The sequence below is a fragment of the Lycium barbarum genome, chromosome 4, assembly GCF_019175385.1.
Source record: "Lycium barbarum isolate Lr01 chromosome 4, ASM1917538v2, whole genome shotgun sequence".
Classification (NCBI taxonomy): domain Eukaryota; kingdom Viridiplantae; phylum Streptophyta; class Magnoliopsida; order Solanales; family Solanaceae; genus Lycium; species Lycium barbarum.
Genome location: NC_083340.1, coordinates 110,566,873 through 110,711,051, shown reverse-complemented (window position 1 = coordinate 110,711,051; position 144,179 = coordinate 110,566,873).

The following is a 144,179-nucleotide window of genomic DNA, read 5'->3' as shown; positions in this document are numbered from 1 at the left end:
GATTAAAATTGTATTAGATGAAATTGGAAGTAAGAAATTGCATGAATTCGTTGGTATTAGGAGTTGTAGTTGTTATATGGAATTGTTGAGTTGAAAGATTGAAAGTGTGGTTTATGTTCATATGTTGTTGTTCGGGTTGTCATTGATATGGCTTCTAAATTCGGAAGAAAGAAGTGTATAACATATCATATACAAAGCGTATGTTGTTCTGTTTGGTGTATAATCTTAAATGTTAATGATTTGGATTGGAAAAGTGTTAAGAAAGATTATTGGGTTGTTTGAGATGTTTATGGGCTGGATTGTAAGGATTTGACATGAATATTTCTATTATTGTTGTTGTTGGTATTGTTGTGATAACAGGAGATTAATTGGAAGTTCGGGTTAGGCGAGTTATATAGGGGAAATGCTGCCCGATTTCCGTTAAGTCCGTAACTAATCAAAATACTAGCCGAGAAGTGTGGGCTAAGAAATAATCCCTATAAGTGCTTGGTTGTAGAGTTATGAGCTGGAAAGTCATAGTTGATTAACAATAGTGTTACTTTCATATTAAATAGGCTAAAGGAGCGACAAAGTAAGCTTGGTTACGGTTGATCTACGACTGGTATGTAAAGCTCCCCTTCTTTCTTTTGGCATATCTTAGATTTAAGTGATGAATGATATGAGCTTTGGGGTAATTCTATTCGTAAGTCTTGAGTGTGATTCATGATTCTTATTCACTTCTTGATGCTAGAACTCTTAAGTGACTGAGTTTCCTCTCGAGTCCTCTATACGTTGGATAGTAGTTGGTGTGTAAGAGTTCCTATTCTTAAGGACTCTGTAATGATTAACGTCCTTGACTTCCAATAGTTGTTTTGCATTATCTTGGAACATGACGTATGATTCCTGAGGCCCTATTTGATATAGTTCTTATTGACATCCATACTTACCATGACTCTTGTCTTGATATTCGAGTTTTAGTTAGTCCACTTATTCTATTGAGTCTCAGATGATGATGTAGTTGCATATGGTTGCTCATGATATTCTACTCGGGCATACTGTTACTGTATCATTCACCGAGTCTCGGGCCGGGTATGTATTCGTGCACAGTTTCACTACATTATTCACCGAGTCCCTCACTAGAGGGTCGGGTACGGTATATGTATATGATGATATGATGATATGATTATGGCACCGAGTCCCATGATGCGCCGGATATGGTATACGTGTACACAACTTTATTCACCGAGTCCCATAATGGGCCGGGTACGGTATATGATGATATGATAATATGATTTTATTCACCGAGTCCCACAATGGGCTGGGTACGGTATATGATAATGATATGCATGATTTTGTTTCGTAAGGTACAGGCACAGTGATTTCTTGGTTATCATACTTGTCTCCTGGAATCTCTACTTCAGTTATGATTTTCCTTATTGTATTTCATGCTTTATATACTCAGTACATATCTCGTACTGACCCCCTTTCTTTGGGGGGGGGGGGGGGGCTGTATTTCATGCCCGCAGGTACAGACGCTCGATTCGGTGATCCCCCAACTTAGGATTTCCACTCAGCTATCTTGGAGTGCTCCATTGTCCCGGAGCCTAGACTTTTGGTACAGATCCTTTTTGATGTATATATATGTTTATCCAGGGGTACGGTAGGGCCCTGTCCCGTCATATGACACTTTGATACTCTTAGAGGTCTGTAGACATATGTGTGGGTTGTTTACAGATGTTGTTTGGCTGTGTTAGCATGACTTATACTTGGGACGTTCTCATACGTAGTGGCAACCTTGTTGGCTTGCATATATATATTTTGGGATGTTGTATGTAGTAGCAGCCTAGTCGGCGTGCATATGTGTTTGGGATGTCCCCGTATGTAGTGGCAGCCTTGTCGGCTTGCATATTATGTCATGGTTGATTGATTGTGACTCCTCAGGAGACAGGTTACCATGATGTATATATATATATATATATATATATATATATATATATATATATGTGACAGTTCTGAGATGACGTTTTGCTTTACAAGTTTCTCTATTATGTTAGTTTTGGGTTGATTATAGCTAACAGGTATGTATACGAGTGTCCAGCTCGGGCACTACTCACGGCCTACGGGGTTGGGTCGTGACAAAAGTGGTATCAGAGCAGTTCGTCCTCGGAGTGTCTACAGACCGTGTCTAGTAGAGTCTTGTTTATCGGTGTGTTGTGCACCACATCTATAAACAGGAAGTTACAGGACATTTAGGATGTTACCTTTCTTTCATATCTAAGATCGTGTGATAGAGCCCAGCCATAGCAAATGAAATTCCTTATACTAACCTTTGATTTCAGCTGAGGAACGATATCGACAGAAGAAAGTGACTGATGATATTGGGAGCTACACAGTACACAGGTAAGCAATGGTGCGAAAGAGGCATGTCGAAGAAGGTAAGAATATTGAAATATGATTGAAATGTAAAGTTGAAGGATGAAAGAGAAGGTAGATAGGAAGGTATAATAGGACAGATCGTTAAAAGATCAGGTACGTCTCGAGGGCGATATGTGAGGTAAGTTCCGACACCTTTATACTTTCTACTAGAAATTGGGAGCCCTGTGTGGCTATGATGTGATATGATATATGCGTATATATGTTGGCCCTGTGAGGCATTGTTGGTATTTCCTGCGTGCAGGTTTTGAGATAGTAAGAAATACAGAGGAAACTCTGCCAAAATTTTCCTAGAAATAAAAAGGGAATGAAATATAAGTTCGTAATATTCTTGAAAGGTCGTGTCGATAGTAATGATAGGATTTGACTAAGTGGTGAGTACAGCTGACTTCGAGGAATAATTTAACCGTTGAATTGATAGTAATAGTATTATGAGGTCGGTATCAATATGGTAAATTTATCATGTGGGATTAAAGCTTAAGAGGTACCCTCCATGTCATTCGTAAGAAGCATCATCCTTATTTGGTAAATTTTATTTGGAAGAAGCATATATGAGCAGCAAAGTTTGGAATTCATTTGAACAGGCCAGAATACTTTCCAGCCACATTTTTACCTTAGGAAAAGCTCATGTTGAAGGGCAAAAACGTCCGGCAATTAAGTTTCACTATTGGAAAAGTACAAAGCATACAACAAGTAGTTTATGAACTAAATAATTCGTTCACGACTCAATAATAAATTTAGAGGTAAATCAGGTGAATCAAGCACTAAAAGTCCTGTGGTGCTTGTCAGATTCTAGTTTTTCTTCTGGTGGTGGTTGGAGAATGCTTCATGGTGACATTTTATTAGTTCTTAATCAACTAGTTGAAGATGGAATTTGTGGAAGGAAAACTCAAACTTGTGGGCTGTCTAGGATCATGTGTTTCATGTGTTGTTGTTGATGAAATGTTAGGATGATTTGGAAAGGCTTGTGACACTAAGGGATGATTTAGAAAAAGGTGACAAATCTTAACGGAACGCTTATTTGAGGTATCGAGTGAACTGATAAGTAGGGATAGATTACGATGAGTTTATAGTTAAAAGGAGTAATAGTATGATTGAGACAAGAGTACGGAGGAGGAAGAATTGTGACGGATATGAATGCATTGATAAGACAGCCTGTGAGGTATTAAGGCTATGATTGAGCAGAAAGGGTAAAAGGTTAAGTACGCCTGCCCCACAGAGTGTAATTAAACCATAGTAAGAATCGTGAATAAGGTTAAGAAATGTTACATTATAGAATTGATTACGAACAGTATATTATGTGAATGTAATAGGGATGGTTATAAAAATGAGTAAAGCCTAGTAAAGAAGTGACTAAAAGATATGGCGTGACCTATGCGACTAAAGCATAAAGGCAAATGTGAAATGGGAAGGCAAGGTATAGAATGAATAAGAAAGACTTATAATGTTCTATAGGGAAAGTTCAAAATTGAGATTATATGAAAATGAAAGTGAGCACAAGAAAAGAAGGGGTTAATTGAAGGAAGGAAAATAAGAAGAAAGCGAGCGGGATAACAGTGTAGTAATAGGTTATGACATGTATAGTCAAGAGAACGAGTAATATAAGTGATGGAACGGTGAAAGACCAACCTAAAGGAAGATGAGCAACGAGACAGAATGAATGCCAGAAATGACTGGTATGATAAGAACAAATAGAGATGAACAGAATATGTTTCGAAAGTGAGAAAGGGGTTATGTAAAAGTAGTGTTTTCCGAAGGATACAGGAGTATCATGAGATTTCTCGTGCACAAAATAAAAGATGGACATAGACTGGAGAAATGAAAGGAATACTAAAGGAAGCACTCAAGATGGACATAAATAATTGAGTATGAGTATAGGATAAAAGGGAAATATATATAGCTACGAACTTAAGGTGTAGTACAATGAGAAGGTGATAAGACAAGACCACTATTAAGACGAATTTGATATGATTTTGAGTAATTTAGAAGTTAGCGTTCGGTAAACAACAAGAATGAAAGAGCATGAGGCATAAAGGAGTACTGTGTGTATGTGACTTCACCTCGGAAAATAGTGAAATCCTTAAAGGATAAGGATTGTAGATTCGCGAAACAACTGATGTATTATGAGTTCATTAGAGGAAACAGGTGATATTCGTTGGGATAAAGATAGTGTTACAAGAAAGCTTGGGACGTTATCATTAGAATATAAGTGCTACCGAATGGGGAATTTGAAACGACTATAAGCACTAGCTAATTACTGATCGAAATAAATGGAATGTGGATTTGGATAAATAGCTACATTAATTATATTACTCGAGTACCAATCATCAGATGAGATTTTGTACTATATGTCGAGAGTTCTCATCGCCTCGTGATTGTGTTGGGGTTTCATACATGGGTAATCTAAATTATAGATGATATAAAGGAAGACATGGGTATGGTGCAGTATACCAAATGTATTGGAAACGAATCATATGAATTTGAAAATTTGAAAGTGGATGCTTATAAAAAGGGAGTATACGACAAGAGAATGGTAACGAATAACTTAAGAGATGTTATGAAGGATAGCAATGCTATACTGGATTAGAGGTTAAGATATTGGCAACGGAGTTATTGGCTAATGACATTGTGACACATAAGTAGCAAAGGAGAAGGGAAAGGAAAGGAGTATGACAGGAAAGGCTACAAACGAGTTTTAGTACGGATATGTAAAGCAGAGTGAACCAGGAAAAGAGAAGACTCTGACTAAGAGTAGATACACTTTATACAAGTTGTACAAGAATAGTTATGCAACCTACGAATATTTGTGTGCTGAGAATGAGACCAAGTAAGTACTTGATAAGAAGGGTAAGAATTCAGTAACAACAATGCGGTTGCGATATTTTGGATACATCAAAGAAAGGTGTAAGATGGTTTGAGGCAAAACTATAGAGATATAATTAGTACTGAGGGCAAAATCCATAATTGAGCCTTGACATCAATTGAAAGAGATAAGAGAAGAATATAGGATTTGCACAAAGACTAGCGTGGCGACGCTAAGGTATTTTTCCGGGCTGATTTGAGCACCTACACATATTCGTGTAAAGATTGCAATAGGATGCGTGATAGGAGAACTAAGAGCAAATTTGAATAAAGGGGCAATCGAAGAGTTTGAGTCAAAAATAGAGAAATGACACGAGATAATGTGCCTAAAATATTACAAGTTGGAATAAGGGAAGTTGTGAAATGGTTTAACCAAGACGATCAGAACAAGCGGGTTACTGGTTACTGGATGACAGTAGAGTTATAATATGAGGGGACCCTAGCGCTATTTTATAGCCAACCCTAAAGATCGAGATCAAGAAATAAAAGCAAGCGATAGTTAAAGACCTTTAAAAGAAAGTCAGAAAGTGACACATGATGCTGAGGATTTCAGAATACGGACAGTCACAGCGGAGTAAAGCAAGGATATTGGAGTACAAGGATTTTACCCTCTGGGAAATTTCAGTCTACTCGTAGAACCTGCGAAGGGTCTACAGGTTACCAGAGGCATGCAATACTCCAGGGATATTAAAGTCTAATGAATCGGTGGAGGATGGGGTGGATCGTGTTTAAGGATAAGAAGGTAAAGTGAAGTGAACAATACATCATCTTAAAAGAGTAAGTATATAAAAAAAAAGTCGAGTTATGACTACGTGCACCATGAGTACAAGTCTGAATCAACTAGAGACAGTACAACTGAACAGTATACAGAAAAGAAAGACAGTAACATTTTAGCAGAAGAGCTCGCAATACAGCTGACAACCAACTGCGAAATAAAGAGAAGAGTAAAGACAATGACGTGGAATTATTACCTCGGGAAGTAACAGAAAGAGGAGATATTACAGCAATGACTATGTAGAGACCTGGAATGCGTTATAGTGGATTATAGAGAATCGACCAATGGAAGAGGTATGTGAAGGGCATAATTAAATAAGAGAACACTTGAGAAAGTATTGGGAGTTCAGGACCAGTTTAACATTCAAGGACGAATGTTCTAAAGGGGGGAAGGATGTTATACCCCGTATTTTTATACGTCGAATTATTCATAAGCTAATCGACGTAAGTTTAAGGACGAGATTAATTTTTGGGATATGTGACAAGGGCTTTTAATCCCCGATCTTTAACGAGTGCACGATTGTTTGTAAATTTAATTGGTGTAGAAATATTAATGGAGATTAGGGATTAATTAATTATGATTAGATTATTAAGTGGGCCCCACTACAATACATGGATAAATATAATTGGATCATGGAGGATGACATGTCAGAGTGGGACACATCTCTTTTGGTTGGACATGTGTCAAATGGAGGGGCTACATACATATGTATTGTGATGACTAGTGGATCTCATTTTGCCTTCACAAACTTCATCTTCATTCTTGAAACAAAGCTGCACTGTTCACGGCCGCCACTGTTCACGTCTAGCCTTGGAATTTTAAAAAAAATATAGATTAAATCTCGAAGGTGATTTAAACGTCCCAAAGGAAGCAGCGAGTTAGGATTTATATTGATGAAAGAAGAAGCGGTGCAATTGGTGCAAGCGAGTGTAGAATTTGCTCCGATTAAATTAAGGTAAGATCTTCTCACTTCATGGTATAGTTGGATTAATGTTGTTGTAATGGAAAGATTAAAATTGTATTAGATGAAATTGGAAGTAAGAAATTGCATGAATTCGTTGGTATTAGGAGTTGTAGTTGTTATATGGAATTATTGAGTTGAAAGATTGAAAGTGTGGTTTATGTTCATATGTTGTTGTTCGTGTTGTTGTCGTGTTGTCGTTGATATGGCTTCTAAATTCGGAAGAAAGAAGTGTATAAAATATCATATACAAAGCGTATGTTGGTCTGTTTGGTGTATAATCTTAAATGTTAATGATTTGGATTGGAAAAGGGTTAAGAAAGATTATTGGGTTGTTTGAGTTGTTTATGGGCTGGATTGTAAGGATTTGATATGAATATTTCTATTATTGTTGTTGTTGGTATTGTTGTGATAACAGGAGATTAATTGGAAGTTCGGGTTGGGCGAGTTATATAGTGGAAATGCTGCCCGATTTCCGTTAAGTCCGTAACTAATAAAAATACTAGCTGAGAAGTGTGGGCTAAGAAATAATCCCTATAAGTGCTTGGTTGTAGAGTTATGAGCTGGAAAGTCGTAGTTGATTAACAATAGTGTTACTTTCATATTAAATAGGCTAAAGGAGCAACGAAGTAAGCTTGGTTACGGTTGATCTACGACAGGTATGTAAAGCTGCCCCTTCTTTCTTTTGGCATGTCTTAGATTTAAGTGATGAATGATATGAGCTTTGGAGTAATTCTATTAGTAAGTATTGAGTATGATTCATGATTCTTATTCACTTCTTGATGCTAGAACTCTTAAGTGATTGAGTTTCCCCTCGAGTCCTCTATACGTTGGATAGTAGTTGGTGTGTAAGAGTTCCTATTCTTAAGGACTCTGTAATGATTAACGTCCTTGACTTCCAATAGCTATTTTGCATTATCTTGGCACATGACGTATGATTCCTGAGGCTCTATTTGATATAGTTCTTATTGACATCCATACTTACCATGACTGTTGTCTTGATATTCGAGTGTTAGTTAGTCCACTTATTCTATTGAGTCTCAGATGATGATGTAGTTGCATATGGTTGCTCATGATATTCTACTCGTGCATACTGTTACTGTATCATTCACCGAGTCCCGGGCCGGGTATGTATTCGTGCACAGTTTCACTACATTATTCACCGAGTCCCTCACTAGAGGGCCGGGTACGGTATATGTATATGACGATATGATGATATGATTATGGCACCGAGTCCCATGATGGGCCAGGTATGGTATACGTGTACACGACTTTATTCACCGAGTCCCATAATGGGCCGGGTACGGTATATGATGATATGATGATATGATAATATGATTTTATTCACCGAGTCCCATAATAGGCCGGGTACGGTATATGATAATGATATGCATGATTATGTTTCGTAAGGTACAGGCACAGTGATTTCTTGGTTATCATACTTGTCTCCTGGAATCTCTACTTCAGTTATTATCTTCCTTATTGTATTTCATGATTTATATACTCAATACATATCTCGTACTGACCCCCTTTCTTCGGGGGGGCTGGGTTTCATGCCCGCAGGTACAGACGCTCGATTCGGTGATCCCCCAACTTAGGATTTCCACTCAGCTGTCTTGGAGTGCTCCATTGTCCCGGAGCCTAGACTTTTGGTACAGATCCTTTTTGATGTAGATATATGTTTATCCAGGGGTACGGCGGGGCCCTGTCCCGTCATATGACACTTTGATACTCTTAGAGGTCTGTAGACATATGTGTGGGTTGTGTACAGATGTTGTTTGGCTGTGTTAGCATGACTTATACTTGGGACGTTCCCATACATAGTGGCAGCCTTGTTGGCTTGCATATATATATTTTGGGATGTTGTTTGTAGTAGCAGCCTAGTCGGCGTGCATATGTGTTTGGGATGTCCCCGTATGTAGTGGCAGCCTTTTCGGCTTGCGTATTATGTCATGCTTGATTGATTGTGACTCCTCAGGAGACAGGTTACCATGATGTATATATATATATATGTGACAGTTCTGAGACGACGTTTTGCTTTACAAGTTTCTCTATTATGTTAGTTTTGGGTTGATTATAGCTAACAGGTACGTATACGAATGTCCAGCTCGGGCACTAGTCACGGCCTACGGGGTTGGGTCGTGACAATATTCATATACATTCTACCCGGCGATATAAGCTCGAGGTTTCATAATAGCCATACATAGGCACATATATGCATAAAAGCCCATAAATATCTTTAGTATCATCACTATTTTCATCGTCATCATTATCATCATCACTATCAACATCGTTATTATTATCATCACATATATCCCAGAAACTTATCATAACTTTTCATAGAGCATACATTTGGATTTGAAGACAATCTATGAAAATCGCATCATACTCGTAGCATGAACTTCGTAATAATATCGCATAATAGACCTTATAATATCTAACTTAGGCTCATCATTACCATCATCGTATCTATAGCATATCTCTTACCTTTATCTCATATGAAATCCTCTATGAACATAGACTTGTAACTTTTCGGAGTATTAGTCATAGGACATGTATTAGAGCTTATAGACAGTCTATAACAATGTCGGGGTGACATAAGGTCGGGAGCCCCCGATTCCATTATGGAGCATTCATAAGCATTATGCCTCACCTTGAAGGAATTAGCATATAAGGTGAGTGTAGTCAATGAACAATATCAATGGATCGTAATATGGATCATTAGCCTTGTAGAACCATAATATTATAAGCCTTAGAATCCTTAGACTTAGACTCCTCATCATCATTACCGCATTCGTAACATACCTCTTATCTTATCCCATATGGCTATTCGTAAACATAGGATCTTAGTTTTCCGGAAGGTAAGAAAGTCATGGAGAGGTAAGGGAAATACTATCATAGGAATCATATAAGGATCATTAGCTTCGTAGGAATATCATATCATGAGCTTTATGACGTCTAGACTTAGATTCATCATCGGTATAGTCGTATTCGTAACATATCTCTTTTCTTTGTCTCATATGAAGTTCTTTATACTCATAGATTCATAGTTCCCAATATGTAAGAAAATCATAGAGAGATAGGAGGATTCATACCATATGATTCATGCCTTAGAAAGAAAGGACTAGCATTACATACCTCTTTCGTTTAACAATTTCCATCGCTTGGTTGTTCTCCTTCAATGCTCACGTTTCTACCTTCAAGAGAATTCGCATTCACATTAGCTAATCGATTACATGAACATGCTTACTAAAGCTGGAGAACATTGGGCAGCATTTCCTTTGTTTATACAACCTTTCCCATATTGTATATCAACTCCCAAACATTCATTATAACGTTCACGATATTATAACCAACAATCTTCATTCATCTACATGGCCCTCGTCTCACAATTCCACTTCAATTCATCCATAATCTTGGTCATAGTATACTAGTACGCTTTCTTGCATATAATGCTTATCGCGTGTTCTCAATATCATTTATAACATACTTATAATCACAACATATTTAATATTCACAACTCATTCCAACTACTACTCAAAATCTCATTATTCTCTTGTTTATGACCCATTTCCTATATCCTACTACAATCCAAGTGTTTCAACTTTCAAATACCTTAAACAATATGTAAATACTATAAAACTTACCTTAGATGGTGTGGCAATGAACCTTGAGTGCAAACAGTTCACTTGAGCAAAACCCTAGTTTCACCTTCACTTGGATTCCTTGTCTTGGATGAACTTTAATGAGTTTCTTACATTTGATTCACTTGGTTTGATGTAATTGATCGTAACTACCCCTTGAATTCTTGTTGGAGAAGTGTAGAGAGATGTTTTAGAGAGAAGGGGTGTGAAGGAAAAATGGAATAAAATGAAACTTGAACCCTTATTAAATACACAATTCTATCCCGACACATTTATACGGACACACATACGGTCCGTACAATTTATACGGTCCGTATGTGTGACCGTATAATGGTTCCAATGGAGTCTCTTATCTGGATAGGTTATACGGCCATACCTATGGTCTGTATCTTTTGTACGGTCCGTATAATGGACCCCACAATCCACAGTTTTCCGAAAATCATTTTCGTCGACTCGTTTGATCTCCAATCCTTATGGAACCTTCTTGACACTTGTTTATCACTACATTAACAATCTAGGGGACGTTATAAATCTTCTCCAAAGCATCATTAAGTCATTGTTAATTCGTTATTCGTAAATCCTTTCCGATACATCTCGTATGTCTTGCCTCCTCTTGGCAACTTTCTTCTCTTACTTTGAATGTCTTTGAAATCTCATTTAGAATCCTCGAATGTTATTTATTACTCATCAAAACATCGCATACGTCACGCCCTTCGTCAGTCTATTCACTATGCATGAACGAAAATTTTTTCCGAGGTGTAACATTCTTCCCCCCTTGGGAACATTCGTCCTCGAATGTTAAGCTACCGGGATTCTACGAAAATCTCACCATATATTTTTCCTTCAACTGACCCGGAGTATCATGACCACACTATTCTTGATTACCTCTTACTCCTCCTTTTAAGTACCCACTCGGTTTCATTGGCGACGCATAAATACTTTCAAGTTACATAATCGTTCTTGCGTGATTCGTGTACGTACATTTCTATACATATACAAGTATCCACATCTGTATCCGTATTCATAATCGTACTCATTTACTTATCGTATCCATAGTCATATTCTTATGCATATCATTTACATAGCATGCCCGACCACGAAGGTTCGGTGTTTCGCGTGCCCGACCATTGCTAGGCTCGGTGATTACATATACTGAAACTCTTTTGTCTATCCGTAGTAACTTATCTCGTCATACTCTCTTTCTTCTTTTATTTTTCCCTTGATTATCATATCTTATGTTCTACTATAGAAACTTTAAGTCTCTTCCTTCATTGGCTCTTATAAATAGCAATATAATTAACAACGACTCTACCGTTAGTGCCTTTGCCTCCATTATAGTATCACATCGCCATCCTTTGCAATACCCCTTGAGTTATTTGCTCTCAATTTCACGTGGTTCAAGGTCTTCATGAATGATTTCCCGTACAATCTCAGATGCTTGCTCAATTCATGTTCGTTTATTTACTAGTCATTAGACTTACTTCTGCATAACTCTCACTCTTTGTTTTAGAGTCTATATCTGTCACATCTTAGGGTCCATCATTTCAATCTCTACACTCATATTCTCTTTACTTGATTCCCCCTTTTAAGGGTTTTACTTGTACCATTCTCAAATCTGTTGCCTCACCTTCAAATCTTGAATTCATATATCCCTTACTATACTACATCTCATTTATGCTATTTCCCATCATTTATAACTACGATAATTCATGTGGGAGGTCTTAACATACTCATCTTGCAGTTTTGTAATCAAGTAATACAATCGGCATAGTAATCCGAACAAGAATGTATTTTACTTAGCTCATTTGGTAGTTATAAGTCAATGTGTAAATCCTCTCCAATTCATAACTTTTTTCCCCATACGGATGCCCACAAGAGTAGTAGGTATAGTTATCCACACCCTCCATATAATGTCACTTGCCCTCTTCTTCGGTGCTCAAAATTCACTTGTAACGTCATCTTTGTTATCCAAGACCTAAGTCTTATGCGTAACTAATACTCCTTATGCCTCATACTCTTTTACTCTTGTTTTGAACTCAACATTAGTTTCAAAACCAATCATGATCATATTGCGTTTGTCGTTGTGATAGCTTTATTCTATCGTTTTATCTTCGTACGGTAAACTTCATAACTCATGATCATCTTTTCTTTTCAACTTATTACTTCATATACTCTACTCGTTCTAACTTGGTATAGGATATTCGTAGGAGATGCATCTTCCTTTAACCATAACACGACTACTTCTCAAGCATGCGTACTTCATATATTTCCTTTCTCTTTATTCTCATTCTTATTCCTTTACATTCCTTCCTTCTCAATTTATCTTGTTTTCTCTCGTTTTATAATCAATCCTTTATTCTACGTATGAGGAACCCTATCCTTAACTTAGTACCGCTTTGTTCTTTAGAATATACTACCTTTGTACAATCCATTCTTCGCTTCCAAAACTTATTCTGTTCATTCTGATCATCCCCTCTCATCCTTATTATGTTGATCCTTTTTCTAACAATCGTCCTATTTTGTTATTCATCTTTCTGTAGTCTTGGTCTTTTACATTTGGCTAAAGGTATCACTCATACTCTTAATTATACCAATCACAAATTACTACTACTTTGCCATATCACCTTTTTCTCTGATTTCGTTTTCAAGTTGACTTCCTCCTTTTTGCTGGCTATCATTTCTGTCATTGAGGAATCCCTATGCTGGACTTTCCCCTAATAAGGTCTTTTTAAGCTTTCTCATCTACTGCTCCATGGCTCACTTGTTGGTTTCATATTTGCATTCACTGTTTATTCATATAGGACATGTCACATCTTTAGTCGTTTCCTCGCTATACTTTTTATTACAGTTCTTGTTACGTTCTCATTATACCTTGATCATAACCAATTCTATAGGGTGACACTTCTTGATCTCATTCACAATTTCGCTTATGACATAGAATAAACCCCATGAAGTAAGCATACTCAACCTGTTACTCTTTCTGATTATTCCTATTCCACTTACCTCATAATTCATCTCACCAATGTATTCACATTCATTATAACCCTTCATATTCGTACCTCTATCTCCGTGACGCTGTTACTTTATTTTGCTAATAAACTTATCGTATCCTTCTCGTGCTTATCCCTCCAATCAATACTTCAGTATCACACTCTATTGGAGTTACCCTTTCTCTTCTATGTCATGCTTTAGTGCTACCAATCTCCTAAATTTACTCTAGCATTTCTCTTTACCGTATCAATGTTGCTCTTATAACTGCCATTACTGTCACGACCCGACTAGGGGCCGTGACGAGTACCCGATACTTGTACCGAGCACCCCTTAGCTATCCTATATAGACAGTGCCATATTTGTTTTTCTAAACATTAACATTTGCAGTAAACTTTCTAATATCGCGTTACACCAGAACGCGAACCATTCGGAATACAATAAATTAAACTGTACATAGCTGACGGTGTATATCTGTCTACGAGCCTCTAGACATAGTACATTTATACATAGGAAGGGCCGAGTACTGTCACGCCCGAAAATACATACACAAAATAGTACCGATGATATAAGGCTCCGGAACAACTGGAGCGCTGTCGAATGCTGCTGATAGGGCGATAGGAATCTGGTCCGTATACCTGCTGACCTGCGCGGCATGAAACGCAGCGTCCACAAGAAGGGACGTCAGTACGAATAATGTACCGAGTAAGTAAGGCATGGAAAACAATGCAAGCAGTAACATAAAGTACGATCAATAATAATATCACGGAGCCATAGGGCGTATAACGAGGCAAGAACGTAACTTGTACATAGGAAGGCCCCTCTTTAGGCCGGCTGTCATGTAGGCTTGTCTTTTCATCTTTGAAACCTTTCTTTTCATGGGCATAGGAGTCAACATTTTTTTATATTTCTTATTCTCGTGTGCAGAAAACAGTACATTTTAATAACGGTAGCTTTTACTCACGTTTTCGGACGCCGAATACAATCGGCTCTCCCAACCCCCTCGGTGTCCCTTATTCATGTATACAGAAAATAGTACATTTCAGTAGACAGTATCTTTCATTTACATTTACAGATGTCGAATACAATCGGCTCTCCCAACCCCCTCCCCAACGATGACCCAACATATTACATCACATATTTATCACACATTATATATATATATATACAGACGCCGCGTACGGCTCATCCCATAACCCGCGTCCGGGCATCCCGCGTCCAGGATGGAATCCAGCTGAATCAGGTGGTGATATAACAGTGGCCCTTCCCTTCTTCCCCACATACACGTACATTTACTCATCCTTTATGCATATACATGTCTTATATACAGTTACTTTGTCATATATATATACATACCCATACACGTATACCCGTTTTATATATATATATATATATATATATATATATATATATATATATATATATATATATATGTCATATAAGCGCACAAGAGAGCCAAGGAAAATCATGTATCCATAGGAGTGACATAAGGTCGGTGACCTCCGATTACATTACGGAATGCTAGTGATAGCTTTGTCTCACCTTGAAGGAACAAGTATTTTAAGGCGAAACTATCAATGGAAAATAGTGTTACAGTAATCGAAAATGAAATTTTAGGTATTTTAGAAAATAAGTTATAACTAGAAAATATAAATATGATTCCAAAAATTAGTTTATCGCTTTCATGTTTATATGAAGTACTTGGCTTAGTCGTAGAGTCGTTCCGGTCGTACTTATCATAGCTACAATCTCTTGTCCGACATTTTCATTATCATTATCATCATAGAAACACTCCCGCTGGAGTAGTCATAGTACTTATCACTTGGTGACGAAATCGGGATCAAAGGCCCCCTTTGGATTCACTTCAAGTACGTTAACCAAGATTATAGGAAGATCCGAGAGTAACGGGCCCACCTCAGGCCGGACAAGGTAGCGTATACAATTTACCCATATTACGTGTCATAGCGTTACTTGTATGCGTCTTAGGGTAATCGGGTCCCACTTAGGCAAGTTATAGGGGTCTAGAAGGTCTTTTCATCATTTTGCACACTTTTTACTTCAATTCAATTGAACGAAAAGTTGAAAACTTTAGGTGCGGATTCCGGGGATTAGGGTTGTCCCCGAGACTCGTACCCGACTTATTTTAGTTAAGACATGCCATAGAAAGAAGGGTGAAGCCTTACATACCTCTTTCCGCTCCTTTAGCTATTCCAAATTCACGTCTCAATTTCGTCAAAATCTGCGAATTGGTCATTTTTATCAAAATTTCCATTAGTATGCTTAGAGTCAAAACCTTAAGGAAACATTTTGCTACCGAAATTTCGGCAGCATTTCCCCTGTAAATGTACCATCCTCGACATTCAATTTAGTCAAATTCTCATCAAACACAATCCGGGAATTCAAACCCGGCCAAACTATTAACATAATTCAACAATCACACTAGAAATTCACATATTCAATTCAAGGTACATTCCAACACTTCAATTAGCCTTCTACTTCCTTCAAGACACTCCAAGTTCAATGAAACAACAATAACCTTATAATACATATATTCCAACAACATCATAGTAATACCATTACATGTCTTCCATACAAGAAACTTATTTTCAATTTACACAAACTTCCATCTACTAATACTTCACCATGCTTATAAATTCTTCATTTGCGATATAAAATCCACAACACAACAACTAAGATACTAGATAAAACTTGCTCACTATCCATTCATCAAGCAACACACACACGGCCATTTGCAACTACACACTACACGGCCATACCATGCACACACACAACTTCAATTTTTCCATTTTCCACATCTCATCCACAACAATAGCAACCAAACACTTGACAACAATTGAAATACAATTCCCACACCTATATGTACATACACGGCCATATACTATATTCCTCTACTTCAAGAATTTCATCCATTTTTGCCTACTACAACACATATAATCTATGCATAACACATAAAACAAGGTTGGAATTTACCTTTCTTCTTCAACTTCTCACTTGCCTAACTCTTGGCAACTTGGATGATTTTGAACCTTTCTTGCTCCAACAACAACTCTACCTTGTTAAGCACCCTTTGCTTGGTAGGAAATGAGTTTTAGAGGGATTTTATCAATTTTTCTTGGAAAATATTTCTATGGCCGAAAGCCTCCAAGGCTTTTGCTCTCAATTCTTTTTCTTTCTTCTTTCTTGAAAGTTCTTGAATAATGTTAAGTGATAAGCCTCCCTTAATTTATTTATTCACTTGGATTAAATCAAGACATGGGCTTGGGCCAATTTTTGCTTGCCATGGCCGGTTGGGCCTCAATTTTGTCTTAAAAAAAATGTTTCAAGCCCACTTGAATTTTTAGCTAGTTTATGCAATTCATGAAGCCTTTTTCCAACTTCCAAATTTGCCCTTCACCTTTCTCCATATTTCCACTTCAAAATTTTTTTTAAACAACTTGTACACCAAACAAGATCAAAATTATAATCTTGCTTTTAATCTCCCGCAATTACCTTAAATTATCCGAATGCGAAAAATGCGGGATATAACATCCTCCCCCCCTTTAGAACATTCGTCCTCGAATGTTAAACTGGCCTCATAACATAGTATAATACTTCGGGGAGGTCTCCTTTGTAGATACCTCATGTCACTTAGCATGTCCATCTTCGGAGCTTAGGTTGCCCTCTTTGCGATCTTCACAGTTGTAATTCCTCCTTCGTGGCGTCTGCCGCGTCTATCCCTTCGCTAGACATGTCCCCGTATACCGCCATATTAGGGATTCCTTGCCTTAGCTAGTGTGGACTCAATATCGGTCTCACCCTGTGACATCTGTACTTTTTCCTTCATCCTCAAAACTTTCTGTTGTCATGCCTTCCCCTTTTTTTTTTTTTTTTTTTTGTTAGTTTAGTCCGTCTCGGCCTACATGACCCGTATGGGGTTTCTAACCACTTTCCACATCCTAATTTACTTTGGGCTGCCTAATTTTACACTCGTCTCTTATTTCCGCATTTATGAAATTTTCAGTATATTTCCCAGGAGGTCACCCATCATGGAATTACTCCCACCTGAGCACGCTTAACCTTGGAACTTTAATGCATTTCGACGTCTCGGTGTCAATATTTTTACTTCCGCTTTCCCGTACTACCTATATCACATAATATGGGACGCGTTGGGGTCTCGATAGTTTCGAAACGTCCGCGTAACACGTATTTTCCTTTATTTACAGTTCTGACCTTCGCAATTTCCAGTATTCGCCTTTTTACCTGTGCGTATGGCCACTTTTCGTCCAAATTCCCGAATTCTTAATATGTTCAGTAATACAGAGGACAGTATAGGGTAAAATAAAATTTGGGTTAATTCACACACGCTTATCATAGAAAATATTGAAAAAGTACCTGTGGCCGCGTCTGCGGAAGGTTCAGGGTCCTGTCGTCCTGTCAGTGCATATAGGCGGTGCGGAGGACCGGCTGAACTAGGTGCTCCTCCTCTACCTCGGCCACGGCCCGCTGGATCCTGAGAAGTCTATCCACGAGGGCGCACGGTCGACGACGAACCGATCGCTGATCCGGCTGGCTGAGTTTGGCCTCCTTCACCCTTTAGTGGGCAATCACGTACAAAATGGTCAGTCCGTCCACAGGCAAAACAACCACCGGTGTCTAGGTAGCACTGCCCAGAGTGTAGCTTGCCACACCGAGCACATCGTGGTGGGGGAAGCCCCATCCTGCTGGAATCAACTCTGTACTGGGACCCCAAAGCTCTGGCACCCTGACTAGGTCCCGAATAAGTAGAGCGATCAAACCCCCAATCCGCAAATCGAGGTGGGGCACTGGCCGCTGATTGGCCCGAATACCTAGATTGCTCTTGTGCTTGCCCCCCTCTATACTCGCTTCTAGCCTTGGAAAATCTGCCTCTTTTTCTGGAACCCCTCTCTGGATAGCTCTCCTCTCTCCGTGTCTGATACTGCTCTTCCAGATTTTGGGCGTGGGCCTGGATGCGGGTAATAGTCATCCCGTCCTGGAGTGAGGCCGTCAAACACTCCTTAACCAAATGTGGCCCTAGCCCACTTACAAATCGGTGCACATGGTCTCCCCTATCAGCTATCAGGGCAGGGGCATACCTGGCTAGCGAGTTGAAACGAAGGTTGTATTCTCGGACACTCATATTTCCCTGTCTCAAGTTCAAGAACATATCGGCTCGAGCCCGTCGAACCTCTGGCGGTAGGAAATGTCGTAGAAATGCCTCCGTAAACTCCTGCCAGACCGGGGGAGGGGCATTTGCTCCCCTAGAGGATATCCAGCTGTTATACCACAACACTACTACATCCGGCAACCTGTACGATGCCAATTCTACTGACTCTGTGTCTGAAGCATGCATTATCCCCAGAGTCCTCAGCATTTCATCTATAAAGCTCTGCGGGTCTTCCTCTGGTTTTGACCCATAAAACTCTGGCGGCTTCTAGGTAATGAAGTCACGAGCTCTTGCACTTACCGCCCTATCTCCCGGGTCTACATCTCGCCGCTGCGCCTGTGTGGCGACTAACTGGGTCAGTAATTGGATGGCCTCTGCCATATGCTGGCCCGGAGCCGCTGGCGGTGGAACTGGAGGTGCGGGGACTGGAGCTGGAGCTCTTCCCTGCTTTGCCGGTGCAGGGGGTGCAGGAACAGTCTGACGGGGAGCCTCATTATGAGATTCTTCTTCTTCTAGCTCCCGTTCAACTCTGCTGGCTGCCACCCTCTTGGCTTTCTCGGCCATCGTAGCCTTTTTCTTCGGCGGCATTACTGAAACCATAACATCGGTTTTAGAAAAGGAGCATGGAAGCCTGGTAACATAGCTCTATCGCACGATTTCAGAATACAAAGAAGGTCACATTTCCTAAATGCCCCGTAGCCTCCTGTCTATAAGTATGGCGCGCTACACACCCATAGACAAGACTCTACTGGACACGGCTCGTAGACAAACCCTAGGACCGAACTGCTCTGATACCACTTCTGTCACGACCCGACTAGGGGCCGTGACGAGTACCCGATACTTGTACCGAGCACCCCTTAGCTATCCTGTATAGACAGTGCCATATTTGTTTTTCTAAACATTAACATTTGCAGTAAAATTTCTAATATCGTGTTACACCAGAACGCGAACCATTCGGAATACAATACATTAAACTGTACATAGCTGACGGTGTATATCTGTCTACGAGCCTCTAGACATAGTACATTTATACATAGGAAGGGCCGAGTACTGTCACGCCCGAAAATACATACACAAAATAGTACCGATGATATAAGGCTCCGGAACAACTGGAGCGCTGTCGAATGCTGCTGATAGGGCGCTAGGAATCTGGTCCGTATACCTGCTGACCTGCGCGGCATGAAACGCAGCATCCACAAGAAGGGACGTCAGTACGAATAATGTACCGAGTAAGTAAGGCATGGAAAACAATGCAAGCAGTAACATAAAGTACGATCAATAATAATATCACGGAGCCATAGGGCGTAAAACGAGGCAAGAACGTAACTTGTACATAGGAAGGCCCCTATTTAGGCCGGCTGTCATGTAGGCTTGTCTTTTCATCTTTGAAACATTTCTTTTCATGGGCATAGGAGTCAACATTTTTTTATATTTCTTATTCTCGTGTGCAGAAAACAGTACATTTTAATAAAGGTAGCTTTTACTCACGTTTTCGGACGCCGAATACAATCGGCTCTCCCAACCCCCTCGGTGTCCCTTATTCATGTATACAGAAAACAGTACAATTCAGTAGACAGTATCTTTCATTTACATTTACAGATGCCGAATACAATCGGCTTTCCCAACCCCCTCCCCAACGATGACCCAACATATTACATCACATATGTATCACACATTATATATATATATATATACAGACGCCGCGTACGGCTCATCCCATATCCCGCGTCCGGGCATCCCGCGTCCAGGATGGAATCTAGCTGAATCAGGTGGTGATATAACAGTGGCCCTTCCCTTCTTCCCCACATACACGTACATTTACTCATCCTTTATGCATATACTTGTCTTATATACAGTTACTTTGTCATATATATATACATACCCATACACGTATACCCGTTTTGTATATATATATATATAAATATATGTCATATAAGCGCACAAGAGAGCCAAGGAAAATCATGTATCCATCGGAGTGACATAAGGTCGGTGACCTCCGATTACATTACGGAATGCTAGTGATAGCTTTGTCTCACCTTGAAGGAACAAGTATTTTAAGGCGAAACTATCAATGGAAAATAGTGTTACAGTAACCGAAAATGAAATCTTAGGTATTTTAGAAAATAAGTTATAACTAGAAAATATAAATATGATTCCAAAAATTAGTTTATCGCTTTCATGTTTATATGAAGTACTTGGCTTAGTCGTAGAGTCGTTCCGGTCGTACTTATCATAGCTACATTCTCTTGTCCGACATTGTCATTATCATTATCATCATAGAAACACTCCCGCTGGAGTAGTCATAGTACTTATCACTTGGTGACGAAATCGGGATCAAAAGGCCCCCTTTGGATTCACTTCAAGTACGTTAACCAAGATTATAGGAAGATCCGAGAGTAACGGGCCCACCTTGGGCCGGACGAGGTAGCGTATACAATTTACCCATATTACGTGTCATAGCGTTACTTGTATGAGTCTTAGGGTAATCGGGTCCCACTTAGTCAAGTTATAGGGGTCTAGAAGGTCTTTTCATCATTTTGCACACTTTTTACTTCAATTCAATTGAACGAAAAGTTGAAAACTTTAGGTGCGGATTCCGGGGATTAGGGTTGTCCCCGAGACTCGTACCCGACTTCTTTTAGTTAAGACATGCCATAGAAAGAAGGGTGAAGCCTTACATACCTCTTTCCGCTCCTTTAGCTATTCCAAATTCACGTCTCAATTTCGTCAAAATCTGCGAATTGGTCATTTTTACCAAAACTTCCATTAGTATGCTTAGAGTCAAAACCTTAAGGAAACATTTTGCTACCGAAATTTCAGCAGCATTTCCCCTGTAAATGTACCATCCTCGACATTCAATTTAGTCAAATTCTCATCAAACACAATCCGGGAATTCAAACCCGGCCAAACTATTAACATAATTCAACAATCACACTAGAAATTCACATATTCAATTCAAGGTACATTCCAACACTTCAATTAGCCTTCTACTTCCTTCAAGACACTCCAAGTTCAATGAAACAACAATAACCTTATAATACATATATTCCAACAACATCATAGTAATACCATTACATGTCTTCCATACAAGAAACTTATTTTCAATTTACACAAACTTCCATCTACTAATACTTCACCATGCTTATAAATTCTTCATTTGCGATATAAAATCCACAACACAACAACTAAGATACTAGATAAAACTTGCTCACTATCCATTCATCAAGCAACACACACACGGCCATTTGCAACTACACACTACACGGCCATACCATGCACACACACAACTTCAATTTTTCCATTTTCCACATCTCATCCACAACAATAGCAACCAAACACTTGACAACAATTGAAATACAATTCCCACACCTATAGGTACATACACGGCCATATACTATATTCCTCTACTTCAAGAATTTCATCCATTTTTGCCTACTACAACACATATAATCTATGCATAACACATAAAACAAGGTTAGAATTTATCTTTCTTCTTCAACTTCTCACTTGCCTAACTCTTGGCAACTTGGATGATTTTGAACCTTTCTTGCTCCAACAACAACTCTACCTTGTTAAGCACCCTTTGCTTGGTAGGAAATGATTTTTAGAGGGATTTTATCAATTTTTCTTGGAAAATTTTTCTATGGCCGAAAGCCTCCAAGGCTTTTGCTCTCAATTCTTTTTCTTTCTTCTTTCTTGAAAGTTCTTGAATAATGTTAAGTGATAAGCCTCCCTTAATTTATTTATTCACTTGGATTAAATCAAGACATGGGCTTGGGCCAATTTTTGCTTGCCATGGCCGGTTGGGCCTCAATTTTGTCTTAAAAAAAATGTTTCAAGCCCACTTGAACTTTTAGCTAGTTTATGCAATTCATGAAGCATTTTTCCAACTTCCAAATTTGCCCTTCGCCTTTCTCCATATTTCCACTTCAATTTTTTTTTTAAACAACTTGTACACCAAACAAGATCAAAATTATAATCTTGCTCTTAATCTCCCGCAATTACCTTAAATTATCCGAATGCGAAAAATGCGGGATATAACAATTACTATCAATTCAACAACATTTAGCTCATGTCTTATAATCGTCAATGATACTCCTAACTTAATCTCGTCCTGCCCTTACTTTTTGCACAACATATTTTCCCGTTAGGACATATTGCAAGCTTATATCTTATCTCCTTTAGATTCTAGGAAAATTTCGGCAGAGTTTCCTCTATATTTCTTACTATCTCAAAACCTACACGCAGCAAATACCACCAATGCCTCATAGGGCCAATATATATATATATATACATACTACATATCTCAGCCACACAGGGCTCCCACTTTCAAGTAAAAGCACAAAGATGTCGAAACTTACCTCATATAGCACGCTTCAAGATGTGCCTGATCCTTTAGCGTTCTGCCCTGTTACCTCTTCCTATTTACTTTCTCTTTCATTCTTCGGTTTTATATTTCGATCATATCTCAATATTCTTACTTTATTCGACACACATCTTTCGTACCGTTGCTTACCTTTGTTCTGATTTATTCAGTTTTCTTAGTTCTCAACTTATAGCTGAACTTATCATCAAGAGACACATTTAATCAATTTCTCTGTCATATGAGCACTGACTTACTTTCACGACAATAAATTTATCATCAAATAATTACATATTCCGATAACTTAGCCTCAACGAAGGGGCTTACCTCCATAGCTTTCAATGTCATCTATCACTTTCTTCTATCATTACCATTCTTATGCTGTAATCAGGGGTTAGTATAAGGAATCTCATTTCCTATGGCTTAGCTCTATCGCACGATCTTAGAGATGAAAGAAGAGTAACCATCCTAAATGCCCTTTAGCCTCCTGTTTATAGATGTGGCGCGCAACACACCATAAACAAGACTCTACTAGACACGGCTCGTAGAAACTTCCTAGGACTGAACTTCTCTGATACCACTTTTGTCACGACCCGACTAGGGGCCGTGATGGGTACCCGGGGCTAACCACCGAGCACCACTCATTCCCTTACTTATCATACTCATATCATAAGAAAATCATTTCTCAATTGAAAACATAATTACTTTTATATACATAAGCCTTTCGGCTATCAAAACAATACACACATGCCTATATGCATATATACACTTATCAAAATCGTGAAACCATACTACCCACACATACGTATCTACGAGCCTTTACTAGAATACTAGACATATGGACGGGACAGGACCCCATCGTGCCCAAAACATAGATGTACATAAAATTGTAAATCAATGGCACCTCCGGAATAATGGAGTGCTTTCAAAACTCTACTTATCGGCTTCCATAAATCTAGGTCGCCTCCTTGTCTACCTGTGGGCATGAACACAGCGTCCAAAGAAAACGAACGTCAGTACGAATATTTTACTGAGTATGTAAGGAATGAATGAAATGAACATATTAGAGAAGTCATAGGACATAAGATGAAAACATAACCTGCATAACTTTTAAAGGTGGATACCTTTCATGCCTATATCATCTATTATCACTGTACATGTATCATCATAGCGCATACATCATCGTATCACACATGTATTATAATACCTTATCTGCTCATACACATTAACGTTATCCGCATTCGGCCACGTAGTGGCTCGACAATATCACATACATATTTTTCGGGCTTTTCCTACATATATATATATATATATATATATATATCATTTACATATCCATATCGTATACATATTCATATTTATATCATATACATACCTGGCCATCAGAGGCTTCAGGGTTATACATACCTGGCCCTACCAAGGCTTCAGGATTATCTCTACCTGGCCCTACCAAGGCTTCAGGATTATCTCTACCTGGCCCTACCAAGGCTTCAGGGTTATCTCTACGTGGCCCTACCAAGGCTGCAGGGTTATCTCTACCTGGCCCTACCAAGGCTTCAGGGTTATCTATACCTGGCCCTACCAAAGCTTCAGGGTTATACATACCTGGCCCTACCACGGCTTCAGGGTTATCCGTACCCAACTGCAGAGGTGCGCGCGCGTTACGTAATTATATACATATTCATATACATTCTACCCGGCCATATAAGCTCGAGGTTTCATAATAACCATACATAGGCACATATATGCATAAAAGCCCATAAATATCTTTAGTATCATCACTATCATCATCTTCACTATCAACATTGTCATTATTATCATCACATATATCCTATAAACTTATCATAACTTTTCATAGAGCATACATTTGGATTTAAAGACAATCTATGAAAATCGCATCGTATTCATAGCATGGACTTCGTAATAATATCGTATAATATACTTTATAATCTCTAACTTAGGCTCATCATTACCATCATCGTATCTATAGCATATCTCTTACCTTTATCTCATATGAAATCCTCTATGAACATAGACTCGTAACTTTTGGGAGTATTAGTCATAGGACATGTATTAGAGATTATAGACAGTCTATAACAATGTCGGGGTGACATAAGGTCGAGAGCCCCCGATTCCATTATGGAGCATTCATAAGCATTATGCCTCACCTTGAAGGAATTAGCATGTAAGGTGAGTGTAGTCAATGAACAACATCAATGGATCGTAATATGGATCATTAGCCTTGTAGAACCATAATATTATAGGCCTTAGAATCCTTAGACTTAGACTCATCATCATCATGACCGCATTCGTAACATACGTCTTATCTTATCCCATATGGCTATTCATAAACATAGGCTCTTAGTTTTCCGGAAGGTAGGAAAGTCATGGAGAGGTAAAGGAAATACTATCATAGGAATCATATAAGGATCATTAGCTTCGTAGGAATATCATATCATGAGATTTATGACGTCTAGACTTAGATTCATCATCGGTATAGTCGTATTCGTAACGTATCTCTTTTCTTTGTCTCATATGAAATTCTTTATACTCGTAGATTCATAGTTCCCAATATGTAGGAAAATCATAGAGAGATAGGAGGATTCATACCATATGATTCATGCCTTAGAAAGAAAGGACTATCCTTACATACCTCTTTCGTTTAACAATTTCCATCGCTTGGTTGTTCTCCTTCAATGCTCACGTTTCTACCTTCAAGAGAATTCGCATTCACATTAGCTAATCGATTACATGAACGTGCTTACTAAAGCTGGAGAACATTGGGCAACATTTCCTTTGTTTATACAACCTTTCCCATATTGTATATCAACTCCCAAACGTTCATAATAACGTTCACAATATCATAACCAACAATCTTCATTCATCTACATTACCCTCGTCTCACAATTCCACTTCAATTCATCCATAATCTTGGTCAATAATACTAGTACGCTTTCTTGCATATAATGCTTATCCCGTGTTCTCAATATCATTTATAACATACTTATAATCACAACATATTAATAGTCACAACTCATTCCAACTACTACTCAAAATCTCATTATTCTCTTGTTTATGACCCATTTCCTATATCCTTCTACAATCCAAGTGTTTCAACTTTCAAATACCTTAAACAACATGTAAATACTATAAAACTTACCTTCGATGGTGTGGCAATGAACCTTGAGTGCAAACAGTTCACTTGAGCAAAACCCTAGTTTCACCTTCACTTGGATTCCTTGTCTTGGATGAACTTTAATGAGTTTCTTACATTTGATTCACTTGGTTTGATGTAATTGATCATAAATACCCCTTGAATTCTTGTTGGAGAAGTGTAGAGAGATGTTTTAGAGAGAAGGGGTGTGAAGGAAAAATGGAATGAAATGAAACTTGAACCCTTATTAAATACACAATTGTTATACCCCGTATTTTTATACGTCGAATTATTCGCAAGCAAATCGACTTAAGTTAAAGGCGGAATTATTTTCGGACATGAAATAGGAACTTTTAATTTTCAATTTTAATTAGTACACAAATTGTTTATAAATTTTATTCAGTGTAGAAATATTATTAGAGATTAGGAACTAATTAATTATGATTAGATTATTAAGTGAGGATTAATGATTTATTAAAAATTAATTAATTTAATTAAGCCTTGTGGGCCCCACCCAATTTATTAAAAAAAAACATGATGACTCACCATGAAGGGCACGTGGAATGTTTAGGGGCTGCATATAAATTCTCACTTCGATGAACAATTCATTCATCATAATCCATTTTCACATCAAAGCAATTAACTTAGAAAAAAAAAAATCAAGAACATTTCCATGGCTGCTCTCGGCCAGCCATGAATGGAGGAAAAAAAATATATTGTTGCTATTGTGGATTAAGTTCCAAGTGAATTACAAGTTCAAGGAGGTGATAGCAACATTGGATATTAAGTTGGAGAAGAAGAAATTGCAAAATTGGAGCAATTGAGCGTACAAATTCCTCCGAGAAAAATTTGGTAAGATTTTCTTATTTTATGGTGTAATTATGTTAATGGTGTTGTAATGGAAGGATTAAAATTGGATTGGACGAAATTGGAATTAAGAAAATGCATGAAATCGTTGGTATACGAAATTGTGGGTTGCAAAGGATTAAAACGGGTTATTGGATTGTTAGGATTGTTATGGGCTGAATTGTGAGAATTTTGTATGTATATCTCTATTGTTGGTATTTCTGTGTTAACAGGAGAATAATTGGAAATTCGGGTTAGGCGAATATATAGGGGAAATGCTGCCCGATTTTCGTTAAGTCCTTAACTAATGAGAAACCCTAAAACGAGGAAGTATAAGTTAAAGAACGAGTTGTATAAGCGATGGGCTACAAATTTACGAACTAGAAAGTATAGTTACTAACGATAACGTTACTTTTATATTAAATATGCTAAAGGGACGACGAAGCGAATGAGAGTGCGATTGACCTTCAGCAGGTATGTAAAGCCGTCCCTTCTTTCTTTTGGCATGTCTTAGATTTAAGTGACGAATGATTGAGCTTTGGGGTAATTCCATTCATAAGTTTCGAGTGTGATTCATGATTCCTATTCACTTCTTGATGTTAGAACTCTTAAATGATTGAGCTTCCCTTTCAAGTTTTCTATCGTTGGATAGTAGTCGATATATAAGCTCCTATTCTTTGAAGACTCTACGATAACTGATGTCCTTGACTTCTATAAGCTATTTCATACTATATTGACATGTGTCTATGATTCCTAAGGCTCTTTCGATATTATTTATGATGACATTCGAGGGATATTTGATATGATTGTCGCTATTGATACTCAGGTGTTAATCTCTTCTTCTTATTCTGTTTGAGTCTTGATAGTGTTTTAAATTGCATATGGTTGCTCACTACTCTGCTCGTGCATACCTCAATATGTCTTTCACTGAGTCCCGGGCCGGGTATGTCATCGTGCACAGTCTCACTGCATTGTTCACCGAGTCCCTCACTAGAGGGCCGGAATATGATATATATATATATATATATATATATAATGGAGTTATGTTGTGTTTATAGGGTTATGCTACGTTATGGCATTATGTTGTGTTTATGGAGTTATGCTATGTTATGGCATTATGTTGTGTTATGGAGTTATGTTGTGTTATGGCGCCAAAGACGGGGTGGCGACCATGTTCACCGAGTCCCATAATGGGCCGGGTATGATATATGATATTGACATGCATGATTTATTTTCAAAAGGCAAGTGTTTTGCTATTGTGGACATTGTACTTGTTTTTGTACTCCTTATTTCAGTTACGATCCTTCCTACTGTATTTCATGCTTTATATACTCAGTACATATTCTGTACTGACCCCCTTTTTTCGGGGGGCTGCATTTCATGCCCGCAGGTACAGATAGTCGGTTTGGTGACCCTTCAGCATAGGATTTCTACTCAGTTGCCTTGGAGAGCTCCGTTGTTCCGGAGTTTAGACTTTTGGTACAGATCTTATGATATATATATATATATGTATGTTTATCCAGGGGTACGACGGGGCCCTGTCCCGTCATATTTCACTGTTAGTACTCTTAGAGGTCTGTAGACATATGTGTGGGTTATGTATAAGTTTTGTTCAGCCGTGTCTATACGGCTTACGTATGGTATTAACATGTTGTGATAGCCTTGTCGGCTTATGTATAGTATTCACATGTTGTGATAGCCTTGTCGGCTTATGTATGGTATTGACATGTTGTGACAGCCTTGTCGGCTTGCGTTTTATAACGATATATAGTGGCGGCCTTGTCGGCTTGCGTATTTTATTACGATGTGATTGGTTGTGACTCCTCAGGAGACAGATTATCATGATATGTGACTTTGTGAACGTTTGGATCTTTGTCAATTCCTATATTGTCTATAGTGTCAGCCTGACTATGTTTAACAGATATGTATACGGGTGTCCAGTTCGGGCACTAGTCATGGCCCACGGGGTTGGGTCGTGACAATAATTCTATCCCGACACATTTATACGGACACACATACGGTTCGTACAATTTATACGGTCCGTATGTGTGACCGTATAATGGCTCCAATGGAGTCTCTTCTTTGGACAGGTTATACGGACATACCTACGGTCCGTATCTTTTGTACGGTCCGTGTAATGGACCGTACAATCCACAGTTTTCCGAAAATCATTTCCGTCGACTCGTTTGATCTCCAATCCTTATGGAACCCTCTTAACACTTTTTTATAACTTCATTAACAATCTAGGGGACGTTATAACTCTTCTCCAAAGCATCATTAAGTCATCGTTAATTTGTTATTCGTAAATCCTTTCCGATACATCTCGTATGTCTTACCTCCTCTTGGCAACTTTCTTCTCTTACTTCGAATGTCTTTGAAATATCATTTAGAATCATCGAATGTTATTTCTTACTCATCAAAACACCACATACGTCGCGCCCTTCGTCAGTCTATTCACTGTGCATGAACGAAAAAATTTTCCGGGGTGTAACAATTATTGGAATCCTTTATGGTTTGAACTGGACATCTTAGGCAAATGGTACATATGTCGTTTAGTTCGACTTTAGGTCCTGTTACTTCTTGGAAATTTTGTGTCGTTTGCATTATGAGTAGACTAAATCAAGCCTAAAGTGGACATGAATCCCTTATAAGGTTAAGGAGGGTATTTTATAACATTAAGTGTGTACCTAAAGGTTTTGGAGTCATATGAATCGGTGGAAGTAAGTTCGTTGAAGGAATTGGAATTTGAGTCATGTTTTGGGAAGATTTCATATCATTTGAGTTATACATTTTTTATTAATGCCTTGAGTGGGGAGCTATAGGTCCCCTTATATATTTAATGAAGTTTTATACAAGTTCTAAGAAGGTTCCATAAGGATTGGAGGTCAAACGAATCGAAAAGAACGCATTTTCGCGAAACCGGGGAAAATAGGGCCATATACGGCCGCATACTCAGTATGCTGGGCCGCATATTGGCAGAAAACTCACAAAATAGGCTGAGATTTCTGACCAAACTCCACCCCATGGATAGGAGGGGAGATACGGCCACATATCCCATATGCTGAGCCGCATCTCCCCCGTAAATTGGTGCAGGAGGGCGACATTACCACCTTTTTAAATCCCTAGAGATCCCATTTTTATATTAACCTTCCACACTTATTTCCCCACACTTCTTGAGAGTTCTTGAAGGTTCCATAACACTCCAAAACTCTTCATATCATGTAGAGAGAACATCAACATCAAAGCATCAAAGATAATCAATGGAAGGTGATTGTTCTTGATTCTCTCCAAAGTTGTGATAAACTTTGTTTTGAAAGGAGTCGAGTGAGGTGAAGTTTTCCTACTATAAGGTATTTTATCCATCTTATTTGCATGATTATGTTGATGTAAATATTTAGTAACCATTGGAAAGGAAAAGAATTAAAGTAGAGAAGTTATAAAGTGTTAAAGTGAAGAAGATGACTATAAGATGAACTTGAAAAGGGATTTTGGATAAATTTGAGATTAAATTGAACATAACTTCTTGATTATGATATTTTGGATGTTATTATTATTGTTGGGAGTTGTTTTGTAAAGGACAATATCGAGCCTTGTTATGGCCGGGTATAGTGACATCGAGCCTCTATGGATGGGTATAGCATAGTATATGTGTATGTGTATGAAATGTTTCCTTTAGAGAAAGGTTAAGTTTGCATGACTAACGTCTTATACAGTGTATGAGGTATAAATTGCTCACTTTATCTTATGCTATCTCATGTTCTCATCATGGTCATGCCTTACATACTCAGTACATTATTCGTACTGACGTCCTTTTGTTTGTGGACGCTGCGTTCATGCCCGCAGATAGATAGGGAGACAGACCAGGCCGTTAGGCTGCTTTGTCAGTGATTGCATAGAAGTGCTCCATTTGATCCGCAATAGTTGGTATTATTCTTTTTGTGTACATATATGGGCATGGCGGAGTCATGTGCCATATTTATGATATTACATACTCTATGTAGAAGCTCGTAGACAGATGTAAATAGCTAGATGCCCATAGCCTTGTCGGCTTACATTTTGTATATCATTTTTGGTGGCCTTGTCGGGTTGTATATATGGGCATAGTTAATGGTGTCTATATAGATGTTCCTATGTTCGATTGAATTTGTGTCATTTGATTTTGTGGTTAGAATGAGTTAGCCATGTGGCTCACCTAGATATGATTATGACAGTATGATAGGAGGTGCTCAGTAGATTAGCTCCGGGTGCCCGTCATGGCCCTCCGGTTGGGTCGTGACAAAAGCGATATCATAGCAGTTCATCCTAGGATTTGTCTACAAGCCGTGTCTAGTATAGTCTTGTTTATAGGTGTGAAGTGCACCACACTTATAAACAGGAAGCTGCAGACATTTAGGAATGAATGACCTTTTTCTTCATCATAGATCGTACGATAGAGCCATGATATAAGAATTTCCCTTTTCTTAACCATGCGTTATGTTTTCAGCGATGCCTGTAAAGAGAAAAGCTACAGCAGCCCAAAAGGGCAAGACAGTGGTAGGTAGGAAGACTGAGCGGGTATCGCTGACAGATATAGAGGAGGGCGAGTCTCATAACGAGGTTCCATCTCGGTCCTCTCACTCACTGTCTGCTTTAGAGGTGCATGCAAGAGCCTCAGCTCCAGCTTCAGCACCCCCAATTCTTTCACCAGATGCCTCAGGCCAGGAGATGAGAGAGGCCATCTATTTGCTAACCCAATTAGTCACTGCACAGGCCAAACGGCAAGGTATGAGTCATGGTGATAGAGCTTTCAGTGCTAGAGGCCATGATTTCATTAGTTTGAACACTCCATAATTCTTTGGGTCAAAATCGGATGAGGACCCGCAAGGCTTCATAGATGGAATGTTGAGAACATTGTGGGTAATACGTGTTTCGGATGTTGAGTCGGTAGAGTTGGCCTACTATAGATTGCGGGATGTTGCGGTTCATTGGTATGCTGTTTGGATGTCTTCTAAAGGAGTTAACGCACCTCCACCAGTATGGCAAGAGTCTTTAGATGCTTTTCTCCGACGGGCCAGAGTTGATAGGTTCTTGAATCTTAGACAGGGGAATATGAGTGCCCTAAAGTATAGCCTCTGTTTTAATTCTTTGGCCAGGTATGCTCCGGCCATGGTAGCTAATATGGGAGATCGCTTTCACCGGTTTGTGAATGGTTTAGGGCCATATTTGATGGATGAGTGTTTGACGGCCTCACTTCAGGATAGTATGGATATTACTCGCATCCAGGCCCATGCCCAGAATTTGAAAGGGCAGCAGCAACAGCGGGGGAGTGAGCGTGAGCATGATAGGGTTTATAGCAAGAGGGCTAGATCCTCAGGTCCTGTTAGTGAGTTTAGGGGAGGTCAGAGGCAGCAATATTCTAGACACTCAGGCTATATAGCGACTAGTACACCTCCACGATTTGCGGGCCAGAGATTTGATTGACCTATTCACTCCGGACCGGGTCAGAGTTTCAGAGCTTTGGGTTCTCAGTATAGGGGTGATTTAGGCCAGATGAGACCACCCATACCACGATGTACTCAGTGTGGTAAACTACATTGGAGACAGTGCCTATTAGGTTTGTATGTTTGTTATGCTTAGAGCAAGTCGGGCCATATTATTTGTGAGTGTCCATTCTGAGGTAGTAGAGGTACGGTTCAGCCTACAGGATCAGCAGCTAGTTCTTCATCATTTGTATGCCTTCTGAGGAAAAACTCACAAACACCAGCAGGTCATGGTAGAGGCAGAGAAGGAGCACCCAGTTTGAGTGGTCCTCAACACCGTATTTACGCACTGGCTGGGCGACAGGATCTTGAGTCTTCCCCCGATGTTGTCACAAGTATATTATAGGTATCCTCTCATGATGTGTATGCATTGATTGATCTATGATCTACATTATCCTATGTTACTCCTTATGTTGCTGGTCGATTTAGGGTGAAACCTGAGTCAATTAAACCATTTGAAGTGTCTACACCCATTGGTGACTCAATGATAGTTAGTCGGGTATATAGAAATTGTGTGGTTGTTATTTGTGACTATCATACTATGGCTGATCTACATGAGTTGAAAATGGTAGATTTTGATGTCATTATGGGTATGGATTGGTTAGCCTCATGTTATGCCAATGTTGATTGTAGAACAAAAATGGTTCATTTCCAGTTTCTAGGAAAGCCAATTCTAGAATAGAAGGGTAACACAGCGTCTCCGAGAGGTAGGTTTATTTCCTATATCAAGGCAAGGAAGATGATTGCTAATGGTTATATTTATCATTTAGTTCGGGTTTAGGATATAGAGGCAAAATCGCCAACTCTTAAATCTGTCCCTGTAGTGAATGAGTTTCCGGATGAACTTCCAGGCCTTCCACCCGAACGAGAGATTGATTTCGCTATTGATGTGCTACAGGATACTAAGCCCATATCTATCCCTCCTTATAGAATGGCTCCTGCAGAGTTGAAAGAGTTGAAGGAGAAATTGAAGCATTTGCTTAAGAAAGGCTTTATCAGGCCTAGTTCATCGCCTTGGGGAGCACCTATATTGTTTGTAAGAAAGAAAGATGGTTCCTTGCGAATATGTATTGATTATAGACAACTGCATAAGGTGACAATCAAGAATAAATATCCTCTTCCAAGGAATGATGATTTATTTGATCAATTGTAGGATGCCAAATGGTTCTTAAAGATAGATTTAAGATCTGGGTATCATCAGGTGAGAGTTAGGGAGAAGGACATTCCAAAGACAGCCTTCAGAACTAAATATGGTCATTTCGAGTTTCGGGTAATGCCATTTGAATTAACTAATGCACTGGTGGTGTTCATGAATTTGATGAATAGTGTGTAAAGGCCTTTCCTAGACTTGTTTGTGATTGTGTTTATCGACGACATCTTGGTATACTCTCGATCTAAGGCAGAACATGCAGATCACTTACGAATTGTCCTTATAATTCTTTAGGTTTGGGAGCTTTATGCAATGTTTTCAAAATGTGAGTATTGGTTGAATTCTGTGAATTTTCTAGGGCATATTATTTTAGCTGATGGTATTCGGGTGGATACTCAGAAGATTGAAGTTGCGAAGACTTGGCCAAGGCCTACAACACCTAGGGAGGTTAGTAATTTTTTGGGTTTGGCAGGTTACTACAGAGGATTTGTAGAAGGTTTTTCTTCTATTTCTGCAACACTGACGAAGCTGACTCAGAAATCCGTTAAATTTCAATGGACGAAGGCTTGTGAGCACAGTTTTCAGGAGAAGAATGATAGATTGACTTCGGCCCCGGTTTTGACACTTCCTAAAGGGTCGGAGGGCTATGTTGTCTATTGTGATGCTTCAGGAGTAGGGTTGGGTTGTTTGTTGAAGAAGCATGGTAAAGTTATTACTTATGCTTCAAGGAAGTTACAGAAACACGAGAAAAACTATCTAACCCATGATCTGGAGTTAGCTACTGTGATTCATGCATTGAAGATGTGAAGGCATCGTTTGTATTGTGTTCATGTTGATATTTATACAGATCATAAGAGTCTTCAGTATATTTTCAAGCAGAAAGAGTAGAACTGGTGGCAAAGACGATGCATGGAGCTATTGAAAGATTATGATGTCAGTATCCTATATCATCCAGGGAAATTGAACATTGTAGTTGATGCTCTTAGCTGTAGATCTATGGGTAGATTATGTGATGTTCAGCCAGAGAAAAGAAAGTTAGCTCGTGTGCTTCAGCAGTTAGCTAGCCCAGGGGTTCGGCTATTGGATTCGAACAATATGGGAGTTTCCATTAAGAATTCAGCAGTTTCGTCACTAGTGGTTTAGGTAAAAAAAAAACGCCAGTATAAGGATCCCATACTAGTTCATTACAGAAATACACTTCCTTAGAAGAAAAACTCATCCTTTGAAATTTCTGCAGATGGAGTTCTCAGGTGTCAAAGCAGATTGTGTGTTCCTGATGTTGCAGGATTACGTCACCAGATTTTAGAGGAAGCCCATTGTTCCCATTATTCTGTTCATCCAGGAGAGACGAAAATGTATCATGATTTTAAATCAATATATTGATGGACGGAATAAAGAAAGACATAGCAGTGTTCGTAGCTCAATGTCCTAACAGTCAGCAGGTAAAGATTGAGCATCAAAAACCCGATGGATTATTGCAAGTCATGGAAATTTTAACTTGGAAATGGGAAGTTATTAATATGGATTTTATTACAGGCTTGCCTCAGTCGCAGCGTAAATATGATTCTATCTGGGAAATTGTGGATAGACTCACAAAGTCAACTCATTTCCTGCCTGTCAGAACTATATACGAGCTGAGGAGTATGCAAAGCTTTATATCAAAGAGATGATACAACTCTATGGTGTTCCAGTATCAATTATTTCTGATAGAGGAACTCAGTTCACATCAAATTTCTGGAAGTCCTTCCAAGAAGGTTTGGGGACTCAGGTGAGTCTTAGTACAACATTTCATCCACACACTGATGGACAAGCGGAGTGCACCATTCAGACTCTTGAGGATATACTACGGGCAAGTGTGTTAGACTTCGAAGGTAGTTGGGATGATCACTTACCGCTTATTGAATTCGCTTATAACAATAGTTATTATTCCAGCATCCAAATGGCCCCGTATGAGGCTCTATATGGGCGCAAGTGCAGATCACCGGTTGGATGGTTTGAAGTGGGAGAAACTAAGTTAATAGGGCCAGACTTGATCCAGCAAGCCATGGAAAAGGTCAAGCTTATTCAGGATCGATTATTAGCAACTCAGAGTTGTCAGAAATCTTATGCAGATAATCGCCGATGAGACTTAGGCCCCATTCGTCAATAGATACCCAAAAAAAAATCACTTTTGTTTTTGGAATTTTGGAGTTGGAGTTGGAGTTGTGTTTGGCCATAGTTTTTGAAATTGTAGCTTTTGGTGAAATGTAGTTGTAAAAAAGTGAAAAAATTTAGAAAAATAATTTTTTTGAGTTTTTCGTATTCCGGAATACAACTTCAAGTTGTATTCAGAATTCTCACGGCCAAACGCTGATTCCGGAAAAAAGTGGAAAAAAATTCCGGAGTAAAGTGAATAATTCTTATGGCCAAATAGGGGCTTAGAATTTCAAGTTAATGCCTGGTTATTCTTGAAGGTGTTGCCGATAAAGGGCACCATGAGATTTGGTAAAACGGGCAAGCTTAGCCCTCGGTATATTGGACCTTACAAGATTGTACGCAAGGTAGGCTAGGTGGCTTATGAGTTAGATCTATCTTCGGATTTGGAGTCAGTTCATCCAGTTTTCCATGAATAGATGCTTCGTAAGTGCATTGGATATCCTTAAAGAATTGTACCTGTAAATGATATCCAGGTCACCGAGCAATTATCCTATGAAGAAGTTCCTATTGCTTTTCTAGATAGGCAAGTTCGGAGGCTCAGAACCAAAGATGTAGCTTCAGTTAAAGTGTTACGGAGAAACAATAATAGGGAAGAAATGACTTGGGAAGCTGAGGAAGATATGAAGTTCAGGTATCCACATTTTTTTCCACTCCCAGAGGAGATTCAGACAGAGGCACCATTGTCTTCAGGTACGTAATACTTTCTTTTAATGATTTCTTGGTCGTGTGTGGCTATTATTGTTGTTGTTGTTGTAGCCCAGTGAGGTGATATATATTTTAGGTTGCTGTGACAGGATGTTAGTAACATATTACAGGGGAAACTCTGGCAAAATTGTTGTAGAATCCCTAGGAATCTGACATTCAAGGACGAATGTTCCTAAATGGGGAGGAATGTTAAATCTTGGAAGTTTCATGTAGTTTACATTATGAGTAGAATAACGCAATAATAAAGTGGACATGAAGCCCTTATAATTTTAAGGAAGGTATATGATAACATTAAGTGTGTACCTTAAGGTTTTGGAGTCATATGAATCGGTGGAAGTAAGTTTGTTGAAGGAATTGGAATTTGAGTCATGTTTTGGGAAGATTTCGTATCATTTGAGTTATACATTGTTTATTAATGCCTTGAGTGGGGAGATATAGGTCCCCTTAGATGGTTAATGAAATTTTATACAAGTTCCAAGAAGGTTCCATAAGTATTGGAGGTCAAAAGAATCGAAAAGAACACATTTTCGCGAGACCGGGGAAAATAGGGCCATATGCGGCCGCATACTCAGTATGCTGCATATTGGCAGAAAACTCACCAAATTGGCTGAGCTTTCTACCCAAACTCCTCCCCATGGAGAGGAGGGGAGATGTGGCCGCATATCCCATATGCTGAGTCGCATCTCCACCGCAAACTGGTGCGGGAGGGCGACTTTGCCACCTTTTTAAATCCCTAGAGATCCCATTTTTATATTAACCTTCCACACTTATTTCCCCACACTTCTAGAGAGTTCTTTAGAGTTATTGAAGGTTCCATAACACTCCAAACATTTTCATATCATCAAGAAAGAAGATCAACATCAAAACACCAAAGATAATCCATGGAAGGTGATTGTTCTTGTTTCTCTCCAAAGTTGTGATGAACTTGGTTTTCGAATCGAGTGAGGTGAAGTTTTCCTACTATAAGGTGTGTTCTCCATCTTATTTACATGATTAAGTTGATGTAAATATTTAGTAAACCTTGAAAAGGAAAATAATTAAAGTGGAGAAGTTATAAAGTGTTGAAGTAAAGAAGATGACTATGAGATGAACTTGAAAAGGGATTTTGGATAAATTTGAGATAAAATTGAATATAACTTCTTGATTATGATATTGTGGATGTTATTATTGTTGTTGGGAGTTTTTTTGTAATATGGTGGAAGTCGATAAAATAGGGGAAGGGCTGCCTAAATTGCGTTAGCTCGTTAAATATACTAGTTTGAACTAAGAGTGTTTTCAAGACTTAACCTTAGTATGAATCCTTTTAAATGTAGATTTTGCGGACTTTGGAGGAGAACGTTAAATATTTAAGAAGACGTAAAGGTATTTCAAGGCTAACCCTTCTTTTAAAAGGCATAATTTCCTTGTTGTGAATCCATCTAAGACATCCATAACGTCCTACTTCCTAGAGAATGCTAGAAGTTCATGATTTTCAAGATTCTTAAGATTTTATTGATAAAAGCTCTTCATCGTGATGATGATAATGATGATGATAGTGATTCCATAATATAAAATTAGAGGTTTACCGACTTTATGTCACCCCGATAGAGTTGAAATATTTCCTTTGGATACTCATGCATGTTATATACGTATATAGCTATTTTGTTTCACTGCACTTATATGGACGGGTATGATATCTATTGCGCGCGCACCACTGCAGTTGGGTATGGACAACACCGATTCTTGATATGGTCGGGTATGGACAATATCGAGCCTTGTTATGGTCGGGTATAGTGACATCGAGCCTCTATGGATGGGTATAGTATAGTATATGTATATGTGTATGAAATGTTTCCTTTAGAGAAAGGTTAAGTTTGCATGACTAACGTCTTATACAGTGTATGAGGTATAAATTGCTCACTTTATCTTATGCTATCTCATGTTCTCAGCATGTTCATGCCTTACATACTCAGTACATTATTCGTACTGACGTCCTTTTGTTTGTGGACGCTGCGTTCATGCCCACAGATAGACAGGGAGACAGACCAGGCCGTTAGGCTGTTTCGTCAATGATTGCATAGAAGTGCTCCATTTGATCCGTAGTAGTTGGTATTATTATTTTTGTGTACATATATGGGCATGGCGGGGTCATGTCCCATCTTTATGATATTACATACTCAATGTGGAAGCTCGTACACAGATGTAAATAGCTAGGCGCCAATAGCCGTGTCGGCTTACATTTTGTATATCATTTTTGGTGGCCTTGTCGGGTTGTATATATGGGCATAGTTAATGGTGTTTATATAGATGTGCCTATGTTCGATGGAATTTGTGTCATTCGGTTTCGTGGTGATTATGTGTTAGCCATGTGACTTACCTAGATATGATTATGAGAGTATGATAAGAGGTGCTCGGTAGATTAGCTCCGGGTGCCCGTCATGGCCCTTCGGTTGGGTCGTGACAGGTCCCCACGCAAATTTTCAAAAACGATCGGCCCAACCGGAGGGCCATGACGGGAACCCTGAGCTAACGCACCGAGCACATCTCTATATAATTTTCAACAATTATGCCTATCATCACCAGCCGACAAGGCTACTAAAATGTTAAACAATGATACGAACCGATAGGGTTATGAAACGTCTAACTGTACACACACATGTCTATAAGCCTCTTCATAGAAGACAAGAGACTATAAAGACCAATACCAATAGACTCCAGCTCCGAAGTAAGTGGAGTGCTCCTGAGAATCCGCTGATAAAGCACCTACGGATCTGATCCGTCTCCCTACCTACCTGCGAGCATGAGCGCAGCATCCAAAAGAAGGGACGTCAGTCCAAACAGTGTACTGAGTATGTAAGGCATGAATAACAACATAACAAGAATTATGGAACATAACATGAGATAAGGATAACCTGTACATCTGATTGCCTCATAAGGCGGATACTATGCGTACTAACTTTAACTTTTTAAATCAACATTATATATATATATATATATATATATATATATATATATATATATATATATATATATATATATATATATATATATAAGTAAACTGCCCGACCATATAGGTACGGTGTTATGTTGCACGGCCATATTGGTACAGTGTTCTCATCATTAGCCCGCGTTCGGGGTAATCATCTCACGCCGCCCACTACTGGCGTCTGCCCGGCCATGTAGACGCAGTGTTATATATATATAGTATCTTGCTCGACCGTTAAGGCGCAAGTAGGAGCGGTGTGAAAGAAAATACTTACATATATATAAAGCATGCATGACAGCCCAATTAAAAGCCACAACTCTATCGGAGTGACGTAAGGTCGGTAGCCTCCGATTATATGATGGAACAATCATTATCACTATATCTCACCTTGAAGGAACAAGTAACATACGGTGAGATTAACAACAATGAGTAAAATCAAGGAGATCATGAAATAAACTCATCAATCTCATAATAACATCAAAACCATAAGCTTTGGAATCTCCAAAAATGGAATCATCATCATCATCATTATCATCATGGAACATACTTATCTTTAGCATCATAAGAAACTCTAAGAATAATGAACTTCTAACTTTTGGGAATAAGGATATTATAGAAAACATGCATGGGTTCATAAGAAAAGAATCATGCCTTTAGAAAAAAAAAGGACTAGCCTTAACATACCTTGTCGTTTCCTTAACTACTTAACGCTTATCCTTCCAACTTGCAAATCCACATTCAAGATTATTCATACCAAGTTCAAGCCATTGAAACTCTCATAAGATCAAACTAGACTAATAAATGAGTCAACGAAAATCGGACAACATTTCCCTTATATTATCTGCTGCCTCCAAATTCCAAAACATATGCAACAAGCCACAATAACAACAACAAACTTACAAAAGTCCTTAAATACTCCTTTTACTGCCCTTACAAGAAGTATACATCAAACAACCCAAAATATATCATTATACAATAAAAATATACATTTCCTTTCTTCCCAATCAAGGAGCATAATCTCATCAACACACCAAAAACATCAGATTCCATCCATATACATGGAAATTAGCTCAACAACACTGCTAACACATGCTCAAAACAGTCCATAAACTCAACGACTACAACACAACACTTTATGACCTTTCTTCTATAACTATCTTCACTTTTAAGACTTGATAAACCTTTAAATCAATTCAACATGAGATATAGGATGAAGAAAATACCTTATACTTGAAGAACTTTAGCCACACCAACTTTTTTCAAGACCGAACTCACCACAACATCAAGTAGAAACAAGAACAATCACTTTTCATGAACTAGTTTTGTGTAATCTTGTTGAATTCTTGATTTAAGGGGTTATAAGTGTTTAAGAGAAGTGTATGGATTTTTCTAGAACTCCCAAGAAGTGTAAACGATGAAAAAAGTGGAATAATAGGGTATTTATATGTGACGACCCAACTAGTGGGCCATGACGGGTACTCGAACCTGGCTACCGAGCACCACTCATCATGCTATCTATCATACTCATCCTGGACATACATCATCCTCAACACAAAACTTATCATGAAATAATCCTCAAATATCTCTCAAAACATACATGTACATAAGCCCACGAGGCTACAAAATGATGTACACGAGATACACCAAGAAAAACATGAGACATCTACTACCCACACATATGTATCCACAAGCCTCTAACTGAAATACTGAAATCATAAGGATGGGACAGGACCCCTCCGTGCCCCAAATATGTACACAAAAGAATATACCAATAGGCTGCACCTCCGGAGTAGTGGAGTGCTCCTACAAGTCCGCTTAAGCTCCTAACCGTCTCTGCCATCTCTCTGTCTTCCTGTGGGCATGAACACAGCGTCCATAAAAGAAAGGATGTCAATACGAACAACGTACTGAGTATGGAAGACATGTACAACATTATAATATAGAAATAAAGGAGCCTAAGATGAAAAGCAAACCTGTAACCGATTGCCTCTTAAGGCGGAGTCATGCATGCTAACTTTTATAGTAAAAATAATATCATATCATACATATATAAGCTGCCTGACCATATAGGTACGGTGTGATCATCATTAGCCCGCGTCTGGGGTGTAAGCTGCCCACTAGTGGTGTCTTCCCAGCCATATAGGCACGGTGTAATCATCATAATAGCTGCCCACTACCCCCATTGTAGTGGTGACTTCCTGGACAAATAGGCGCGGTGTAATTAAACATATACATAGTGTAAAGCATGCATGAGAACCCAAGTGAAAGCTATAACTTTATCGGAGTGACGTAAGGTTGGTAACCTCCGATTACATTATGGAATAATCATCACCGCTATGCCTCACCTTGAAAGAGCTAATATCATGAGGTGAGACAACAACAAGAAATAACATCAATGAAATTGTAAGGATAGGATTATCAAGCTCATGATAGCATCATTATCATAGAACATATCTCATCTCTATCTCAAAAGAAGCTCTTAAGAATCTTTAACTTTCATCTTTTGGGATGTAAGAAGATCATAGAATATATGGAAGGTAGTAATATAAGAGTCATGCCCTAACGAAAGAAAGGAACTACCCTTACATACTTTTGCGTCTCCTTAACGACTAAGAGTTCTCCTTCCAAGCTCATAACTCTACATTCAAGAGAATTCGTACTACATTATATTATTAGAAACATGCTTACGACTAAGCTAAGGCGACTAAGAGCTAACGAAAATTGGGCAGCATTTCCTTTGTTTCGACAACTTCCTCCATATACCAAACAGCTCCTAAACATCAATAGCAACATCCATAATATCATAATCAACAGAATTTCTCAAATTAAACATTGCACACTTCTCAAATTCACTTTCAAAGCCATCCATAACCATGACTACAATACAACACCATATTCACTCTTCACATAATACTTCCTCAACGTCATTAGTATCATTCATAACAAGATTATACTCATCGCATACTAAGAATCATGACTCAAATTAACTTACTATCCAAAATACCATTATTTCTATATTTTGAGCTCATATTCTGCTTTCTTCCTTAATCCAAGTCATTTAACCACTCAATACTTTTAATAACATGAAGTAGATGTAAAAATCACCTTTAACTATGTAGGAATGATCTTTGGATGAAGATACTCCACTTGAGAAGACCCCCAACTTGAATTCCAAAGGAAACCTTGACTTCTATTAACCCTAGTGAGCATCCACACACTTGATTCTACTAATTCATAGTGTTTAATCTTTGATTTCCCTTGGATATGTGTTAATATGGTGTATGGAATATTCTAGAGGTTTCAAGAGGTGTGGAGAAAATGAGAAATGAGAAATTAGAACTTGGGTCCTCTTTATACAAAAAAAACAGAAGCTGCTCGTAATGGATTATACGGACACTTATACGGTCTGTATAAGTGATCGTATAATCTCTCCAGTGATGACCCTTCACTTTGACTGTTATACAGACCATTATACGGATCGTATAAAGTTATACGGACCGTATAATTGGTCGTATAACTCACCCTTTTCCCGAAATTGTTGTCGTTGATTCATTTGATCTCCAATCCTTATAGAACCTTCTTAACACTTGTTATAAAATACTTCATTAACCATCTAAGGAGCCTTATAACTTCTTCTCAAGACATTACTAAATAATACTTAACTCGATAGTTTGCGAAACCTTTCCAAAACATGACTTATACTCCACTTCTCCTCGACGAACTTAGGTTCACCAGTTCATATAACTTCAAAATCTTATCGTATATGTTTTGAAGCTGCCACATACTCTTCTTAATGTCATAAGAACTTCATGTTCACTTTAAGTTCACGTTAGTCTATTTACAACACATCGACATGAAATTTTCGAGGTGTAACACTCTCCCCCCCCCCCCCCCCCCCCCCCCCCTTAAGAACATTCGTCCTCGAATGTTAAGTTCTCGGGAATTCTACAAAAATTTCGCCAGAGTTTCCCCTATAATATGGCACTACCATCCTGTCACAGTGACCCAAAATAACATCACCTCACAGTGCTACAGCAATAACAACAACAAGAAAATATGGCCACGCATGACCAAAAGCATTAAGAGAAAGCATTACATACCTGGGAACAATGACATTTCCTCTTGTGCCTCTTCTGGGGGTGGAAATAAGTGTGGATATCTAGACTTCATGTCTTCTTCTGCTTCCCAAGTCATCTACTCTTTAGTATTGTTTCTCCACAGAACTATAACTGAGGCTACGTCCTTAGTTCGAAAGTTCCGCACTTGCCTATCTAGTATGGCAATAGGTACTTCTTCATAAGCCAACTTCTCTGTAACTTGACCATCATCTACAGGCACGATTCAGGAAGGATCTCCAACACACTTACAAAGCATCGACACATAGAAAACTGGATGAACTGACTCAAGTTCTTAAGGTAAGTCCAGCTCATAAGCCACTTGGCCCACCTTGCGCACAATCTTATAAGGCCCAATATACCGGGGACTAAGCTTGCCCTTCTTGCCGAATCTCGTTACACCCTTCATCGGTGACACTTTTAGGAATACCCAATCATTAACCTAAAATTCCAAGTTTCGTCGACGATTGTCCACATAAGATTTCTGGCGACTCTAGGCTGTCAACAATTGGTCTCTGATAATCTTGATCTTTTCCACCACTTGCTGAATCAATTCTTGACCTATTAATTGTATCTCTCCGACGTCAAACCACCCAATTGGAAACCTACACTTCCTTCCATATAGAGCCTCATATGGGGCCATCTGGATACTGGAATGATAACTCTTATTATATGCAAATTCGATAAGGGGCAAATATTTATCCCAATTACCTCCGAAGTCTAATACACATGCCCGCAACATATCTTCCAAGGTCTGAATAGTGCGTTCAGCTTGTCCATCGGTATGTGGATGAAATGTTGTACTAAGCCTCACTTGAGTTCCCAAACCTTCTTGAAAATACTTCCGGAAGTTAGCTGTAAATTGTGCCCCTCTATCTGTGATAATAGATATTGGTACACCATGAAGTCGCACTATCTCTTTAAGATATAACCTTGCATAATCTTCTGCTAAGTATGCAGTTCTGACTGGAAGAAAATGAGCTGATTTCGTGAGCCTATCAACAATACCCCATATGGAGTCATACTTACACCGAGAACGAGGCAAACCTACAATAAAATCTATATTGATCACTTCCCATTTCCAGGTTGGAATTTCCATAGCTTGCACCAATACTCCTCGTTTTTTTATGCTCAATCTTCACTTGTTGACAATTTGGGCATTGAGCTGCAAACTCCGCTATATCTTTCTTCATATCGTCCCACCAATACATTGACTTGAGATCGCGGTACATCTTTGTCGCTCCAGGATGAACAGAATAACGGGAGTAATGAGCTTCTTCCAGAATCTGGTGGCATTATCCTGCAACATCTGGGACACATAGGCTGCCTCGATACCTGAGTTTCCCATCTACAGAAATCTCAAATGGTGACTCCTCTTTCTGGGGAAGTGTATCTCTATAGTGACTCAACTGGGGATCTTCATAGTGGTTCCTTTTCACTTTCATGTCTAGGAATGAAACAGATGGATTATGAACACCAACTCCTACATTGCCCGAGTCCATTAAGCGGACACCTAGGCTAGCTAGCTGGTGGAGCTCATGGACTAATTCTTTCTTTTCCGATCAAACGTTAAACAAACTGCCCATGGATTTACGGCTAAGAGCGTCAGCCACCACATTTGCTTTCCCAGGATGATATAAGATACTCACATCATAGTCCTTCAATAGCTCTAGCCATCGCCTCTGCAACAGAATCAACTCCTTATGCTTGAAGATATACTGAAGACTCTTACGATCTGTATAAATATCAACATGTACACCATACAAATAATGTCTCCATATCTTTAGTGCATGAATAACCGCAGCTAATTCAAGATCATGGGTCGGGTAATTCTTTTCATGTTTCCTCAACTGTCTGGAGGCATAGGCTATAACCTTTCCATGATGCATCAACACACAGCCCAATCCGACACCGGAGGTATCACAATAAACAACATAACCTTCTGATCCTTCTAGAAGCATTAGGACTGGGGTTGAAGTCAATCTGTCTTTCAATTCCTGGAAACTGCGCTCACAAGCATCGGTCCATTGAAATTTTGCTAATTTCTGAGTTAGCTTCGGCAATGGTGCTGAAATAGAAGGGAATCCTTCCACAAATCTTCTATAATAACCCGCCAATCCCAAAAAGCTACGGACCTCTGTGGGTGTTGTAGGCCTTGGCGAAGTCTTCATGGCCTCGATTTTCTGAATATCCACTCGGATGCCATCAGTTGAGATAATATTGCCCAGAAAAGTTACAGAATTCAACTAGAACTCACATTTTGAAAATTTTGCATATAATTCTCAAGTCCGAAGAATTCCAAGGATAGTACGTAGATGATCTGTGTTATACCCCGCATTTTCAGAGCATGAGCGTGACACACGCTTCCTTAAAATTGACAATCATGTTGTTGCCACATAATTTAAACTCACGTTGATAATGTTGTATTCCGTACTTTTGTACGTCGGATTATTCATAAGCTGAGGTAGGGCCCACACGTCAAAATTTTTTTTAGGACACATGACAAGTTATATGAAGCACATATGTGAAGTTGAACACAACTCAAGAAGGACCCTTGAGCCGAATCAAAGTGGAAGTCCTCCAAACAAATATTTATAAGTAACGTTTTCGGGTGATCTGAATTCGAGGGGAAAAACCGGTATTATAAGTTTGGAATTTGGAAACATACCAAGAAATAGAAGTTGTAGATAATTGAATTAGCTTTCCAACCATAGGTCGTGGGTCCAGAGGTGACGTCGGAATAAGGAGTTATGAACGTTTTAAGGCAGAAAGGTCAGTGGGCTAGGCCCAATCCGAGCCCAACCGGGTTAGGCTCATTACCCATGTCTTTATAAGTGCAAATTTCGGCCTTCCTCATCATTTTAAGACCAGGAACGCCCAGAAAATTCTGGGGGGAGAGAGAAAAAGAGTCTTGGAGAAGAAAAACCAATTTTGAAGGGAAAAGTGTTGTACGCTGCGTATTCTTCAATTTGAGCTAAAAATCAACCAAGGAGCAGAGTGATAACGTGGTGGCTGCATGCTTAAGGTATGAAAAAGGTTCCTTTTCATTGTTAACGAGTTTATTTAGAGATTCGACGGATTAGCACGGAGAGAATAGCCTGATAAATCCGTTTGTTGGTGTTGTGAATTATGGAATGAAACTTGAAGAAAATTTTGGATGATATTATGAATGATTCCATATGTAGAGTACGAGGCTACGAATAATTCTTACGCGAGTTGCAAGACGGGAAGTAAGTTGAAAGTGAAGAATCATCTTCCAGGTATGTAAAGCTTACCCTTTCCTTCTTTTGGCATGTCCTAGTTGCAAGTAAGCTATGAAACGAGCCTCGGGGTAACTCCATTCATAAGATCCGAGCATGTCGACGATTTTTATTCACTTCTTGGTGTTAGCATTCCTAATATAGTCGAACTATGATCTTTGTGGCTTTGGTATGATTAGATAATAAATATGTGTAAAGGATTTTTATTCCTAACAGCTTTATGTCGAAAAATGTCCGTAACTTTCATAGACGAGCTCGGATCGCTCCGATACGTTCTTAGGGAGTTCTAAAGCGTATTATGTTTGTAACTTTCGCAGGCGGGCTCGGATTGGGTTGCTACTTGTCCGTGGTCCCCGAGACTTCCCTTTGTATGACTCTAACGATTTTTGAAAGGATTTAACATAATTATTGTCCTAACCCTCGAGTGTTGGTTAGTTTACTTATTTGTTGAGTCTAAAATAATAATGTTTTTAAATTGCATATAGTTTCTCACTACTGTGCTCGTGCATATTGTACTTACATCTTTCGCCGAGTCCCGGGCCGGTTTTGTCATCGTGCGCACTATGTTATATTCGGCAGTATGATGTGTTACGGTTCCCTGAGTCCCCCACTAGCGGGCCGGGTACTGCTTATATATGGCGTTATGATGTGTTATGGCGTATGATGTGCTATGATGTTATGATGTGTTTCGGGGTTGTACGGAGATATGAAATCTTATGGAGTATGATGTGCGGTGGCGCTAATAACGGGAGGGGCGACCACGTTCCTGAGCCCCATGCATGATTTTGATATGCATTACTTGTGTTTCAAAAGTCAGCGTTTGGTATACTGATTTTGTACCTGTTTTCCATACATCTTAGTTCAGTTATGATTCAGATTATTGTCTTTCATGCTTTATATACTCAGTACATATTTCGTACTGACCCCCTTTCTTCGGGGGCTGCGTTTCATGCCCGCAGGTACAGACGCTCGTTCTGGTGACCCGCTAGCTTAGTACACCTGTTCTGCTGTTTTGGAGTGGTCCTATTGTTCTGGAGCCCACATTCTGGTATAGACTCCTCCGTGGTATATATGTATGTATATATTCAGGGGTACGACGGGGCCCTGTCCCGTCATATGATTCTGTTGTCTGTATTAGAGGCCTGTAGACATACATGTGGGTTGTGAATAGTTACTGTTCTGTTGTGTATGTGTGATTTGTGTCTTAAGCGGTTCCATTTGCTGTGACATCCTCATCGGCTTGTATGTATATGCATATGTATGTATTTGTGGGATGATATGTTTTATGATAGCCTTGTCGGCTTCCTTGTGATACATCTGATTATATGCTACCGCTTAAGACAATATCTGACCTTTGTATCTGTATAAGTCAGTGTACGTCGAATCTGGTAAATAGGTGTGTACGGGTGCCCAGCTCGGGCACTAGTCACGGTCTACAGGGTTAGATCGTGACAAAAGTGGTATCAGAGCCAGGTTCGTCCTCGGAATGTCTACAGGCCGTGTCTAGTAGAGTCTTGTTTATCGGTGTGTTGTGCACCGCATCTATAAACAGGAAGCTACAGGACATTTAGGATGTTACCTTTCTTTCAATCTTAGATCGTGCGATAAAGTTGTATTATTAGGATGGTTCCGCTCTAACGAATTGTTGTGTCTACAGCGATGCCCAAAAGAGAGCAATAGTGCAAGTATCCAGGAAGATCGCTCCTGATTCTGTTTCCTGCAGGTGATTGTAGGGTGACGAAAGATGAAAAGTTTAGCTTCAGATAGTGTGGGCCCTAAGAAGGCCCCTAGAGTATCTCTAGGATCGAGTAAGAGGAGCCTCAACTATTCTATTGAGACTGATCCTTCGGAGGACCCGGCGACGATTCCCCCAGAGTTCCTGACTCGCAGGGAGGAGGACCCCGCAGAGGACAGTTATGATACAGATCCATCCGAGTATTCTTCTGGGACACCGGAGGAGGAGATTTTCGGGGCTATGCCAGCTGCTCCTTTGGTGTAGCACTACGTTAGACAGGCCTCCCCGGTGAGTGTTACGGACTACTCCAGTCCCCTATCCTGGCCGTCAGTAAACTAGGAATTTCCCGGTTATCTATACTCTTCAGATTCAGATGTGACAGATGACGAAGGCCAGACGAGCAGATGGCGGGCAGACGATGATGAGGAGCACACTTCATATAGTATCCCACCAGATCAGACTAGAGACCGGTCAACTACAAGTATATGAGCTCGCTTTGGAACTTTCTATGTATGTGTAACTTCCGTAGAGCATTATTTAATAGCGGCGAGCGGAAACCCAATGGGGCCGGTGATCCAGTATTTATAAGTAACGGAGACTAAGGTGTCTCTGCCACCAGTGGGAATCTAGAAACCCCAGATGAAAGGTAGCCATACATACAGATGAAAAGTGAATATTGAGGATTTAAAAGACTAATACGATAATTGCATAGTCAGAAAAGTAAAAGATCCTATCCAGTTCGGAGGGAGACACGTTACGAGAATATTTTGGAAGTTGTGAAGACACTAACTTACTCTAGATTACGTGATAAAGGTCATACGGTGAAGTGGACGCAATCATATCAGCATTAACGCACTAAATTTCATCAGAATTTCGAGGTTAAGCGTGCGAGAGTGAGGGAAATTTTAGGATGGGTAACCCCCTGGGAAGTGTGCAAGAAATCCTATAGATTTAGACATAAGAGACAAATGAGAAGCTAGAGTAGCCTAAGGGAAACTAGAGTATACGGAATGGTTAGGAACCTTAAGAGGTCGCATAGGACGAGGTAGACTAGACCGGTGAAGAGAAAGAAGGTGCACCACGACTCTAGAACTAGGATGAGGTTGAATAGCATTTGGAAATATTTTGTAAGCGAAGTGGTAGTAAATATATATATATGTATGCATATGGCATCCTATTTATGACTGTATCGATGGGCATCTGTATCCCAGCAACTGGTGTTACAGTATGAAAGGCATCAATAGAGTAAAGGTACCGAATTTCAAGTGACAACAAAAATAAACGGTACAAGTGTTACAAGGTAAGCTGATGCTATTTTCACTACAGGTTAAGATTGGAAAGTTCTAATACATCGATATTTTGAAAAGAAAGAGAGTGAGTAAATAGAAGGCAAGGAGATCAAAATGTCGGAAAAAGTGAAAAGTAACAAACATGATTGAGCAAAGCCTCCAAAAGAAACGACGAGCAAAGCACGAGACTATTTGGGTAAAAATTCGAAGGTAGGCATATGAAGGGGATAGAGTATGGTAATATGGAACAAAAGAGGAATATGAAGCAAGAGAAGGAATGATTAAGCCTTGCGTCGATGTTAGGAGATTTCAGCCCTTGAAAGGTATATAAAGGGATAAATGTGCGGCCATATTAATGTGGTTGCCTCAGACATGGAGGAGCTTTCCTGAAAGAATGACTTAAGAATAGGACGGATTTGCGTGTCTAAAGGAATATTTCATGAACTTCAGAGCCGGTGTTACAAATAACAAGAGAAAAAAGGTACCCGGGGAGGAATAGACCCAAGGAAGGTTAAGGATGAAAGTAGGAAAGGTATACTAATGGGTTGGTCGAAGGAAGAGGAGAGCATTTAGGGGTGGAGTAACTAGAAATCTCTAACCATGGGAGTAAGAAGGATACTTTAACTAAATGACGGTAGGAGACCGATTACTCATCAAGGAAAGAACGAGGATGGTGAGTTGACACAATTGATTAGAAAATTAGTGATATGAGGAAAGAACTTCTGTAAAGACCGAGAGGTTAGATTATAAAGGAAATAGAATGAAATGTAAGAAACGTGCGTGAAGGAGAAGACAAACTTGGCCGTGGCATCAAAAAGATAAATAAAGGATTGATTGGGATGGATAACTACAAGGGAAATGCGACGAGTCTATTAGTAAAACGAAGTAACAGCGTGACGGGGACAGGGGCATAGAATACTAAGGTTTGTAATGAATGTGAATAACTTGGTAAGACAACTTATGTGGTAAGTGTAATAGGGTCAATTAGAAAGAGTTACCGGTTAAGTAAGCTTACTCCGCGAGCTTTATTCTGTTTTATAAGCAGTGTTACGAATGAGATCAAGAAATGGTACTCTATAGAGTTGATTATGATTGAGATATAATGAGAACGTAGCAAGAACTACAATACAAAGTAAGTAAAGTACAACGAGTAAATGACTTAAGAGGTTTTGCAATGTCAGGACTAATAGCAAGCATGATGAAAGAGGAAGTCAACTAAAAAAAAAGTGAAATTGGACTAAATTCAGGTATATTACGAAACAGAAATGGGAAAGGAGGCATGACAAGATAATAAAGGTTTAGAAGAATCAAGGAAATAAGTTTTGTCAAGCAATACGTTGTGTCCCAGGCTATGATTCGAATCGCTCGTACCGGAGAAATTTTGTTGCAAATAAATATGTAGCAGGCATACTTCAAAAAGGTAATGGAGGAAGTGAGAAACGCCTACGAGTAACCAAGGATAAGTATCAGGACAGACGGGATTACTAAAGAAAAAATCGCGACGTTGGAAGGAATGAGAGTTTTAAAAGAGGAATATTTATAGGAATCTCAATGCTTGTTAAAAGGAAAAAAGGCGATATGCCTATGGATAGCACGACAGCAGTACTACCTGAGATTTGGAAAACACCTCCTGCATCATGAAATCATAGGTCACCGTTTATGTATCAAATCGTGGGAGTATATGTCATAGGACCACATAAATGATCGTCCTGACGAAATGACAAGTAAAATAGTGTGGAAACGATAATAAATATTTGAAGAAGAACGGAATCTCGTTAAATCTCTATTAGCCTCCTACTTATGAGTTATTTTGTAATGACGTTCAGATTAGAAGAGAAGAGGTTGGAGGAAAGATTCATACAAGGATTTGAAAATATTTTGAATAGTGGAATAGTATGTTGTAAGTATACTCTTGTGTCCTGAGGGATAACAATGATGATGAGAAAATATTATATACAAGAGTATAAGAAATGGTGATGAGGATCGTTGTATGGGTTGAATTGAGTCTCATTTGACTATAAATCCCTTAGCTACGGTATTTTCGACGCATTGGATGAGTAACCTGAGGTAAGGTAGTTAATGAAAATGATTTTTCATTAGCAAGGAAGTTCAATTGCAAGCCATCTGGGCGCTACCATCGACGGAATTATGATGACATTGTAAGGAATTAAGAATTACGACAAAAGTATTAAAAAGAAGATGAAATGATATGAATATAAAGTATCACTGGAGAAGCAATATGATGGATCTTATTGGAAAAGGGACAAATGGACGATACAGACAAAAGCAAGAATGAAAAGATCTGAATTCGCCGCATGATTCAAGAATCTTGGTTATTTTTCGACAAACTTATGAATTCACCCCTAAGTTATTAGCCAAAATAAGGATTAGAGACTTTCAGAATAAACTGAAGGAAATAAATCATTAAAGAAGATGTTTGAAATGTTTTCGACATAAGTGCAAAAATTACCGTTAGCTAGCCAGGTGTCGGGAGTCTGATTGAAGGGAAGAGAAATTAAGCGGGGCATTTCAGTGTTAAACTAGTTAAGCAGGGGACGCTAGATATGACCAGTCTTGAATTTATCTTTAAGGAAGTAAGAATGGGAATAAGTCAACTCCAAGGAGATAAAGGCTTGGGATATCTGTGCAACATAAGAAAGATACGTGGAGATCGAAGAGAACAAGAATTTCTGAACAAAATGAAAATGAGATCGAATTAGATAAAAGTATGTGGTAAGCACGACATGAAAGGGGCATATAAGAATGTAAACAACGAATACTGAAGAGACGATGAAAGCGATAAAGTGTAAAGAGTTAGTGGACAAACGAATAATAAGAAAAAGGGATGACCTTGAGTTCAGGCGTAAACTTTGGCCACAAAGGAAGAAGAATAGATTGCATAATTCAGATAAGTTCAGTTTTAACGAGCAAGTAAGACTGCAAGTAAGTAAAGTAGATACAGACAAATACAGGTAAAAACATCGATATCTACCTCGGAGCGAACTCTACCTCAACATTCGAGGACGAATGTTTTTAAAGGGGGAGAGGATGTTATACCCCACATTTTCAGAGCATGAGCATGACACGCGCTTCCTCAAAATTGACAATCATGTTGTTGCCACATAATTTAAACTCACATTGATAATGTTGTATTCCGTACTTTTGTACGTCGGATTATTCATAAGCTGAGGTAGGTCCCACACGTCGAGATTATTTTTAGGACACATGACAAGTTATATGAAGCACATATGTGAAGTTGAACACAACTCAAGAAGGAACCTTGAGCCGAATCAAAGTGGAAGTCCTCCAAACAAATATTTTTAAGTAAGGTTTTCGGGTGATCTGAATTCGAGGGGACAAACCGGTATTATAAGTTTGGAATTTGGAACAATACGAAGAAATAGAAGTTGTAGATAATTGAATTAGCTTTCCAACCATAGGTCGTGGGTCCACAGGTGACGTCGGAATAACGAGATATGGACGTTTTAAGGCAGAAAGGTCAGTGGGCTAGGCCCAATCCGAGCCCAACCGGGTTAGGCCCATTACCCATGTCTTTATAAGTGCAAATTTCGGCCTTCCTCCTCATTTTAAGACCAGGAACGCCCAGAAAATTCTGGGGGGAGAGAGAAAAAGAGTCTTGGAGAAGAAAAACCAATATTGATCGAAATCTGAGCCCCGAATCCCAAAGCCCATGAAGGAAAAAGTGTTGTACGCTGTGTTGTCTTCAATTGGAGCTAAAAATCAACCAAGGAGCAGAGTGATAACGTGGTGGCTGCATGCTTAAGGTATGAAAAAGGTTCCTTTTCATTGTTAACGAGTTTATTTAGAGATTCGACGGATTAGCACGGAGAGAATAGCCTGATAAATCCGTTTGTTGGTGTTGTGAATTATGGAATGAAACTTGAAGAAAATTTTGGATGATATTATGAATGATTCCATATGTAGAGTACGAGGCTACGAATAATTCTTACGCGAGTTGCAAGACGGGAAGTTAGTTGAAATTGAAGAATCATCTTCCAGGTATGTAAAGCTTACCCTTTCCTTCTTTTGGCATGTCCTAGTTGCAAGTAAGCTATGAAACGAGCCTCGGGGTAACTCCATTCATAAGATCCGAGCATGTCAACGATTTTTATTCACTTCTTGGTGTTAGCATTCCTAATATAGTCGAACTATGATCTTTGTGGCTTTTGTATGATTAGATAATAAATATGTGTAAAGGATTTTTATTCCTAACAACTTTATGTCGAAAAATGTCCGTAACTTTCATAGACGAGCTTGGATCGCTCCGATACGTTCTTAGGGAGTTCTAAAGCGTATTATGTTTGTAACTTTCGCAGGCGGGCTCGGATTGGGTTGCTACTTGTCCGTGGTCCCCGAGACTTCCCTTTGTATGACTCTAACGATTTTTGAAAGGATTTAACATAATTATTGTCCTAACCCTCGAGTGTTGGTTAGTTTACTTATTTGTTGAGTCTAAAATAATAATGTTTTTAAATTGCATATAGTTTCTCACTACTGTGCTCGTGCATATTGTACTTACATCTTTCGCCGAGTCCCGGGCCGGTTTTGTCATCGTGCGCACTATGTTATATTCGACAGTATGATGTGTTACGGTTCCCCGAGTCCCCCACTAGCGGGCCGGGTACTGCTTATATATGGCGTTATGATGTGTTATGGCGTATGATGTGCTATGATGTTATGATGTGTTTCGGGGTTGTACGGAGATATGAAATCTTATGGAGTATGATGTGCGGTGGCGCTAATAACGGGAGAGGCGACCACGTTCCTGAGCCCCATGCATGATTTTGATATGCATTACTTGTGTTTCAAAAGTGAGCGTTTGGTATACTGATTTTGTACCTGTTTTCCATACTTCTTAGTTCAGTTATGATTCAGATTATTGTCTTTCATGCTTTATATACTCAGTACATATTTCGTACTGACCCCCTTTCTTCGGGGGCTGCGTTTCATGCCCGCAGGTACAGACGCTCGTTCTGGTGACCCGCTAGCTAAGTACACATGTTCTGCTGTTTTGGAGTGCTCCTTTTGTTCTGGAGCCCATATTCTGGTATAGACTCCTCCGTGGTATATATGTATGTATATATTCAGGGGAACGGCGGGGCCCTGTCCCGTCATATGATTCTGCTGTCAGTATTAGAGGCCTGTAGACATACATGTGGGTTGTGCATAGTTACTGTTCTGTTGTGTCTGTGTGATTTGTGTCTTAAGAGGTTCCATTTGCTGTGACAGCCTCATCGGCTTGTATGTATATGCATATGTATGTATTTGTGGGATGATATGTTTTATGATAGCCTTGCCGGCTTCCTTGTGATACATCTGATTATATGCAACCACTTAAGACAATATCTGACCTTTGTATCTGTATAAGTCAGTGTACGTCGAATCTGGTAAATAGGTGTGTACGGGTGCCCAGCTCGGGCACTAGTCACGGTCTACAGGGTTGGGTCGTGACAATCTGCATGCTCAGTTTCTGACCGAGAATATACCGAAATGTCATCGATGAACACGATCACAAATAGATCTAAATAAGGCCTGAATACAGGGCCCTGCCATGACCTGCTGAAGTCTGGGGAGTCTGCCCTACAGGGCGCACAGACGAAGGAGAGCCAGTTACTGATCCTGTAGGCTGGACCCCAACTCTACCACTCATCGATGGACAATCTCGCATCATATGCCCAGTCTAACCACAAGCGTAACAAGCATATGAACCGCGACGACACTGACCCGAATGTAATCTACCACACTGGCTGCATCGTGGTATCGGTGGTCTTCTCTGATTGGGATCACCTCTAAACTGGGAACCTGAAACTCTCAAACTCTGACCCGGACCAGAATAAATGGGGTGGTCAAATCTCCTACCCGCGAACTGAGGAGGTGCACTAGCTGCGCATTGGCCTGAATATCTGGAATGCGGTTGCCTCTGGTCCCCTCTATACTCACTACTAGCGCCAACAGATCTAGCCCTCTTGCTATGCCCTCTGTCCATATCATGCTTACCCCTTTGCGGCTGTTTTCGCTTTTCCAGATTCTGAACGTGAGCCTGAATATGAGAGATATCCATCCCTTCCTGGAGTGAAGTTGTCAAACAATCTTTGATCAAATGTGGCCCTAAGCCACTCACAAATCAATGTACTCGGCCCCCCATATCAGCCACCATAGTCGGAGCATACCGGGATAATGAATTGAAACGAAGACTATACTTTCGAGCACTCATATTTCCTTGCTTTAGATTCAGAAACCTGTCAGTGCGGGCCCTTCGAACCTTAGGTGGAAAATAGTGGCGAATGAAAGCATGTACGAATTCCTACCAAACCGGGGGAGGTGCATTTTCCTTCTCGAAGATATCCAATTATTATACCAAAGAACCACTACATCCCGCAACCTGTATGAAGCCAACTCCACCGACTCAGTATTAAAAGCATGTATTATTCTTAGCGTCCTCAATATTTCATCTATAAAAACATGCAGTTCCGGCTTTGACCCAAAAAATTCTGGAGGATTCAAACTAATAAAATCACGGGCTCTGGCACTAGCTGCTCTATCACTTGGACCCGCACTCTGTCGCTGAGCTTGAGCAGCAACTAGTTGGGTCAATAACTGAATAGCCTTGGTCATCTGCTGGCCCGAAGCACCTGGTGGAAGAACTGGAGGCACTCGAGCTGGAGCTGAGACCCCTTCATGCTCCTATAATATAGGCGGAGTATGAGAAGTCCGAGATGAAGCCTCATTGTGGGACTCATCCTCTTCTATATTTACCGGGGACTCCTATTCATTCCGCCTTCCTATCGCAGTCTTTCCCTTCTGGGCAACTGTTGCTTTTCTTATTACCGGCATCGCTGAAATCATAGCGCACAATTAGGGAAAAAGGAAATCTTATAACATAGCTCTATCGCACGATCTATGAAGAAGAAGGACGGTCATTGTTCCTAAATTCCCCGCAGCCTCTTGTTTATAAGTGTGGCACGCTTCACACCCATAAATGAGACTCTACTGGACATGGCTCGTAGACACACCCTAGGATGGAACTACACTGATACCACTTTGTCATGACCCAACTAGTGGGCCATGACGGGTACCCGGAGCTAGCTACGGAGCACCACTCATCATGCTATCTATCATACTCATCCTGGGCATACATCATTCTCAACACAAAACTTATCATGAAATAATCCTCAAATATCTCTCAAAACATACATGTATATAAACCCACGAGGCTACAAAATGATATACACGATATACACCAAGAAAAATATAAGACATCTACTACCCACACATATGTATCCAAGAGCCTCTAAGTAAAATACTGAAATCATAAGGACGGGACAGGACCCCGCCATGCCCCAAATATGTACACAAAAGAATATACCAACAGGCTGCACCTCCGGAGTAGTGGAGTGCTTCTGCAAGTCCGCTGAAATAAGCTCCTAAGCGTTTGTGCTATCTCCCTGTCTACCTGCGGGCATGAACGCAGTATCCATAAAAGAAAGGACGTCCGTACGAACAATGTACTGAGCATGTAAGACATGTACAACAACATAATAAAGAAATCAAGAAGCCTAAGATGAAGAGCAAACCTGTAACTAATTGCCTCTTAAGGCGGAGTCATGCATGCTAACTTTTATAGTAAAAATAATATCATATCATACATATATAAGTTGCCCGACCATATAGGTACGGGGTGATCATCATTAGCTCGCGTCCGGGGTGTAAGCTGCCTACTAGTGGTGTCTGCCCAGCCATATAGGTACGGTGTAATCATCATCATAGCTGCCCACTACGTCCATTGTAGTGGTGACTTCCTGGACAAATAGGCGCGGTGTAATTAAACATAAACATACTGTAAAGCATGCATGAGAGCCCAAGTGAAAGCTCAAACTTTATCGGAGTGAAGTAAGGTCGGCAACCACTGATTACATTATGGAATAATCATCATCGCTATGTGTCACCTTAAAAGAGCTAATATCATGAGGTGAGACAACAACAAGAAATAACATCTATGAAATCGTAAGGATATGATTATCAAGCTCATGATAGCATCATTATCATCATCATTATCATAGAAGATATCTCATCTCTATCTCATAAGAAGGTCTTAAGAATCTTTAACTTTCATCTTTTGGGATGTAAGAAGATCATTGAATATATGGAAGGTAGTAATATAAGAGTCATGTCTTAACGAAAAAAGGGACTAACCTTACATACCTTTGCGTCTCCTTAACGACTAAGCATTCTCCTTCCAAGCTCACAACTCTATGTTCAAGAGAATTCGTACGACATTAGATCATTAGAAACATGCTTAACGCTAAGCTTAGCCGACTAAAAGCTAACGAAAATTAGGCAGCATTCCCTTTGTTTCGAAAACTTCCACCATATACCAAACAACTCCTAAACATCAATAGCAACACCCATAATATCATAATATATAGACTTTCTCGAATTAAACATTGTTCACTTCTCAAATTCACTTTCAAAGTCATCCATAACTATGACTACAATACAATACCATATTCAGTCTTCACATAATACTTCCTCAACGTCATTAGCATCATTTGTAACAAGATTATACTCATCTCATACTAAGAATTATGACTCAAATTAACTTACTACTCAAAATACCATTATTTCCATATTTTGAGCTCATATTCTACTTTCTTCCAAAATCCAAGTCATTCAACCACTCAATACTTTTAATAACATGAAGTAGATGTAAAACCCACCTTTAATTATGTAGGAATGATCTTTGGATGAAGATACTCCACTTGAGAAAACCCCCAACTTGAATTCCAAAGGAAACCTTGACTTCTATTAACCCTAGTGAGCATCCACACACTTGATTCTATTAATTCTTGGTGTTTAATCTTTGATTTCTCTTGGATATGTGTTAATATGGTGTATGCAATATTCTAGAGGTTTAAAGAGGTGTGGAGAAAATGAGAAATGAGAAATTAGAACTTGGATCCTCTTTATACAAAAAAAAAAAACAAAAGCTGCCAGTAATGGATTATACGGACACTTATACGGTCCGTATAAGTGACCATATAATCTCTCCAGTGATGAACCTTCACTGTGATTGTTATACGGACCGTATAATTGGTCGTGCAACTCACCCTCTTCCCGAAATTGTTCTCGTTGATTCATTTGATCTCCAATCCTTATGGAACCTTCTTAACACTTGTTAATACTTCATTAAGCATCTAAGGATCCTTATAACTTCTCCTCAAGACATTACTAAATAATCCTTACCTCAATAGTTTGCGAAACCATTCCAAAACATGACTTATACTCCACTTCTCCTCAGTGAACTTAGTTTCACCGGTTCAGATAACTTCAAAATCTTATCATATACATTTTGAAGCTGCCACATACTCTCCTCAGTGTCATAAGAACTTCATGTTCACCTTAAGCTCGTGTTATTCTATTTACAGTACATCGACATGAAATTTTTGAGGTGTAACATTATACCCCTTGAGAGTCTGTTCCACCGACTTTCCAAGTGGGGCTCGCAGGGAGCCTCTGAAAGTGTGAGGTGTAACATCCTTCCCCCCTTAGAAACATTCATCCTCGAATGTTGTAGCTTGCGAGCTTACGATGCTATCATTAATTTCTTGAAATGGTTGTCCTCCTTTAGTTCCTGATCTCTATGTTCTTGTACTATGGGCTCATTAGTCTTCTTTCATATTCTCCCAATTCTTTGTTGAACTCATTCATTAGTTCCATATCCTCATGTTATTATGTATGTACCAAGTGGTCAACTGATATCTAGCTACCATCCTGGGACCTGTTTCCATTAAAACGGACTTAACTCATGATTGCTACGGCTCCCTACCGATGTGTGAGCACTCTTAATTGTTGTACCCTTTTGCCTTGCTCCTTATTTCTCTACTAGTAAACAAATTCTCTTGTTCAGATATGACACCTTTTCTTTCTTGCTTCTTTGGTGGTATTTTAGATTATCCCCTTTTTGTACTAGTCGACCTTATATACATACTATATCATCTCCTTTTAATTCCTTGGTCAGACCCCTTCATTCCTTACAATCATCACATTCATATTTAAACTTTTCCTCTAATTTACTCTCCTCATTTTAGCATAATTACAAAATAAACTCATGAACATGGAACTAAGATAATTTCCTTCCAATACGAGTATGCGTCCCTCCTTAAGTCCTTCACTCTCTTATACCGGTGACTAATTGAGACTTAAACTAACCTCCATTCTTCTTCGGCTCCTTATCGTCGTCCTTGCACCATTCTGTTGGGCATTTCATCATGGCGATTGTTTATATGGTTCTATGTTATACACTCTCACAATTGATATAACCGGCGACTTGGAATTTCACAACTTACTAGATACTCCCTAATCTCAGGCAGTACTGTTGCCTTGCTATCCATAGGCACGCTATCTTCCTTTCCTTTTAAGATTATTGAACTTCCTATAAATGTTCCTCTTTTAAAGATTTCATCTCTTCTAGTGCTATCGTTTTAGTACTCTCTATTTCCCCTTATACTTATCCCTGGTCACGTGCGGCCTTTCTTACTCCTTCTGTTACCCCTTGGAGTACTTTACTGCATATCTAAATGTACCTAAAATTTCTTCGGCGTGAGTTATTCGAGTCATAGTCCAGAATACAACGTATCCAATTGGCGAAACTTATTCTCCTTCCCATATTTGTCTCATGAAATACCTGCATTTAATCCATTCTCACTTTTCTTTAGCACATTCTTGACATATCGGTTCATCTCGAAATTTTACTCCTTTAATCCAATATATTTCCCTCTTTTGAGCTTGGGAATATTGTAGCTCATCTTAGAACTGAATTTGTTCTTCCCCCTTTTTAAAGGATGTTCTCATATACCCGTAACCTTTGAGTGTTAACCATATTGCTAGTCATCTGGCCGGCCTTAGCGATCCTTCAACTCCTCTATTCCATATAATGCCGAAGTTCTTTTCATCGCATGGTTTAACTTATTTCCTTTTTGCTAGTTGAGTTCTTGTACCAAATCAAAATGCTTATACATATCGGATACAATTCAGATGCCTTCATTATTGTGTTTTCACTTCTACCTTTCATGACTAGTAGTCCCCTAGGCTAATGAATTAATGGGAACATCGGAATTCATTAGGCCCCTTATGGAATGTCCGACTATACCACTCTCCTTTAGCTCTAGTCTTCCTCCACGACAACCTTCTTAATATTCTTGAAATTCTCCTTGCTCTAGGTTCCCGATTCCCATTTATGTCTGTACTATACCATTAAAAGTTGATACTCCACACCACTCATTCCCACGACTCGTCCTTTCATTAGCTTAGCTCATTTTTTCCCATAATTCTTCTTAACTACTTGTTTGCATCACAGCTATGCATCATAGTCTTTCTAGTGTTCTGTCGATTCTTGTTCTTATCATGAAATCCTCATAAATTACATCATTTCCTTTCTTCTTTCGTCAAATCTTCATCTTCCTTTATGATACTACAACCTGTACACACACACACAGATATATATATATATATATATAGTATCTCGAATTTTCTCGGTTTTCTTCATGATCGCATCTTTGCATCTTTCACACAACCATTGTCTTATAATTTCAATTTGTTTTCCTTTGGGCAAGCCTACTGACTCATTAACCTTCTCCTTCTTGTCGGTGGCCACATAATTCCCTTTAACCATTTCACTCCTACTTCCTTTATTCCTCATAGTCCCCGTTTTTTTTACTCGTAAAACGCTTGTTTCCATTAGTCATCCTTTACTCTTAAGTTATGAAAATTTTGACGCTGAAAATATCTTTTTGGGGTACTTTCTTCCCTTAAATAGTCATAATAATCTTGGGTTCACATCCATTCTCCTGGTTAAATCTTAGGAGTTTAAAATTTCCTCATCGCTCTCATAAGGCTTGTTTATTTCTTCTTAAGGATGCACCTTTGTCCATTATTTACAACCTTCTTGGTTCTGGCTATGAAGACGTATAGGTTGGTTCCGGGGTTCTCACGTTCATCTCTTGTCACGTACAACATTACTCTATCTCCCGTTGAATTATTTAAATTTGATCCTATCGTCTGCTTTCCTGCTTTCATCCTAACCTTTTTCCTCAAATATATTACCTGATCCTCAATGGGTATACGTTTTCCTTGTCCAAGTTTCTCTCCCCATCATAATATCATAACCTTCTTTTTCCTACCGCTCGTGCTTACATATCTGGTCGCGTTACCGCTATTTGACTTTAATTCCCGAGAAAACCCAATCCTGATTCTTTCTGTAGCGCTTGCTACCTCAATTTTGACATGCAGTGTCACGACCCGGTTATGGGGCCGCGACGAGCACCCGGTGCTATCCCACCCGGGCACCCCTTGACATATTTTCACATAACACCTAGGTGAGCCACATAGTAAAACATACATTTCTATCCATCGATCAAACTAGACCTTTCGGACAACAACCCCTTTATATCATCATAGGCATCTATGCCACATCAATGTACATGGGCCGACGAGGCCAACAAAATGGTATACAAAATATAGGCCGACAAGGCCAAGCACATCTAACCACATACACATGTCTACGAGCCTCTAAGAAGAGTATAACATAGGACTGAACATATACCTAGACACGGCTCGTAGACACCCTAGGACTGAACAGCTCTGATACCACTTTTGCCACGACCCGGTTAGGGGGCCGCAACGATCACCCGGTGCTATCCCACCCGGGCACCCCTTGACATATTTTCACATAACACCTAGGTGAGCCACATAGTAAAACATACATTTCTATCCATCGATCATACTAGACCTTTCGGACAACAACCCCTTTATATGATCATAGGCATCTATGCCACATTAATGTACATGGGCCGACAAGGCCAACAAAATGGTATACAAAATATAGGCCGACAAGGCCTAGCACATCTAACCACATACACATGTCTACGAGCCTCTAAGAAGAGTATAACATATCACATAAGCGAGACAGGACCCCGCTATACCCATAATTATGTACACAAAAGAATAAGTACCCAAAAGCTATGGCTCCGAAGGAAATGGAACTTTGCTGTGTAGTCTTTGAGAATGTAGCTATGGATCGAGCCTGTCTCCCTGTCCACCTGCGGGCATGACGCAGTGTCCATAAACAAAAGGATGTCAGTACGAAGAATGTACTAAGTATGTAAAGCATAGTAAATATCAACATAGAAGCATAGATAGCAACATAAGAAATAGCATAGGATGGGAGATGGCAATATCATCGTCATATGCACTTACTTGCCTTTCATAGGAACTTCCCCTTGCTAATACGTATTTGTGTACATGCATCACTATCCGTATTCCACCATAATACCCATACCATATTTGTGCTCGTATTCGTATACATGCCCTTATTCACATTCATATACATAGTCATATCATATTCATAGCATTTACATGGCATACCCGACCACGTAGGATCGGTGTTTCATACATATCCTTAAGTAACATACCCGACCACGTAGGATCAGTGTTTCATGTACCCGATCAGATATAGGCTCGGTGATCATACATACCTGGCCAACCAAGGCTCAGTGTTACACGTACCTGGCCCTACCAAGGCTCAGTGTTGTCCATACCTAACTGCAGTGGTGTGCGCGCGTTATGTAAATATACATACATATACATCTATACATATACTACCCGGCCATATAAGCTCGGTGTTCCATAATAGTCATACATATACACAATAGCTCATAAGCATCTTTACTTTTAACCCCATTATCATAATCGTCATCGTTATTATCATTATAGCCATCATCAATACCATTATCGCTATCATCATCATTCATTTCATCTACCTTAATAGGCCTACTCGTCATGCGAGGAACTTAGTCCAATCGTAGCGTATCAAGAATCATGAGCTTACAAGCTCGGAAGATCAAATCATTTGAAAGACAACATACTCATATAGAGGATTTAGATTTTTGGCAAATGAACCATGCCTTATGAAAGAAGGGTTAGCCTTACATACCTTTCCGTTCGACTATTTATCGCTTGTACGTTCCCCTTCAACGATCGCGTTTCTACCTTCATTAAAGTCGTATCATTAGAATCGATAGCTAGCATCTATGACTAAAACTAGAGAAAATCGGATAGCATCTCCTCCATAACGTATCTCAACTCCCAAACATCAATAATAAATTCACGATGCCATAACAATAGCCATTACTCATTCACATTATCCATATTTCTTGACTTACATTCAATTCATCCATAACCATGGCCATAACACACACGACGTCCATTTACATACGTTGTTCATCTCATGTTCTCAACATCATTTATATCGTATTTACATCACAATACATCAAGACCCATAGCTCAATTCATACTACTTCTCAAAATGACACTATTCCATATTCATGACTCATTTTTCTATACCCTTCTACAATCCAAGTATTTCAACTCTTAACTACCTTACACAACATAAAAATATCATGAATCTTACCTTAAATGTTGTAAGAACAAGCTTTAGTTGATAATACTCCACTTTGAGCAAAACCCTAGTTTATCTCCATTTGGATTTCTTGTACTTGATTCCCTTGATTTATGTTGTTGATCACCAAATATCCTTGAATTCTTGTGGAATTTATGTAGAGAGATGTTATAGATAGAAGGAGTGTGATGTAGAAGTGAAATGAAATAAGCCTTGGTCCCCTTATTCAATGACTTAAAAATCTGATTTGAAGTGCACAGTGGTCGTAAACTTGGTTTACGGTCTGTATTCTAGTTTACGGACCGTCCTTCGTGGTCGTATTTAATCATATCAGAACCAGAAACTCAAACTGAGATTTGGTGATTTACGGACGCAGTTTACGGGCCGTAAACCACTTTACGGTCCGTATTTTGGGTCGTTTTTAACCATTTGCTCATTTGGCAGAAAGTTGAAGTTTTGGAAGCCAAAATACGACATGGCAGTTTGCCTATCTTCCGTACAATCTCGTAAGGCCCAATGTATCGGGGACTAAGCTTCCCCTTTTTGCCAAATATCATAACGCTCTTCATTGGTGACACTTTCAAAAATACCCAATCTTTAACTTGAAACTCTAAGTCTCTTCGACAATTATCCGCATAGGACTTTTGGCGACTTTGAGCTGCTAACAACCGATCTTGTATGAGCTTGAATTTCTCAATGGCTTGCTGGACCATGTCTGGTCCTATCAACTTAGTCTCTCCTGGTTCAAACCACCTAATTGGGGATCTACACTTTCGCCCATATAAAGCTTCATACGGTGTCATTTGAATGCTAGAGTGATAGCTATTATTGTAAGCAAATTCAATGAGTGGCAAATGATCGTCCCAATTACCTTCAAAATCTATCATACACGCTCGAAACATATCTTCAAGAGTCTGGATGGTGCGTTCAGCTTGCCCATTGGTCTGCGGGTGAAATGCTGTGCTAAGGCTCACTTGGGTCCCTAAACCCTCTTGGAAAGACTTCCAAAAATTGGCTGTAAACTGAGTCCCTCTATCAGAGATAATAGATACTGGAACATCATAGAGTCTCACTATTTCCTTAACATAAAGCCTTGCATAATCTTCTGCCACATACGTCGTTCTGACTGGTAAGAAATGAGTTGACTTTGTAAGTCTATCCACAATCACCCATATGGAATCATACTTACGTCGAGAACGGGGTAACCCTGAAATGAAGTCCATGTTAGTCACTTTCAATTTCCAAGTTGGGATTTCTATAGCTTGCAACACTCCATCCGGCTTTAGGTGCTCGATTTTCACTTGCTGGAAATTTGGACATTGACCTACGAATTCCGCTATATCTTTCTTCATTCCATTCCACCAATATAGAGACTTAAGGTCCTGATACATTTTCGTCGCTCCGGGGTGGATAGAGTAGCGGGAACAATGGGCTTCCCTCATTATTTGGTGGCGTAAGTCTGCCACATCGGGAAAACATAATCTGCTTCGACAGCGAAGAACTCTGTCTCCCGAAATATCAAATGATGACTCCTCTTTCTGGGGGAGTGTATCTCTGTACTGCATTGGCATGGAATCTTCGTATTGTCGCTCTTTCACTTCTGCTACTAACGACGAGACCGCTGAATTCCGAATAGTAGCTCCCCGGCTACCTGAGTCCACCACTCGAACTCCTAGGCTAGCTAACTGCTGGAGCTCACGGGCCATTCCCCTCTTCTCTGGTCGTACATCACATAAACTTCCCATCGATCTGCGGCTAAGAGCATTAGCTACGACATTTGCCTTTCCAGGGTGATACAAAATATCGACATCATAATCCTTTAGCAGTTCCAACCATCGTCGTTGCCGCAAATTCAACTCTTTCTGCTTGAAGATGTACTGGAGACTCTTATGATCTGTGTAAATATCCACATGGACACCATATAAATAATGTCTCCATATCTTTAACGCATGAACCACTGCGGCCAATTCTAGATCATAGGTCGGATAACTCTCCTCATGTTTCCGCAATTGCCTTGAAGCATACGCAACCACTTTACCATGTTGCATCAATACACAGCGTAGCCCAACACCTAAAGTATCACAATAAACAACATATCCTTCGAATCCCTCTGGGAGTGTCAAGACTGGGGCAGAAGTCAATTTATCCTTCAACTCTTGGAAACTACGTTCGCAAGCATCTGTCCATTGAAACTTAGCTGATTTCTGGGTCAACTTTGTGAGCGGTGTAGAAATAGAAGAAAAGCCTTCAACAAACCTCCTGTAATAACCTGCTAAGCCCAGAAAGCTACGAACCTCCGTAGGAGTTGTGGGCCTTGGCCAAGTCTTCATGGCCTCAATCTTTTGACTATCCACTCGAATACCATCGGCTGCAACAATATGCCCCAGAAATGCAACTGAGTTCAACCAAAACTCGCATTTGGAAAACTTTGCAAACAACTCTCGAGTTCGAAGAACTCCAAGGACAGTGCGCAAATGATCCGCATGTTCTGCCTCAGATCTAGAATACACCAAGATAACATCAATAAATACGATCACAAATAAATCCAGGAAGGGCCTAAACACATTGTTCATCAAATCCATAAATACTGCCGGTGCATTAGTTAGCCCAAATGACATCACTCGGAACTCAAAATGACCATATCTGGTTCTGAAGGCTGTCTTAGGGATATCTTTATCCCTAACTCTCACTTGATGATACCCGGACCTCAAATCAGTCTTTGAAAACCATTTGGCGCCTTGAAATTGATCAAATAAATCATCAATCCTGGGAAGAGGATATTTATTCTGAATCGTCAACTTATTTAATTGCCGATAATCAATGCACATTCTCAAGGAGCCGTCTTTCTTTCGAACGAACAATACGGGCGCTCCCCACGGGGATGAACTAGGCCTAATAAAGCCTTTATCAAGCAAATCTTTCAATTGCTCCTTCAACTCCTTCAATTCTGCAGGTGCCATTCTATAAGGAGGAATAGATATAGGCTTAGTGTCTGGCAACACGTCAATAACAAAGTCAATCTCCCGCTCGGGAGGAAGGCCTGGAAGTTCTTCCGGGAACACATTCGAAAATTCATTTACTACGGGAACTGACTGAAGGGTTGGCGATTCAGCTTCCATATCTTGAACTCGCACTAGGTGATAAATACATCCCTTTGTGACCATCTTCCTTGCCTTTAGATAGGAAATAAACCTACCTTTTGGTGAAGCCGTATTCCCTTTCCATTCTAAAACTGGTTCTCCCGGAAACTAGAAACGAACCATCTTCATTCTACAATCAACATTGGCATAACAAGAAGCCAACCAATCCATGCCCATAATGACTTCAAAATCTACCACCTTTAGTTTATGCAAGTCAACTATAGTACGACGGTCACATATCACAACTACACAATCTCTATATACTCGGCTAGCTATTTTCGATTCACCCACGGGTGTAGACACCTCAAAAGGTTTGATCGACTCCGGCTCAACTTTAAATCGACCCGCAATATATGGAGTAACATAGGACGATGTGGAGCCCGGATCAATCAAAGCATATACATCATGAGAGAATACCGATAATATACCTGTGACCACGTCAGGAGAAGACTCAAGATCTTGGCGTCCAGCCAAAGCATAAATACGGTGTTGAGGACCACTAGAAGTGGGAGCTCTCCCTCTACCTCTACCATGGCCAACTGGCGCATGTGAACCTAGCCCCATAGGGTGCATAGAAGATGAAGATCTGGCTACTGACCCTGAGGGTTGGGTCCTACCCCTACCATGAACCGAGGAGCAATCACGTAGGATATGGCCTGGCCGACCACATGAATAGCAACCATCTGAACCCGATCGGCATTGACCCCAATACAACTTCCCACACTGGGAACATCGCGGCACGGGCGGCCTTGCCTGACCCGAATCACCTCTAAACTGGGACCCTGAAGAACTCGGACTCGGCCCCGCACGAGCAGATCTATCAAATCTCTAGCCTGAAAATCGTGGTGGTTCACCGGTTATAGAGTTGCCTGAATGCCCGGAAGAATGCTGCCTATGCCCACCTCTAATCTCACTCATCAGACCCGAAGATCTGGCCCTCTTGCTATGGCCCCTATCTTGCTCACGTTCCCTTCTTTGCTGTTGCAGGCTTTCTTCTATGTTTTGAGCATGGGCCTGAATGCGTGCAATATCCATACCATCTTGAAGGGACGCAGTCAAGCATTTATCCATCAAGTGTGGCCCTAGGCCTTTTACAAATCGGTGCACTCGGTCGCCCATATCCGCTACCATGGCCGAAGCATACCTAGCCAAGGAATTGAAGCGGAGACTGTACTCTAGAGCACTCATGCTACCTTGCCTAAAATTTAAGAACTTATCGGCTCTAGCTCGCCGAACTTCTGGAGGCATGTAATGTCAAAGAAAAGCATCAACAAACTCTTGCCATACTGGGGGAGGTGCATTGGCTCCCCGTGAAGCCATCCAGACTGTATACTATTGGATCGAGACATCTCTCAATCTATATGACGCTAACTCCACCGATTCAGTGTCCGAAGCATGTATCAATCGAAGCGTCCTCAACATACCATCAATGAAATCCTGAGGGTCCTCTTCCAGCTTTGACCCAAAGAATTTTGGAGGGTTTAAAGTAATGAAGTCACGGGCCCTTGCACTAACAGCCCTATCACCTTGCCCTGAACTTTTCCTCTGAGTCTTGGCCGCAACTAATTGAGTCAGCAAATTAATGGCCTCTTTCACATCTTGGCCCGAAGCATCCGGTGGAGGAGCTGGAGGTGCTGGAGCTGGGGCGGAGGCTCCCTCATGCTCCTTTAATATAGGCATTGAACGGGAGGACTGGGATTGATCCGCACTTTGGGACTCACCTTCCTCTACTACCGGTGGCGGTGCTTTTTCAGCCCGCTTTTCTGCCACCGTCTTGCTCTTTTGGGTAGCTGTAGCTTTTCTCTGTCTAGGCATTTCTGAAATACATAACACACGATTAAGGAACAAGAATTTCTTATATCATAGCTCTATCGCACGATTCGTGTGAAGAAAGAAGGTCATTCATTCCTAAAATGTCTGCAGCTTCTTGTTTATAAGTGTGGCGCGCAACACACCCATAACAAAGACTCTACTAGACACGGCTCGTAGACACCCTAGGACTGAAAAGGTCTGATACCACTTTGCCACGACCCGGTTAGGGGGCCGCAACGAGCACCCGGTGCTATCCCACCCGGGCACCCCTTGACATATTTTCACATAACACCTAGGTGAGCCACATAGTAAAACATACATTTCTATCCATCGATCATACTAGACCTTTCGGACAACAACCCCTTTATATGATCATAGGCATCTATGCCACATTAATGTACATGGGCCGACAAGGCCAACAAAATGGTATACAAAATATAGGCTGACAAGGCCGAGCACATCTAACCACATACACATGTCTACGAGCCTCTAAGAAGAGTATAACATATCACATAAGTGAGACAGGACCCCGCTATGCCCATAATTATGTACACCAAAGATAAGTACCCAAAAGCTATGGCTCCGAAGGAAATGGAACTTTGCTGTGTAGTCTCAGAGAATGTAGCTATGGATCGAGCCTTTCTCCCTGTCCACCTGCGGGCATGAAGCAGCGTCCACCAACAAAAGGACGTCAGTACCAAGAATATACTGAGTATGTAAAGCATAGTTAATATCAACATAGAAGCATAGATAGTAACATAAGAAATAGCATAGGATGGGAGATGGCAATATCATCGTCATATGCACTTACTTGCCTTTCATAGGAACTTCCCCTTGCTAATACGTATTTGTGTACATGCATCACTATCCGTATTCCACCATAATACCCGTACCATATTTGTGCCCGTATTCGTATACATGCCCTTATTCACATTCATATACATAGTCATATCATATTCATAGCATTTACATAGCATACCCGACCACGTAGGATCAGTGTTTCATACATATCCTTAAGTAACATACCCGACCACGTAGGATCAGTGTTTCATGTACCCGATCATATATAGGCTCGGTGATCATATATACCTGGCCAACCAAGGCTCAGTGTTACACGTACCTAGCCATACCAAGGCTCAGTGTTGTCCATACCTAACTGTAGTGGTGTGCGCGCGTTATGTAAATATACATACATATACATCTATACATATACTACCCGGCCATATAAGCTCGGTGTTCCATAATAGTCATACATATACACAATAGCTCATAAGCATCTTTACTTTTAACCCCATTATCATAATCGTCATCGTTATTATCATTATAGCCATCATCAATACCATTATCGCTATCATCATCATTCATTTCATCTACCTTAATAGGCCTACTCGTCATGCCAGGAACTTAGTCCAATTGTAGCGTATCAAGAATCATGAGCTTACAAGCTCGGAAGATCAAATCATTTGAAAGACAACATACTCATATAGAGGATTTAGATTTTTGGCCAAAGAACCATGCCTTATGAAAGAAGGGTTAGCCTTACATACCTTTCCGTTCGACTATTTATCGTTTGTACGTTCCCCTTCAACGATCGCGTTTCTACCTTCATTAAAGTCGTATCATTAGAATCGATAACTAGCATCTATGACTAAAACTAGAGAAAATCGGATAGCATCCCCTCCATAACGTATCTCAACTCCCAAACGTCAATAATAAATTCACGATGCCATAACAATAGCCATTACTCATTCACATTATCCATATTTCTAGACTTACATTCAATTCATCCATAACCCTGGCCATAACACACACGACGTCCATTTACATACGTTGTTCATCTGATGTTCTCAACATCATTTATATCGTATTTACATCACAATACATCAAGACCCATAGCTCAATTCATACTACTTCTCAAAATGACACTATTCCATATTCATGACTCATTTTTCTATACCCTTCTACAATCCAAGTATTTCAACTCTTAACTACCTTACACAACATAGAAATATCATGAATCTTACCTTAAATGTTGTAAGAACAAGCTTTAGTTGATAATACTCCACTTTGAGCAAAACCCTAGTTTATCTCCATTTGGATTTCTTGACCTTGGATGATCTTGATGGTTTTCTTGTACTTGATTCCCTTGATTTATGTTGTTGATCACCAAATATCCTTGAATTCTTGTGGAATTTATGTAGAGAGATGTTCTAGAGAGAAGGAGTGTGATGTAGAAGTGAAATGAAATAAGCCTTGGTCCCCTTATTCAATGACTTAAAAATCTGATTTGAAGTGCACAGTGGTCGTAAACTTGGTTTACGGTCCGTATTCTAGTTTACGGACCGTCCTTCGTGGTCGTATTTAATCATATCAGAACCAGAAACTCAAACTGAGATTTGGTGATTTACGGACGCAGTTTACGGGCCGTAAACCACTTTACTGTCCGTATTTTGGGTCGTTTTTAACCATTTGCTCATTTGGCAGAAAGTTGAAGTTTTGGAAGCCAAAATACGACATGGCAGTTTGCCTATCTTCCATACAATCTCGTAAGGCCCAATGTATCGGGAACTAAGCTTCCCCTTTTTGCCAAATATCATAACGCTCATCATTGGTGACACTTTCAAAAATACCCAATCTTTAACTTGAAACTCTAAGTCTCTTCGACAATTATCCGCATAGGACTTTTGGCGACTTTGAGCTGCTAACAACCGATCTTGTATGAGCTTGAATTTCTCAATGGCTTGCTGGACCAAGTCTGGTCCTATCAACTTAGTCTCTCCTGCTTCAAACCACCTAATTGGGGATCTACACTTTCGCCCATATAAAGCTTCATACGGTGCCATTTGAATGCTAGAGTGATAGATATTATTGTAAGCAAATTCAATGAGTGGCAAATGATCGTCCCAATTACCTTCAAAATCTATCATACACGCTCGCAACATATCTTCAAGAGTCTGGATGGTGCGTTCAGCTTGCCCATTGGTCTGCGGGTGAAATGCTGTGCTAAGGCTCACTTGGGTCCCTAAACCCTCTTGGAAAGACTTCCAAAAATTGGCTGTAAACTGAGTCCCTCTATCAGAGATAATAGATACTGGAACACCATAGAGTCTCACTATTTCCTTAACATAAAGCCTTTCTTAATCTTCTGCCACATACGTCGTTCTGACTGGTAAGAAATGAGTTGACTTTGTAAGTCTATCCACAATCACCCATATGGAATCATACTTACGTCGAGAACGGGGTAAGCCTGAAATGAAGTCCATGTTAGTCACTTCCCATTTCCAAGTTGGGATTTTTATAGCTTGCAACAAGCCACCCGGCTTTTGGTGCTCGATTTTCACTTGCTGGAAATTTGGACATTGACTTACGAATTCCGCTATATCTTTCTTCATTCCATTCCACCAATATATAGACTTAAGGTCCTGATACATTTTCGTCGCTCCGGGGTGGATAAAGTAGCGGGAACAATGGGCTTCCCTCATTATTTGGTGGTGTAATTCTGCCACATCGGGAACACATAATCTGCCTCGATAGCGGAGAACTCCGTCTGCTGAAATATCAAATGATGACTCCTCTTTCTGCGGGAGTGTATCTCTATACTGCATTGGCATGGAATCTTCGTATTGTCGCTCTTTCACTTCTGCTACTAACGACGGGACCGCTGAATTCCGAATAGTAGCTCCCCTGCTACCTGAGTCCACCACTCGAACTCCTAGGCTAGCTAACTACTGGAGCTCACGGGCCATTCCCCTCTTCTCTGGTCGTACATCACATAAACTTCCCATCGATCTGCGGCTAAGAGCATTAGCTACGACATTTGCCTTTCCAGGGTGATACAAAATATCGACATCATAATCCTTTAGCAGTTCCAACCATCGTCGTTGCCGCAAATTCAACTCTTTCTGCTTGACGATGTACTGGAGACTCTTATGATCTGTGTAAATATCCACATGGACACCATATAAATAATGTCTCTATATCTTTAGCGCATGAACCACTGCGGCCAATTCTAGATCATGGGTCGGATAACTCTCCTCATGTTTCCGCAATTGCCTTGAAGCATACGCAACCACTTTACCATGTTGCATCAATACAAAGCCTAGCCCAACACCTGAAGTATCACAATAAACAACCTATCCTTCGAATTCCTCTGGGAGTGTCAAGACTGGGGCAGAAGTCAATCTATCCTTCAACTCTTGGAAACTACGTTCGCAAGCATCTGTCCATTGAAACTTAGCTAATTTTTGGGTCAACTTTGTGAGCGGTGTAGAAATAGAAGAAAAGCCTTCAACAAACCTCCTGTAATAACCTGCTAAGCCCAGAAAGCTACGAACCTCCGTAGGAGTTGTGGGCCTTGGCCAAGTCTTCATGGCCTCAATCTTTTGACTATCCACCCGAATACCATCGGCTGCAACAATATGCCCTAGAAATCCAACTGAGTTCAACCAAAACTCGCATTTGGAAAACTTTGCAAACAACTCTCGAGTTCGAAGAACTCCAAGGACAGTGCGCAAATGATCTGCATATTCTGCCTCGGATCTAGAATACACCAAGATATCATCAATAAATACGATCAAAAATAAATCCAGGAAGGGCCTAAACACATTGTTCATCAAATCCATAAATACTGCCGGTGCATGAGTTAGCCCAAATGACATCACTCGGAACTCAAAATGACCATATCTGGTTCTGAAGGCTGTCTATCTTTATCCCTAACTCTCACTTGATGATACCCGGACCTCAAATCAGTCTTTGAAAACCATTTGGCGCCTTGAAATTGATCAAATAAATCATCAATCCTCGGAAGTGGATATTTATTCTGAATCGTCACCTTATTTAATTGCCGATAATCAATGCACATTCTCAAGAAGCCGTCTTTCTTTCGAACGAACAATACGGGCGCTCCCCACGGGGATGAACTAGGCCTAATAAAGCCTTTATCAAGCAAATCTTTCAATTGCTCCTTCAACTCCATCAATTCTGCAGGTGCCATTCTATAAGGAGGAATAGATATAGGCTTAGTGTCTGGCAACACGTCAATAACAAAGTCAATCTACCGCTCGGGAGGAAGGCCTGCAAGTTCTTCCGGGAACACATTAGAAAATTCATTTATTACGGGAACTAACTGAAGGGTTGGCGATTCAGCTTCCATATCTTGAACTCGCACTAGGTGATAAATACATCCCTTTGTGACCATCTTCCTTGCCTTTAGATAGGAAATAAACCTACCTTTTGGTGAAGCCGTATTCCCTTTGCATTCTAAAACTGGTTCTCCCGGAAACTAGAAACGAACCATCTTCATTCTACAATCAACATTGGCATAACAAGAAGCCAACCAATCCATGCCCATAATGACTTCAAAATCTACCACCTTTAGTTTATGCAAGTCAACTATAGTACGGCGGTCACATATCACAACTACACAATCTCTATATACTCAGCTATCTATTTCCGATTCACCCACGGGTGTAGATACCTCAAAAGGTTTGATTGACTCCGGCTCGACTTCAAATCGACCCGCAATATATGGAGTAGCATAGGACGATGTGGAGCCCGGATCAATCAAAGCATATACATCATGAGAGAATACCGATAATATACCTGTGACCACGTCAGGAGAAGACTCAAGATCTTGGCGTCCAGCCAAAGCATAAATACGGTGTTGAGGACCACTAGAAGTGGGAGCTCTCCCTCTGCCTCTACCATGGCCAACTGGCGCATGTGAACCTAGCCCCATAGGGTGCATAGAAGATGAAGATCTGGCTACTGACGCTGAGGGTTGGGTCTTACCCCTACCATGAACCGAGGGGCAATCACGCAGGATATGGCCTGGCCGACCACATGAATAGCAACCATCTGAACCCGATCGGCATTGACCCCAATACAACTGCCCACACTGGGAACATCGCGGCACGGGCGGCCTTGCCTGACCCGAATCACCTCTAAACTGGGACCCTGAAGAACTCGGACTCGGCCCCGCACGAGCAGAACTATCAAATCTCTGGCCTGAAAATCGTGGAGGTTCACTGGTCATAGAGTTGCCTGAATGCCCGGAAGAATGTTGCCTATGCCCACCTCTAATCTCACTCATCGGACCCGAAGATCTGGCCCTCTTGCTATGGCCCCTATCTTGCTCACGTTCCCTTCTTTGCTGTTGCAGTCTTTCTTCTAAGTTTTGAGCATGGACCTGAATGCGTGCAATATCCATACCGTCTTGAAGGGACGCAGTCAAGCATTTATCCATCAAGTGTGCCCTAGGCCTTTTAAAAATCGGTGCACTCGGTCGCCCATATCCGCTACCATGGCCGAAGCATACCTAGCCAAGGAATTGAAGCGGAGACTGTACTCTAGAGCACTCATGCTTCCTTGCCTCAAATTTAAGAACTTATCGGCTCTAGCGCGCCGAACTTCTGGAGGCATGTAATGTCAAAGAAAAGCATCAACAAACTCTTGCCATACCGGGGGAGGTGCATTGGCTCCCCGTGAAGCCATCCAGACTGTATACTATTGGATCGAGACATCTCTCAATCTATATGACGCTAACTCCACCGATTCAGGGTCCAAAACATGTATCAATCGAAACGTCCTCAACATACCATCAATGAAATGCTGAGGGTCCTCTTCCGGCTTTGACCCAAAGAATTCCGGAGGGTTTAAAGTAATGAAGTCACGGGCCCTTGCACTAACAGCCCTATCACCTTGCCCTGAACTTTTCCTCTGAGTCTTGGCCGCAACTAATTGAGTCAGCAAATTAATGGCCTCTTTCACATCTTGGCCCGAAGCATCCGGTGGAGGAGCTGGAGGTGCTGGAGCTGGGGCGGAGGCTCCCTCATGCTCCTTTAATATAGGCATTGAACGGGAAGACTGGGATTGATCCGCACTCTAGGACTCACCTTCCTCTACTACCGGTGGCGGTGCTTTTTCAGCCCGCTTTTCTGCCACCGTCTTGCTCTTTTGGGCAGCTGTAGCTTTTCTCTGTCTAGGCATTTTTGAAATACACAACACACGATTAAGGAACAAGAATTTCTTATACCATAGCTCTATCGCACGATTCGTGTGAAGAAAGAAGGTCATTCATTCCTAAAATGTCTGCAGCTTCTTGTTTATAAGTGTGGCGCGCAACACACCCATAACAAAGACTCTACTAGACACGGCTCGTAGACACCCTTGGACTGAACAGGTCTGATACCACTTTGCCACGACCCGGTTAGGGGGCCGCAACGAGCACCTGGTGCTATCCCACCCGGGCACCCCTTGACATATTTTCACATAAAACCTAGGTGAGCCACATAGTAAAACATACATTTCTATCCATCGATCATACTAGACCTTTCGGACAACAACCCCTTTATATGATCATAGGCATCTATGCCACATTAATGTACATGGGCCGACAAGGCCAACAAAATGGTATACAAAATATAGGCCGACAAGGCCGAGCACATCTAACCACATACACATGTCTACGAGCCTCTAAGAAGAGTATAACATATCACATAAGCGAGACAGGACCCCGCTATGCCCATAATTATGTACACAAAAGAATAAGTACCCAAAAGCTATGGCTCCGAAGGAAATGGAACATTGCTGTGTAGTCTCTGAGAAAATCGGATAGCATCTCCTCCATAACGTATCTCAACTCCCAAACGTCAATAATAAATTCACGATGCCATAACAATAGCCATTACTCATTCACATTATCCATATTTCTAGACATACATTCAATTCATCCATAACCATGGCCATAACACACACGACGTCCATTTACATACGTTGTTCATCTCATGTTCTCAACATCATTTATATTGTATTTACATCACAATACATCAAGACCCATAGCTCAATTCATACTACTTCTCAAAATGACACTATTCCATATTCATGACTCATTTTTCTATACCCTTCTACAATCCAAGTATTTCAACTCTTAACTACCTTACACAACATAGAAATATCATGAATCTTACCTTAATTGTTGTAAGAACAAGCTTTAGTTGATAATACTCCACTTTGAGCAAAACCCTAGTTTATCTCCATTTGGATTTCTTGACCTTGGATGATCTTGATGGTTTTCTTGTACTTGATTCCCTTGATTTATGTTGTTGATCACCAAATATCCTTGAATTCTTGTGGAATTTATGTAGAGAGATGTTCTAGAGAGAAGGAGTGTGATGTAGAAGTGAAATGAAATAAGCCTTGGTCCCCTTATTCAATGACTTAAAAATCTGATTTGAAGTGCACAGTGGTCGTAAACTTGGTTTACGGTCCGTATTCTAATTTACGAACCGTCGTTCATGGTCGTATTTAATCATATCAGAACCAGAAACTCAAACTGAGATTTGGTGATTTACGGACGTAGTTTACGGGCCGTAAACCACTTTACGGTCCGTATTTTGGGTCGTTTTTAACCATTTGCTCATTTGGCAGAAAGTTGAAGTTTTGGAAGCCAAAATACGACATGGCAGTTTGCCTATCTTCCGTACAATCTCGTAAGGCCCAATATATCGGGGACTAAGCTTCCCCTTTTTGCCAAATATCATAACGCTCTTCATTGGTGATACTTTCAAAAATACCCAATCTTTAACTTGAAACTCTAAGTCTCTTCGACAATTATCCGCATAGGACTTTTGGCGACTTTGAGCTGCTAACAACCGATCTTGTATGAGCTTGAATTTCTCAATGGCTTGCTGGACCAAATCTGGTCCTATCAACTTAGTCTTTCCTGGTTCAAACCACCTAATTGGGGATCTACACTTTCGCCCATATAAAGCTTCATACAGTGCCATTTTAATGCTAGAGTGATAGCTATTATTGTAAGCAAATTCAATGAGTGGCAAATGATCGTCCCAATTACCTTCAAAATCTATCATACACGCTCGCAACATATCTTCAAGAGTATGGATGGTGCGTTCAGCTTGCCCATTGGTCTGCGGGTGAAATGTTGTGCTAAGGCTCACTTGGGTCCCTAAACCCTCTTGGAAAGACTTCCAAAAATTGGCTGTAAACTGAGTCCCTCTATCAGAGATAATAGATATAGGAACACCATAGAGTCTCACTATTTCCTTAACATAAAGCCTTGCATAATCTTCTGCCACATACGTCGTTCTGACTGGTAAGAAATGAGCTGACTTTGTAAGTCTATCCACAATCACCCATATGGAATCATACTTACGTCGAGAACGGGGTAAGCCTGAAATGAAGTCCATGTTAGTCACTTCCCATTTCCAAGTTGGGATTTCTATAGCTTGCAACAATCCACCCGGCTTTTGGTGCTCGATTTTCACTTGCTGGAAATTTGGACATTGACCTACGAATTCCGCTATATCTTTCTTCATTCCATTCCACCAATATATAGACTTAAGGTCCTGATACATTTTCGTCTCTCCGGGGTGGATAGAGTAGCGGGAACAATGGGCTTCCCTCATTATTTGGTGGCGTAAGTCTGCCACATCGGAAACACATAATCTGCCTCGACAGCGGAGAACTCCATCTCCTGAAATATCAAATGATGACTCCTCTTTCTGGGGGAGTGTATCTCTGTACTGCATTGGCATGGAATCTTCGTATTGTCGCTCTTTCACTTCTGCTACTAACGACGAGACCGCTGAATTCCGAATAGTAGCTCCCCGGCTACCTGAGTCCACCACTCGAACTCCTAGGCTAGCTAACTGCTGGAGCTCACGGGCCATTCCCCTCTTCTCTGGTCGTACATCACATAAACTTCCCATCGATCTGCGGCTAAGAGCATTAGCTACGACATTTGCCTTTCCAGGGTGATACAAAATATCGACATCATAATCCTTTAGCAGTTCCAACCATCGTCGTTGCCGCAAATTCAACTCTTTCTGCTTGAAGATGTACTGGAGACTCTTATGATCTGTGTAAATATCCACATGGACACCATATAAATAATGTCTCCATATCTTTAACGCATGAACCACTGCGGCCAATTCTAGATCATAGGTCGGATAACTCTCCTCATGTTTCCGCAATTGCCTTGAAGCATACGCAACCACTTTACCATGTTGCATCAATACACAGCGTAGCCCAACACCTAAAGTATCACAATAAACAACATATCCTTCGAATCCCTCTGGGAGTGTCAAGACTGGGGCAGAAGTCAATTTATCCTTCAACTCTTGGAAACTACGTTCGCAAGCATCTGTCCATTGAAACTTAGCTGATTTCTGGGTCAACTTTGTGAGCGGTGTAGAAATAGAAGAAAAGCCTTCAACAAACCTCCTGTAATAACCTGCTAAGCCCAGAAAGCTACGAACCTCCGTAGGAGTTGTGGGCCTTGGCCAAGTCTTCATGGCCTCAATCTTTTGACTATCCACTCGAATACCATCGGCTGCAACAATATGCCCCAGAAATGCAACTGAGTTCAACCAAAACTCGCATTTGGAAAACTTTGCAAACAACTCTCGAGTTCGAAGAACTCCAAGGACAGTGCGCAAATGATCCGCATGTTCTGCCTCGGATCTAGAATACACCAAGATATCATCAATAAATACGATCACAAATAAATCCAGGAAGGGCCTCAACACATTGTTCATCAAATCCATAAATACTGCCGGTGCATTAGTTAGCCCAAATGACATCACTCGGAACTCAAAATGACCATATCTGGTTCTGAAGGCTGTCTTAGGGATATCTTTATCCCTAACTCTCACTTGATGATACCCGGACCTCAAATCAGTCTTTGAAAACCATTTGGCGCCTTGAAATTGATCAAATAAATCATCAATCCTGGGAAGAGGATATTTATTCTGAATCGTCACCTTATTTAATTGCCGATAATCAATGCACATTCTCAAGGAGCCGTCTTTCTTTCGAACGAACAATACGGGCGCTCCCCACGGGGATGAACTAGGCCTAATAAAGCCTTTATCAAGCAAATCTTTCAATTGCTCCTTCAACTCCTTCAATTCTGCAGGTGCCATTCTATAAGGAGGAATAGATATAAGCTTAGTGTCTGGAAACACGTCAATAACAAAGTCAATATCCCGCTCGGGAGGAAGGCCTGGAAGTTCTTCCGGGAACACATTCGAAAATTCATTTACTACGGGAACTGACTGAAGGGTTGGCGATTCAGCTTCCATATCTTGAACTCGCACTAGGTGATAAATATATCCCTTTGTGACCATCTTCCTTGCCTTTAGATAGGAAATAAACCTACCTTTTGGTGAAGCCGTATTCCCTTTCCATTCTAAAACTGATTCTCCCGGAAACTAGAAACGAACCATCTTCATTCTACAATCAACATTGGCATAACAAGAAGCCAACCAATCCATGCCCATAATGACTTCAAAATCTACCACCTTTAGTTTATGCAAGTCAACTATAGTACGGCGGTCACATATCACAACTACACAATCTCTATATACTCAGCTATCTATTTCCGATTCACCCACGGGTGTAGATACCTCAAAAGGTTTGATCGACTCCGGCTCGACTTCAAATCGACCCGCAATATATGGAGTAGCATAGGACGATGTGGAGCCCGGATCAATCAAAGCATATACATCATGAGAGAATACCGATAATATACCTGTGACCACGTCAGGAGAAGAATCAAGATCTTGGCGTCCAGTCAAAGCATAAATACGGTGTTGAGGACCACTAGAAGTGGGAGCTCTCCCTCTGCCTCTACCATGGCCAACTGGCGCATGTGAACCTAGCCCCATAGGGTGCATAGAAGATGATGATCTGGCTACTGACCCTGAGGGTTGGGTCCTACCCCTACTATGAACCAAGGGGCAATCACGCAGGATATGGCCTGGCCGACCACATGAATAGCAACCATCTGAACCCGATCGACATTGACCCCAATACAACTTCCCACACTGGGAACATCGCGGCACGGGCGGCCTTGCCTGACCCGAATCACCTCTAAACTGGGACCCTGAAGAACTCGGACTCGGCCCCGTACGAGTAGATCTATCAAATCTATGGCCTGAAATTCGTGGAGGTTCACTGGTCATAGAGTTGCCTGAATGCCCGGAAGAATGCTGCCTATGCCCACCTCTAATCTCAGTCATCGGACCCGAAGATCTGGCCCTCTTGCTATGGCCCCTATCTTGCTCACGTTCACTTCTTTGCGGTTGCAGGCTTTCTTCTAAGTTTTGAGCATGGGCCTGAATGCGTGCAATATGTTACATCCCGTATTTTTGAACGTCGGATTAATTGTAAGTTGAGGTGGGGCCCACACGTCAAGATTTGTTTTGGGACATGTGACAAATTATATGAATCACATATGTGAATTTAAACACAACTCAAGAAGGAACCTTGGGCCAAATCAAAGTGGAAGTCCTCCAAACGAATATTTTTAAGAAAATGTTTTCGGGTAACCTGACTTTGGGGGGAAACAACGGTATTATAAGTTTGGAATTTGGAAAAATATCAAGCAATAGAAGTTATAGATAATTGAATTAGCTTTCTAACCATAGGTCGTGGGTTCCTAGGTGACGTCGGTACAAGGAGATATGAACGTTTTAAGGTCGAAAGGTCAGTGGACTAGGCCAACTCGGGGCCAACCGAATTAGGCCCGTGGAAAAATAAAGGGAGAAGAAGAGGCCCAATAGGAGCCATTCGGCCATGGTCCGTAAAAAGGATCCAAGCCCATGGAATTAAGTCATGTGGTCAATGAATAAAAGACCACTTAATCATCCAAATTCCATAGAACTTTCAAGAGAAAGAATAGGAGGAAAAACAAGAGAAAAACAAGAACAAAAAAAGAGGGCATTTCGGCTTGGCCATGGGAAAATTCACCCCTCAAAATCTTGTCCCAAAAATTATTTTCTTGTTATATTCCTACTAAATTAAGGTCCCTTTACAACTTGGTGTAGTTGTTTTGGAAGAAGGAGCACTTATTTCTTCAAGTTGACAACTTGTTCAAGTGAAGGAGTTTGTAGAAAAAGGTAAGAATCAATTCCTTTTCTTATGTTATGAAGGTTTGTTTATGTTGTGGTATGTGGAAATGAGTAGAAATTATGGAAATAAGGAAGTTTGCAAAGTGGGTATGTATATATATATGTAGCCATGAGTGTATATATGTTGTATACATATATGAGTTGAATTTTAAGTTGTATTCTAGTTGTGGTTATGGTGAAAATTATATTGGGAATGAAAGTTGAATGAATTTTGGTTGAAGTTGGAATGTAGAAGATTATGTCACTTTAGAATGATTTTGTGATATTATGGAAATGAAGTTGTTAAGATGTGAATTATGATTGTGGTTGATGAAATTGGAAGATGGAAATATGTTATGAATATGTAGGTTGAAGATTTGAAGTTTTGGGTGAATTATGTTTTGGTGGAATGTTTGTATATTTTGTATATCTTGTGAATATTTCGTAGAAATGATATGAAATATTTCCAAATTATATTGTGATGATCTAGATTAATGATGAATGTGAAACCATTGAGATTAGTTTGGAAATTGAAGTTGAAATGAAGGTTATGACATTATGTTGGAAAGATAGCTAGTTAAGTTATATTGTGTTTATAGTGATTGTTGTTGTTGTTGATGTTGTTGTTGGGTTGTTGTTGATTGTTTTGGCCGAGTTAAATTCTCGGGGATGCTATATGTATAGGGGAGATGCTGCCCAAATTTCTGTAGGCAATTATGAATAAAGATTGAATACTTAAAGATTGGAAATTGAGAATTGGTAAATGTGACCAATTGCAGATTTTGGCCGAAACGGGAATTGAATTTGGAAAGGCGTAAAGAGCATATAAGGTATGTAAGGCTATCCCAATTCTTCTTTTGGCATGTCCTAGGTGTACTAGGATCGGATTTGAGCCTCGGAAAGTATTCTGCTCATCGGAATCTGCATTTGAAAATACCCCTTTTTCATTCAATGGAATTGAACCCTATAAGTATGCTTTATTGAAAGAATTGTGCAAACTTCCGCAAATTGTCTAGAAAATTATGGAATGTCCCCAGAACCTCCGTAGGTGACTTTATAAGCTTAAAATACGTAATTTGAGCCCACCGCTTCGTTTGTCCCGAGGTGGGCCCACTATTTCCGATTTTACCCTTTTGTGTTTATGACTTGTCTTCGAGCATTTTTTTTAGAAATATTCTAACTACTCTTTTAACTACTAAATAAAAATTGTTTTAATATTTCATTAAGCCTTATGAATTGTTTTGAAACTCGGGAATGATCTCAGAAAGATTATGATTCCGTAACCCATTTTGACATTCGAATTTCACTTACTATGACTCCGTTCGATTTCATTGATTTGATCTGTCATTCGATATGCTTCATTGAGTCTCTGGAAATATATATGGTATTTTTATTGCATTTAGTTTCTCACTACTCCATTCGTGGATGCCTCAATGTTTCCCACACTGTGCCCGGGCCAGGATATGTTGTCAAGCGTATTCCTCTGCATTGTTCGCCGTGCCTCGATGTGAGGGGGCAGGTATACATGTACATGGGTTGTGGAGTATGATGTGCCATGTACACATATTTTGATATGATATGACATGATCTGTTATGGCCATCTGATATGATATGCTACGTTAAGGGGTTATACCCCTATTCTGATCCTTCTGTATTGTGGCACCAGTGTCGGGAGGGTGGGAACGTTTTGTCTGCCGAGTCCCTTGGCAGGGGCCGGATATGATATGGCATATGTTTCTGTATACACTCTGTATGTTTTGAAAATACGCATTTGATACTTTGGATTTTACACTCACTTTTCTGTACGTTCTGTACCGGTTACGATTTTGATTCTGTGATTCAGGCTTTACATATTCAGTACATATTTCGTACTGACCCCCTTTCTTCGGGGGCTGCGTTTTCATGCCGCGCAGGTACAGACGACAGGTTTGCTGATCCGCCCGCTTAGGACTTTATTCTGTTATTTTGGAGCGCTCCTTTATCCGGAGCCTATATTTTGGTATAGTCTTCTGCTATTGTATATACGTACGCTATTCAGGGGTACGACGGGGCCCTATCCCGTCTTATGATTCTATTATGTTCTGTAGAGGTCTGTAGACATACTTGTGTGGGTTCTGTATAAGTTTTGGGATGATATGATCTGTGACAGCCTTATCGGCTTCCGTGTACTATGTCGGTTCATTTATGATAATTACTAACGCCAACTGATTTTTACATTTAAAAATATTCTGCTAATATATTGGTTTGGGTTATGGGGTACGTCTGGGTGTCCAACACGGACACTAGTCGCGGCCTACGGAGCTGGGTCGTGACACAATATCCATACCGTCTTGAAGGGACGCAGTCAAGCATTTATCCATCAAGTGTGGCCCTAGGCCTTTTACAAATCGGTGCACTCGGTTGCCCATATCCGCTACCGTGGCCGAAGCATACCTAGCCAAGGAATTGAAGCGGAGACTGTACTCTAGAGCACTCATGCTACCTTACCTCAAATTTAAGAACTTATCGGCTCTAGCTCGCCGAACTTCTGGAGGCATGTAATGTCAAAGAAAAGCATCAACAAACTCTTGCCATACCGGGGGAGGTGCATTGGCTCCCTGTGAAGCCATCCAGACTGTATACTATTGGATCGAGACATCTCTCAATCTATATGACGCTAACTCCACCGATTCAGTGTCCGAAGCATGTATCAATCGAAGCGTCCTCAACATACCATCAATGAAATCCTGATGGTCCTCTTCCGGCTTTGACCCAAAGAATTCCGGAGGGTTTAATGTAATGAAGTCACGGGCCCTTGCACTAACAGCCCTATCACCTTGCCCTGAACTTTTCCTCTGAGTCTTGGCCGACACTAATTGAGTCAGCAAATTAATGGCCTCTTTCACATCTTGGCCCGAAGCATCCGGTGGAGGAGCTGGAGGTGCTGGAGCTGGGGCGGAGGCTCCCTCACGCTCCTCTAATATAGGCACTGAACGGGAGGACTGGGATTGAGCCGCACTCTGGGACTCACCTTCCTCTACTACCGGTGGCGGTGCTTTTTCAGCCCGCTTTTCTGCCACCGTCTTGCTCTTTTGGGCAGCTGTAGCTTTTCTCTTTCTAGGCATTTCTGAAATACACAACACACGATTAAGGAACAAGAATTTCTTATATCATAGCTCTATCACACGATTCTTATGATGAAAGAAGGTCATTCATTCCTAAAATGTCTGCTGCTTCTTGTTTATAAGTGTGGCACGCAACACACCCATAACAAAGACTCTACTAGACACGGCTCGTAGACACCCTAGGACTGAACAGCTCTGATACCACTTTTTCCACGACCCGGTTAGGGGGCCGCAACGAGCACCCGGTGCTATCCCACCCGGGCACCCCTTGACATATTTTCACATAACACCTAGGTGAGCCACATAGTAAAACATACATTTCTATCCATCGATCATACTAGACCTTTCGGACAACAACCCTTTTATATGATCATAGGCATCTATGCCACATCAATGTACATGGGCCGACAAGGCCAACAAAATGGTATACAAAATATAGGCTGACAAGGCCGAGCACATCTAACCACATACACATGTCTACGAGCCTCTAAGAAGAGTATAACATATCACATAAGCGAGACAGGACCCCGCTATGCCCATAATTATGTACACAAAATAATAAGTACCGAAAAGCTATGGCTCCGAAGGAAATGGAACTTTGCTGTGTAGTCTCTGAGAATGTAGCTATGGATCGAGCCTGTCTCCCTGTCCACCTGCGTGCATGACGCAGCGTCCACAAACAAAAGGACATCAGTACGAAGAATGTACTGAGTATGTAAAGCATAGTAAATATCAACATAGAAGCATAGATAGCAACATAAGAAATAGCATAGGATGGGAGATGGCAATATCATCGTCATATGCACTTACTTGCCTTTCATAGGAACTTCCCCTTACTAATACGTATTTGTGTACATGCATCACTATCCGTATTCCACCATAATACCCGTACCATATTTGTGCTTGTATTCGTTTACATGCCCTTATTCACATTCATATACATAGTCATATCATATTCATAAAATTTACATAGCATACCCGACCACGTAGGATCGGTGTTTCATACATATCCTTAAGTAACATACCCGACCACGTAGGATCAGTGTTTCATGTACCCGATCATATATAGGCTCTGCGATCATACATACCTGGCCAACCAAGGCTCAGTGTTACACATACCTAGCCCTACCAAGGCTCAGTGTTGTCCATACCTAACTGCAGTGGTGTGCGCGCGTTATGTAAATATACATACATATACATCTATACATATACTACCCGGCCATATAAGCTCGGTATTCCATAATAGTCATACATATACACAATAGCTCATAAGCATCTTTACTTTTAACCCCATTATCATAATCGTCATCATTATTATCATTATAGCCATCATCAATACCATTATCACTATCATCATCATTCATTTCATCTACTTTAATAGGCCTACTCGTCATGCGAGGAGCTTAGTACAATCGTAGCGTATCAAGAATCATGAGCTTACAAGCTCGGAAGATCAAATCATTCGAAAGACAACATACTCGTATAGAGGATTTAGATGTTTGGCCAAAGAACCATGCCTTATGAAAGAAGGGTTATCCTTACATACCTTTCCGTTCGACTATTTATCGCTTGTACGTTCCCCTTCAACGATCGCATTTCTACCTTCATTAAAGTCGTATCATTAGAATCGATAGCTAGCATCTATGACTAAAACTAGAGAAAATCGGATAGCATCTCCTCCATAACGTATCTCAACTCCCAAACGTCAATAATAAATTCACGATGCCATAACAATAGCCATTACTCATTCACATTATCCATATTTCTAGACTTACATTCAATTCATCCATAACCATGGCCATAACACACACGACGTTCATTTACATACGTTGTTCATCTCATGTTCTCAACATCATTTATATCGTATTTACATCACAATACATCAAGACCCATAGCTCAATTCATACTACTTCTCAAAATGACACTATTCCATATTCATGACTCATTTTTCTATGCCCTTCTACAATCCAAGTATTTCAACTCTTAACTACCTTACACAACATAGAAATATCATGAATCTTACCTTAAATGTTGTAAGAACAAGCTTTAGTTGATAATACTCCACTTTGAGCAAAACCCTAGTTTATCTCCATTTGGATTTCTTGACCTTGGATGATCTTGATGGTTTTCTTGTACTTGATTCCCTTGATTTATGTTGTTGATCACCAAATATCCTTGAATTATTGTGGAATTTATGTAGAGAGATGTTCTAGAGAGAAGGGGTGTGATGTAGAAGTGAAATGAAATAAGCCTTGGTCCCCTTATTTAATGACTTAAAAATCTGATTTGAAGTGCACAGTGGTCGTAAACTTGGTTTACGGTCCGTATTCCAGTTTACGGACCGTCCTTCGTGGTCGTATTTAATCATATCAGAACCAGAAACTCAAACTGAGACGTGGTGATTAACGGACACAGTTTATGGGTCGTAAACCACTTTATGGTCCGTATTTTGGGTCATTTTAAACCATTTGCTCATTTGGCAGAAAGTTGAAGTTTTGGAAGCCAAAATACGACATGGCAGTTTACGGACCGTATACCACTTTACGGTCCGTATTTCACTTTACGACCAACTGGCCAGAATGCAAACTTGCAATTTTTCACTTTTCCAAAAACCTATAATTATTCATTGCGGAGCATAACCTCTCTCTTATTGCGATTGCCTTCGGAATCTCACTTAGGGTCATCAAATGTTATTTCTTACTCGTGGAAACATCGTACACTCGTACTCATCACTAGTTCATTCATTTGCGTACCAACGGAAGATTTTTCCGAGGTGTAACATGCAGCACAATCAATATTTTTAAGATGTCGTAACATCAATCATAAGGGTATACATAATACTCGATGTAAACACTTGTGACATATGTGGCTTAAATACATCTCCCCTCTCTTTTTGCCCAGCTAGCCAGAGAATTCTAATTGTAAAGCTCATATGCTCCTAATTTCCCTCGGGCTATTCTGGTTTCTCATATTCTTTTTTCGTATGTCTAAATATGTAGGTCTTCGTCGCATACCATCCTACGTCCTAACTATGAATCCCCGCGATATAACTTTACTTAAAAATCTTTACTCATACTTGTACCCTGTCTCTTTGTCTAAAATAATCAACCTCGTATCCTTTACTTTACTATAGCAACCGAATCGATCCCTGCGATATTTTATCTTCACTTGTAAACCTACTCTCTTCTCTCCTTACACATAAACCGACATCCCACCTAATTTTTCTATCGTCAAATAACCTTCACAACACCCGTCTGGAAAAAAAATGAGGTGAATCCTTCTTATAAGGATTAGCTAGAAACACACCACATATTCCTAAGGTTGATGCACTCTCTACTTCCTTCGTCGGCCAAGCAACATCACATTTAGAAGTTATATAAGCAATCCAGAAGACAATCATAATTGCAATCCAACTTACCTAACCATTTCTCATTCTTGAGTTCAAGGTCATCATTAATACCCGGAGTAACTTGGCCATAATGATTCTCAGAATAGTACTAACTATCAAATACTCAGAATCCCCTTGAAGTCGAATGACTGGGTGACTTCTAAATCCCAATTCAAACCCACATCATATAGGAAAGTCTGATAAAATGAGTCTGTGTGCCTATCATCAACCCATCCTGATCTTATGTATATATATAAACTTCTAGAGTAAAACTTTCCCTTACTCGTTAACTTCCTTTCCCACGTCAATATATTTTCGTTATCTCTTACTCACCAATCTATAAATCATAATACTGCATTTAAATTCTTAGTGCCAACTTTCCCTATGTCATCAATAAATCTCAATTCTCCGAAATCTCGAATGCAACTCATTCCAGTTCCTCTAATCACTAATCATTTTTTCCTTCCAGAGTTCTTCCCTTAAATTAAATTACAATCATTCTAAAACTTCTCTTTGAAATCGTCTCATAATGGTTCATTCATTCATGACTCACCAAACATCCGATTGTCACATTTTACCTTCATTCTTTCTCCATAGCATAGACATTCAAACAATTCAATTTGTAAAAATTTTGGCAGAGTTTCTTGTATACTTCTTACTGCCTCATTCCTGCACTAGCTCAAGTTCTTATATCAAGGTCTATCAATATCAATAAGGCAGGAACATACCTTTAGGAGTAACAACTTCAATTCTCATCAATTACTTCATAGCGGCATAATCAACTGCTCATCCACAATCGAAACATTTAGGATTAGAATCAGGGACATCACATCCTATAATTTAGCTCTATGGCATGATCTAAGATGAGAAGGAAGGGTCAATGGTTCCTAAATGCCCCGCAGCCTCCTGTTTATAAGTGTGGCGTACTTCTCACCCATAAACAAGACTCTACTGGACACGGCTCATAGACACTCCCTAGGACGAACTGCTCTGATACCACTTTTGTCACGACCTAACCGGAGGTCCATGACGGGCACCCGGAGCTAACACACCGAGCACCTCTAAACATACATCTCATAATCATTTCTAGGTGGACCATAAAGATAGCTCATGGATATCATAATCTGTACGGATATATATCACTACATAACGGCACATCTCTATATAATCTTCAACAATTATGCCCATCGTCACCAACCGACAAGGCTACTAAAATGTTATACAACGATATGAATCGGTAGGGTTATGAAACGTCTAACTATACACACACATGTCTACGAGCCTCTACATAGAATACAAGTGACCATAAAGACTAACACCAATAGACTGCAGCTCCGAAGTAAGTGGATTGCTCCTGAGAATCCACTGATAAAGCACCTACGGATCCCTTCCTACCTCCGGGCATGAGCGCAGCATCCACAAGAAGGGACATCAGCACGAACAGTGTACTGAGTATGTAAGGCATGAATAACAACATAACACGAAATAGGAACATATCATGAGATAAGGATAACTTGTACATCTGATTGCCTCATAAGCCGGATACCATGCATGCTAACTTTAACTTTTATATATATATATATATAAGTAAAGTGCCAACCATATCTATCCTGCCATGTAAGTGCGGTGTTATATATATATAATATCTTGCTTGGTTGTTAAGGCGCGGTAATATATTTAGTATCCTACCCGGCCATGTAGGCGCGGTGTGAAAGAAAATACCTACATATATAGAAAGCATGCATGAGAGCCCAATTAAAAGCCACAACTCTATCGCAGTGACGTAAGGTCGGTAGCCTCCGATTATATTATGGAACAATCATTATCGCTATATCTCACTTTGAAGGAACAACATAAGGTGAGATTAACAACAATGAGTAAAATCAAGGAGATCATGAAATAAACTCATCATTCTCATAATAGCATCAAAACCATAAGATTTGGAATCTTCAAAAATGGAATCATCATCATCATCATTAGCATCATGGAACATACTTATCATTAGCATCATAAGAAACTCTAAGAATCATGAACTTCTAACTTTTGGGAATAAGGATATTATAGAAAACATGCATGGGTTCATAAGAAAAGAATCATGCCTTTAGAAAAAAAGGGACTAGCCTTAACATACCTTGTCGTTTCCTTAACTACTTAACACTTATCCTTCCAACTTGCAAATCCACATTCAAGATTATTCATACCAAGTTCAAGCCATTGAAACTCTCATAAGATCAAACTAAACTAATAAATGAGTCAACAAAAATCGGACAACATTTCCCCTATATTTTCTACTTCCTCCAAATTCCAAAACATATGCAACAAGCCACAATAACAACAACAAACTTACAAAAGTCCTTAAATACTCCTTTTACTGCCCTGACAAGAAGTATACATCAAACAACCCAAAATATATCATTATACAATAAGAATATACATTTCCTATCTTCCCAATCAAGGAGCATAATCTCATCAACACATCAACAACATTAGATACCATCCATATACATGGAAATTAGCTCAACAACGCAGCACAGCTACAACATGCTCAAAACAGTCCATAAACTCAACAACTACAACACAACATTTTATGACCTTTCTTCCATAATTATCTTCACTTTTAAGACTTGCTAAACCTTCAAATCAACTCAACATAATAGATAGGATGAAGAACATACCTTATACTTGAAGAAATTTAGCCACACAAACTTCCTTCAAGACCAAACTCACCACAACATCAAGTAGAAACAAGAACAATCACTTTTCATGAACTAGTTTGTTGTAGTCTTGTTGAATCCTTGATTTAAGTGGTTATAAGTGTTAAGAGAAGTGTATGGATGTGTCTAGAACTCCCAAGAAGTGTAAATGATGAAAAAATTGGAATAATAGGGTATTTATACCCCTTGAGAGTCTGTTCCACCGACTTTCCAAATGGGGCCCACAGGGAGCCATTTGGCAGCTTGGGAGCTTATCTTGAAATGCCCATAACTCCCTACCCCGATGTCGTTTTGATGAACGGTTTGTTGCGCTGGAAACTAGACTTCCTGAACTTCAATTTAAGTTTTTGTTTTATTTCAAAACTCCTGATATACTAAGAGATATACCTCTTTAAAGTTGACCCAAAATTTCTGTCCAAATATTTGCCGACTTTTTCCAAATTTTCGATAAACCTATTTTCTTCAATTTGCTTGGTCCCGGAATCTTTCGAAACTATCTATACATGATATTTATCATTAATCATACTTGATAATGATCATGTCCTTTGGTTCCAAGGTTGTTCTTCCCGTTCACGACTTATGAGATTGTAATTCATCCTTTACTTCATTGTTACATACATCCCATGGCTTATACCTTTCAAAACTTCATGGGACGTCTCCGATACTCCATTAATACGGTGAAATACGTGGCGTGCTCATGCTCTGAAAGTGCGAGGTGTAACAAGAAATGGCTAAATAAATTGGTAAAAAGGATAAGAGAGATACGTTATTTATGGGAGGCTGCTATCATTTTTCTAATAAAGAAAAGCAAATATGATATTTCTAAAAAAATCAGAGGAGCCTTTTTTTTCTTTCTAAAACTCAATTTTTTTTCTAAAGAACATATTTTTTCTTAAACTTGGTCAGAAAACGATTTCAAATTCATATGTATATACATAAGGTGTTTATATACAGAACACAAATCTTTTTGGACTAAACCCAATCGAAAAAATGGGAATTTTTGAGGGGTTAAGGCCCAATCTGAACTCATGTTTTAAAGTCCCACTTGACCAAATTTTGTTTTTCAGAAAAGAGGAGAGAAAACACATTTTGGGCTGAGCCCAGTAACAAAAGGGAAAACAAAATTTTGGCTAAAAACCAACAGACTTGAACACCTAATTGAGTTTCCAGAAAACAATGCATAAATTTGGGCCAAATCCCACATCAAAACGTTACTATTTATTTTTAAAAATCATCAGGATTTAATTTAAAATTCCAAGTCCAAGAAAGATAATTGGATTATAAACAAATCTCTTATAAATTGAATCCGTATAAACCATTTAGTTTTAGATAAGGACGTTCTAAAAAACGTATTAAACTGATTAACCCGGACCATGTATGAGTCAAGCATGAAAAAAAATTATTTATCCCACACTTTAAATGAACTTTTTTTTTATCTTTACAAAAACTACCACTATCCTTATATATGAAAGGAACTAATTGTATCCGAATATTATAAATCTGAACCTAAATACCCTATATGTAAGGGGAATATATTCAATTCTTTTCAAAAAATGATATGCATAATGACAGACTTTTACGTGAAATAAACACCAAATAAACAGTTCATGCAAATACTCACACATTGAAATTCGAAGGTCAACCGTATAATACGGATCCTTAATACTAGGGTGCCTAATACCTTCCCTAGGGGATCACCAGAACCCTTACCTAGAACTTTGGATTATGAAGGATTTTTCACGGTGTACGAATAATCCCTTCAAAACTTGTTTTCCTAATTTTCTAAAAATTATGTGGCGACTCTTTTAAAACAAAGTCCTAAAGAGCACCAACGATTTCGAAGTAGCTTTTCCAAGCGCTAACCGGCCCGCGAAAATGTGAACCGTCAGAGATGGAATTTTTCTGATTTTATTGTGACGACCCCTCTTTATTTTAAGTCATTCTAGACATAACCCCAAGTCCTAGAAAGCTCTAGATACCTCTTCAAACATTTATCCAAGCCTAAATCAAAGATCAAAGTGAAGATCAAAGTGATTAGGGTTTCAAAGTGAGGTTGAAGCTTGTCTCTTCTTCTTGTAAAAGATTTGGAGGGTATTTTAAGGTGAAGTTATCTTGGAATTGAGGTGTTTTTGAGTTTTTGAGGTAAGATTTCATCTTAGTTTCATGTGTTATGAGTTTATGTAGTAAATATGTTAAGATTTGAGGAGAAGAAATTGAAGGAAAAGTTCAAATATGAATTTGATGATATTTTGAGTTGAAAATTTACTTGAGCTATAATTGTTAGCATGTTTTGAGTATAATTTTATTATGAGGGATAATAGTAATGTTGAGGAAGTGTATATGAGGTTGCTTAATTGTATATCTTTAGATATGAAGAATTTGAGGTTAAAGGAGGTCATAAGGAGTTGTTGCGTAAATTGTTGGTTGTGGACCTTGCGGTAATGAAGAAGAAATAGGGGAAAACCTGTCCATTTCATTTTGGAATTGAGTTATCATTGATATACATGATATACAAGCGTCATCTAAGTTGTATATGTATTCTTGGTTATAAGAGTGGTGTTCTAGTGGTGATAAGCTTATTGTCGGGTTACTTAGACGACTTAAGGTATATTAAGGCTGTCCCTTTCTTTCTTATGGCATGATCTTATTGATACAAACCCACACAAATGATATCCATAATGTCCCTATTCCTAGAAATATTAGAAGCTTATGGTCCTTGATGTTCTTATGATATTATTGATCTTTGTCTCATGATTATTGATCCTATCTTATGGATATTGATCTTATTTATTGATGTTGATCTCATCTTAGGGTTATTGTTCCTTCAAGGTGAGATATGTTCATGATGATAGATCCATAATGATAATTGGAGGTATAACTACCTTACGTCACTCCGATGAATTCAAAAATGTGTTCCCAAGGAACATTTTTATAAAACATGTATAGTATAAGGGTTATAGGATCCCTAATGAGGTACTTAATGCTAGAAGAAAGGCTTATGATGCATCCAGGAATCGACTAAGGTTTAGTTAATCGGGAAGAAGTCTTAATGGCCTAGAAATGTGCTTATAAGTCTTTTGTAATCATGTAGGAATTAATGGATAGGTAATAATCATGAGAAGTGCATAGGATTTACCCATAGAGTTTCAGTTATGATATTGATTGTATTTACCACTGGTCTACGGCCAGTTGGGCAGATTATGTAACACTATTTACCACCAGGCTACGGATGGTTGGACAGTTATACCACCGAGCTACGGCCGGTCGGGCAGACACGTACTTACCACCAGGCTACGACTAGTTGGGCAGATATTACCGCCGAGCTACGGCCGGTTGGGTAGTTGCCACTGATCAGTCGAGCAGTTACGACATGCGCTCTACCATCGGGGCGATAATTGGATGGGCAATTACCACCGAGCTACGGTCGGTTGGGCAGTTACCACTGATCAATTGGGCAGATATCACCATGATGATGAGTTGGTCAAAGCCACAATTTTGTAAATAGATGTAGTTAAGCATACGAAAGTATAGAGAGACATATATGCCAGATTCTCATCGGTAAGTCAGAAGTGTCAGGTTGATTCTTGTCCCTCTTCTTTACAGTAAATGGTTATTATGTTACTTTTTCCGCCTTACATACTCAGTACATTATTTGTACTGACGTCCTTTTGTTTGTGGACAATACGTTCATGCCCGCAGGTAGACAGGGAGATGGTTCAGACCCTTAGACTGCCTTCTCAGCGGTTGTACAGGATCACTCCACTTGTTCCGGAGTTGCAGTCCAGTTGGTATGATTCTTTTTTGTACAGATGGGTATGACGGGGTCCTGTCCCGTCCTTATTGTGTTATGCACTCCAGTAGAGGCTCGTAGACAAATATGCACAGTTAGATGTCCTATGGCCGTCTCGTTCTATATTCTATTGTATCATTGCAATGGATAGCCTTGCCGACATGTGTACTTAGATTTAGCTTGATGATGTATGTATATTATATTTTGGGCTTGTGTCCCATACAACTTATGGTATTTATAAATTAGCATTACGGCCCACTCAGGTAAGGATATGAGATGTAGGTATGTTTTGTGGTGCTCGGTAAGTTAGCTCCGGGTGCCTGTCATGGCCCTTTGGTCGGGTCGTGACATTTAAAGCCTAAGTTGGGGGTGAAACTGTAGAAATGTAAGAATTGAGGCTTAAAAACCTATGTTTGGAGTGAGCGTAAGTTACCTAGGCTATGATCTGATGTGGTTGGAAAAAAAAAAGAACAAAAGAAAACAAATCAGAAAATGTTGCACATAAAGATGAAAAATAAGCAGTGTGATAGATCATATCGGGGTTTCAGGAACAAAAAGAAGGAATAGAAAGAGGGCCAAAAGGGAAATCGGGGAAGTAATTGTAAGTGTTCAAGGAGGGTTAGTCACTATGATTCAAATCTATCCTACCCATCCCTAAGCCTACATTACAACCCATGAAATTTCCTAGTGTGATCACAACCGGACCATCTAAAGTTGAAGGTACTGAAAATAAGAGCAAGCTTATGGCATTTGCACCTATAGCATGTGAAACTTCTTTTTTAGTATGAGTGTTTCTTTTCTCCTTTGTCTCTTTCCCTATTATTCTTGTATATGTGTTATGGGACATTCTCTGGTCTTTGTGAGGGCATAGGGGATTGAGGAGATTATTGGAAATAATTGATTACCTAAAATGGATTCGTGTGCACATAGACACTACCAATACTATGATGTCATTGATTGAAGCTTCATTGTGAGTCACAACCGTCTGTGGGTGATACATTGTGCTTAAAATATGAGGGGGCGGATCTTGAGATATATGCATGCCGGTAGTTTTCAGCCAAAACCATTATAGACACTGTTACTTCATTATGTCTAAGCTTTAGTAGAGTAGTATGTGTTGTGTTACTCTCTTGAGGACAAGCAAAGACTTTAAGTTGGGAGTGTTGATGTGCCGCGTAATTTCGGCACATTTGATGCTTTTTAACGGCGAGTTTAACTTGTTTTCAAGCAAGTTTGTGTCGTTTTGATAGATTTTTGTTGTGTTTCAGGTATTTAATGTCCATATGGCGAAAGTTGGGGAATTACGTGAAAAGATCAAAAAAAGAAGTGAAGAAAGGTAAAGTAACTGAACAGTCTATTTCATGGGACAAAAGACAGACCGTAGATTATTCTACGACTTGTCAAACGCACCGTGTACTTGTCACGGTGAGCTTGTCAACTAGAGGAAATTGCACGACAGAACTTACGGTCCGTAGAATATTTTACGGATCGTAAAACCTAGCATAAATCAGTCACAGTTTGCATCTCATCCAAGGGAAATTTTGCAGAGCAATTATACAGACTGTATAATCTTTTACGGTCTATCAAACAGGAAGCATAGAAAAGTGAAGGGAATCAGTTTAACGGCGATAGGAGCAACTTGACGGAGCGTATAATCTTTTACGGTCCGTATAACTGTGCCGACGGGGACAGTTTTGTCAACTTATTTCCCACGACTTGGACCAATATAAATACTTATTGTAGGGTTTTTGTGGACTATTCTTGGTCAGATTTTTGTCTCTTTCTTCTTGGCATTGAATACCTCATAGTTTTTTAAGCTTTTGAGGACAAGATTACAACTTTTGATCTTCTTTGTTCAATAGTAAGCATTAATGACTTCTTTAATATCTTGTTTTGCATTAAATATTATGAATAGCTAAATTTAGTACTAAGGTTGGGAATCCAATGATGGGTGTTATGTGAATGGGTGTTTGTTATTGATATATGCATAATAGGTTGTTAGGGTTTACTTATTCTTTATTCTTCATTGTTAGTTAATGGTTGCAAACATTAACTTAAGCCATAAAACCTTGCTTTACTTGGGAAACTGAGTTAGGGTTTGGTAGGAATGAGTAACAAGAACTTGGGGTGTTAACCCTCATTTAATAAAGTCACTAAGATGAATTTACTTGGCACATATTAACCGTTCTTCATATCAATTCTTTTATATTTGGGAAAATCATAAAGAGAAATACTTTCTAACTATTGGGAGATATTAGGAAGTAAATTAGAGGTTAAATGCATTCATACAACAATCTATTAGAAGTATATCATATTAATACCCGTAGCATTACACTTCATCTAAAGGGAACACAACCTTGGTTTCTTTTATTCCAATTAATTGCAATCCAATCAAAATAGCTAGTAAACATAAAACTCTGTTACAAACTTACCGGTATACGAACAAAGACTGAAAGTCAGGTAATCTACTACTCTAGTAACCTTTTCACATCCTATTCCCTATGGGATTCGACCCCAACCTAGTTGGGTTACTATATTTGACAACGTCCGCTTTACGCCATTTATCAGGTGTAATTTGAGCATATCAAGGGCCTTTCTAAAAAATACAACATCAATTGATCAAGCTTTAGTTCAATAAAAAGGAAAATTTAACATGAATAGTAACATAACTACTCTTTAATATAATCCACCCGCATGGTACGATCAATCTCTTCACGTCGAGCATGCATTTCCCGATCAGATAACAGAGAAGACGAACCAACATTGTTACTTTGAGCTGGTTGTTGGTCAATATCATTAAATTGTATCATTAGAAAATAAATAGAAGTTGGTAGAAGTTAATGAGGTTGGTGGGAGTAATTGTTAAAAATATCTACCAACTAATGGGGTCCTTTTTTACAAAATATAAACTTATAGGTCAAGTTTTACATTTAAAAAATTTGAAATCATGATTTGAAATTCCAAATCATGCCTTTTTGGATGATTTGCGATTTCATCTCATGGAATGAAATCGCATGCCCAACGCTGATTTCATCTCATGACATGAAATTGCATGTTCAAACGCCTACTTAGTTTGTTGTTAAAGCATAATTCAATTAGCCTCCTCCTCCTCCCACACACCCCCCCCCCCCACCCCCCACAATTTTTTTTTTAACTTTAGAAAAGTTTTTCTTTTTGTTTTTCTGCACCCACCACCATTCCAAAAAAAAATTGTTTTAAAAAAAGAAGTTTAGCAAAGTTTTTTGTTTTTGTTTTTTTTTTTTGCACCCCCCCCCCCCTCTCCCCCCTCTCCCCCACCCAAAAAATGATTTTTCTTGAAAAGAAGTTTTGCATTTATTTTTTTTTGGTTTCTTACTTCCCCCACCCAACAAAAAAAAAATTGAAAAGTTTTTATTTTTGGTTTTTTGCACCCCCACCCACTCCTAAAAAAAAATCTTGAAAGGAAGTTTTTTTTTTTGTGTTTAGGGAAAGTTTGGATAAAATCCAAGTTGTTGGTGTGTGTTTGTAGTGAAATAGATGGTTTTTCTGTTATTGTCCTGGTATGGTTCAGGGTTTAGAAAAATTTATCCAATAGATAGTTTTTTTGTTCTTGTCCTGGTATTTATCTGGTTCTGTTTGTAGAAGATAACCAACAGATTTGTAGTTGTTGCAACAAGTTCTACACTTTTTGCAACAAGTAGACAATCTGTTGCAACGACTCACTAATTTGTTGGACATAGCTTCAGTTATTTGGTTCTATTTGTAGAAGATATCCAACAGATTTGTGGTTGTTGCAACAAGTTTTATTCTTGTTGCAATAAGTAGACAATCTATTTATGAATCAGCAAATGTTGAGGAAAGATATAGTCTAATTGACAACCAAACTGACAATTAATCCTCAGAAATAAATGAAGAATAGAGCCAAGAAGCAGTGGATACAAATGAAGAAAGTGAAGAAGGACTAGGAGATGAAGAAACTAATGATGGAAATGAAGGAGATGGAGTAAATCAAGAAAATCTGCTACACTCCAGAAGGCAGTTGTTGAACAAATTATTACTTAAGTTATGGTATTTGGAGCCAAGGTGGCTGTTTAACAATTTCGGGTTTTTTTTTTGCTCTTTATGTTATTTGTGAATGATGTTTATGAACTTATTTATTTGGATTAGTTGTGGTATTTGGAGCTAAGGTGACTATTGAACAATTTCTGTTTATGAACTTATTTATTTTGCTTACTAATTGTTGCAACATATGTATACAATTGTTGAAAAAGTTGCAACAAGTTATTAATTTGTTTCAACAAGTTACTAATCTGTTTCAACAAGTTACTAATCTTTTTCAACAAGTTACTAATCTTTTTAAACAAGTTGCTTAGTTGTTGTAACAAATTACTCACCTTGTTGGAAAAAGTCAAACAATTGCTTAAATTATTGCAAAAACTAAAAAATATGTCGCAACATATGAGTTAATTATTGCAACAAATAATACATTTGTTGAAGAAGTTGCAACAAGTTCCTAATCTGTTTCAACAGATGGATCAGATGTTTAAGCAAGTTGCGTAGTTGTTGCAACAGATTAATCACCTTGTTTGAATTATTGCAACAACTTACTCATATGTTGCAGCAGGTATCTCATATGTTGCAACAACTTACTCACTCATATGTTGCAGCAGATATCTCATATGTTGCAACAACTCCTCCATTGTTGCAACATATTTATGATATTGATTACATTGAACTCCTTTGTTTATAATGAATAACATTGAATTTATTTATTTTATCACTAAATATGGTTGAATTAAGTATTTCACATCAAATCACTCGATTTAGGAAGAATACACTTAGAATTGCCCATCTAATCCATGAAATTACTATATAATCCATTAAGGATGTTAGTAGATATATATATATATATATATATATATATATATATATATATATATATATATATATATATATATATATATATATTCATCACTAAATACCATTTATTTCCTTTGTTTAACACTAAATATCATTTATTTCCTCATAACATGGATGCCCCCTATGGGTTCATAGAATGTGTCATGACACCCCTCATTTGGAGGGGAGGTACTATGAATCAAGCTAAGCTTGACTCTTGCCTTCCCTCTCTTTGAGGTATATTTGAAAAGACCATCCTATGCCAAGCGGTTCATAAACTGCTTAAGAACACTCACAACTCCCTTAAACAACAACATTAGACCAACTCTAGTTTATCACTTATTCATCATTTGCCATAGACTCAGTGTTTAGTTATTTCAACCTACAGTTCTAATTAGGATATGACTTTAAATATACTAACATTATAGAGACAAACCTCATTAAACAGAGTACAACCTCATCTTCTCAATCCAAATTATACCACAATGCATATTAAGATCCAAATGCAACAATTCAAGTTCAAAGGCAAGAATTCCTACCAATTTTATCTTAACTAAAATTTCCTCTTTCCAGATTCAAGCTATGGCTATGATAACAACACAGACAGTTCAAGCATAGATATATCATACAGGTTTTCATTGAACATATTCACTCTTAAACAACACAAAGCAAGAAATTATGAATTTTAATGCATGAATCCAGGTCCTAATGGATTACTTCCCCCCCCCCCCCCCCCCCCCAGGCATGGTAAACTTCTCCTAACCAAGCATAAGACCTCTGTGAATCCCACAACCATGGGAATGAGGTTTAGGAGAAAAGGGAACCTCAGGGTCCTAAAAGAGAACAGGATAGGGTAAGGTCATCACCTCCCCAACCCTTTCCTGAGTCTTGCTTTCAGTAAAAAGGGAACAAAGGCCCCACTGGTCATTACCTCCAGTTCATACCTAAGCTCACCTTTAACTCTCCTAAGGCACTCTCAACTCCTTACCTCATCCCCATGCCCAGTGACAACCACCAAGACCTGGTGATTAATATTTTGTTTAACACTGCCTTTAAATCAAATTCTAGCTAAACACCTAGTTGACCACACAAGTTAGTAGTTTCAATTTACTCAACCTAGGGTCCTGACTATGAAAGCTGTTTTGAATTCCTTTTTGACATTACTTCTTTGAAAAAACTTGACATCTTAATCATTATAAACTTAAGTTTAGACTGAACACCAATCCTTAGACTCAAGTAGTTCTCTTTCTTTTATTGATTAGCCATTTTTAACAATCAGAGAGCATATTAGGATCCAATCACCATTTTTAGTGTCACTAGACCCCTTTGAAGACTCAAGCATGAACCAGATGTAAAAGGGGGAGGGTTTGGTGACATAAAAATCAAGACTAGGTTTTGTTCAAACAATCATGTCATATAATTATCCTAGTGGTATCTAAGTGTCCTGACTCATCTTTTAAAGATGTTACAGCTTCATGAGCCTATACTAGCCTCTAATGAACCACTTGGGAGCACATTGTACCAAACAGATAGACCTTGGTCTCAATCTTCATTTTAGAATTTCTATATTATGTTCTAGAGTGCTGATTATTTTGTACTTACTTTTGGTGTATAACAGAGACAACTATTCAAAGTCATTTTAGGCCAATCCAAACATATTTAAACAAACTCAGGTAGACTTAGGCCTACTCAAATGCGATTAAACCTCATTCAATCTCATTCTAATACCTTGACCACATCTTAGAACCCATGTAAGTATGCTTAAATTCATTAAACCTTGTTTTAATCCAATCATGATTCTTTACTTATCCTAATCATGACTTATACCACTAATTATGACATAAACAAAGTATGTAGAGGCTTAGGAGAACAGATTGAAGACTCCAGGATAGCATGATTCAATTAACAATACTAGCAACTACCTTAAACTACTCAAAATGGACTATCACAGTTCTTTAACAATCTCACACATTCAAACAGGATTAGTATTAGTCTAGAAGGTTACTAAAGTTACTATTATTAATCATATAACCATATTTTATCATGTTTAAAGGATGAGCACCTAAGCAGGAACCTTAGTATCTAATAAAGCATACCTCAGTCTGTACATCTTTACCAATGGGGCAACATCAATAAAAATTATCTAGGCACATACATTTAGTTCGTATCAACAACCACTATTAAGGCTAAGTATATCATTAATGAAGACAAGAATGTGATATCTATCTCAAGCTCCTAATGAATCTTAAGCATCACTTAGGGCAGCAAATTACCATTAATTAAACCCAAGACAAACTAACAACAAACAGAGCATTATCCCATAACAAAGCCACTGAAAAATAACAAAAATGAATAACAAGATTAAAATGTTACCTTTTTTAGGTGCAGCTGTAGACAAGATTGGATTTGAAAGCCTTTTTGTGCTTCCAAAGCCCACACTCAGCCACACCAAACACAAGACAAGCAAGAAAACAAATTTTAGAACTACAAAAACCCCTAATTTTTAAGTCAAAGTATAAAAATTTTATAATGAGAAGCTTAAATTCGAAGTTCTAGGTTCTTAAGTTTTTTTCCAACTTTTTCCGACCTTTTTCATGGTGAGGGTAAATAGAACCCCAAAATTGTTCAAAACCCTCAAAATACCGATGTGGGGCAACTAGTTCTCTCAGAAATTAGCCTTGTAAAACAACATCTACAGCTTAAAACGATTTCAACAACAAATGAATGGTCAGATTTGAGCCTCGTTAGACTCGATCCAACCCATTCGTCCCCAACCAGTGAGGTTTGAGCAAATATGAACACAGTACAACAAATAAGGCAGCAAAGATCAACTTTTGACTGAACAGTTTTGAAAGAAAAGAAAAAGGCTATTACAGCGTTTGGGGGAGATCTGGGTGAAAACAAATCTTTAAATTAATTGTTTTATGTAAATAATTCTACAAAAAGTTGCGTATCTTACATTAACTCTGTGATTTTACCATATTTGGACGAGAGAGAAAGAGAGACAGGTGGCGGCTCCTAGGGTTTGCGAAGAAAGGGAAAGAGAGAGAAGAGGGAAGTATAGGGGTCGTTTGGTAAGGATGAAAAATGTTTCAAGGGGTATTATCCCCCCTTAAGCTGAGGCGGACTGGGCTTGGCCCTGGTCTTAGTCCATGTTTGGACTGGACTCGGTCCAAGTTATAACAAAAAATTAAGATGACCCTTCATGTATATATCATATACATATATATGTATATTTTTATGTATACACGCATATATAGGGTAAAGTGGGTAATTTAATAAACAGGCAAAAACTAAAATATCGATTATTGATCGTAATATTTGAATTATAAATAAATTAGGACATAATTAACCTATTAAATAATTTAAAAGTGGCCAACTGTGTAATTGGATTTAATTTTGTGAATATGGTCTTAATTGATTTTAATCTGACTGAATATTTCAAGAATGGCCATATTTGGCCTAATTAGCCAATTTAAAATTAAATTGCACTAATGACCTTAATTAATTTTAGCCAATGAATTTTGTTATTTCAATCAAGGCCATTCAGAGTCTAATTTTACAAAAATGACCCCAACTTCTATAAACCATGAATTGGTTAATTTAATTGTGGCCATGACAAAAATTATTAAACTATTAAAAGTCAATTTGCAATAATGACCATCTAATTGATTAATTATCATGATTAAAACATTTATAGACAGTTATAAATAATTTTGACAAGTTATGCAAAATTAAAGCTTAAGGGGTGAAATGGTTAATTATTTAAATTACTCAAACTCCTTGAATTGAAAGGAATACAGTATTTGCTAATTTTGATTTTTTGACAATTTAAACAATTAAATAAATGATTATTTAAAAAATACCTTTCCTTTGATTAAATCTAACAAGTGTCTCATAAATATCATAAAAGGTACCAATTAATTTCTAAATAATTTGTGATGTCATAAAAACCTCTTTATCAATTTGGAGAAGTAAAATATTGACCTAACAAATTATATAAAAATTATTTAAAGCCTTTAAGGTGTATATCTCATTTTATTTATTATCCAAGGACTCAGAGTGATTAAAATAAATTACGGGAGGCCAGAAATTAGGTGTCATCAACTGCCCTTCGGTGTTCGGGGATGGCGGTACCATCCTCGAGCAATGAAATTTTACTAACCCTAATTTTTTACTGACCGAACTCATTCTACCCTTCATCTTCCGCAATTGTCACATACGTGGCCGGACCCTGGTTTCTGGATTTCCTACATAGCTCGGGTTATGTGAGAATTCAGGCCACCTATAGTTCGACTCAACTAAGGACTTTTAAGTGGTTTGTAAGGAAATTCCTGAGATCACCAGTGTTGTGACTGAGGTTCCTCCTAACGGCTGTTAGAATGTGACCGACTCCCTGGTCTTGAGTCCGCCTACATATCCCTGGTCTCTGGGAATCAGGTCACCTGTAGTTTGACTTGCTGGAGAAGAGTATGTCCCTTATGTGGGAATACCTTCAGATTTTTCGGTGTGTGTCTGACCGGTTGCGGTTTTAGTGAAGAAAATAAAAACAAGACAAATTGTGAATGAGTCTGGGATTGGATGGCTTCCAAATCCTGGCCGGAGAGCTTGACTCTCATGGGCACCATATCTTGACCGGCTGTGTGAGAAAACGTTTCAAGTTTGCTCCGCAATTTATCTGGATCTGGTTCGACAAACAGGCTCCTTTCCGGCGGTTGTGCGCCTGTATCATGGACTTGACAATATTGAGATATTCTTCATGGAATTTTAGATGAATGGCCCTCTCGGTTGTTTGTATGAATGACCCTCTCGGCGGTTTGATATGGATGGCCCTCTCGGCAATTTGAATGAATGGCTCTCTTGGCTTGTTTGAATGAATGGCCCTCTCAGCAATTTGACATGAATGTCCCTCTCAACAATTTGACATGAATAGCCCTCTCAGCTGTTTGTATGAATGGCCCTTTTGGCTGTTTGTATGAATGGCTCTCTCAGCAGTTTGATATGAATGGCCTGTTGACACCTAATTTTTGACTTCTCGCAATTTATTTTAATTATTCAGAGCCCTTGGATGATAAATAAAATGAGCTATGCACCTTAAAGGGTTTAAATGATTTTTATATAAATTGTTCAAGTCAATATTTTACTCCTTTAATTTGGTAAGAAGATTTTTATTACATCACAAATTATTTAGAAATTAATTGGTACCTTTTATGACATTTATGATATACTTGTTAGATTTAATTAAAGAAAAAAGGGCATTTTGTTTAAAAATAATAATCATTTATTAAATTGTTTAAATTATCCAAAAATCAAAATTAGCAAATACTTTATTCCCTTCAATTCAAGGAGTTTGAGTAATTAAAATAACTAACCATTTCATCCCTTAATCCATAATTTTGTATAATTGTAATTTGTCAAAAAAAAATTATAATTGTCTATAAATGTTTTAATTAGGCCAATTAATCAAGTAGGTGGTCATTGTTGCAAATTGATTTTTAATTGTTTAATTATTTTTGTTATGGCCACAATTAAATTAATCAATTCACGGTTTAATGAAATTGGGGGTCATTTTTGTAAAATTGGCCTCTTGATGCCCTTAATTGAAATAACCAAATTCATTGGCTCAAATTAATCAAGGTCATTAATGCAATTTAATTTTAAAATTTGCTAATTGTGCCAAATATGGCCATAATTGAAATAATCATATAGATTAAAATCAATTAGGGCCATATTCGCAAAATTATGCCCATTTACATAGTTGACCACTTTTAAATTAATTAATAGGTTAATTATGTCCTAATTTGTTTATAATTGAAATATTATGACCAATAATCAATATTTTAGTTTTTGTCTGTTTATTAAATTACCTACTTTACTCTAGATGTACGTGTATACATTAGGTATACATATATATATATGTATACACTATATACATAAAAAAGGGCCAGCCAAATTTTTTTTATAACTTTGACCGAGTCCAAGAAAAAATGGACCTAGACCCGGCCCAAGCCTATTCCCGCATCAACTTAAGGGGATACTCCCCTTTTCTAAAAAAAAAATGTTCATACCAAACGACCCTATATACCCTCCCTTCTCTCTCTTCCCTTTTCTTGCAAACCATAGAAGCCGCCGCTACTTCCACTTTCTCTCTCATCCCAAATATGGCAAATTCGCGGAGAAAGTGTAAAATACACAGCTTTTGTAGCATTATTTGCGTGAAAAAAAGTTAATTCCAAGGTTTGTTTTTACCCAAATCTTCCCCAAATCGGTAATAAACTTTTTCGTTTGCTTTTCTTTTGAAATTATTCAGTCAAAAGTTTATTATTGTTGTCTTATTTGTTGTATTGTTTTCATTTTGCTCAATTTTCATTGGTTCGGGATGAGTGAGTTGGATCGAGTCCAACGAGGCTCAGATCTGACCATTCATTTGTTGTTGCAATCGTTTTGAGCCATAGATTTTGTTTTACAAGGTTAATTTCTGGGAGAAACTAGTTGTCCCACATCGGTATTTTTGAGGGTTTGAACAATTTTGGGTGCTATAAATAGAACCCCACCCTCACCATGAAAACAGAGTCGAAAAATTAAGGAAAAAACCTAAGAAGATAGAACTTCGAGTTTAAGCTTTCTTTGTATAAAATTTTAAACTTTGACTTAAAAGTTGGGGTTTTTTTTTCTTTGTTCTACAATTTATCTTCTTACTTGTTTCGTGTCGGTGTGGCTGAATGTGGGATATGGAAGCCCAAAAAGGCCTTCAAATTCAATCTTGTCCACGACTGCACTTAAAAAAGGTGACATTTTTATCTTGTTTCTTATTTTTGTTATTTTTCAGTAGCTTTGTTATGTGATAATGGTCTGTTTGATGTTAGTTTGCTGTTAGATTGTCTTGGGTTTAATTAGTGGTAATGTGTTGTTCTAAATGATGCTTAAGATTCATTAGATGTTTGGAAATAGAGATCACTTTCTTATCTTCATAAAGGACATGCTTAACCTTAATAGTGGTTGTTAATATGGACTGAATGTGTGAGTCTAGATAATGTGTGAGCCTAGATAATTTTATTGATGTTTCTCCATAGATAGAGATGCATAGACAGTTGTATGCTTTATTAGATGCTGAAGATCCTGTTAGGATGCTCATTCCTTAAACATGATAAAATATGGTTAAATGATTAATAATAGTAACTTTAGTGAACTTCTAGACTAATATTAATCTTATTTGAATGTAAGAGACTACTAAAGAACTGTGATGATCCATCTTGAGTAGTTTGAGGTAGTTGCTAGCTTTCTTTGATGAGATTGTGTTATCCTGGAATCTTCAATCTGCTTTCCTGAGTCTACATACTTTGTTTATGTCACAATTAAGTAGCATGAGTCATGATTAGGATAAGTAAAGGATCTTGATTGGATTGAAACAAGGCTTAAAGAGTATAGGCATACTTATATGAGTCTTATGATGTGGTCAAGGCACTAGAGTAGGATTAAATGGGATCTGATTACATTTGAATAGGTCTGAGTCTACCTAAGTCTGTTTAAATATGTCTGGATTAGCCTAAAAATAACTTTGAATAGTTGTATGCTATACACTGAAGGTAAGTACGAAACAAGTAACCCTCTAGAACATGATATAGGAGTCTTAAAAGGAAGATTGGGAATAAGGTCAATTTGTTTGGTATGATATGCTCCCAAGTGGTCCACAAGAGGCTGATATTGGCTTATGAAACTGTAAAATCATCTAAGAGGAGTCAGGACACTTAGATACCCTTAGAATAATTCTGTGACATGATTATTTGAACAGAACCTAGTCTTGATCTTTGTGTCACCAGACCCTTCCCCCTTCAATATATGATCCATGCTTGAGTCTTTAAAGGGGTCCACTGACACTAATATAGCAATTGAATCCTAATATGTTGTCTGAATTGTTAACATGGTTAATCAACCAATGAAATGGAGCTACTTGAGTCTAAGGATTGGTGTTCAGTCCAAAATTAAGGTTATAATGATTAAGATGTTCAATTTTTTTTAAAAGAGGTAATGTCTAAAAGGAATTCAAAATAGCTTTCATGGTTAAGACCCTAGGTTGAATTGATTGAAATTGCTAACTTGTGTGCTCAACTAGGTGTTTAGATGGAATTTGATTTAAAGGAAGTGTCAAACTAATCTTAACCACAAGGTCTTCGTGGTTGTCACTGGGCATGAGGTAGCAGAGTAAAAGGTGAGCTTAGGTATGAACTGGAGGCAATGACCAGTGGGGCCTTTGTTCCCTTTTTACTGAAAACAAGACTCAGGAAAAGGATGGGGAGGTGATGACCTCACCCTGTCCTGTTTTCTCTTTCAGGACCTTGAGGTTTCCTTTTTTCTCTTGAACCTCATTCCCATGGCTGTGGGACCCACAGAGGTCTTTTATTTGGATTAGGAGAAGTTTACCATGCCTGGGGGGAACCTTTGAGATTTTATGCTATCAAAACCAATTTAGAATAAAGTATGAGGGTCTGTCACATTCTCTTTCATAATTAAAGGGATTTAAAACTGCAATATTGACTAAAATTCTGGGAATAAGTAATTTATCAAAAACCTGGATTCATGCCTTAGAGTTCAAAATTTCTTGCTTTTGTGTTGTTTAAGAGTGAACATGTTCAATGAAAACCTGTATGGTATATTTATGCTTGGACTGTTTGTGTTGTTATCCTAGCCATAGTTTGAATCTGAGAAGAGGACATTTTAGTTAAGATAAAATTAGGGGGAATCCTTGCTCTTGAACTTGAACTGCTACATTTAGGCCTAACTATGCATTATGGTGTAACTTGAATTGAGAAGGTAAGGTTGTACTCTGTTTAATGAGGTTTGTCTCGATACTGCTAGTGTGTTTATAGTCATATCATGGTTAGAACTAGGATGAAACAACTAAACACTGAGTCTGTGTTAAATGGTGAATGAGTGGTAAACCAGAGTTGGTCTAATGTTGCGTTAAAGATGTTGTGAGTGTTCTCAGATAGCTTGTGAACCACTTCGCATAGGGTGGTTTTTTCAAAGACACCTCAAAAAGAGAGCAGGGAAGAGTCAAGCTTAGGTTGATTCATAGTATGTACCCTCCAAATGAGGGGTGTCATGACACAGTCTATGAACCATGGGGGGCATTCCTATCGTGAGGGTGCATTTGTCACGACCCAACCCCGTGGGCCGCGACTGGTATCCTAACTGGATACCCATACGTACCTACTTAACAGAATTTCGTACCATACAGATTTTTTTTCAAACAGATGTGTACAGAATCAGGCCGATACAGATTCAGCGCGCACGAACATATACATACCTGAACATACAGAAATTTACAGACAAGCCGATGAGGCTAACATACAGACGGAGTCACAAAATCGTTCGTACTTACCTAAACAGATGAAACCCGTAACCCACATACATATCTACAGGCCTCTAACAGACATACAGAATCAGATGACGGGACAGGGCCCCGCCGTACCCAGAATTATCATACCTACAGAATATACAAAAGACAGAAGATATATATACCAAAGGTATACGCTCCGGATCAAGGGAGCTCTGCAACACAGCAGAATCAGAACCCTACATTGGCGGCGTGTCACCTAGTGCGTCTGTACCTGCGGGCATGTAACGCAGCCCCCGAAGAACCGGGGGTCAGTACGAAAAATGTACCGAGTATGCAAAGCAGAAACATAACATACATAATCATAATCTGAACCGGAAGCATATATATATATAGCGGACAGAACCATAAATCGAACGGACGGACGGAATCATAATCCCAACAGACGGACAGAATCATGGTTCAGACAGACAGATAGAATCGTAAACCATACGGGCATACAGAATCAGAATCCATACGGACATACAGAATCAGAATCCATACGGACATACAGACAAAATCGTAATCCAGACGGACGGACAGAAGTATGCCGGACAGAATTATGCATGCAGAGTCATACAGAATCATACAGAGGCATGTGCTTATATAAATGCTGATGGCACATGCATACATACGTACAGATCCCGGCCCTGTCTGGGGGCGCGGTAACAGAACCCGGCCCTCTTAGTACGGGACGCGGTGGACAGACAGAATCAGATCAGATCATATGCCATCCTGGCCGCCATCCCCATACACAGATCATAATATCATACAGATATAAACAGATCCCGGCCCGCACACCGAGGGACGCGGTGAACAATGCAGAGGAATATGCACGATAACAGAACCTGGCCCGGGACGCAGTGAAGGAATGCATTGAGACAGCCACGAACAGATTAATGAGAAACATACATACAGACTCAACATACAGACTTAATCAAACTGAACGGTGCCAGAGTATCCGGTTAGTATGCATAATACGCGCCTATGTCCTACTTGGGAAGGCACGACAGATTATTATCAGAATCAGATTCTCAGATGTCCAGAAATAATTTTGTAAAATTTGCATTAAAAAAATAGTCATTTCATAGTCAAAATAATAGTCCAGATGTTTTCTGAGAAAATCGGACAGAACCAAAGTAATTAAGGTTATACAGAAGGCATCGGGCCTTGTGGGCCCGCCTCGGACAAACTCGAGGCGACATATGTAAATTACTGATAATAGACCTTATGAGGTCATCCATAATCATTTGGAAGTGTTCCGACTCCGTTTGGGAAGGTTTCGTGCAAAAGTTCACTTTGAAGGCATTTTATAAGAAAATGGTGTCAATTGTACTGAAGGAATTGGAGCGGATTTCCATCTCGAATTCCGAGAAACGGAGTCGTACTTAAGGCTCGCGGCCGAGCCTATCACTTCCGGAACATGCCTAAGAATAAAGGGGAAGGCTTTACATACCTCGATAGCGCCTTACGCTCGCTTGGCGTCGATTCCAATTTCGTCCAAAATCTAGAAATTGTCAAGTTTACCATTTGTTAGTTTCAACTTTTCAATAGTCCAAACTTAACACATACTTGCCTACCGAAATTTCGGCAGCATTTCCTCTGTATACATGACCTCCCCAAAAGTTAAATACAGCCAAACAATCAACACAACCCAACAACAATATTCATAATAACGACAAGTAGCTCAAAATACATAATAGGGCACAATTTGCCAACTTTCCGTTCCGACTTTACACTTTCAAACCAATCTTATTATTTTCATATTCATCACCCATCAAAGTCATTACAACACGATTCGGGGGCATATCATATCATTTTCACAAGATATACATAAGATATACAAACATACAAACTTTCCATCAAGCCACAATTTATCCAATTTTCCTAACCTTCAACATACAAGTTCATAACACATTTCCATCTTCCAAATTCATCAACATTAATCATAATTTGCCTCTTGATACTTTCATTTCCATTTTTACATAAACCATAACAAGGTTGCATAATTTCCCTCAACAACTTAGTAACCATTTTTCCATGACAACAAAGACTATTATCTTTCCATTCATTTCACCATAACACACTTACATACTAACAAGATTAAATTCATATTCCATAACCAACATAGTACCACACGGCCACATACTATATTCTCCAACTTTCACTAATTCATTCCACTTTCATTTCTAATACAATTTCCACCATACTACAACTAAATTACAACATGAATTCAAATCATCAAAGACATGTAATATATGTACATGCATTCGGCCAACATGCATAAATCTCAACACACAAAATTTCCATGTTTTTCATTCATTTCAACTTACTACAACATACATACAGCTCTCATAACATGTCAAAAGCATAAAATTCTTACCTTTCCTCCAAGTTCTTCACTTGTTACAAAAGTTGCCCTCTTGCCAAACTAATTGTACCAAGTTGTAGAGGACTTTGCACTTAGTAGTTATTTCACAAGGAAGGAATTTTTGAATCCAAGATTAGGCCCCAAATGTTTTTTCTTTCTTTTCTTTCTTTTCTCTCTTTCCACCCGAACTCTCTCCTCTTCTTTTTCTTGGTTTCTCTTGCTTTGTCTTGAAGTTTCTAAGGATAATTATGACTATATAATTCACATGGAAATTATTTAATCCATGGGCTTGGATCAAGGCTTGTGGCTGGTTGGGGCTTCCCAATTTGGGCCTCACTTCTCTTATTTATTTTTTTGAGTCCAATAGGCTAAACTTGTAATTTATGGAACAAGTTTCCAAAATTCCAATTTTTGCACTTGGCCACCTTTCGTAATTCCACACCATCGTATTCATAGTCTACACATTCATACCAAGTAAGGTCCAAATATGGCCTTAATTATTACAAGTCAATTTATCTCAAAATTTTCGAATACGCAAAAATGCCGGATGTAACATCCTCCCCCCTTTAAAACATTCGTCCTCGAATGTTAAATTGACCTCATGGGGCGTTATACTCCTTCGGGGGTTCTTTTTATACTTGTCCTTTGTTGATTTTCCGATATGGATTCTTTACCCATAAGATGGAGTAATTCTTCACATCACTGATTCAAATGCCTTCATAATATATTTTCTCATACCCCACATAATCATCGGACCATAAACTATATTCTCGTAACAGACGAATACTTTCCAGACATCATAGTCAATACTATTTCTTGTTGCACTCCTCGATTCCTTACCATATTATCGTGATTCCACGTCATACCAAACAGATTCAGAACTGGGATCGGACGCACAGGAGCATATCAGACTGATTCGTAATCGGAGGCAAACATACTAAACTATAACGAACGGATTCGTAGTCAAAGTTAGATGTATGGGAGGGTATCAGACAGATCCGAGATCAGAGTCAGACGTACAGAGATGTATCAGAAGGATTCGTAATCAGAATCAGACATACAGAGATGTATCGAACAGATTCGAAATCAGAGTCAGACATACAGAGTTATATCAGACAGATTCATGTCCAGAGTCAATCGGACAGAGGTGTATCAGACAGAAACGTAATCGGATTCAGAAGTACAGAGGCGTGATAGACAGAGCCTTATCAGACTCAGAGGTGCAGAAGTATAACAGATAGAATCTGAATTAGAATCAGATCACCCCTACTGAAGCTCCGGTGATTCACAAAAAATTCCTTTTGTCGATGTCTCGTTATTCACCCCGACCATTGTATCACAGGTTATTTCATCAAAACCTGTTCACTCATCCATGAACTTGTTCGTCAAATTGTCATACAAATCGTCTCACATGTCGCTTATCGACTCTTTCAAAGATTCCGCTTATTCACACTTCTTATCCTTCGTCTTTCCTACTGTCCATACTCATTTTCTTTTCCAGACATCGTCATACCAGACTGAGTTATAATGTAATAGGGGTTGTTTTTTTTTTCTATTCTTTGACAACATTCGTGTACTCACCTCCGCTTCGATTCATGTATTCGGTTTAGTAAAACCTTTCGTCTATCATAACTTTAATCGCCGGGACTCGGCTCTTGATCCACATAATCACCAGACGAAAATCATACACATACATATACGTTTACTAATATCTTACTTGCGAACGCCTCCGACCGTTATTCAAATTCGCTAAATTCCCCGAGCGGTATTGCACTTTTTCCTTTCGCCCATTTAGTCCGCACCGGTCTGCGCGACTCCTGTAAGGGCACTAGTTACTCCACACATTCTCTTTTCCTTTAGGTTACCCCAAATTTTCATTTATATCTATCATACTTGCACTTGTGAAAAATTTTGCATTACTTCCCAGGGGGGTCACCCATCCCAGAATTGCTCTGGCCTTAGCACGCTTAACCTCGAAACTTTCACGCATTTTGGCGCGTTATGGCCAATATAATTTCGTCGATTGCCCCGCACGACCTTTGTCACATAATTTTAGGGTAGATCGGGGTTTTAGAAAATTTTCGGAAAATCCTCGTAGCGGGTCCCACCCCCGGCTAAGTCGTACAATTTCTGTGTTGCCCTTCTGAATCTTCGACATTCACTTTCATGCACGTATACATACGATTATAGACAGACCACAAATTTAAGTCTTCATCCCACGAATTCCGTCTCCAAACGGTCGGTGGAATCTGATAAAATGTCGTCGTAAGGTGTTCTCCAGCCACCGATAGAAGAAAACTAAATTCCGACGAGTATCGCGGAACCTTTTTGTACTCAATCTACATATTTACCTCCATATCTCTGGAAAAATTGGGGCAGAGGTTCCTCTGTTTTTCTTACTATCCAAAACCTGTACACCAGAAATACCAACCATGCCTCACAGGGCTAACACATATACACATACATATATATCATATCATGTCGTATCGCAGCCACACGGGGTTGATAACTTCAAATAAGAATTACAACGACGTCGACACTTACCACACGTGCCCAACTCAAACCGCATCGGGGGAACTTTCCTGTTTACTTTCAGCTGAGATTTCTAGATTCACACTGACGGTGGGGACATCTCAGTCGCCCTTGCCTTTAATCACTAGGTCTCTAATCCTTTTTAAATTTCCGTCGTCATCATTGAATAACATTTTTCAGATATCATACACACATCGGAAATTCTAGAAAACTTACATGCTCATAAATGATCAATCTCGAGTCTAACCTGGGGAGCTGCCGTGGGAACTGTGTCCCTCATCATCATCATCTGTCTGGCCCCCCATTCGCCTGGCCCCCGCTATTACCGGCATCTGAATCGGAGGAGTATAGGTAGCCCGGCAATTCCTGGTTCACTGATGGCCAGGACAAAGGACTGGAGTAGGGCGTAACACTCTCTGGAGAAGCCTGTCTAACATAATGCTCCACTACAGGAGCTGCTGGCATGTCCTCGGGGACCTCCTCCTCCGGCGTCTCAGAGGAATGCTCTAATGGCTCAGCATCGGGGCTATCCTCCTCCCTGGGGGTAAGAAACTCTGGAGGTATCGTCGCTGGATCCTCCGAGGGGTCAGTATCATAACTATCTTCTATGAGATCCTCTGCTCTGGGGATCAGAAACTCTGGAGGAATTGTCTCTGGATCCTCCGAAGGGTCTGTCTCAATCGAGTAGCTAGGGATCTGCCCACTCGGTCCTGGTGACATCCTAGGGGCCTTCTTAGCACCCCCATCCCCATCATCAGAAGCACTCCTCTTCATTCTTTGTCAATCTACAATCACCTGCAGGAAGAGGGTCAGAAACATTTTCCCCAAATACTGACACTTCTGCTCTTTTAGAGCCTCGTTGTAGATACAGCAATTCGTAGGAAACATCCTAACCATACAGCTTTATCGCACGATCTAAGATCCAAAGAAGGGTAACATCCTAGATGTCCTGTAGCCTCCTGTTAATAGAAGTGGTGCACAACACACCGATAAACAAGACTCTACTAGACACGGCCTGTAGACATACCGAGGACTAACTGTCACGACCTAAATGCCACTAAGTCATGCGGGCACCTACTATATCCCACCTCGGTAGGAGAACCCTTCCCTTATTCAGTTATACCACAATAATTACTAAATAAAGCGAAATTAATGAAGAGTCTAACATATATTATAAATATCAAGTGCGGAATTCCCAATTCTAAACACCACCCAAGGAAAATGGTCAGAAATAGTACAAGAACCACTAATTAACGGGTCAGAATAATACGTGAGTCTCAAAACTAGAAATACTGTCTAAGAATCAAAGTAAGACAAGTAGTAAAGAAGGAGTCCCAGGGGTGGCGGACTCGTCCAATAAGCTCACCCTAGCAAACTCCGCAGATAGCCTCGAGATCAATGTCGAGGTGCAGAAGTGGTACCGATCTCGTACTCTGCACTCAAAAAGAATGCAGCAAGGTAGGGTCAGTACAAACAACAGTACTGGTAGGTATCATAGGCCGACAACAACTAGCTAACATATACACAGGAAGAAACTGAAAGATAGACATGCTCGCAATCAAGTACAAGTAGAAATCACAATCCATTATATCAATCTAAATATAGAAAGACATATACAAAATCCAAGGCATCACAGAATGATATGAAGAATGAATACGCAACGCTAGGCAATACAATATAATACAATGCAATGCAATGCCCGTACACACATGCTATGGCGGTGTAGATCGTCGCCCAACAGCCATGACCCATGGGGGACTCGCGAAGTCCATGTACCACTCTCACGATCCCGGTAAGGACCTCGGGCCTCGTTTACTCTCACGATCCCGGTAAGAACCTCAGGCCTCGTGTAATCTCACGATCCCGGTAAGGACCTCGGGCCTCGTGTACTCTCTTCCTTATCATTACTTCCAATCAAGTCACAACACAATCATATAAGACTACAAGCCAATAGATCAGTCAACAATAACAACCTACTCCATCCCAACTTCGTACCCGAAAGCGTACATGCTTTCTCAGACAGTATCTAACTATACATATGTTTCGCTAATCGAAGTCTAACAAAAAAGGTAAGCCATAACCTACCTCGAAGCCGAACGAGAGCCACGAACAATCCAACTTGAGCTTTACCCTTCCGGAACGCTTCCGAACGATCAAAATCTAACGATTAAATATTCTATGTTACAATTCCATCCACAAATAGGCTCACAATTCATAAATTCTCATCAAGATGCTTTAAAGAGTCCATGTAATTAGTTATCCATTTAAATAAGTTTAGTTAAACCGGCCTACTTAATATTCAAGGAGACCACTGCAACAGTACTCTTATGTTGAGAAACTATCTTGTCAAATTAACCACAAAAAGAATAAGAACATTCCCTGCAGTGTGACCTTACGTATAAGCACTATTGCAATTATAACATACTTTATAAACATTGACAAACTTTTGTCCCATTAGATATTTTGAGTGAACATAGCTCCTGCTATAGCACTACATACTAAGTAGTAACAATTAAAAACGCATATAGAGGTTTGCTATATATATATATATATATATATATATATATATATATATATATATATATATATTAGGACTAGGACTCAAAATCTTCAATTATCCCAAAATCTTAACTTAGAATTAACATCTCACTCCCCACAATTCAAATATCATGAAGTAGAAAGAAAATTTCGAAAACTGAGTAGTATGAAATAAGTTGTTACAGTAAACCAAAAGTATACCTTTTGACTTCTATTTCCCTTCCTAAATTGTCAGAATCTTCCCTTTAAAACCAAGTGCAAAAGTACAAGTGCCAATTTAATAATATAAAGAAAGATTCTTTACCAACAAAACAATCTCAGCAACTTCCACTATTAACTGTTTAACAATTGACCCTTACGTTTCCCTATGTTTAATTAATCATTAACAAAACAAAATATTTAATCATGTGACCACCATTTTCGTACTGTAGGAAACCATTTGATTATTAATGAATAATCTTTTCCATCATCATTACCTAATGATTACACAAATAAATAAATACCAAGAGCAAAACGTAACATAAACGTACCTGCTTAATTTTTATCACTTGTCGTCCACGGTGAGAAAAGTAGTTCTCTTCTTATGCCGTAAAAAAAACTGTCTTACTTGTGTTGAGAGTCAGAAATAGAAAACCCTACCAAATTAATTCATTCTCTACATGGGTTACGTGATAAGGCTATTAAAATATATGTGGGCCTAGTCCAATTTGTTTTCACAGTAACTTGCTTAATTCCCTAACTATTTGTCTACTTTTAAAAAAATTATCCACTATATCAAATACTATATTTACCAACTTATACCTTATATGTGTGCAAATAATATTCCTTTGAATAAACTATTCACACACGATAAATAAATGTTCAAATGTTTCCCCGTCAATTAAATAACCGAGTCACCCATTAACGCAAGCTATAAACACTAAAATAAGACCACGGAAAGGGTGTTTTAGGAATACTAGGTCTAAAAGTGCTAAACGACCAAATGGGTCGTTACATCAGATACCAATCAAGCAATCGCTCGTCCTCGAGCGAACAAAAGAAACTTGGTGAGAGGTAATACCTGAACCGCCAAATAACTGAGGGTATCTACTCCGCATATCTGCCTCGGTCTCCCAAGTAGCTTCCTCCACCGGACGATCCTTCCATTGAACTTTCACGGAGGCTATTTCTTTGGTCCGCAACTTTCTAACATGCCTATCTAATATTGCTATAGGCTCTTCCTCGTATGACAGATTCTCATCTAGCAACACCGAATCCCAATGAATGATATAAGACCCGTCTGAATGGTACTTCTTCAACATAGAAACATGAAAAACTGGATGGACACCTGACAGGCCTGGTGGCAAGGCCAACTCATATGCAACCTCGCCAATACGACAAAGGATCTCAAATGGGCCGATATACCTGGGACTCAACTTACCCCTCTTCCCAAATCTCATGACACCCTTCATGGGTGAAACCTTCAACAAGACTTGCTCCCCCACCATAAACGCCATATCTCGGACCTTCCGATCCGCATACATCTTTTGTCTACTTTGGGCTGCCCGAAGCTTTTCCTGAATAAGCTTCACTTTATCCAATGATTCTCTCAATAGATCTGTACCCCATGGTCGAACCTCAAAAGCATCAAACCACCCGATAGGAGAACGACACCTCCTCCCATACAAGGCCTCAAACGGTGCCATGTCGATACTGGAATGGTAACTATTGTTGTACGCGAACTCAGCCAAAGGCAAAAATTGGTCCCAATGACCACCGAAATCGATAACGCAAGCTCTCAACATGTCCTCAAGCACCTGGATAGTCCTTTCGGACTGTCCGTCAGTCTGGGGATGAAAGGCAGTACTAAGATCCAACTGAGTACCCAATTCTGCCTGCAAGGTCTTCCAGAAATGGGAAGTAAATTAAGTTCCTCGATCGGAGATGATAGAAATAGGAACCCCGTGCAACCGCACTACCTCACGAATGTAGATCTTGGCTAACCTCTCCGCATTATAAGTAACCTGAACTGGGATGAAATGTGCTGACTTGGTCAACCTATCCACAATGATCCAAATGGAGTCAAACTTTCCTAAGGTCTTCGGAAGACCCACAACAAAGTCCATGGCTATCCTCTCCCACTTCCACTCGGGAATGGGCATCCTCTGAAGCACGCCACCGGGTCTCTGGTGCTCATACTTAACCTGTTGACAATTTCCACATCGAACCACAAAGTCTGCAACATCACGCTTCATTCGACCCCACCAATAGTGTTGCCTCAAATCACGATACATCTTGGTAGCACCTGGATGAATAGAATAGCGGGAGCTATGAGCCTCCTTCAGTATCACGTGAATGAAATCACCGACCCGAGGAACGCATAGCCGTCCCTTCATCCTCAGAACCCCCTCACCATCGAGCACAGCCTCTTTGGCCTCGCCTCGCAACAACTTGTCACGAATCTTACACAACTGAGGATCCTCAAACTATCTAGTCCTAATCTCTTCCAAGAGAGACGATCTCGCCTCAAGACAAGCAAATACTCGACCCGAATGTGAAAGATCCAATCGGACAAGACGGTTAGCCAAAGTCTGAACCTCCATGGCTAAGGCACGCTCAGACACCGCAAATCTCGCCAAGCTACCCATACTCACCGCCTTGCGACTCAAGGCATCTGCTACCACATTCCCCTTACCCGGATGGTAAAGTATGGTAATATCATAATCTTTCAGGAGCTTCATCCATCTACGCTGCCTGGAATTTAGATCTCTTTGCGTAAACACATGCTGCAAACTACGATGATCAGTGAACACCTCACAACGGACCCCATATAAATAATGCCTCCAGATCTTCAATGCAAAAACCACTGCCAACAACTCTAAATCATGCGTAGGGTAATTTCTCTCATGAACCTTCAACTGTCTTGAGGCATAGGCGATGACCTTACCCTTCTGCATCAACACAGCACCCAAACCAATACGGGATGCATCACAATAAACAGAGTAATCCTTGCCCTCTACGGGCAGTGCCAAAATCGGAGCCGCAGTCAACAACGCCTTGAGCTTTTGAAAGCTCTCCTCGCAACCATCAGACCACTGGAAGGGAACCTCCTTCTGAGTCAATTTTGTCATAGGTGACGCAATAGCAGCAAACCCTTTCACAAACCGGCGATAATAACTGGCCAACCCCACAAAGCTACGAATCTCGGTCACGGTCGTAGGCCTCGGCCAATCTCTAACTGCCTCGATCTTTTTGGGATCAACCATAATCCCCTCCTTCGTCACAACATGGCCCAAGAATGCCACGGACTCCATCCAAAATTCACACTTAGAAAATTTTGCATAAAGCTCCTTCTCTTTCAACAAACCAAGGACAATCCTCAAGTGCTGCTCATGCTCCTCCCGGCTCTTAGAGTACACCAGAATGTCATCAATGAAGACAATAACGAAGGAGTCTAAGTATGGCTTGAAAATGCCATTCATCAAGGTCATAAAAGCTGCCGGGGCATTCGTAAGCCCGAAAGACATCACAAGGAACTCGTAGTGACCATAACGAGTCCTAAAGGCCGTCTTAGGAATATCTTCGGCCCGAATCATTAACTGATGGTAGCCTGATCTCAAGTCAATCTTTGAAAACACAGAAGCACCCTGAAGCTGGTCAAATAGATCATCGATGCGAGGAATAGGGTACTTGTTGCTAATTGTCACCTTGTTCAGCTGTCGGTAGTCAATACACATCCTCATGGTACCATCTTTCTTCTTCACAAATAGCACAGGAGCACCCCAAGGGGAGACACTCGGTCTAATGAATCCCTTGTTCAGAAGATCCTGAAGTTGCTCCTTCAATTCTCTCAACTCAGCCGGCGCCATCCTATAAGGTGCAATAGAGATAGGACGGGTGCCAGGCTCCAAATCTATACAAAAATCAATATCACGATCGGGCGGCATACCTGGCAAATCGGCAGGAAACACCTCCGCAAACTCACAAACCACTGGCACAGACTCAAGAGACGGGGAATCTGCACTAGTATCACGAACATGCGCTAAGTAAACTAAGCAACCCTTATCCACTAGCTTCTTCGCACGAAGGTAGGAAATAATCTTTCTTGGGGCAGGGCTAGGAGTACCCCTCCACTCTAATCTAGGAATCCCGGGCATGGCCATCGTAACCGTCTTGGCATGACAGTCCAAGATGGCGTGATATGGAGATAACCAAGTCATGCCTAATATAATGTCAAAGTCTAACATATCCAGGATCATCAAATCTACCCACGTATCATACCCCATGAAAGTAACTAGACAATTTCGATAGACTCTATCAACCAACACAGAATCTCCAACCGGAGTAGACACATATATAGGCAGGTCAAGATGCTCACAAGTCAAATCCCAACCCACAGAGTGATAAGTAGACACATATGAATAAGTAGACCCTGGATCAAACAAAACCGAAGCCGGCCGACGACGAACAGAAATAGTACCTGAGATCACAGCATCTGAAGCCTCTGCTTCTGGTCTACCCGGAAAAGCATAACATTGCGCGCCACCCCGGCCGCTCTGAACAGACTGTGCCCCACCTCTGGAGCCATGAGTACCACCTCTCCCGGACTGGTGTCCTCCTCTCGATGACTGAAAACCACCGCGACCTGACTGAGCGCCGCCCCTCCCTGAGGAACCACCCCGGGTACCAGTAGACGCCGGAGTCCTCGGAGCCTGAAACCTGGAACCCTGCTAAGCCCCACTCTGTCTAGCACGAGGGCAAAATCTAGAAATGTGTCCCGAATCGCCACAACCCCAGCAAACCCTAGGCTCGGAAGACTGATGAATGGAGGCTGAAGATCCGGAAGGGCTCTCACGGGCAGCTGACCTAGCAAATGAACCTCCCTGAGACTGGCCAGCCCCATATCCACCTTGCCTGGGATGACCACTAGAAGAAGTCTGCAAAGCTGACTGCACCGGACGACTGGGGACCGAATGATAGGACCTCGAAGAATGACCCCCACCACGGTAACTAGAAGAGTCACTATATTGACCCTGATAACGGGCCTTCTTCTCACTCGATCCTCCCTGAGCTCGGACCTGGGCAGCCTCAATACTAATGGCATGATCAACAACCTTCTGCCAAGAAGCCTCAGGAGTCACATGCTGAAGACAGTGAACATGAATATCAAGAGAGAGTCCATTCACAAATCTACGGACCCTCTCCTCATCCGTCGAAATCATATGGGTAGCATACCTCGCCAAAAATAGAAACCTAGCCTCATACTCTGCTACAGACATCCCCCTCTGCTAAAGGCGAGTAAACTCCTCCTTACGCTGCTCTCTCAAGGGGCGAGGTACATACTTGTCAAGAAAAACCTGATGAAACTGAGCCCAAGTGAGAGGAGGCGAACCAACTGGCCTACTCTCCACATAATACCTCCACCAAGTCTTCGCATCATCGCGAAGCTGAAAAGTAGTGTAGTCAACTCCATGGGTCTCCACAATACCCATCTGCTATAGACGTTCATGCATATCTACAATAAACTCATATGCGTCCTCACCCCGAGCGCCGTGAAACCTGGGCGGCTCCATCTTCAGGAACCTCCAAATGAGCTCCTGATCACGATGAGTCAATGTCTGTAAAGCAACTGGCCTAGGAATGCCCTCAGGGGCACGAAATCCATCCATACGCGGGGCCATAGCAGCGGCAGGCTGCATCCCAAGAGTTTGTCCCTGCTCTAGAGTGTCCAGACCCGCCTGAGTGTGAGAACCTCCAATAGCAGCACCCCCAGCAGTCCGCTAGCCCTCCAAATGGAGAAGAATACGGGCCAACGTATGCTGAACCGCTGTGTCTGGCATATACTCGGGGTGAGTCTGGGCTGGCCCCAAACCTCCCCCATCCTGCTCCTCAACCTCGGGCTCACGCTCAGGAGATGGTGAGGGCGCCCGTCTCTGTCTAGCTGCAGGAGCCCTGTCCCTGGCTGGTGCAGCACCGCGACCTCTGGCACGACCACGACCCCTAGCTCGTCCTCGACCTCTACCTCGAGTGCCAGCCACAACAACGGGCTCGGGCTCAACATCCCTCGCATGACTAGATCGTGTATTCATCACCATTTGAGAGAGAATAGAGAGGAATCAGATAATTCAAGTGGTCCAGATACCAATCAGAATAAAGTAGCACGAAGGAATCAAGAAAATTGAGGTTTCCTAAATGCCTTATAGCCTCTTGCAGATAAGTACGGAGCTCATCGTACCCATCTACAAGACTCTACTAGGCATGCTCTTGTACTTATAGACCGGGTAACCTAGGCTTTGATACCAACTTGTCACGACCCAAATGCCACTAAGTCGTGCGGGCACCTACTATATCCCACCTCGGTAGGAGAACCCTTCCCTTATTCAGTTATACCACAATAATTACTAAATAAAGCGAAATTAATGAAGAGTCTAACATATATTATAAATATCAAGTGCGGAATTCCCAATTCTAAACACCACCCAAGGAAAATGGTCAGAAATAGTACAAGAGCCACTAATTAACGGGTCAGAATAATACGTGAGTCTCAAAACTAGAAATACTGTCTAAGAATCAAAGTAAGACAAGTAGTAAAGAAGGAGTCCCAGGGGTGGCGGACTCGTCCAATAAGCTCACCCTAGCAAACTCCGCAGATAGCCTCGAGATCAATGTCGAGGTGCAGAAGTGGTACCGATCTCGTACTCTGCACTCAAAAAGAATGCAGCAAGGTAGGGTCAGTACAAACAACAGTACTGGTAGGTATCATAGGCCGACAACAACTAGCTAACATATACACAGGAAGAAACTGAAAGATAGACATGCTCGCAATCAAGTACAAGTAGAAATCACAATCCATTATATCAATCTAAATATAGAAAGACATATACAAAATCCAAGGCATCACAGAATGATATGAAGAATGAATACGCAACGCTAGGCAATACAATATAATACAATGCAATGCAATGCCCGTACACACATGCTATGGCGGTGTAGATCGTCGCCCAACAGCCATGACCCATGGGGGACTCGCGAAGTCCATGTACCACTCTCACGATCCCGGTAAGGACCTCGGGCCTCGTTTACTCTCACGATCCCGGTAAGAACCTCAGGCCTCGTGTAATCTCACGATCCCGGTAAGGACCTCGGGCCTCGTGTACTCTCTTCCTTATCATTACTTCCAATCAAGTCACAACACAATCATATAAGACTACAAGCCAATAGATCAGTCAACAATAACAACCTACTCCATCCCAACTTCGTACCCGAAAGCGTACATGCTTTCTCAGACAGTATCTAACTATACATATGTTTCGCTAATCGAAGTCTAACAAAAAAGGTAAGCCATAACCTACCTCGAAGCCGAACGAGAGCCACGAACAATCCAACTTGAGCTTTACCCTTCCGGAACGCTTCCGAACGATCAAAATCTAACGATTAAATATTCTATGTTACAATTCCATCCACAAATAGGCTCACAATTCATAAATTCTCATCAAGATGCTTTAAAGAGTCCATGTAATTAGTTATCCATTTAAATAAGTTTAGTTAAACCGGCCTACTTAATATTCAAGGAGACCACTGCAACAGTACTCTTATGTTGAGAAACTATCTTGTCAAATTAACCACAAAAAGAATAAGAACATTCCCTGCAGTGTGACCTTACGTATAAGCACTATTGCAATTATAACATACTTTATAAACATTGACAAACTTTTGTCCCATTAGATATTTTGAGTGAACATAGCTCCTGCTATAGCACTACATACTAAGTAGTAACAATTAAAAACGCATATAGAGGTTTGCTATATATATATATATATATATATATATATATATATATATATATATATTAGGACTAGGACTCAAAATCTTCAATTATCCCAAAATCTTAACTTAGAATTAACATCTCACTCCCCACAATTCAAATATCATGAAGTAGAAAGAAAATTTCGAAAACTGAGTAGTATGAAATAAGTTGTTACAGTAAACCAAAAGTATACCTTTTGACTTCTATTTCCCTTCCTAAATTGTCAGAATCTTCCCTTTAAAACCAAGTGCAAAAGTACAAGTGCCAATTTAATAATATAAAGAAAGATTCTTTACCAACAAAACAATCTCAGCAACTTCCACTATTAACTGTTTAACAATTGACCCTTACGTTTCCCTATGTTGAATTAATCATTAACAAAACAAAATATTTAATCATGTGACCACCATTTTCGTACTGTAGGAAACCATTTGATTATTAATGAATAATCTTTTCCATCATCATTACCTAATGATTACACAAATAAATAAATACCAAGAGCAAAACGTAACATAAACGTACCTGCTTAATTTTTATCACTTGTCGTCCACGGTGAGAAAAGTAGTTCTCTTCTTATGCCGTAAAAAACCTGTCTTACTTGTGTTGAGAGTCAGAAATAGAAAACCCTACCAAATTAATTCATTCTCTACATGGGTTACGTGATAAGGCTATTAAAATATATGTGGGCCTAGTCCAATTTGTTTTCATAGTAACTTGCTTAATTCCCTAACTATTTGTCTACTTTAAAAAAAATTATCCACTATATCAAATACTATATTTACCAATTTATACCTTATATGTGTGCAAATAATATTCCTTTGAATAAACTATTCACACACGATAAATAAATGTTCAAATGTTTCCCCGTCAATTAGATAACCGAGTCACCCATTAACGCAAGCTATAAACACTAAAATAAGACCACGGAAAGGGTGTTTTAGGAATACTAGGTCTAAAAGTGCTAAACGACCAAATGGGTCGTTACACTAACCGCTCTGATACCACTTCTGTCACGACCCAACCTCGTGGGCCGCGACTGGTATCCTAACTGGATACCCATACGTACCTACTTAACAAAATTTCGTACCATACAGATTGTTTTTCAAACAGATGTGTACAGAATCAGGCCGATACAGATGCGGCGCGCGCGAACATATACATACCTGAACATACAGAAATTTACAGACAAGCCGATGAGGCTAACATACAGACGGAGTCACAAAATCGTTCGTACTTACCTAAACAGATGAAACCCGTAACCCACATACATATCTACAGGCCTCTAACAGACATACAGAATCAGATGATGGGACAGGGCCCCGCCGTACCCAGAATTATCATACCTACAGAATATACAAAAGACAGAAGATATATATACCAAAAGTATACGCTCCGGATCAAGGGAGCTCTGCAACACAGCAGAATCAGAACCCTACATTGGCGGCGTGTCACCTAGTGCGTCTGTACCTGCGGGCATGTAACGCAGCCCCCGAAGAACCGGGGGTCAGTACGAAAAATGTACCGAGTATGCAAAGCAGAAACATAACATACATAATCATAATCTGAACCGGAATCATATATATATATAGCGGACAGAACCATATATCGAACGGACGGACGGAATCATAATCCCAACAGACGGACAGAATCATGGTTCAGACAGACAGATAGAATCGTAAACCATACGGGCATACAGAATCAGAATCCATACGGACATACAGAATCAGAATCCATACGGACATACAGACAAAATCGTAATCCAGACGGACGGACAGAAGTATGCCGGACAGAATTATGCATGCAGAGTCATACAGAATCATACAGAGGCATGTGCTTATATAAATGCTGATGGCACATGCATACATACGTACGGATCCCGGCCCTGTCTGGGGGCGCAGTAACAGAACCCGGCCCTCTTAGTACGGGACGCGGTGGACAGACAGAATCAGATCAGATCATATGCCATCTTGGCCGCCATCCCCATACACAGATCATAATATCATACAGATATAAACAGATCCCGGCCCGCACACCGAGGGACGCGGTGAACAATGCAGAGGAATATGCACGATAACAGAACTTGGCCCGGGACGCAGTGAAGGAATGCATTGAGACATCCACGAACAGATTAATGAGAAACATACATACAGACTCAATCAAACTGAACGGTGCCAAACGGCGAGTCAAGTCAGAGCATCCGGTTAGTATGCATAATACGCGCCTATGTCCTACTTGGGAAGGCACGACAGATTATTATCAGAATCAGATTCTCAGATGTCCAGAAATCATTTTGTAAAATTTGCATAAAAAAAAATATTCATTTCATAGTCAAAATAATAGTCCAGATGTTTTCTGAGAAAATCGGACAGAACCAAAGTAATTAAGGTTATACAGAAGGCATCGGGCCTTGTGGGCCCGCCTCGGACAAACTCGAGGCGACATATGTTAATTACTGATAATAGACCTTATGAGGTCATCCATAATCATTTGGAAGTGTTCCGACTCCGTTTGGGAAGGTTTCGTGCAAAAGTTCACTTTGAAGGCATTTTATAAGAAAATGGTGTCAATTGTACTGAAGGAATTGGAGCGGATTTCCATCTCGAATTCCGAGGAACGGAGTCGTACTTAAGGCTCGCGGCCGAGCCTATCACTTCCGGAACATGCCTAAGAATAAAGGGGAAGACTTTACATACCTCGATAGCGCCTTACGCTCGCTTGGCGTCGATTCCAATTTCGTCCAAAATCTAGAAATGGTCAAGTTTACCATTTGTTAGTTTCAACTTTTCAATAGTCCAAACTTAACACATACTTGCCTACCGAAATTTCGGCAGCATTTCCTCTGTATACATGACCTCCCCAAAAGTTAAATACAGCCAAACAATTAACACAACCCAACAACAATATTCATAATAACGACAAGTAGCTCAAAATACATAATAGGGCACAATTTGCCAACTTTCCGTTCCGACTTTACACTTTCAAACCAATCTTATTATTTTCATATTCATCACCCATCAAAGTCATTACAACACGATTCGGGGGCATATCATATCATTTTCACAAGATATACATAAGATATACAAACATACAAACTTTCCATCAAGCCACAATTTATCCAATTTTCCTAACCTTCAACATACAAGTTCATAACACATTTCCATCTTCCAAATTCATCAACATTAATCATAATTTGCCTCTTGATACTTTCATTTCCATTTTTACATAAACCATAACAAGGTTGCATAATTTCCCTCAACAACTTAGTAACCATTTTTCCATGACAACAAAGACTATTATCTTTCCATTCATTTCACCATAACAGACTTACATACTAACAAGATTAAATTCATATTCCATAACCAACATAGTACCACACGGCCACATACTATATTCTCCAACTTTCACTAATTCATTCCACTTTCATTTCTAATACAATTTCCACCATACTACAACTAAATTACAACATGAATTCAAATCATCAAAGACATGTAATATATGTACATGCATTCGGCCAACATGCATAAATCTCAACACACAAAATTTCCATGTTTTTCATTAATTTCAACTTACTACAACATACATACACCTCTCATAACATGTCAAAAGCATAAAATTCTTACCTTTCCTCCAAGTTCTTCACTTGTTACAAAAGTTGTCCTCTTGCCAAACTAATTGTACCAAGTTGTAGAGGACTTTGCACTTAGTAGTTATTTCACAAGGAATGAATTTTTGAATCCAAGATTAGGCCCCAATTTTTTTTTCTTTCTTTTCTTTCTTTTCTCTCTTTCCACCTGAACTCTCTCCTCTTCTTTTTCTTGGTTTCTCTTGCTTTGTCTTGAAGTTTCTAAGGATAATTATGACTATATAATTCACATGGAAATTATTTAATCCATGGGCTTGGATCAAGGCTTGTGGCCGGTTGGGCCTTCCAAATTTGGGCCTCACTTCTCTTATTTTTTTTTTGAGTCCAATAGGCTAGACTTGTAATTTATGGAACAAGTTTCCAAAATTCCAATTTTTGCACTTGGCCACCTTTCGTAATTCCACACCATCGTATTCATAGTCTACATATTCATACCAAGTAAGGTCCAAATATGGCCTTAATTATTACAAGTCAATTTATCTCAAAATTTTCGAATACGCAAAAATGCTGGATGTAACAGCATTGATCTTCCCTAATCCCACCATTTTATCAAAGCTTGGAAATAGAAAAGGGGTGAAAAGGAAAAATTAACTTATCTGGATGTCTAAAGGAACTTGGGAAATTAGGAAGAAGAAATTGGTTGTTTCAATAAGTTGATTTTTTCTTTCTTTCTAAGGGAGGTGGATTAGTGTGGGGCTGTTAGCAATAAGTGTCCTTTTAAGAGGTTAAGAAAATTCTGAGTCACAAAGAGTTATTTGAACCTGGTGTCATTCCTCTTTTCTGTGAGGTCTTGTAATAAACATAACTGCACCTTTCTTTTTTTTTTTACACTTAAGTGGCAATTCATATGAAATCTTACTATATACATGCTTCTACTGCTGTTGATTAAAACAAAGGCTCATCCCTGTGTGTTTTTTCTGGAAATCTAAATTTGCTCAGTTTCAACTCATTTAGTGTTGTTTTAATTCAGGCCTATTGGTGTTCTTGTTACGATTCGCTTTTATGCGGGTAAGGCATAAAAGTTACTACGAGGTAGTTGGTGCTCTCATTGGATTTTAGTATTTTTAGAGTCGCCACCTAATTTATTATGGAAAACTAGGAAAATCGGGTTTAAAGATTTTTTCAAAATAAGTAAAAATCTTTTTGGACCAAAGTTCGAGGTAAGGGTTCTGGTGATCCCCTATGGAAGGTTTTACGCACCCTAGTATTAAAGATCCATAGAATACAGTTGACCTACGAGCTTCAATGTATGATTTAACTGTATTTATTTGTTTAAAAATGTTTAACTTTCCGCAAAAATGTCATTTTTTTGTTCATATAATAATTTTTGAAAATATTCAGCAACAAGTCCCCTTATAAAAAGGAGTTTTGGGGTTTGAAAATCCACGTAAGTGTTCAACTCACTTTATTGCCGGACTTGGACACACCCGGGATTTCTCCCAAGTACAGTCGCTACTATTCTAGTCCTAACGAAATGGGTATAGTACTTACGGGTTTTATATATATATATATAAAGTATGGGATGTGTTCCCGTTTATATATATATATATATATATATCTGTGTGTGTGTGTAATTATATACATTTCTCTTTTGGACCAACTGTGTTGTTTCTATCAAAGAGTTTAATATTACTTTGGATTTCTACTTAGCATATTGAGACCTTTATTTAATTGCAAAATGGTTTGAACTCATTTATCCTTTTTGACGAATTTCTAGAAATGAACAACTTTAAGAAAAGGGTTTTTACTATATCCGACAACTTTTAGTTTTAAAGATCTTGGTTCCATTTTTTTGAAAACATCTTCACAAAAAGAGTCTCATTTTTAAACCAAAATTGTCAGTTTTAACGCTAGTTGAGACTTAAGTAGTTTTGAAATCATTTTTAGGGCGACTTTCCTAATAGCTAAATACTAATCCTAAATTCTAACATTTATGGGGTTTCACTATATACATGAGTTCATTCGCAACATACAGTAATTAAACAAATAATCAAGTAAAGGGGAAAGGGACATTTTTTTTTTACTGATGTGCTACCCGCACCCATTAGGCTATTTTCACCCATAGCTGGGCCTTCACTAATATTTGCTTCCCTTGTCATTCTCCTTCTTAGATAGTCTCGATCATAGATGGAATTGGGCTCAGCCCAATTCATGTGATAAATGCAAAGGCACAATAGACCGAGGGTATTTTTCGCAAACACACAAGAAAAATAAAGATTAGTAACTAATCAATAGACTAATCATTTAATCATTATTATACTAATTTTATTTATTAAATCTGGACAGATTCAGTTATAAATAATAAGAGCCCATAGAGATTTAAGTGAAATGACACAGACTCAAACCCAAAACTGTTACAAAGTAAAACAGGCCCATAGGGTCATATTCTTAAATGAAAAAGGAGTAATGTCACACAGACAAATATACACAACTATCAACCAATATACCATTGATATACACACCTATGGAGATACTAAAACAACCTAAAAAGGAAACCTAAAAAGGAAAGTTTTCACCCTCTTCTTCGTGATGTCGTACAAGATTCAAGGGGTTTTCAGGAACCCCAGACATGACAGACACCAGGGAAGGCTCAAGTTTAATCCCCAAATGCTATTTTTGTCTCTCCATTTATGTGTTTAATTCATAGTATAATTAGGGAAGGAATGTCTATTTGATAATGACAACAAACAATCCCTTAACAAAACGTCAATGTATATTAACTACATATACTTAACCAGTTACTTATTTTTAGCATCAACTATCAGTGCCCTACTAAATTCAAACATAGTCACTAAGATGTTTAAATAGTTTATTACACAGCCAAGACCAAATAAAGATAGTCCACAGTCCACAAGCACAAACCAGTGTACATAATCTATACCTAGTATCAGTTTCTAATCAATTTTTATGGAGAGATTCTTAGGTAAGCATACAAGACAAGTAAATGAATACAATAACTAGTGACTAGACTTTTAAAGAGAACAAGTTAATAGCCACTAGATGGCATAAACCAGTTATCAAGATATGAATCAAAATAAGTTGTCCAATAGTAGTCTCTAATTTAGTTTCAAGTTCAGGGGTTCGATAGCCTAAACCAGTTCACACTTGGAAGCAACATCATGAAGGGAAAAAGGTTTCTTCCTTTAACAGTTTCAAAAAAAAAAAAAAATAGACTTAGCATATTTGGACAAGACTCCCACAATCATTCAGTTTAGGCACTCCCTCTAATGAATCATTGAATCACAACTTAAGCCAATATCTTATTAAAAGTAAGTGTTCTTTTTCAGCTTCATTAGATGAACCAATCCATGTTCAAACATACAAGTGACTAAGTAGATACCTAGCAAGTTATCATTTACCAAGTTAAACTAATTTATGAGCACAGAAATAACCTATACCAATCTATATTAAAAAAGTTGATAGTTTTGAAATTACTCAAAAATGTTCCAGTTTTAAAATCCATAAGCTAATTACAAGTCAAGCACACAGTCAAACAGAGATCTAGTCTATAGGAAAACCAAAGAGGAACACTGGGTGTTTAGGACAAATTCAAAATCCAAGCAAGTCAACACTTAGTTACTAGGTGTGTTCAATATTTCTTTTTTAAACCATTTTCCCTTTGATCAGGACACTAACATGGTCATGTATTAAAACAGATTCTCCATATATTAGACAAAACAAATTTCAGCAGGTTATAGTCTAAGCTTAATCTTGTAAACAAGTTTAACTATCAATTTGTAAACCATGATATAACCTCACATTTGGGTCAAGGAACCAACTTATTACTTCATAATTTAAGCTTACACAGAATCATGTAATCACAATTAACCCTCTTTCAAAATGAGTACAGTGTTGTCACAGGACATGGATCAACAGAGACCATCATAAAGCATTTAAACTAGATTACTTACTCCATTTAGACAAATTTAGACTATAAATCTTTCAAGCAGTCTTAGGAACATGACTCAGGGAGAGGTTCACATATCCTGAAAGCACATACTTACTTCAATCCTTTTTAAGGGATTAAGGCTGGGAATGTTTTATCAATATAGATCTAAATGAATGCAACCTTAATTATTATAAGCCTAACATTAACATATAGGTGATTCTGTCAGTGTAGACCGTAATTAGACTAATCAAAAACTCATATTAAGTTAATAGACAACAAACAAGAACTCACATTAAACCATCATAAACAGTGGCACCTTTTGAACCAACTTAGACAACAACCAATTAACAAGAAACCATATTAAATAAATATAGACATATTGAACTAATCTAGGTAACAATAAGTTAATAAGGACATATATTAAGCAATAACCAGACAGAAATCAAACCCCAATTACTAAACATCATATTAATCTAACTTAAGCAAAAATGAACTAGCAAACTAACTACATCGAAACCAAACTAATATTAACAACACAAAAATTAAATAAATGAAATAAATAAATAAAGAAGAAATAGGGAAATTACCTTTTGATGGCGCAGCCCAGAAGAGATTAGATTTAGAAAATCCTTTTTCTCCCAACTCAGCCAACAACCACAATAACAGCACTTGAATATTTAAAATTTTTAACTTAACCCGAAAATTAAATGTTTTAAACAAAAATAGCTAGAAACCCTAGGTATTCGGATTTTTTTATTAAGCAAAAGAGATTTTCAGATGCTCCTCCCTCCTTTTTTATTCTTTTAAAAATGCAAAGTTGGGGTTTTATTAGAACCCCTAAATCATAAAACCCTAGGTTCCAAACAATGCGGGGCTTTTGAACTTTCTCAATTGCATGTTATCACAGCAAACATCAATGGCTGAGAAAAAGTAAACTAACAGATAAAGGGTTAGATTTAACCCAAAAATGAGTCAATCCGCTCGGTTCTTTCTAAACCAATGCGATTCACCGATTCAAACTTGTAACACAACAAAAAATCATTAAAACTTCTCAGTGTATTTGACCGTTGCTACACGAAAAAGTAAAATAATAGAGAAAAAGTGAGAAGATATACCGTGTTTGGTGAAAACGGGTGAAGATAATAAATTCTTTACCTCACATGGTTGGACGGATGCTGTGAAAAGCAGAAGCAGACTGCTCTTTACCATTTTGAGTCGGTGTGACGAGGGGAGAGAGAGTGGCCCCGTGGCGGCTAGGGTTTCCTTTGAAGGAAACCCTTCTCACCTCTTAAAGGTCGTTTGGTTTTGAAAATGAGAGGAATAGGGGGGGGGGGGGGGGGGGTATTCCCCTTTAGTATGTGAGGTGGGCCGGGTCAATCCTTAATGGATTAGGCCCAGCCGAATTTTGAAGGAAATAAATTTGGGAGAGGGGGGGGGGGGGGTCTCTTGGTTTGTCAATATGTATACATGATATACACACACGTATATGTATACGTATGTGTATATTCGTGTATACATATATATGGTGAGAACATTCTGCACGAATTTTAATAAGTGGCCAATATTGAATTAATGTCCATTAATTGGATATTTTCAAAATAAAACCCCATTTAAGCTAATTGATCAAATTCAAAAGAAATAATAATAATAATAATAATAATAATAATAATAATAATAATAATAATAATAATAAACTTTTTCAAAAGTCCTTAATTAAATTTGACTAATTCAAATTATTGTCATAATTGGCTAATAACTAATTATTTCAATTATAGCCGCTTCATGGAAATTTTCAAAAATCCGTTGCAATTAAAACTCAATTAACTATGATAAAAAAAAATCCAATTTTTTGATTAAATAAGAATTGAGGGGTAAAAATGGCTAATTTGCTTAATTAAATAGATTCCTTACATTAAACAATAAACAGAGTAAAATACTTTGCAAATTGTTGTTTTAACAATTTAGACAATTAAGTGAATAATTATGGAAAATTATCCTCTCTTCTTGGTTAATTTAGCAAAAGTATACTAATTGTGAAAATACTTAAATTAATTTATAATATTATAGAAATTATTTTATCAAACAAAATTGGAAAAATGTAGTCTAAATAAATTTTAAAAAATTATTTTGACTTCTAAAAAAAATAAAAACATATTTTCTTATGTTTAATATTTCAAGGACTCTGGGTAATTCAAGCAAATTATGGGAGGTTTAAAATTAGGTGTCAACAACTGCCCCTTCGGTGTTCGGGGATGGCGGGACCATCCCTGAGCAACGAAATTTGACTAACCCTGATTTTTGACTGACCCAAGTTATATCACCTCTCATTTTCATGTAATTGTTTCAAAATATATGGCTGGACCCTGGTTTCTGGGTTTCCTACATATCTCAGGTTTCATGACAATTCAGGTCGTTTATAGTTTGACTCCATTATGACTTCGAAATGCAAATTTAAAGAAATCTTAGATTTTTCGGGTTATTAAACTGGGAAATTTGGAGTGATTGGTTGGAGTTGTGACTGACTCTTTGCATTGAGCCTGCCTGCATATCCCTGTTCTTGGGAATCAAGTCACTTGTAGTTCGACTCGATCGGAGGAAAAAGGTCATCCCTTATGTGGGAGTGCCTTTATGTGTGAAGGTGTGTGTCCGACCGGTAGCGGAATAATAAAACAGATAAAACACATAAGCAAATAGACAATCTTATGTGGATGAGCATGGTGAGGAGAAATATTCCAAGTCCTGGCCGGAGAGCTTGACTCTCATGGGCACCTTATCTCGACCAGCTGCGTAAGATGAAGTTCCACGTTTGCTTCGCAATCTGTCTGGATTTGATTTGAACAACAAGCTCTGTTGCCAGCTACCAATCTGCTTCCATCTGCTGAGTAACATTGATTTTTTGGGTGACGAATACTGCGGTCATCCGACCGGGTTTATATCGTCTTGTCTTTTTGGGCGAATATTGTGGTCTCTTGACCGGTTATACATCGCTTTGTCTTTCGGGCAAATATAGCGGTGTCATGAACGGTTTTACATCACTTTATCGTCTTGCTATATCCGATAGTTTACATGCATGTCCCTTTCGGCAATTTAAATGAACAACCCTCTTGGCATGTTTGTATGAATGGCCTTCTTGGCACGTTTGTATGAATGACCCTCTTGGCACGCTTGGCACGTTTGTATGAATGACCCTCTTAGCATATTTGTATGAATAGCTCTCTTAGCGTGTTTGTATGAATGACCCTCTTGGCATGTTTGTATGAATGACCCTCTTAGCATGTTTGTATGAATGGCCCTCTTGGCAAATAAGAAGAAGCGATGGCCCTCTTGGCAGCAAGAAAATAGATATGCAATGGCCCTCTTGGCAAATAAGAAGAAGTTATGCAAATGAAAGATATGGACCCATTTGCTAAATCGTCTTTCTTTTGTCCTTTATGATGGTTGTGACCCTCTTGGTCAGATATGCCGTTTGTTCTTGTTGCGGCCTTTTTGGCCAAATTCTTGCCTTTATGGCAATTTCAGTTATTTTGTAGCCTTTGTGGCTTGATATTTTTCCCTCGTGGCATTTTTCATCCTTTCATAGCCCTTATGGCTGGATATTCGCCCTTTTGGCATTCAAATCCCTATAGCCCTTGCGGGTAGATATTTTCTTTTAAAACCTGATCTCGGCAGCGGTCTTGACCTTCTTTGGCGAACTGTTTCCTACTCATAAAGCAAAGTTAGAAAAAGGATCGTCTTCCAACGTCCTGGGGACCTGCATCAGAAATGGGTTAGTTCTCCCCTATTTAAAGTTGATTCGTGTTGCCGGCGCTGTCGTATCTTCGGCTTTCAGGACTCGAAACCCCTTTGGTTCCGGTATTCAAAAGATAACTTTATTTTCATCATGCAGAAAATCATTTTTTGTAAAGTTACTATAAAAATATCTATTTGTAGGGAAATAAATGCGTTATTTTGAAAGCCTCATGGTTAATTGTCATGACGTGTGCTTTGAATGAGGGAGATCCCTTTTCGTGGCTGGGGTTCTTCGTTTCCTCGCGCGGAATTTTTGAGACTTTTTCTCAAAAATTCTACCCCAGGTTAAATCTCGACCGACGAATTCTCATGCCAAATCTTCCGAGTTCTGGGAAATTTTGAGGTCTCCTCAAAATTTCTGCCCCAGTTTACAATATTGAATAAATGAGAAATCTTGAGAGCTTCTCAAAATTTTTGACCCAGTTTGAAACTATGGGTTAGCTGACTCTTTGTAGCGGATTGACGGCACAAATTTTTGAGATCTTCTCAAAGATTCAGCCCCAGTTGGGCGTGCAACAATCCTTGTGTCCTTCGTGAAGTCCTATCTCTGAGGCTTTCTAAGGGTTTTTTGGTTTTTTCTTTTGGTACAACCGAGCTCAAAGAGCGCCTACGTATCCTGTCGCAGCAGGAATTCAGGGTGAACGTAGTTCAAAATAAAGTAAAGGAGTTTTTGGTTTTTACTAACAGGGCGACCGGGTCCCAAATAGACTGCATACGTTTCCCACTGTGGGGAAGTCAGGTCATTACGTAGTTCAGATTATAAAAGATGTTTTGATCTTTCCAATCTATTACAAAACGAAAGCAAAAGGGAATAGCTAATACAAGCAAATAAAAGTAACGATTAAACAAAAGTACTATTACAGACTGAACAACTCGTCCCTTATGCATAGTAGCGCTTGATTGCATATGAGTTGATTGGCTTTGGCCACTCTTGTCTGTCCATTTCCGCCAACACTACTACTCCTCCGGAGAGTACTTTACGGACCACATAAGGACCTTACCAGTTGGGAGCAAACTTCCCTTTGTATTCATCTTGATGTGGGAAAATTCTTTTGAGCACCATTTGCCCAATTTGGAATAGTCTAGTCCTGACTCAGTTGTTGAAGGCTCTTGACATCCTTTGTCGGTATATCTGATCGTTACATACGACAACCATCCTTTTCGCGTCAATTAAAGCCAGTTTCTCATATCGAGCTCGGACCCATTCAATGTTGTCCAATTCTGCTTCTTGGATGATCCTTAAGGAAGGTATCTCGACCTCGGTAGGTATAACCACTTCAGTACCATAGACCAGTAGGTATGGGGTTGCTCCTATTAAAGTTCTGGACGTAGTACGGTATCCCATTTGAGGCCGTAGGTTCAACGGGTCCGATAACATCCATGCCCCAAGCAACAAAAGGCCATGGTGAGCTCATAGCATTAAGCTCACTTAGAGGGACCTTGATTAGATCACCGTGGATTTGGCATTGATAGTGTCACGGCCCAAGTCGATGACTCGTGACGAGTGCTTGCCCTCAGATGATCAAGCACCCTTTTATTGGTACCTGGGGCTTACTGAACAATAGGGTGGCCCATAACCTATATCTGAACTATACTGACGCAAAAGGGCAACATCATAACTCTATATCCCCCCTCATGGCTACATACATCCCAACTACGTACATTTATCTACAAACCCCTAATGGAGTACAAGTTGTAAAGAGAACGGGACAGGGCTCTCGTCATACCCATATATACAAGTCAAAATAGCATACCAAAAGCGAACTGCAGCCCCGGACCAAATGGAGCACACTGACTACTGTGGGGTGGAAGTCCTATCAAGCGGACCGCCTCTCTGCTTATCTGAACCTACGGGCACGAACGCAGCCCCCGAGCAATAGTGGAGTCAGTACGAATAATTTACTGAGTATTTAAGTCATAAAATCATGGAAGACATTTGAGACATGCCAGTGAATGTGTGAATCTGAATGAGTCAGTAAGGCTGTATATTAAGAAATATATAGATGTCTATAGGAATGCCACAACCGAGGCCACATCGCCACCCCCTGTCAAATATGCCTTATATATATAAATGCCACAACAAAGACCACATCGTCACTCCCTGTTATATATATATATATATATATATATATATATATATATATATATGCATGAAAAATGAGAATGAGAGCAATACATAAGTAAAATGAACTAATAGGACTCGGTAACATAACAAAATAGCTATACACATATATTATATTCATAGCGTGCATGAGAGCCCAAATAAGAGCCACTACTTTATCGGAGTGATGTAAGGTCGGTAACCTCTGACTTATACTATGGAACAATCATCATCGCTATATCTCACCTTAAAGGAACAAGTAATATGAGGGGAGATCAATCAACAATGAGTGACATCAAGAAAATCATGAAATAACTCAATAACCACATAATAGCATTACAGTCATAAGCTTTGGAGTTCTAGAAATAAGATCATCAACATCATCATTGTCACCATAAATGAATACTCGTCTTTAGCGTCATAAGAAACTTTCAAAATCATGAATCTCTAGCTTTTGGGAATAAGGACATTTTAGGAAACGTTTATGGGTTCACAGGAAAAGAATCATGCCTTTGGAAAGAAAGGGACTAGCCTTAACATACCTATTTGGTCTCCTACTACCTACACTTATCCTTTTGAGCTCGTAAATCTACATTCAAAAGAATTCATACTGTCGTTAGACTTATCGTCATATGCTTGTGCTGAGCTTTCAAATTAAACTACTTTATATCTTGCCGAAAATCGGGCAGCATCTCTCCTGTCTATATCCCTAGCCCGAAATCACAATATCAACAACAACAATACTAAAACCAACAACATCATAAATACTAAAGTATTCCATATAACATCTGACACGATGTTTATCCAATATTTCCACCAACAAAATTGTTATACGACCATTTCGTAGTTCTATCTCAGTAATTAAGCTTAAATCAAAACCAATAAAGAATAATTCATACCTTACTCCCGCTAGATCCGCGATATCTTTGATATCCACCTTGGATTCAAGCCAAAATCCCTCGCAATACGATATTACAGTCGTAACTACACGCCGTCCGGACCTGAATTCAGGGAATTCCACTTTATTCACGCTAAAATTTGATAATTGAAAGTTGGGGGTAAGCCCCCTTTTATAAGGTTCTAGAGTCTGCCTGGACCGACTCAAAATTTGCTCAGCGCGATCGCGCAGCCTTGTGGCGCATTTGCGCTGAGTTATTGGGCTTTCCTCTACGCGTTCGCGTGTGTTTGGATAGGAAATGAGGGGTAAGCCCCATTTTATATGGTTCCAGAGTCTGCCTGGACTGACTCAAAATTTGCTCAGTGCGATCGCGCAGCCTTGCGGCGCATTCGCGCTGAGTTGTTGGGCTTTCCTCTGCGCGTTCGCGCCACCTTCTGGCGTGTTCGCGCAGGGTTAATTCGCTGCTCTGACAGCCCATCTTAAAATGCTCATAACGGTTGATCCCGATGTCTGATTAATGCGCGGTTTGTTGCGTTGGAAACTAGACTTCCTAAGCTTTATTTTAGTCATTTGTTTCACTTCAAAACTCTTAATATACTAAAAGATATTCTTTCCTCAAGTTAGACCAAAATTATCGTACGAAATCTTATCCAACCTTTCTCCAAAGTTTCGAAAACTTAATCTCCTTGATTCACTTGTTCTCCAACCCTTCCATGACCTATTACATGAACTTAAACCCTCCTAATCATCAGATATGCACATATAGTCTCGTACATTTTCGACAACAAACCCCGTGTCCCCAATTGTACGACTAATACCTAGCGATTCTTAACGTACAAAGCTACGAGGTGTAACATTCCTCCCCCCTAGCGAACATTCGTCCTCGAATGTTAAGCGCGTAGGAATGCTATGAAGATTTGCCAGGGTTTCCCTTGTAATTGTATCATTACCATCCTGTTATAACAACCCAAAATATATAATGCCTCACAGGGCTACCACATTAATATTTGTACTGGTCACGCATGACCAAGAAATCCTTCAGAGAATCATTACGTACCTGAAGGTGCTGGTGGCTCTATCTGCACGTTTTATGGAGGTGGAAACAAATGCGGGTACCTAAACTTCTTATCTTCCTCGGCTTCCCAAGTCATTTCTTCGCTATTATTATTTCTTCACAGGACTTTAACTGAGGCTACGTCTTCGGTCCTAAGTCTTCGAACTTGCCTATCCAGCATGGCAATGGGTATTTCTTCATAGGAAAACTTCTCAGTAACCTGGACATCATCTACATGTACAATTCTGGAAGGATCTCCAATGCACTTACGAAGCATTGACACGTGAAATACTGGGTGGACTGATTCCAACTCTGAAGGAAGATCTAACTCATAAGCTACTTGGCCTACCTTGCGTACAATCTTATAAGGCCCAATATACCGAGGACTAAGCTTCCCCTTCTTGCCAAATCTCTTCACACCTTTTGATCGGCGACACCTTCAAGAATACCCAATCGTTAACTTTGAATTCCAAGTTTCATCGACGATTGTCCGCATAGGATTTCTGTCGACTTTGAGCTATTAGTAGTCATCTTGAATAAGCTTGACCTTCTCTACCACTTGTTGGATCAGATTTGGGCCTACTAACTTTGTCTCTCCCACTTCAAACCATCCAATAGGAGATCTACATTTCCTCCCGTATAGAGCTTCATATGGAGCCATATGAATAATGGAGTGATACCTATTGTTGTACGCAAATTCAATAAGTGGCAAATGATCATCCCAATTTCCTCCAAAATCTAACACGCACGCTCTCAGCATATCTTCAAGGGTTTAGATAGTGCGTTCAGCCTGTCTGTCAGTTTGTGGATGGAATGTTTTACTAAGCCTCACCCGTGTCCCCAAGCCCTTTTAGAATGACTTCCAAAAATTAGCTATAAATTATGCTCCTCTATCGGTAATAATAGATACCGGAACACCATGAAGTTAGAACATTGGGTTACAAGCTCCGCTATATCCTTCTTCATTCCATCTCACCAATTTATAGATTTAAGATCATGGTACATCTTTGTTTCTCCTGGATGGACAGAATAACGAGAATGATGGGCTTCCTCCAAGATCTGTTGACGTAGCCCTGCAACATCAGGAACATATAATCTGCCTCGATATTTGAGGACTCCATCTGCAAGAACGTCAAATTGCGACTTTTACTTCTGAGAAAGTACATCTCTATAATGAACGAGCACATGGTCTTCATATTGGCACTTCTTTACTTCCTCTACTAAGAATGAAACAGTCGAGTCCTGAATAGTAACTCCCGCACTGCCCGAGTCCATCAGGCGAACTTCTAGGCTGGCTAGATGTTGAAGTTCCTGAGCTAGCTCCCTTTTCTTCAATTGAACGTCACACAAACTACCCATGGATTTACAGCTAAGAGCACCAGCTACCACATTCGCCTTTCCCGGGCGGTATAAAATGTTCACATCATAATCTTTCAATAGCTCCAACCACCGCCTTTCCCGAAAATTCAATTCTTTTTATTTAAAAATATATTGGAGACTCTTGTGATCTGTATAAATGTCTACCTGAACACAATATAAATAATGCCTCCACATCTTAAGTGCATGAATGACCGCAACCAACTCTAGGTCATGAGTCGGGTAGTTCTTCTTATGTTTCCACAATTGCCTTGAGACATAAGAAATAAATTTGTCATGTTGCATCAACACACAACCTAGCCCAACACCTGAAGCACCATAAGAAATAACGTAGCCCTTTGACCCTTCTGGAAGTGTCGGGATTGGAGCCGAAGCCAACATATCCTTTAGTTCCTGAAAGCTGCGGTCACACGCGTCTGTCCAGTGAAATTTGGCCGATTTATGGGTCAGCTTTGTGTCACGACCCAACCCCGTGGGCCGCGACCAGTGCCCGAGCTGGGCACCTATACGTACCCGATACCCCAAATTAGCATATTAACAGAATAATAATATAATAATAATATTAGTGGTCGCTACAGAACTTAGCAGAAAAGCAGACTTGGCACACATAGGCCGATAAGGCCATCACAGAACAGAATATCCCAAACATATGTACAGAACCCACACAGATGTATCCACAGACCTCTACAGAACATATCATAATCATAAGACGGGACAGGGCCCCGTCATACCCTGAACAAAGTACATATCCAGATAGCAGTGACAGACTGTACCAAAAGATGGGCTCTGTAGAAGAGAGCGCCCCAAATAGCAGAAATAGGATCCTAAACGTGTGGATCAGCGAACCTGTCGTCAGTACCTGCGCGGCATGAAAACGCAGCCCCCGAAGAAAGGGGGTCAGTACGAAATATGTACTGAATATGTAAAGCGGAATCACATAAGTCAAATCATATTGGTTACAGAAAATGAGTACAGAATCCAGAGTGTCAAATGCATATTTCCAAAACAGACAGAATGCGTACAAAAACATATGTCATATCATATCATATCCGGTCCCTGACACGGGACTCGGCAGACAGAATGTGGCCACCCTCCCGACGCTGGTGCCACTATACAGAGGAATCAGAAAAAGGGGCGTGGCCCCGTATCATATAATGTCATATCAAAATGGCCATACAGATCAGATCAGAATAGGCGGACATGGCACATCATACTCCACAGACCCATGTACGCGTATACCTGCCCCCTCACAACGGGACGCGGCGAACAATGCAGAGAATTACGCTTGACAACATATCCTGGCCCGGGCTCAGTGTGGGAAACATTGGGACATCCACGAATGGAGTAGTGAGAGACTAATGCAATTTAAAAATATCATAAGTATTTTCAAAGACTCGATGAGGCGTAGCGAAGACAAACAAATCAAATGGAGTCGGACGGAATCAGAATTAATACAATTCGGATATCATAATAATTTACAAAAATATAACTTTACTGAAGTCATTCCGAGTGTCAAAATAATTTATAAGATTTAATAGAATATTTAGAATAATATTCGTTAAGCGATTAGTAGGGTAATTAAAACATTTCTTTCAAAAATCGCTTAAAAAGGAATCTTTAGCATATTAGGGGCAAAACCGTAAATAGCGGGCCCGCCTCGGGACAAATAAGGCGGCGGGCTCAAATTGTGCCCTCTAAGCATATCGAGTCACCTAAAAAGGTTCTACAGACATTCTATGACTTTCTGAGTAATTTGGAGCAAAATCGCATAATTTCAGAAAAAGCGTATCAAAGTAGTTCAATTCTATTGAAAGAAAAACTGAAATTTTGTCTTGCGGATTCCGAGGGCCAAGAGGTCCTTCGAGGCCCGGATCCGACCCTAACATACTAGGGGCATGCCAAGGGAAGAATTGGGTTTGCTTTACATACCTTTCACGCTCCTTAAGCCTTTCCAATCTCACTTCCCGTTTCGTCGAAAAACTGCAATTGGTCAAGTTTACCAATTGTAAGCTAATAATACCAAAGTTCCAATTTGATGCATAATTGGCTACCGAAATTTCGGCAGCACCTCTCCTATACATATAGCACCCCGAGAATTCAACTCGGCTATAATTCATCAACAACAACCCAAACAACAACATTAACATCAACAAAAAGCATTAACAACACAATTATCCTTCAACTAGTCATTGTTTCCACAACTTGCCATAACTTCCCTTCTAATCCAAACTTTCAAACTAACATCATTACTTTCACATCCATAATTACTCAAGATCATCACAACATAGATTTAGAGGCATTTCATATCATTTTCCTTAAGATATACACTTGATATACATAATATACAATTTTCCGCCAAAGTCTTAATTTATGCAAAACATCAAATCTTTGGCATATAACTTCATAACAAGTTTCCAACTTCCAAATTCATCAATGATCATCACTATTAGCAATCAAACAACTTCATTTCCTTAATGTCGGAAAATTA